The sequence below is a fragment of the Acipenser ruthenus genome, chromosome 2, assembly GCF_902713425.1.
Source record: "Acipenser ruthenus chromosome 2, fAciRut3.2 maternal haplotype, whole genome shotgun sequence".
NCBI lineage: Eukaryota > Metazoa > Chordata > Actinopteri > Acipenseriformes > Acipenseridae > Acipenser > Acipenser ruthenus.
The window spans coordinates 41,240,300-41,362,350 of NC_081190.1; the positions used below are offsets into that span (position 1 = coordinate 41,240,300).

Here is a 122,051-nt window from a genome sequence, read left to right on the forward strand (position 1 = left end):
GTGAGCCATCTGGGGCTTTCTAATAGGGTCATTGACACCCTGCAGTTATGCTGCAATTTATGCAGGACCTTTTTGATGAAGGGAAATCCCCCTCCATGTCAAAAATGACTTGGTCTCCCCAGGAACTCACTTCCTAGCGGGACAATTTTTAAAAGGGGCTCGGTGGCTTTGAGTCGACCTTTGCAACATAGAGGTGAGTTTCTCCCTCAATTTTTTCACTCTAGCTACTTGTTACTGGGGTTTCCTATGGTAAAGCACAGGGCAGCCTCTTGGTTTAGCGTACTTGAAAAGGGAATGTTAGGTTATTGTCATAACCCTGGTTCCCTGAAGTAGAAATGTAACCATTAACCTTCAATGTCGCTGCGTCCATGATTACAGCAGACTTGAAGGAAAAATGACGCTGAGATCTGTGAGCACAGTCTTTATGTGCCCTCAGGGGTGGGCCATGACTGCGTCACTGGCTCAGACAGCATCTTTGATATACAATATTCAGGTGTCAAGTCTTTAAGAGGTAAACACCCATACGGTAATGGTTGCATTTCTATTTCAGGGAACCAGGGTTATGATAATAACCTAATGTTGCAAGAAACACAGCTCAAGACAGCCTGTCAGCATACCACACATCCCATCCTCCACCTAGGGACCTCCGAGCTAGTCCACACAGTTCCTCTTTTGTATCCCTGGCCACGGACTCTATGCTTAAGGCATGCTTGGTATGGTCATGCAAGTTACTACCTCTAATGCCTCCACCTGTCGGGAGGCAAGATTTCACTCCTTTTACCATCCTTCTCTCTGTATGGGTATGGGTTTCGAACTATTAAATTAAAAACATATGATAATGTTATTTCTATACATATTATGACATTGGATGAGTTATGTTATAATTTCATACCTATTTTTAAAAATGGTATTGACAAGATCAGAATGCACTTATTAATCCGGATAGCATTAGTACATCATGTGATAAAGCAATTTCTGTCAATTTCCTACTACAAGATCATCTTTATAAAAACAATGACGTAGCCAACTGTGTATCACAGGTTTCTAGGGGGCACAGCGAGCATTCTAATAATACAGTCATTTTTTTAATTAAAAAATCAAAATAAAAGTTTTACACATCAGTGTCAATGTGGATCTTACCATTGGGTTCTTTCTTGCTCTTTTTTCTGTAACAATATTAACTCTCCACATGTTTGACTATTAATACATTAAAATCATAACAATTATGTTTCATTGCATTGATATGGAAAAACTCAGATCTCTGTCTAACTGGTGGGGCTATGGATAACAACTGAACTTGGTGTATTCAGCCTATTTGACAGCCTCATGTTGCAAATGCAAGCAAGCTGAATACAAAAAGCAGGTTTTGTGCGCTGAACGCACCCAGAATCATGTTATGAAGTAGAGAAACATTTACAGGACAACTTTCAAAGCTTTTTGCTCCAGTGCAAAATTTGCTCCACCTTTTCTAACTGCAAGTAAACTCCAGCTAATTTTCCAAAACTGTTAAAGTGGGGGGAAAAAATAAAAAAAAAACATTTTATTTCTCTTTTCCATACCTACGTTGTCTCTAGCTAGATTTGCAACTTTAAACTTTTACAATTACTTTCAGAAAAAAGCTTTGAAAATCACCTTTCACAATGTACAGGTTTATCAGCGGTTTAATTAAGAATCAGAGTCAGATTAATAGCAATCATTTACAACATAAAGGAGAGGGTAATAAAAAATAAAACCAAAAGGGGGGGGGGGGGGGGGCAAAAACTATTGCAGTTTAGGGCCTCCAATCAGCTAGCCACGCCACTGTACATATTCAATTGATCTTTAGAACCACAAGCTAGGGCTTTATTGATTGCACGGGGAGAGTTCGACATTTCAGTGGTTTTATCAGCAACAGTCTTGAGGTGTGTATATTTTGATATTATACTGTACAATATGTCATTTATATCTATAAAAAGTGCATTAAAATAACAGATGAACCTGTTTTGAGATTATTCAGAGTGTACCTTAAGTTAAAACTCACAAATACACCCAGGGATCAATTCTGATGGTCTAAATCTAAATACAAATACTATGGTGTACAGTACAAACTATGAGATACAGTTTCACATAGAGAGAATTAGAAACCAGGTTACACTGGTACTGTAAAATGTATTAAGTTGAATTATATGCAAGAAGAAAACAGTATACCATTGTGGTATATTCTATTTTATACAAAATTTATACAAAATTACAAAAGTACGTGGCACAGGCTGAAACATTTGTCATTTTGACTAAAAGTACAAAGTTCTACCTTATAATTTATGACTGGGAGTTATGGAAAAAAAGTTTTTATTTGATTTTATTTGAAAGGTATATTTGTGAAGAACATAAAATGCTCCTATGATTATAAACGTATTATATGTCAATGTTTCCATGATAGAGCAGGCTGTTGTATTTTTTTGAATTTATTTTATTTAAACGTGTATTACTGAATGACGTTTGGATTTTGTTTTATCTTGAATCTGGTTGTTACTTTAGTTGCAGGTCACCTAGGAAACACAGACCTCAGATGTAATAGTAAATACAGATGGCTGAAAAGACGGTCCTGGTTGAGTGGATCATTTAAATGCTTCCTTCCTTATGAAATGTTTTCCACACATCTTCTTAAAAAGAACAAAAAGTTCCCATGAATGATGTTGAACATAAGAAATTGTCTTTTCATCACTTTAGGACTGCAGTGGTAATTTATAGATAAGCTTCTAGCTAAAATTCATCATGAATGAGACAAACCTGATATACACCTGAATGTCATGCTATTTTGTTTACATTCTTTTAAACCAACCGGAGCAAAGCTGAACACCTGGAAAACATGTGCTGTGTTTCTTGGAATGTGCTTTCTAAAATCAGACAACTAGGCTATTGTTTGGAAAGGCTCATTTGATTTTTGAAACTATCATGTGAAAAACTGGTTATTTTCTGGTGCAGGTGATAAGTTTTTTAAGACATGAAAGTAAAAAGGCAACATATTGGGTTAAACATGTGTAGAAATAAGAGAATTGGGCCTGATTACCGAACTGTTTTTGTTGTCATTAGTATAATTTCTGTCTTAATATCAGTCCTTCTTCAACAAATGATCTAACCCAGGGGTGGGCAATTCCGGTCCTGGAGGGCCGGTGTCCCTCCTGGTTTTTGTTCCAACTTTGCGCTAAATTACTTAATTGGACCAATTATTACCAATTATTGGTCTAATTAAGTAATTTAGAGCACAGTTGGAACAAAAGCCAGGAGGGACACCGGCCCTCCACGACCAGAATTGCCCACCCCTGATCTAACCCATACAGGTAACTGTGTGCTTGAATTAGTGCTTTCTTAATAGCGCTTTGTGAATGTGATTGTGGCGTTCCCGTGTTAATTATATAATCTGTGGAAGATGTAAAACATGTGTTAGCAACTTCTCAGTGGCATGTTATTATAAAAAGGAGAGGTGAGCTTTTAAAAAAGAGGTATTAACCTCAGTCTTATACAGTGTAAGGGGTAATAGGAAGATGTCTGTCATTCTTTGGTTAGATAGAAGGCATCAGAGTAAGAATTAGTCAAGGGAAATCCTGTCTGCCCCACATCAGACCCTGAATACATTTTGGGCCCAATTTTCAAAAGGGGTTTAATTTTTGATGGAAATGGCAAAATCTGCATACATTTTTCCACCTGTTAATCTGATAAAAAATATCTGTCTATTTTCTAACGTGATCCTCCGTTTTATCCACTGGTGGATCACATTTCATGCATAATCTGCGGTTCTAAATGAATAAGTAATGAGCATTTAAGTGGTTTTATCTGCCAAAATAATACTTCCGGTTCAATTGTGTTAGCAAGTGCTATATAAACACAATCGAAAATTGTACCAAACCAGTGGAAAAATTAGTCAAAACGCAAATCTGAGCACGAGGGCAAATTGTTATTACCATTCAATCTTACCAATCGCTTGTTTAACTAGGACAACAACATCGAAATAAATTATCGGAGTTGTAGGTTTGAAAGGAGGTATAACTGCAGTCTAATAGGCTACGTCCTAAAATAAATAATTTTTTAATCATGTAACTCTTTTGTGTACATTTTTTATGTTATGATTCCAAGCTGAAATACAACCCCATCATTGACCGTTCATTGACATTTTTTGAAAGCCAAAATCTTATTTGTCTTGTGCAGACAATTTACCTTACCAAAGCTGACCTGAATAGAACAAATACCAAAACAAGATCTGACCACCCCTTCCTGTCAAAGTGAGACTAGTTTGAATCATTTTCCAGGGTAACCCCAATTGTGTCAAACCACACTTTGGAAATAAACATTTTAAAATAAATAAATAAATAAATAAATAAAGGCATTGCAAACATGCTTTTAAATAAAATCATTAAACCATCCAATTTATTTATTTATATATTTCAGAAGTAGTAAAGTGGGCTAAGTAATGTTTAACTGTTAAGTCAATATTGCAACAAGCATAATATCAAAACATTCCAAAATTATAAATATGCACTAAAAAAAGGAACAGTGCTAAAACAAAATGGTACAAAGCATTGTGTACACTGTATCATTGTTGAACATCAATCTCTACCCCTAAATAACATTTTAGTTCTGTAGTATATTTATAGACCTTATTTCCTCCATAATGGTTTGTTAAATTGACATATTTCTTGTTCAGGTCTGTGTGAATATGCTATCTGAAACAAAAACATGTTAGAAGTGTGAAAAAATGGCAAGTTATCAAAAGTGCCCAGCCATTTAAAGTGGAGATATCAAAAACAAGCCAAGTTTCAAGAAACCATTGGGGCAACATTGACCCCCAATGTGTTTTTGTTTCAGATATCACTTTTTTTTTTTCACTTAATGGATAATAACACACACACACATTACGGGAATAGCAAAATTGTTCCACCTATATTGAGAAAATGTATTGCCGTTTGGACAGGGTAAATGCAAATAGTAGCCAAGTCTGTTGAAAGGGTTAAGATGTGAATCTGTGTAGCGCAGCGGTTATGTAGTTGGAGTGAAAGTATGACTAGTTAGGGTTCAAATCCTGCCTCATCAATTAGTATCGAGAGGAAACTGTACTTCCTTGTGCCAATAGGGACCACAATGAGTGTTACACTGACAGGAAACCAAAGTTTTTCAGAGATCAAGATCAGAACCTCGGAACACACAAAATCAGCGGAACACACACACTCACTTGACAGCAAAGAACACAACAAATACCGATTATACTTGATTATACACAGCAAAGTCCCATCCCCTTTCCCAGTCCATCTATTTCACAGTACATTTTACACAGGTCCCTCCTATTACATTCACATTGAAAATATGTACCCACCCAATGTATAAGTGTAAATTTAGGTTATATACACAAAAAATAAAATGAATAAAAGGCAAACTGTGCTTGTATTACATAGCCTATTTAAAAAGAAAATCTGGAGACACCATACATACCATTAGCAGCTTTCCAAGGACTGAATGACACGTGTGTTCCCAATTTCGTTAATGCTTTCCATGGTCAAAGTTGATTGGATGTTTATTTCTATACCACATGATTACTCCATCGCTATAATTTATATGTTATATAAACTTTTACACATTTAAAAAACATTATATGGTGGGCACTACAGCTATGGCCAAAAGTTTTTCATCACACCCTATTGAATGAACACATTTTGCTTCATAAAGTCAAATTAAACCTGCTGAATAATGTTACGTTAACATATTGAATTAATATTGCTTTGTAGTTTTCCATATACTTAACGAAACTGTCAAAAATTGAAAAATATGACATTTTGAAATATAACATGAAATACTGTACTACTGTGGTTTTTGGGCAGACTTTTGCCATATCACTTTGTAGTTTCTTTGATTTTGTGATGTTAAATAAAAGATCAAAAGTTTTTTTATTTTTTTATTATTATTTTTATGTCTCAATCCTAACATTCTAGGTGATGCAAAACTTTAGGCCATAGCTGTACATTAGTCTATCGTGCACTGTCCAGGCAGGTTTGCAGTGCTTCCAAACACTTCCATTAAAACATATGCTGCTACAGGTGAAACGTGTTAATTTTTTTATTGATTGATTGATTGAAGAGATTATTAGTGACTATAAAATAATATTTGGAAATCAAGTAACCAAACATGACCAATCAAGGAGAAACATAATTTGGAAATCAATATTGCAGAAAATTAATGCTGTTGGTCAAACAAAAATAACAAAAAAAAGATACACTGACTTCAAACGAAAACTAAAGTAAAATTAGCATTGCCAAAAAAAAAAAAAAAAAACAGTTTGGGGGTGGACTGCCTCTGGATACTTACAGTACTTAAGTAGTATAAGACGGTTTATATTAGTGCCCTGTCCACTCTAGTCTTACCTTGTGAATTGGGTCCATACATGCTTTTATAGAAAAGGATGTCCAGCAAACTTATAGGGTTTATCTAAGTTAAAAAATCTACCTGCCATAGCAAAGTTAGTAGCGTGGCACTGCAAGGTGTTTTACATTGTTCTATACAGTAGAACTTGTCGTGTCTGATTTAATTGGTTCTAGTAGTCTATTGGATATGTAAAAATATCTTATCTCAGAAGGAGTTGTTTTATTACATTGTAGTAGCTTTATTAATGTCGGGGCATTAAATGAACATTGTCAAGTAAGCTATATCAGAGTGTCTAAAACACCAAAGTACAGTACTGCTCGTACAAAGAAAATCAGTGAAAATTATTGCAAAACAAAGCACTTGTAATACAGTATTTGGCAATTTTCAAAACAACATTCTAATAACAGTTCTTACTGTGCTTTCTCAGTCTATGCCAAAGTAATCCGACAGATATTTTTTCCCGTGCCTGTGTTAACCCCAGACAGAAACAATAAGAACAAAGCTCATACACAAACTGGCTTTAATGGAGGTTATCTTATCTTACAGGATAGGATATGACAGGTTCTACTTCAGATACTTGACCATTCCCCAATGATTAATCATTTGTTAAACAACTCTTGATGAAACATCAGAAGTTTGTGCAGTTTGAGTTATGAAAGCACCTGCCAACATTAGATCTGCTGTCTTGTTTTTCATCATGGCTAAAACTGACTGACAGGGAGATGTGGTTCCAGTACATCAGTGATGCCATTTCCATTACAAGTTATGTGAGGGACAGCCTCACACAAAAGTCAGTTCAAATTTTTATAATTGCTATATGCATTAAAAAGATTCACTAGACATTGTTTATTGTAAGACATAATACCTTTATTAAATGCACTGTATTACAAGACACTTCCATTTCAGTTTGAGAAGCTGGTCACATGATACACAAACAATACTTTACTGATACTCAGGCATTGGGTACAAATCAGCCAAGATGCAATGGATTGTTTAGAGCAATGAATGCCTGTAACACACTGCAAGATCTACTAAACTGTAGCACAGAGACATCACATACCTAAAGTACATCATCTGTAACCTTCTATGAATGGAAATATTAATGCCTTTTAGAGTTTTTTGTTGGTGGTTTAATTAAAAAAGAAGAAAATTAATTAAAGAACACATAATACAGATATATTCAAAGAAGAGATTGTTTGTTATGCCAAATCAGTTTTTCATTCAAAGAAAAAAAATCAAGATTAATAACAGGGCTGGGGAAAAGTCAATGCACTTACAGCTTGTAAAACTCCCTCTGATATGTAGACTATTGGTGTTGGATTTACAAAAGGCAGTAAAAACTGAGGAATTGCCTTACTTTCAAGACATAAAACAGACACTATAGAACAAAGATAAAGTGTTCATCTACATCAAGAAAAACAACATTGATCCTACTGTTCAAGATAATAATAATAACAATAAATAATAATAACAATAAATAATAATAATAATAATAGTAAAAAAAATTCTGCTATTTCAGCAAGTACAAAGTTTTGTACTTATCCATATTGCCAACTTCTCTATTAATACTCATTTTACTGCTTTAAGCAAGGATGTCAAGATTGCATTGTCTCAGATACAAATAGGCTAATCTCTGTCACTGCCACTAAGGCAGTGGAGCAGCTATCTCTTTACTGCACAGATAAGACATTCAATAGATAATTTCAGTTATAAAGTTCCTTTGTCACAGATATTACTTTGGCCTAACAGAAATGGTGACTAACTTGAGATGCCAAGAAATTACCTAATATACTGCTGCCATGCCATGAGAAATATTTCTATATTATAACCCATTTTGCATTGCTGTAGAGCTGTAAAATGTTTTTTAGAAAGAATATACTTTTAAGGCTTGAAGACCTGACCTTTAAACTTCCATGTCTGCCCTTGTCAACCAAAGAGTGAATACTGACAAAAATATAACATTGTTATATTGTCATAACATCATCTTTTCTGGGAAAGTAATCTTATAAAATAATAATAATAATAATAATAATAATAATAATAATAATAATAATAATAATAATAATAATAATAATAATAATCCTCAAAGCTGCAGAATGCTTTAAAAAATCCATGTAGCTGTCAATCAAATTGATGTTCCCACTTAGTAAACGTGTGTGTGTGTGTGTGTGTGTGTGTGTGTGCATTTCAGCAGGTTATCATCTTGTTTTCTCCATAAAACAGAATTTTGTTTTATTATTGGAAAAAAAAGTTAAAACAATAATTTTAAAAAATAGTATGTTTTCATAATTAAATGTTTACATTTGGAATACAAAATCTAATAAAAGATGAGAACTTATTGGCAACATTATACAAATACAACTGCAGATGTATTTACATCTTGGTCCAGCAGCATCTAAGCCGCCATCAGTCAGCAACACTGCTTGCCAAGGGACACTTATGCCTGGTTGACTTTTTCAATGCAGTTACAGCGCTCATATTCCTTTTCTAATGTATATTTCACAAAGATTTACCTACATTTTAAATTCCAGTTTAGCACAATATACTTTTGGCAAAAATAGGAATCATCTTTTTTTAACCAGGTGATTTAGCAATGCCCGCATGTGTTGATTTAAGATGGGCATATCAAAACAGCATGTTTTAAGTTTAAATAAATTCTGCATTTGTTAAAACTAAAGCATTCAATAAGCATTTCTAATTGGTATAATTAGAAAAAATACTGTACCTGTGTCACATTTCATTATAAGAAAATTCACAAATAATTCAGTTACGTACATTGTCAAAGTAAAATAAAGTCAGATTGTCTCATCAGCTTAATGGAAAGGTTCCTGCGGATGATACAGTCGCTTACAGAATTATAATTTAAATATCATCAACTTCTGAGGGACATCCATATTATAAACTGATATGATGCTTTAATGCAACCCACCATAAAACAAAGTCAAAATGCATTGTTACATTTAAGTTATTTCCCCTATTCTCAGTAACTACATTTTCAGAAATACTTCAGCTGAATACTCACATTCTAAAGAAATTCTGTATAATGTATGAATATGTGCTTTCATTCAGTAAAGGCAGCAGCTGTTATGGTCTTATTTTATGATATGACTTGATAGCTACTGCTTATTATCTTTGACCTTTGTGATTAATCAATAATTATGTGGTGGATAATAATCATAGGTCCCACGTTTGTTAGAATCAGTAAATTAACCATTTTAAGAGAAAAGTGCTTCAGTAAAAATAAATTATGTATCAAAATATAATTTGAAAAAACAAACAAACAAACAAAAAAAGCTTTAAAACAATACTAATAATAAATTACCATCTGCTCATTCAATAATAAAGAACAGAACTATATATATATATTATAAATGTAATATATTACAAATGCAATATATACTTGACCAGTTTGACTGCAAACACATTTATGGTGTTCTCTCTCAGAAGGAGTATGCTTTCTGACAGAAAATGACTATCCCAAATAGATCTTACTGTTTGAGCTGAAATTCCTAAGTGTCTGTACGCAAGAGATTTATGTGGTGATGAGCTAAACTTCAGCAACACAACCATGCATCTTGTGCAGCAGTGTATTCATGCACTGTCTGTCAGAAACAAATTACTGACAGAAGGATTCTGAAACCGATTTCTACATCCTCAGGGACTCAGCTCTGTCATCGCTTCCGACTGAATCTGGGATCTCCATTTTTCAGAATTTCTATCTTCCCAATCATATTTTAACAATGTAAAGCCATTTGTTCGCAAACTAATGACCGCCATTAGTTTTCTTAATTAAATATATGTTACACCTATATGGATAACTAGATTTGTTTCTGTCAGGAAATATGAGACTCAAGCAATAATTTGCACTAAAGGTATTTAACTATGAAGACCATGCAAAATTAAATTTTGCTCCACAAAATATGGGGCATTAACACAAAAAAAGACACATCACGACAAGCACATATTTAGATAATTTGTCAGGGCATTTACAAGTGCTGCATTATAGAAGTCCAGCGTCTGCAGTGGCTGACCCTGAAATGAATACTATGCATTAGTCCAAGCTGAAGTGTCTAATGATTGTCTGGAGATTGTGGTCACAATTGCAGTCAAATGGTGTTTCAGCTTCCAGTGAATCTAACTGTACATCAATTCAACTTTTCATATCTGTGTTAATTATTTTGGGTAAACAGTTTCCAAATGGTTTTGCCAAGAATTAAAACTTCTTTTTAAAAGAAAGGGATTATGTAATGAATTTCAAAGAAGAAAATGGCCAAACTAGTCGCTGTTGCAGATTTCTTGTATGTGTTACTCTTTCAGAGACTGCCAGTAGGACAATAGCCTGTCAGAACAATTCCATACAAAGAAGCTGAGAATAAGTTTTCCTTTCTTTTTCTGTCTCCAGGTGGAAAAAAAACTTCCTTTTAACTTTGTACAGTATACCACAAAAAGTTATGTCATGAATCAAAACCAAAAGCCAAGGTTAAGATGAATCCATGTAAGTGGGGAATATTTACAACACATTCTGATAGTCAGTTTTCCCTTTTTTCATCCCAGTCGAAGGCAAGAATGCGAGAAGGCAATTTTCATTACTGAGGACGATTGGGAGGGTCTTCAGAGAAAAGAAAAACAAGCACACAATCAGATATAAGGCTTTTTGTCTATGCAGAGTTATGATGGAGCAGAAGCATGGGTCGATAAGAGAAATAGAAAGATAACACTGGTCAATAATGCGTCTGCACATGGAGAATTTATGAAGGTTGCCCTTTGAAAAAGATTCTCCTCGTCTTCTTCACTAATGCCATCGGAGATAAGAGCAGAGTTTTAGCCACACTTTCTCACACACATACATCCACACATACTCCACATAGGTCAGGGAGGGGGCTGTCTTGAGAGTTTAGCCTAGTATGTCCAGGTATACAGGTGAAGCCTTAGCCAGATTCTGAAGGAGGCTGTGTATTTCCTTAATATTCAGCCGCATGTGGGGTTCACGCTGCCAGCAGCCCAACATTAGGTCATACACTTCTTTTGGGCTGTTCCGAGGACGCTGCAGGACACGACCCTGAGTGATGCATTCAATCACCTGTTGGGGGAAATAAGAAAGTGTTATTTTTAATGCCAAATGAAAAAAGAGAATAACCGATTCTTTATTTTGTATGACAAAGTTGGTTTTGTTTGATATGAAATATTTCACCAATGCCAAGATAACCAGTCTTAAATGTATGTTTATCCATTGCAAGTGGTAAACCCCTTACATACTATTTTTGTACAACACAGAATTGTTCACTTGCGTATTACTAATAAATTGACTATTCTAGGTTCACTTGATGTAAAAGGTTACATTTTCTACCTGGTCGTTTTAAATGTGTGAAGTGGAACTAAACAAAGTCCACTGAAACTGAAGTTGAAAAGCTATACTGCATCAAACCATGTGAGGGTAATTAAGAACCAGTTGCCAACTAACAAGCGCTGCAGAGAATTGAGGTCTCGTTAGTTTATCCAACTTATCCAAAAGTGCCTCAAGAGACATGCTTTTTAATATCGTTGAGAGCGGTGTGATATATACAAATATGTCTTTTTTTCCAGTCCCCAAGCAAACATTTTATTGACAATAGCAGTATTTTTATGAGAGTTTTTAAAGTAAAAATAGTTTGCTTTTGTATTCTGTTGCTACAAGAAACTGTACCAAAATACAGATTTCACACATGGCAGTATTTACTTGCGGAGTCCTGCAATTTGATTACATCTCTCACTATTTGCATGCGTTCATGTACAGTATGGACAAGTTCCATATGATATCATTTTCTGAAAAAAATCAGTATCTCCTCTGGACCAGATGAGAATTCCATTCAGTAATGGTTCAAACCCAATGCTGTAGCCTTGTCTTTATGGTATAGTAAACTGCACATTGATCTGGTACATTTCACTACTGATGGGTAGCATTTACTGATAGTTACAAAACACACAGCAGGTGATTAATTCGTTTTGCACCATTTTGTAGCATTGTGTTTTATCTGATAGGACGATCTGCAAACTGCAAATCAACAAACTACAAACAGATAATCATCATTTGGGCAATATATCACAACTGCAATAGAAATGTAGATTTGCCCCTAAATCAGTTAGACTACTTGTTTCTAATAGTTTTACATTAAAGTTCAAGAAAGCTATACTTGTCTACCACTAACCTCATTGTTTGAAAGCTGATACCATGGTTGCTTGCCATAGGTGAAGATTTCCCATAATACTACACCCAGGCTCCAGACGTCACTCTCTGTAGTGAACTTCCTGTACATGATGCTCTCTGGAGGCATCCAGCGAATCGGCAACATGGTGTGACCCCCAACCTTCAGAAAGGAAAAAGAAGACATTGTCAAATGAGGATGATTTACAATGGACTCAACAGATGGACACTTAAATGACAAGAACTACTGGGCGGGCCATGTGCCGTAGTATCAAAGTAGCATTGTTAGGGTGAACATTTTGGATTTTGAAATTGAAAGATTTCCAGAAATCTCCTTTGTGTTACAGGATGCTACATAATCCTAATAAAATACAATTGTTTGCTACAGAAGAAAAATCTCTGAATCTGGGACAATGAGCAGTTCCCATTAGTATTAAGATGTTTGTGGAGAAACTTACTGTGACTCAAAATACAGATTTTTTTGCCAAATGTAGGTTATTGCAACAGCTGTTCTAAATGTTGGCATGCCATTATTCTAAAATCTAACATCCCATGTAAACAGCATTTTAAATACGTTAGATGAAGAGAAACATCGCCTGAAAGCCGTCAAAAATCAGGAAAAATCTTGTTCTTTTTCTTCCTCTTGTTGATCTTCTACAGTACTTCTCCTTTTTGAAGAAGCAAAACATATAAGAAATTAGGGTTGATTTTCATGAAACAGCATAAATGTGGAGATTGATGTGAACTAGGGAATTAAATTTAAAAGCATTTTCATAATATTCCTACGCGAGTTTAAACTGATCAAGTTCAAATTATTTACTAAACATATTTTTGGAATGTTTCAGAATCACACTATTTTGATAAATTAGGATAATAATAGAAAATAAAAGACATAATGAAAAGGGGAGATAATAGGAAAACTGATTTTAAAAGATAATCCACAAACTATACCCTGAGAAGAGGAAAGGGGACTATTCTAGAAATCATGTCATCCTTTTACCTTGTGAATCCTACTGAACTATGAATATGGGAGGAAGCAGAATTGAAATCACAAGCTCAAAAATAATTTTAAAACAAATATACAAATACTGACCTTTTACTTACTGCATATTAATTAATGTCTGACTAAGTCCCTAAACAGCTGCCACTAACTGAAGACCTGTGGCTTAAAGCCATGAAACAAGTTAACCCCTTTTTACGCAATTAGCTTTAAATATTGATGTTTCCATTTCAGGCAACGGCTTTACTCAGTTTAAAAAATATAACAGTGAAGGGCAAGTGCCATTAGAAGATGATTAATTGTTATCAGCCTTTGGTCTCATAAAATATTAAGAAATAGAGCTCTTAGGCTTGTTATTGTAATATGTATGAATGTATGATAGCCAGATCTTTTGTTTATTAAACATACTGGCAGTAATAGCAGACATACTGGATCTCGTCGGGATGGCTCTTAGGGTGCATATAAATAAAATACTGTCTACCCACAAACCCACCCTCATTAAAACTGTGAACTATGTGGTGTGACCTCTTGATTGTGGTAGCCCACATAAGTACATTAGCCTTCCAAGTATAAACTGGGTTTTCAGTTATTGGGAAAGTAGCAGGGAAAATGTAGAAGACATATTTTAATGTCAGAATGTTATCCGCAGACTTGGGCTATGTTGTGACACACTGCATCCTAGTTAGAAAAAAGCAACCCTGTTCCATATTGCATTCTACTGCTCTCTTGTTTCTATAGAAACGCTGTTTCTGTGAGGGATTACAGAATCTACATTTAAATGGGCAATTTAAAAATGACAGTGCATTTAGGTGCCAAATGTCTAATGGATCTGCACACTACTACAATTGTAATCACAATATTTGATAAAAGGTTTGACTTACTTTTGGTTTGCCATTTTTATACCCAGGCCACAGAGAGGTAATACCGCTTTTATCTACCAGAGCACAACAGTACTGTACTTTTAATCCTTGGTTGTAAAGAAAGTTGGATCTGAAGAAAACCATAGTATTGCTATAGATTCTGGGCTGAACAAAATTAATTATTGTGGAACTTTTTAAATATTAACTGATTAACAGAATTCTGATTCGGATGCCTGAGATGACAGTGAAGAGGACAGTGAAGAGGGCAGTGAAAAGGACAGTGAAGAGGGCAGTGAAGAGAGCAGTGAAGAGGGCAGTGAAGAGGGCAGTGAAAAGGGCAGTGAAGAGAGCAGTGAAAAGGGCAGTGAAGAGGGCAGTGAAGAGAGCAGTGAAGAGAGCAGTGAAGAGGGCAGTGAAGAGGGCAGTGGAATCACAAGTCTATTCCAGAGACCCTAGCAGGATCAGAGGCAGTCATGCTTCATGTTAGACAAAGCATAGTTAGTGGAAATCATGTTACTTATATTATATAAACATAATAGTAGTCCTAGGATGTGCCACAATATGTTTAATAACTAAGAAAAAGCTAAGGTAAAAATGTATTTAACCACAAGTAAAATAATGCACTCGCCTAAAGTAAATGAGAAATGAACTGTACGTGTTCTGTATATATCATTCAGTGTTTTTGTATTCGATTTTAACATAATTAACTACTTTATTAAATAATTAAATAACAATGTTTTCATTTCTCCATTTTATTCTCAGTTTTGAAAAACAGCTTTCACAATGTGGACCACAATGTGTCACACGGGGGGGGGGGGGGGGGGGATCCCCTATAAAAAAAACATGACATGCTGGATGTTTTTTTTTCTCTATTAAATGTTGTTAAGAGATCTGCAGCCAATGCACTACATTTTCCCTAATGATGATTTATTTTAATTTAATCTCTACTCTATCTTGCACAATTCTGTCTGTGTTCATTTTGCATCGTCCATGTGCAAAAGGCATTTGCCATGCTCTGGTTGCTAGGAGATTAGGAGAATGTATATCAGAAGAGTTTCAGGCTATAGATGTTATCCCTGTTTGCTTTGGTAGACAAATCAACATTCGCATATGTGACAGGGAAGATACCTGCTGGCTACCTGCAGGGGGGGGGGGGGGGGGGGTCATAAGCCCTGTTTGACCTGCCCGTCAATCATGATGATGACACAAAGAGGTTTAGCGAGGGTGTGTTGCTGGACCTCTTTGATTGGTTGAGGGGCGAGTCTTGGGGGGACGGTCAATCCCATAAGAATGACGCTCTCCTATTGCTTTGGTTAGCCCTTGCAGGATACAAACCAGCAGAACCTCTGGCCAGAGAAAAAGAAAAGGCAGCAGAGACGGCTGAAGAAGACAACCGATCTATATTGGTGATTTACGTAGCCATACTGGGAAATTATTTGATTTAGCTCATGGGGATCTGGGCAACCCCATTACAGTAGTGAGGGAATAGGAGAATGTCATAGAATCTTGTGCCTCACAAACAAGTGAAGGCTGCGAGACCCTGCGTATAGCAGTACTTTTATTTGTAGTTTTATTAACAGTGTTTAAGTTCTCTTTTGTTTTCGTTTTTGACTGTTATTTTGCAGCACCAGTGTGTGTGCTAAGAACTGTGTACCTGAATACCATTGCGCCTGTGCTGCGTTTTCAAAGAAACCCTCGGACTTTGCCTCGGGGGAGGCCAAGGCTGCAGGAAGAACCCTGTCCCCTGCAGCCATGATGGCCTACCCCACTCTCAAAGCGACCATACTAAAATTGGGTGGGGGGCCACACTGGAAGGCAACCAGAAGAAATTCAGGGAGGAAGTCTTCGCCGACGATGAACATCCCTGGGTGATTGCTCATCGACTCCGGGACTACGTGGGGGGCTGGCTGACCCGGATGCCACTACCAAAGACAGAATGGTGGAGCGGTTCCTGGAATGCCTGGCTCCGGGACCTCGTCTCTGGGTTCAGTGGAAGGAACCTGAAACTGGACTGAGCGGTCCAGTTGGCGGAACCAGTGCCCACCAAGCCTCTTGGAAAACCTGATACTCCAGCATCACCCCTGTGAGTTGCCCAAGGGAGGGCAAAGGGACTGGGGGGAAGGGAAACCAGAAACGTGGCGGTGGGAGCTCCCGACCCGAGAACCGGGGCAGGGTGGGGCTACCCACTGGCTACTGTGGTGTTGGACCGGGGTGGTGGCCACCCTACCGTCAAACCCCATTGCTGGCTCGGGTGTTCAGACCTCCCCTGGACATGCCAGGAGGTGGGCCACATTGCTTGGGATTGCCCAGCCATAGAATGTGACCTTATCTGTCCAGTTAAGAATGTTCAATTACTTCAGTCACTCTAGCAGATGGGTTTTGTCCTTCCTGTGACAGCGGATGGTATACAAACCCAGGCTCTCTTGGATTCAGGGTGTGGTCATTCCCTAATACAATAAGGGTTAATCTCACCGGGGCATAAACAATTAACGGGATGGGTTAATATTAAATGTATTCATGGGGATATGCATACCTACCCAAAGGTTGGGCAGACGGTAACGCGGGTACAAATGTGGTCGTGCCCTTGCTTGACAGTGCGAGTCATTCTGGGGTGGGAATGCGAGCAGTTCAAAAATTGGTTAGCTGCTGAGACTGCCCTGCTCCTTCCATTGGCTAAGAAGGAGGAAATTAATTGGAGACATTTTCCTCTTTCGCGACCTGACTTGGTTTTGCCAAGGCCCGAAAACCAAACCGGAACACTGGGCCACTAAGAATGAGGTCTGGGAATGGAGAGAATCCGATCGGGTTCAGGTGGGGGCAGCTGATGAAGGTTCGGGGGGGGGGGGGGGGGGGGGGGAGGCAGAGGAGCCAGCACAGGGGCCTGGTACTTTTGCCTCCACTCGGGACCGACCTGACCCCGAGTTGGAAGCCATGGGAGCTGATTTGTTAGCTCGGTCCCGTGACTTCCGACTCGAGCAAAGACGTGACGACGCGCTGAGCCGGCTCTTTGACCAAGCATCTGTGGTCAGTGGCGTAGCCATGATTTTGTTTGAGTGGTGGATGGAGATTCTTTGCTGATGGATAATAACACTGGCATTGTGGTGCTAGATAGCCAGGATTTTGTTTCGTTGGGGGATCTGGGTGCTGGTGATGGATTGAGATTTATGCACTGATATTTTTATTGTCCCACTTGAATAATTAATGTCGGGGGGTCAAATCCCTAAAACCGCCCCCGTAGCTATACCACTTACTGTGGTTAATGATCGAGATCTACTGAATTGGGTTGATAAATTACCTCACACTGGGTAAGTTCATTATCAGTTGCTCATTCCTAAGCCCTGGAGCCATCCAGCGGGCCCCACTGATGACCTATGGGTCATTCTGGATTATGCTACGCATTATCCAGAAGCCATCCCACTCCACTCTGTGTCTGCTAAGAATGTCGCCAACAAGCTTGTGAAGGTTTTCTCCCGGATAGCTATTCCCTGGGAAATCCTGACCGACTAAGGTACCAACTTTATGTCACGGCTGGTCCGCGAAACATGTAAGCTTTTGGGGATTTCAATAAAACCCTAAAAAGCATTTGGCGCAGATTCATTGAAAGTGACATGTGCAACTGGGACCAGCTGATTCATCCCTTTCTCTTTGCTATTAGAGAAGTACCCCAGCAGCTTTTCCAGCTGCGTTCTCTCAAGTCCCAGGGTAGACTCAAGTAACCCACCATCACATTGACATTGAGCTGGGGGCGCGAGTTTGCCAGAGGCTGTGCTGTATACATGAACGTAAAAAACAGGTAGTGGAAGCAGAGATTAATAAAATGCTTAAGATGGGGGTAATAGAAGAGCCCTAGAGTGACTGGAATAGTCCATTTGTTTTAGTGGATAAGCCAGAAGGATCGAGTCAGTTTTGTATTGACTTTAGGAGAGTTCAGTGCTTATCCCATGCCCCGGGTAGATGAATTGCTGGAACATTTAGGCATGGCTCACTTCATGACAACACAGGATTTAACAAAGGGGTACTGGCAGATACACCTGACCCCAAAGTCACGGGAGAGGACAGCGTTTTCGACTTCATACCAGTTTATTACCATGCCCTTTGGGTTGCATGGAGCACCAGCCACTTTCCAGCCAATTATTATTATTATTATTATTATTAGCAGACACCCTTACCCAGGGTGACTTACAGTTGTATACAAAAAATACATACCAAGAATTACAGTACTATTAAGAGCAAGATACAAAATACAATGACTGCAGTCCTAATAAGAGCAAAAACAAACACAGTATAATTTGATATTGGGGCAGTTCAAGAGCAGATAATAGTGTTGATAGTTACATCAGGGTTAGATACGAGTGCAGGTGAAATCGGCAGTACTGCCATCCTTGTGAGAGGCTGGGCTCACTGCTAAACCAAAGAAGTGTGCAATTGGGAAGAGTGAGAGTGAGTATTTGTGGGATCAGACCACTGATTGCAAAGGTGAAAACCTTGGCTTAGTGTCCGACTCCTATGACTGGAACCCAGGTGTGCTCCTTCTTGGGACTGGTGGGGTACCATCGCAAGTTCATCATGAACGTTCCCACTCTAGCCGCTCCTTTGACGACCCTTACTTGGAAGGCTGTCCCAAATACGGTCTTGTGGACGGAGCCATGTCAGAGGGCCTTTCTCGTTGTGAAGAAGAGACTGTGTAGCAAGCCAGTGCTGTGCAGTCTGGATTTCAGTAGGAGGTTCACCCTGCAGATGGATGCATCAGAGACAGGTCTCAGGAGGAGCAAGCACCCGGTCCTGTTCATCAGCAGGAAGTGCCTTCCCCGTGAGAAAAATTATAGTACCATCGCAAAGGAGTACCTGGCGGTAGAATGGGCACCCCGGTACTACCTCTTGGGACGACACGTCCCCCTGGTTACAGATCACACCCCCTTAGCATGGCTCCACCGAATGAAAAATAACAATTCTTATGGGATCGACCGTCGCCCCAAGACCCGCCCCTCAATCAATCAAAGAGGTCCCCCGCAACACACCCTCGCTCAACCTCTTTGTGTCATCGCAAGATCACGCAGGATCACGCATGCGCCTGATAGCCAGCACAGATCTCCCCTGTCACACATAATTTAAGTAATAAAATGATGTTCTCTGATTACACCATGACGATTTTTCATTTTTTAAAACAAATTGTGGTCAGCATTTGCACTCACAATCTATATAATTAAGTCTGCATTTTAAACTCTGGTACTCATGTAGACCACTTATTTGAATCCCTGTTTCTAAGTAATTCAAAACATCACCCCAGAGCCATCTGAATGATAATTTCGACAGCCTTTGGATCATGTCTAAAGCAGTGCTTCTTGTGACAGCACTATGAAACAAAGATTTTGTCTCAGTTAAAAGAACTTGCATTCTGTCAGTGCCTGATTATCTGAAGCGTGTATTCCTCACCCCCTCCTCCACTATAAAAAGCTAGCTTAAGAAATACATCTTGGCTTGGTTTCAGTTTGACATTAATGTTTTTACTAAAAAAACACCTTTTTCTGCTTTCTATCAATAGGATTTCTATCAATAGTACTATATCTGTTACCTAGAATATACCATTAGGTATACCATATACCATGAGCTTTCTGTGGTCATTGCAATGGCTTTTTCACATTTTTTACATACATCTAAGAATACCATGTCACAGATGTGTAAAGTGGATTGGTTTACAGTGCATCTGTTATGTACCATTGCACACTCATTAATAATGATGTGTGTCTCTTTTATGACCTAAACCTATATACTGTGTAGTATTCCATAAGGCTGTTTTGAGATTTTTGTACACTGCATTACATATATCAGCAAAGAGAGATTATTGTTTTGAAAATAAACAAAATAATGAATTAATGAGTGAACAAATGCATTTGCCAGTTCACTATATATATATACAGAGAGAGAGAGAGCGAGAGAGAGAGAATTTAAATAATTGTATAAGGTACTGTATTTGTTCCCATGCGATCGTATTAATATTGTATAATGTTTTTTTTGTCTGCTTTTCCAACCAGACATTTGTCTTTTAGAAAATTTAAAGTAAAACATCTTAGTAAGACTAGTGGATCCACAATAGATTTCTGTGGGTTGTGGGAAGCTATGGCTCCTTATGTTGCTTTCCTTCCCACAATTGCAGAAGACCATAAAACACAAACTACCCTTGCAGAGCACACCGCTATGCAGCTATGGCACTGCATACTAATCAGAGGACTTTAATGACTTTTTTCTCTGAATTGTCTGATATATCCCTGCTCCTAGCAGACGAGGTTCGCTGCCATGGAAACGGGGCCTCCAAATGCAGAAAACTCCCATATCAACATTTACAGTGTATTCCACTGGTGAATTTCAGAGAGAAGGGAGGGTCGCAAGCTGGCAGACTGCTGCTTAGAGATAAAATATCCAGTAGCGCTGAAATAGAAGGAATTCGTCTTTAATTAAAATGAATAGTTAGAAATGACTGCCTTGTGTAAGTGTGTGATGAATGTAAGTGTATTGTGATTATCATTAGTATTTACCCAGTTTTGTTCCAAGAAAACCAAATCTAAAAAAATTCACCCATTTCTATTTTTTATTTCTAAAAACAACCGTGTCAACTGTGAGCTGAAGTAAACTTTTATAAATAACAACTAACATGGGAAATTGCACCTACAATTATATAGGGCTCAGTTAACCAGTAATGGATCAGGAGCTTTGAATGTAGTTCATTATTTCACTCAAATCAGCATTTTAGTTTGGATAATTGTATTTCAAATTCATTAGCAGCATTGAGCATTGAACCACAATAATGTTAATAATAATAATAATAATAATAATAATAATAATAATAATAATAATAATAATAATAATAATAATAATATAAGAAATAGTGTACACCCAACTGTACAAAATATATCTGTCACCAGAAACCCGAGATAGGATTACAGCCTTAAGGATTTTGCACACTGGGTCTGATCCGTCAAAAGCTGTGCGTCAATCCATTGCACACTAAAGGCGTTAATATCGTACTTGTAATGTATTCAAAATGGCTGAACCTGTAAATATGAGTAGCTCTGGCAGTGATGAAGAAGATATACTCATTTTATATATTACTCTCTGTATATGAAGCCAGAAATTCCATCACTCTTTTCTGACTGTTAAGCTCTGACCGCGCTTGGTTGCCCAAGAGCGGTCGGTTCTTTCTCTGATATGTGTCTCCAGGTTAGGCCATTGTTTTTTCCTCGACTACAATTTAAATAAAAAGTATATGCTTGTTATAACCCATACTGCACAAAATCCATGTGTTTATATATGCTATTACAGTATCCACCACTTACACCGTACAGGGTTATTTCGGCCAGCCGTTTATATCGGATAAATAGCATTTGCCATTCCCATTGATTTCAATAACAAAGGCATAATTTATACTGTGTTAAGCATGCCCACACGCCGTATATATTTCAGGCAAACTCAGCTGTTTGGATCTCGTTATGTACCATTCACATAGATTTAAATAAACTCACTGCTTATTACTGTAGTATTCGCTCTTACTAATCCACCAATCAGCTGTTTTCACCTCGTTACCTTGCCATTCACATAGATTTCAATACAAAAGGCAGCACTTTACTGTAGTAAAAGCTTGACAGATCTCTCAATCATCTGTTTGCACCTCGTTACTGTGTGATTACCCCTGTACTGTACCTTGGCTATTTAATCCCTGTACGCAGTGTCAGGTTTACAGTTTGAAAAAACAGCACTCACTGCAACAGCAAGCACGACTGGAAAGAGAAAAGCGATGCGCATCAGCACAAAAATCAGTGTAAATAAAATGTCTCTGTTAGATACTGTGCTCTTGCTAAAGCATGCTTGGAACTCTGTCAGTCAGCAAAACAATGCAACATTGCTTCAAAAAAGCTGGTGTTTCTGTAGTTGAGGAGGAGAGTACTGATGAAAATACAATTACAAATACATATTTTTCATGAGTGTAATGAGTGTCTTAATAAAGATTTAACCGCATACACGCTTGTTTATTTAGTTTACTGTACTGGTGATTGGGGGACATTTTGAATGTCAGGTTATTGTGCGGGAGTTTATACCGTCCATCGCTTACTGTGGTTAATCACGTTAACAGAAACGCGTCCGTTCTAAGTGGTGTATTCCCCCCCCCCCCCCCCCCCCCCCCCCACCCCACCCCAAGTCTTGGTAATCTTTGTTGGATTTATCATAAAGTAATTTTTGTTTGGCGAAACACACAATTAGTTTTTCCATTTTGTTCAGGAAACTGCAAGAAACCACATGTCTTCCCAAGTGATTATTATTGGTCAATGTCTTTTTTAACGTACGTCAAAAAGGATAAAATGGAACTTGTTTCGATTCCAAAATTGATGCATCACCATCATGCGTACAGTTACGGACTCAGTGTGCAAGGCGCAATAATGTACACGCTCGTTAAATTCACTGGCGCATCACAATTACGCATGTTAAAAACGCATGACTGAACGGATCCTGTGGGCAAAGCCCTTTTATACGTACAGTTTGGTGTACAGATTTTTTTTTTTTTTTTAAACTAGTTTAATCATCAACCTTATTTTCACGGGCAATCTTATTATACATAGGGAATTATCATTCACCATGTCAAATATTATTATTATTATTATTATTATTATTATTATTATTATTATTATTAATAATAATAATAATATTATTATTATTATTATTATTATTATTATTATTATTATTATTATTATTATTAATAATAATAATAATAATAATAATAATAATAATAATAATATTATTATTATTATTATTATTATTATTATTATTATTATTATTATTATTAATAATAATAATAATAATAATAATAATAATAATAATAATAATAATTTCATCATGTCTAGTTCTTAAAAATAAAATACATATATTTCCTTTCCAAATTTGATGAAAATGTAGCAATTACTCAGAAGTTACTTACGCTGTATTAGTGTGTGAAATATGAGTTTACGGTTGTCAGTTAAATCCGATAGAACATTAGTCAGTCCAGAATATATCTGCTACTGGAGTACCAGAAGACTGACAGTAGGTGTTGTGGGGAGCTCAATGAAAAAGATTCAGAAAACATCAGATAAGACCATTGCAAAAGAAACAACCCACAATGCAAAACAGCCCGCTGAGAGCCAGTGCTATTCTCTGTAGATATCTGTTTTTATCCATCTTTTTACTGTATGTCTTTTCATCTGTCTGCCTTTCTGTCTAGTGACACAGAGAGATAGCTACATTTGTATGTTTGTGTTTGTGTTGTGTGTCTATACTGTATAAATGTCATCCTTTATATAGTTTGCATTCTTTGCAAACCAAAAAGCAAAGATCTCTAATTCACTCTGAAAATACAACATTTATTAAGTAGCTTATTCTCTGGGGTTAACCAGAATTGCAATTGCATATTAATTACACAGACCATACTATGTAAACTTGCCAGTAGGGTGTTTGCCTAACACAACAGATCACACTAATGTGCACAAATTATTATGGTCATAGATCTATGCGACAGAAATACAATGATTCTTAGTTGTAAACCTCCCTCCTGACCTGTGAAGGCGCTAAGCAGCGAGAACAGAGTTCTTTGGACGGGCTGGTCTGACAGTTCTTTCCCAGGGTCGGGAAGTCGGCCAGTCTGGATAAAGGCGAGACTCTGTTGCAAGAACGCATTGACCTGGAAGGGAAAGGACATGGCAGCCGCAGATTGGAGAGGCGGTTGCACTCGTTTACCAAGGGGTCATGTGTGACGGCATAAAAGGGGGCGGAGAATCGCAATCCGTTCCTTCGCTTTGGTTTAAATGTGAGTAAGAATCGAGAAGGACAGTGAATATAATTACGGAAACCGAAATTGTGAGTGTTGTGTTTTATTTGTTTGAAATTGTCTTGTCTTGTGCACTGCTAGACGACTAAACATGTTTCCGGAGCTGTCGCCAAGGGCCAGCACTAAACCGGAACATCACTTCACCATTGTCACTAAAATAAACTTGTATCACCCACCACGAGCACTACTGCACACACCCAGGACTGGTGACCGTGTTAGTATATTGTGGGACGGATATTTGTGTTTATTATTTGGGACTGCATCCCTGTTGTTATATACTCCGTGCTCTACACATTGTTGTGTATTGCCGGGGATTATTATTTGGTCACCAGACCTGAATATAAATAAAAACTGTTTCCAAAACGGATTATAAATCTCAGTGTGTTTCATTACTGCACTGCATCACCCCTTCACCTGCATCCACTCAGCCACTTTGCCACAATCTATTAACGTTTTGTAATTAAAAGCTGCAATTGTGCGTATTCCATCCTCCTACTATTATAAAGGGTTATACACATTTTCAAATACATCTAACAAGTCTTTCACAAGCTTCTATAGCAATATACATCCATACAAGAAAGTATATTTTTAACAGCAGGTTTTTTTTGTGATCAACTTTTTTATTTTGTATTTAAAATAAAAGAAAGATTTTGGTATATGACCCTAATAGCAGAACAGATAATAAAGAACAGAAAGTAAAGACAATGTCTAGAACAGACATTATCCCAAATACAGTACATTCCACACTGACATATCCCATATTCTGAAACAAAATTTACAAGCTGCCTTTTATGAAGCTGGTAGTCCAAAAACAAACAATAACTGTATGTGTTGACAAGAAAGGAACCAAACTCCTTTCAGCACACACAAAGACTTCTCAACATTACAAAAAGAAAAAACAATTAAAAGTTCAACTACACAAGAATAAGCAGAGAAAATGGATTTAAAATCTTAGAAAGCACACCTTTATTGTGCTAATTTATTTAAATTTGTATTCATAAAAAGGGACTGAAAACAGTTTATGTAAAAAAAACAAAAAAAACATTTTCTCAGCTAGATAATTTGTTCTAAAATAAATGTATAAGTCAAAAAGGTATGTTGGCGTGGAACAAACTACAAAGCTGTGTTTTACCTTTCAGATATCAAAGTACTTTAAAAAGAAAATTGTAAGCCAGCATGTTTAAGATATATAGCATGTACAAGATTCATAATAGAATATAAAGAAAAACAACAGCTGATAGTGATGCAACACACCTTTAAACAATGTAACATCTGCTATGTAATCTGCATCAAATTAATGACTACAATTACTTTGAAACACCCACTATGATCAATTGACAAGTGGACATTAAACCTTCTGATGCAGAAGAAAATGTTGGTACAGAGATTTCTCTGATTCCCCTATTCAACTTCTATGAGAAAAAGATGCTGCTAATAATACTTTTGTATAAATAAACATCTTCCTAACTAAATATTATATCTTGATTAATTTTACTGAAAATTGAGCTATATATATTTAGTTGACCTGCCTTGTTGGTACGTGTATATTTTCTAAATGAATATACAAATCCCTGTCCCTTTATTCATAACTCCTGCTAGGACGACAAGCAATCCACAGTGACAGCACTCAAATCAATCTGTACTTATCCTGGGCTGATATGAACAACAGTGAGTACAATCTCTGTGACTGTGGCTGAGTGAGAGAAAGCAGGTGGAAGGTGGGCAGGTGCTGTTTCAGGTTTAGGTGAGGAGTGATTCAAAATATAAATGTATCATGAAAGAATATGCTTTTCATACAAAATGGACAATTGATTGCAGAGGGATAACAATTATCCACACACCCATGAGGGGTCAGATATTTTTCTAACCCATTTGAGGTACAGTGTCTGAAGCATATATAACATTGTTGGTTGGTTTCAAAGACTTTGACTAATCAAGGTATCTAATCAAGACATAAGACTCCAAGAATGAAGAAATGGTAACATTTCCATTATTTAATTTCCTAAACACTGAAACCAGTCCAAGGTTCAAAGTGAAATACAATACATTTGACTCCACTGTGCCAGAGCGAAGCTGCTTCTCCTTCAAAATGCAGCTTGGATAATTGAAGTTAATAATCTGCTGACTGGAACCTAACATCTCTTATTATGGTAATGTGATATTCTATAAATAACTTATCTGGTAACGGGATTCAGCAGCCATAATGATCATTTAACACAATCTGAAACCTCTTAGGTACATTAGAAGATTTACATACATATTCTGCATAGCTAAACCTCAGCATCCTTTTTTTCTCCCATTGCTGGCTGCTGAACTGAAGCTTCTTGGTAATATAACCCATTACCTTGTGCATTTTGCACATCTGTAATGGGATATTTCATGGTTTACCTCAGGGGTGAAATTCGCAACAAAAAAGTGCAGGTACTGATATGCACAGCTGGGTGTAAACATTTTAAAAATTGAGACAATCTGAGTGCCAATTAATAAATACTTTAAAAATGTATACATATTGGTACATAATACATTTATAAATACAAAATAAGCCTTAAAAAATAACTGATCATGTATAACCAATTCACCATAAACAAAGGAGCTGAAAATACTGAAAGCTTTGTACCCTCTGCTTGCATCACTCAGCCATGTACTGCAATATAAGACTTAAGTTAAACCTTAAATGACAAGCATTAAGAAATATTACATTATGCATTAACTGCTGTAGAGAGGGAGTTTTGTTTCAAGATATCCTAAACAAGGGATGTTATAAAAATGGTATAAAAAAAAAACAACTGTGCTAGAAACAATGATACAAAAAGGTCTAAGTCAAACAGTGCACAATAGGGGCTAAAATACCCCTCAAGTTTATTATGTAACAGGCACTATTACTACTAATAATGTACTTGGCCATTTTAATCTCCATAGTATTCTCTGAAATCATCCCCATACTTTCCAGACCCTGGGTACTCACCTACAACAGGACCTGGCCATGCTACAATAATAGCCTTGGATTAGAACATATATGCCTGTTTCTTTTATTTATTTTGTACGTATTACTTATCTTACAATTATATGTTCTGTGTGCTTTCCTCTTGTGTTTCTGTGTAGATTAATTACCATGATATTCGAGAAAAAGATTTTCAGACAGAAACAGTATAAGCAGAGTTTTTTATTTTTTTTATTTTATCCCTGGAATTGTGGTTTCTGCACAAGAGGCAAAGTGGCAAAAGACACATTTTCATAAAGTAATATCATTACTGTGGTTTACTTCTGCCTTTTATTTAGATGTGCACACAACTGAAAACAAATACTTAACTTAACTCTTCAAAATGTTTCAGAAAAGGGGGCAAGGTACAAAGAAAAAAAAACCTCTCCATTTGGGTTTTCGTTTATTACAGTCCTCATAACAGAAAATACTAGGATCACAACAAAACAAAACATTGATCACTATGCTTAACATGTACCTTGCAAGTTGGGCCCGTGTTTGAAAAGTGTGAAGCACACCTCCATCTGTATCCTGATTCTGACTCGCTTACCAAATCTGAAGCTGCACTTTGATCCTGTTTTTTATGTTATTGTTAATCCCTACTGTCCCACACATCACTTGCCATTTTACAAAATTTGTATGGAGCAGTATAACACAGATGATAACTTGTCAGGAAGATGACCCATCTAGTCCAGATTGATTTGACTTATTTTAACTAAATAGTTGAGTATGCTTACACCACATAAATTTGTACATGCACTGTACATAAAATAAATATGTTTTTCTTTTTCTTAACCTGGAAAAATACAAACGTTTGAAAGAAAGCACTGCTATTGATTGTATCTTTGCAGAATGTCAGCAGAGCTGTTTGGAACAAGAAACAACTAATTACCTGTCAGTCATTCGTTGATGGCCGGAGGTAGGCGGTAATGTTGTGAAAAGCCATTATCATTTTATTGTGTCTTTGGGCTGATACACTTGTGCTTGGAAAGATATTACGATTTCATTGCATTTTAGTATTCAACTGTCGAATAACAAAGCTTGTTTTTTTTTTGGTGGGTTATTTTGTTTGTTTTAAGGTTGGTGTCATCAGCACTGGAAATCTACCATCTGTACCACCCGCTAAAAATAAATTGCTGTTGTATCAAAGGATAAAGGGGCAAAAGAAACACAACCATGTATATATAGTTCATTTTTAAACAGTTGTTGGTCATCAATCAAACTTCATTATTTTAGACCAAATGTTCACAAACCTGTTTTGTCTGATCACCACACACACAAAGCCTGCTATTGGATGGGGATATAATATTCAGATTTATACATCACAGAATGTTTTTTTTTGCAAATAGACCATAGCACCTTATAGTCATGCTTCTATTTAAAAACTAGATCTCATTGTTAACAATTATGATTATACTGGATTCACTCTTGTCAAAGCTATCATTCTTGTCATAGACCCTCAACATTTCAATGGCATTAACCCTTCTTTTTGTTATGGCCAAATTTGACCAACATCAAATATATGGCCCAAATGACATTGATGAGAGTGAATCTAGTTCAAAAACATTTCTGATTGCCATATGTATAGAGGGTTTAGCATGAGACTATTTTATTTTTATTGTCTTCTGAGTACTGGGTGTTTATAAAAGCTTTGATTGACTCTTGTGATTGTCAAAGGTTTCTTTCCACAGGGCCTCACTAGAAATGCGTAAGATTCTATCACCCAAATATTAAAACAGAAACAAAATGGAAGATGTTATAAACATTCACCTCATAAGGAAAACTTAACCAGTCAAGGCTGAGGTGGGATGTTATAATATTATTTATTTCTTAGCAGACGCCCTTATCCAGGGCGACTTACAATTGTTACAAGATATCACATTATACAGATATCACATTATTTTTTATATACAATTACCCGTTTATACAGTTGGGTTTTCACTGGCGCAATCTAGATAAAGTACCTCCGGTCAAGAATCCAGAGCCCTAACCACTAGTCCACACTGCTGCCCTACAATGTAGTTTCAAATAATCTAAATGTATTTAAACTTTGGTTCAGCTTTACTGTTTAATTTATTCATCTCAAGGGTGCTTATTTAGAAGACTTCATCAAATAAGTTGCATATTGTCTCCCAACCCTGTACATTTGGCAATAACAGGTATTAAAAAGGATGTATAAATGAAAAAGGACGTGACACCTACACTTACCCGGTAGTAGTCAGTGCTGTACACATCCCTTGACATCCCAAAGTCCCCAATCTTCACCAGCAAGTTTTCACCGACAAGGCAGTTCCTGGTTGCGAGGTCACGGTGCACAAAGTGTTGAGATGCCAGGTACATCATGCCCGCTGCAATCTGCTGAGCGATGTGCAGCATCTGAGACGGGGTCAGCTCAGCAAGGCGATTATTCTGACCGTCTGCCATTAACACGGCATCGGGACCATGAGCCCTGTAGCACAAAAACAAGGAATTCTAAACAGCCTATAGTTTGATAGGTTTTTTTCTACATATGCTGTATATATAGCTTAACTAACCTTCAAGAATAAAATATGGGTATTTGATCATGTTTGAAGTGTATAGGTTCATGGATGGAACATGCATTCTTGATAATGTTAGAATATTAACTTACTACTTCTTTCAACAATACCAACTGCAAAAATAATTAAATAACAAAGCTAAGCTGATAACAAAGTGCATTTGCATACCTGAGGAACTTATTAAGATCTCCATGCATCATGTACTCAAAGACCATGATGAGAGGATCCCCCTCCACACAAACACCATAGAACTTCACAATGTGCTCATGCTGCAGGTTGGTCAGTAACTCAGCTTCCCGGTGAAAGTCCTTACGGGCATTTTCACTGGCCTCCTTCAGGGCCTAAGAAAAAACAAAACATTTGTATAATTAAGGTAAAGACATTGGGCTCTGTGAATCATTGATTTTTCTTTCGTATCTTGACTTTTCGAAGGTTTTGTGACTTCATAGACCTACCCGTGATGTACTAAAGTCTTTTTCACTCCCATAACTCAGTTTCATCCCTGCTGCGGTAGTTTAATCACTTTAGTTTCAAACTACTTTCGTATGCAAATGTACGAATCTCATTGTAATTTCACGGGGCGTCTTTAAGGGCTGAGATTAGTAGACAGGCATAACAGACATGACTCTCACTACTTGGAGAACCGTGAGGAGCTTCCTCGGCTGTTTGGGAGCAAGATACCCATGAGAGCAAAAGGTTCTGGTATGGTTGGAACTGAAGAACATATAACACATGGAGAGTCCCTTTTCTGCTCGGAGGACCACGTTCTAGTGTCCTGGGGAGACATGGCTACCCATAGGGACGGAAAGGTCGCAGACCTGGAATAAGAAAGATTTAGACAGGGCCGGCACCAGGTGGCGACCTCGTGGTTGAGGTCAAGCCGGCGTCCGGTGCCGGGTCACGTGCCCCGAAGGAACCTGTGAATAGGAGGCGGTTGAGAGGCCAGAGCTAAGACATATAGCTGGCTAGAGGAGAACGATTAGGATAGAGGGCCCACGTAGGGGCAAAAAGCGCATAAGCTGCGAAAGTAGAGTGTGTGGCCGGGGGTCCGCTCTGGCTCCTGAGAGAACCTCTGCCGCATATGGGCGGCACTGCCGAACCCGAGGCAGGGGGAGTGAGCTCACTGCCCCCCCAGAGGGAGCCCTGTGCATTGCTTGCGGTATAGAAGAAGAGGAAGAAGAAGAGGAGGAGGAGGAGGAGGAGGGAGGAGGAAAAAAACAAACGCAAGACATAGACTGGAATTAGAATTGTGCTTATATAGGTGAATATAGATTGACAGATAAGATAGCCAAAGAGAAGCTCCCGCTCTACCCACCCGGGACTGACGAATCAGCGGGCGCAGCTCTGGAGCCAGGCTTAAGATGGAGCTCGGGAGTGGAGGCAGAACCCCGCTGCCCGAGCTACGTGCGCCCGCTTTCATCTGGACTAACGGGAGGAAGTGATTGAGACAGGATTGAGGTAGGAAATAGAGATCGTAGTGAGAGAGGTGCCCTCTCCCACACCCCCCGGATTTTTGCCTTAAGGCTGATATATAGTTTCACGCTTACCCTTGATGTATTATAATTTTTTCCTGGTTTACGACTTCGATTTTACGCATGCCTCTCACTGGTGTATATTCCACTAGCTGTTCGTATGTGAAACTTCATGTTTAAACGTTTCCAGGATTTTAGTTACTTTAAAATAAAGCGCTTTAAATATAAAATAAACCACAAATTATATATGTTTAAGAATATTGCAGAAAACTTTTGTTTGAGTCTATGTATATTTTAGTTGTGTAAAGGAAAAAAAAGCACAGTACATGCAGTAGGCTACGCAAGTAAATACATTTCGTCGTATTTCAGTTGTCTATGTACTACATAATTAATTACTGAGAAGAAACGATTTCAGTTTGTGTTTAAAGAACTCTGCAATGATTTATTCCTGTGTTTCCCTTCCATTATTAATGTTAAGTTTAAAATAAAGCACCTTAAAATATAAAAGAAACCAAAACAAAATGTATTCATTGCCATTGTTATTTAATTAAAAACATAAATTAAAAAAATGGTTTGACAAAAAACAGAACAGCACAGTACTAGCAAGCGCAGTTTATACACTGGCTCTGGGTTTCTGATCGCATCAAATCAATTCCAGATTTTTAAAATCCTTTGATGGAAATGTCTGGTCTACTTTTAATGTTCTCAAGCAAATTGGCTTCATCACTGCCATTCTCATATCCACTTTGATATCTGACACATTATTTCCCTTGTCCAGCGCTTCTTTAACCTGTACATCAGTCTGCCAGAGGACAGGATCGCTACAAGTACCGTACTGCACCATCTGAATGGTGGAATATTATTGGAGATTGGATCAAAACCACCAATAAAGCAAAATATAAGGCTTTTCTTTGTCAGATGTGTTTTCTTTATATATAGATGATTATGTAGTTATATAGGCTAGAGCTGTGCATATGTACTGCGTGAAACAAATGCGAAAGAATATCTAGATGGATTTATCATATAAATCGTTGACCATTTGACTAAAACCATCTGCAGCGAATTCACGTCTTGACATTTAACTCGCAAGTATTTCTGGGGGAAATCAGTATTTCCTGCCCAACTCACGCTGGTAACTCAGAAAAGCAAGGAAACGTCACCTTTTTCACCAACTCGAGTTCTGGAAGAATTCAGACCAGTTTGAGCGCACTATTTATAATGTGATGCAAATTCTGTATAATAAGCAGTAATTTATGCTGTTCATAAACTTGCTGTGATATTACGGTAGTTGTTTAGTACATCGCACATAAAAATCATACGAAGGACAGAGGCTACGAATTTGCATTATTTACAAACACGTAATAATATTAGTACACAGAGCCCTGAGTCTGCGTTCCTTCCTTTAAAATGCATCTGAGTTTTTTGTTTGTTTGTTTGTTTGTTTGTTTTTTTTGACAGTGCAATCTGAAAATCCCAAGTGTATTGAGGTTTTGAGAATAAAATCCCTAAAATGATGCTCTGATAAAGCAGGACTATTACATGCAAGATAAAACTGCAGGACTTACTTTTACATACAGTATACGTGAGATACAATGTATGATAAATAAGGACTTTTCTCTTGAAGCGTTTGAACCTACATGACAGCGACATACTGAGGCACAAAGGCCACATGTAAACGACAGGTTAATGTTCCAGTCAACATCAACTAGATTTATATGAGGTAAGAGTAATTGCAGACTGTAACTTAACTGCCATGAGGGTAATTAAAAAAAATGTTTTACTTGCATAAGGGATGACAGATTTTGGCTTTAGTTACAGATTGTACTGCCATCTTTTCTCATGATTTATATACAAATAAGTAGTTGCTGAACTAGATATTATGAACATTCAAAAAAAGAAAAATCTGATCCTTAAGAAAAAATGAACATATTTTTTTTCTGTATTTTATGAAATATTATTCCTACTATGCTAGGAAATAGCATTATTCCCATTTAATGGCAACATCAAGCATTTTCTAAATATAACCATCTGAAAGAAACATTGGGTAGGATTTTCAAAAAACAGTGTTATTGTATCAAAATTGTGGTATAGTAATGAGAGTTTTAGTAGCAATTGATTTTCAAACGAAATGTGTTAATTAAATCAATCCATTAATGCTTTGAAATTGATTTGATGAGGTCGTTAATTAACGCATTTCTCGTTAAAAAGCTTAATTGTTGCAGGTCACATACATCACTTCCTGTCTCAATTAATCAAAATGCATGTTAATGAGATCAAGAAGAATGAATGGAAGCATAATTCGCTGTTATAGAAACTACAGCCTACAGTGAGTTGGCTCCTCCACCAGTGAGCAGATGTCAAATGGAAATAAAAAAAATATCTATTTTGTGTATAATTTGTAAACTTAATTTAAAATTGTGCATTTTGTCATGCAGAATGTATAATTATTTATAACACTTCATATATAAAATGCTGATTTACAATTATCTGGCGTGTGGGTAAAAATCGGACAGCACAGATTAAAATAAATAAATAAATCTCACTAGTCATTTACCCTCATTCGGGTGGATATTTTGCCACAGCTTATATACACAACTCTTAATGTGCATTTTGAAAGAGTTTGTTGTTGTTAGTTATTATACATGTATACCATGTATATAACACTTCATTATATATTTATTAAGCTTTTTAAATTATGAGAGAGCTCCCGGCCTAACCCAATACACAATTTTGTTTATAATGTGAGAAAGTGTAGTCCAGGGAAACACAGGACCAGAAGGACACGGGCTGAAAAGCCTTTATTTGATTATTATTTGTTAATTGTTAATTATCACCTGCACCTGGCTATTATTGTAAATTAGAGCCAGGTGCAGAGTATTAAAGGAGAGCAGCCAGTCTCTTCTGGGCTCTGCTGTGTAAAGAAGCCCGATTGATAGTATGCTCAATCGTATCAAAGGTACTATGTGAAACCTTTTTTTTTCGTGTCTTGAAAAACTGTGTGTTTTTTATTATTTGTCAGGTAAACAGCTTAGCCATCCTGCGAGTGAGTCAGGGAACCCGACAAATGTATAGTTAGTGCTCAAAGAGAGCAAGGTGTTGTTTTCGTTTTGTTTATTTTGTCAGCACTTTCATTCAAACTTGTGTGCTGGGTCATGTTTTAGAAAGGAAAAGAACAAGCAAGCCTCTGTGTTACAATAAACAAACTCAACATGATTAGAAGTAGCCACCGAACATTTACAGTATTATAAGAATATTTTATATGCATACAAACGTGTGAAGGTGGAAGTGTACATTGTACATAAAGTGTAGGAGTCTGACAACATTACAAATACATTTAGGCAAAATCCATGTCAATCAGTGTGTTTACACGAGCATAAGAATTCCAATATTTTTCGGGAAAACTAATTCCAATATCAAAAGTCATGTAAACAGTTTTCAGAAAATGTATCTTTACACAACAAATGTTCTGTAAAGTTACAAATGTTTAAAACAACAAGTGAATACATCTCATTCATAATCACAAGTATAGAAAAGGCTAAATATTTTCATATATTACAAATATTTAATTATCTAGGTAGTCTGTAAGAAATTAACTCTGGTCCTGTACACTCTCTGTATCGTTGGCGTCACAGCCGCGGTCTGTTACATTTCTGTTTCAAGGTGAGTTATATACTCTTTCATTAATTAAAACCCTTCTTTTCCAAGTACAAATTAACTCTTATATTAGCATTATTTCGTAAATCAACATAATCTCGGAAATCACATTAGGACAATTATTTAATAATGAAATAGGCATAACGACCGCTTGAAAATGCCCCAAATCAATGCTATATACCAATTTCTTGATTAACACTGGAGTTATCATTTACAACCTTTTGAAAATCCTGTCCAAAAATCAAAAACTGTCAGCGATTTTCTCAGAAACTGAATAAATTGAAAGGGATCAAATGATCAAGCAAACCCATGTGTACATGTAGCACTTTACATGTTTCTTTCTATTTTAATTTAGAATCACAGTCAGTATCCAAACAACTTCAAGTCAAATATGAAATCCAATTATATGACATGGCTAAAAAAATGTTTGTAATTCTTTATAACCTGCCTCATCACCAGAAATTGAAAGTATGCACCGAAAGGAAGGAAAGAAAAGTAAGGAAATACAGTTTTGGTGTTTAGCTTGGGGGTAGGGGTATTAAATCACAAGCCAGATGCAATGTTCTCCCTTGAGCCCTATAGTTGCAGCCATACGAATTCAATCCAATGACCTCTGGTGTCACAACCCTAAACCCAACCACAAGGTCCCATAGTCCTTGGCAAGACTGTCCCATGAGAGGCAGAAATGTACGCTCGAAATCTATTGCAGCAAAAAAAATGCTCCCAATCTTAAATGAGTGATAACCAAGGCTTTCAAATCTATTTCCTTACTTCTTCTTAGCGTAAGCAACTTCATCACTGGCCTCCCTTTCACTGTGATGAAAAAAAACCCTGGTAGTCAATCAATGCCTGTGCTGAAATATCTGCGTATCCCACAATAAAGTAACTACCAAAACAACAACAAAAAAAACAATTGAAGAGGGTACCAGGGATAAGGGGATTTTAGACTAACTTTTCAAAGTGATTTACTTCAAGTCATCATTTGCACGTATTTTTCAGTGAGGAAAAATACACTCAGTAAAGTTCCTAATCCAGATATAAACAAGTCTTTTAATTTAGGAACTTGAACAATATCTTTTTTTTTCCTTTTAGATAAAAATTACGCTAATGATGATTTTGAGTAAATAGCTTTGAGAATCTAGCCCAATGTTTTTTTGTTTTTTTTGTGTGTTTTAGTAGTACAAACAAAAAAAAACAAAATAAAATCATTTTGGGGGTTAACTCGTTGGTAAGTACAGGTAACCAATTATTTCAAGTCACTATAAAGGTCTTACTGTCAATAAATAAACAGCATCCAGTTATACACATTGCAGCCACAATCCCACTTAGCACTGAAGTACAATAGACCTTTGCTGACAGTCTATCAGCTGCTGGTTTTGAGGGACACGGACAGCGGTTTATGCTCTGTGATGCTCCTACTTGTGTTTTTAAATGTAACAGAGCTGAAATTGGGCACAAACCAGCAGCCATGCACACCACAAACGAGCAAAAAGGCCAGGCTTGTCTGCTGGTGATAGAAATTTTATCAAATCCCACAGACAGGAACAGACTTCAGATTCCAGCAATTGCCAACACACTAGACTTATCATCGTGAATGTAAAATCTCTAGAGGTATTGAATTCATCAGTTAGAAAAAGTTTGAAACATTAAGAATTTGCAGATGTTTTAATTTCCCCCCTTTCAAATGTTTTACTTCTAATGAAACTGACTGCGCAATAGGATTTCTTTGTCCAGCAGTGGTTTTGAGGCATCTCAAGGCAATACTGGTGACCAGTAAAGAATGCAGTTGGTCCGCTTTACTCACAGTAATGTACTAATCCAATGTGAGTAGATCCAATGCAAGGATATCATGCAGAATAACTTGTATAACATAGGAATAAATTACCAAAGGGAAAGAGAAATTAACAGCAAAGTCATATGATATGCTTAACCCATACTTATTAATATAAATCCAGGGAAATTCGGCATTCTCAATGTTCTTTGTAAATGGAATAATGATTTCCACATACTTACTAGTGATACAGGAGTAATGATCTCTCTGAGTTAAATACAAGTGAAGATCTTGTTATGGTTTTTAATGACTACTGCCAGCCATAAATTAGATTTTTATCCAGGCCTAAATTCACTCTCTTATATAATTTTCAAACTATAAATTTGATTAGATGTTGTATTTTAACTTAAGATTGTATTCTGTTTTGTAAATAGTAAATGTGATTTGCTTTTAATAGTTTCAAACATAATAACTCATTAACAGCATAAAAAAAGTTTGAAAATCCCCCCTAGATATCTACTGACTTGGCTGTGCATTGAAGTTTGTATACCTACTGTATACTGTACTTTAATTAAAAATACAGCAAATAATGATAATTGTAAGTCATGTGGGAGAGACTCAACAGACTCTAGGCACTTGTAGCCATGTGTAGATGATAAGAAAGCAACAACACAACCAATTCAATTTGATAAACTTTCTCACATAAAATGAGTGATCAATTATCATTTACCCTGGTAGTGGTAAAGTGCATGTAAGCAATACTGTCACCCTGTACAGATCCTGACCTGCATTACAGCACTGATGGATCAATGAAATGCCCCAGGAATAGAGGGAAGGAGTTACCAATCTGCTTGGCATGTATTTTTAATGTGATCATATTTCTAGATGGTCAAGGAATATTGCGCCCCTTTAAGCTTTTGTCCTATCTGTAAGAAAGCGGTCTATACTTACAATAGTCCACAGTGAGATCAGATAGCATGACATTCCATTAGCCTTCAACCCACCATGTGTAATATATAGAGTGCCTTGCAAAAGTATTCAAACCCCTAACCAAGTCTCTCATATTACTGAATTACAAATGGTACATTGAAATTTTGTTCTGTTTGATATTTTATTTTAAAACACTGAAACTCAAAATAAATTATTGTAAGGTGACATTGGTTTTCTGTTGGGAAATATTTTTAAGAAAAATAAAAAACTGAAATATCTTGCTTGCATAAGTATTCAACCCCCACACATTAATATTTGGAAGAGCCACCTTTCACTGCAATAACAGCTTTAAGTCTTTTGGGGTAAGTATGTACCAGCTTTGCACACAGTGTCGGAGTGATTTTGGCCCATTCTTCTTGGCAGATTTGCTCCAGGTTGTTCAGGTTGATTGGACGATGCTTGTGGACCGCAATTTTCAAATAGTGCCACAGATTCTCAATGGGATTGAGATCAGGACTTTGACTGGGCCACTGTAGGACATTCACCTTTTTGTTCTTGAGCCACTCCAATGTTGCTTTGGCCTTGTGCTTGGGATCATTGTCCTGCTGAAAGGTGAATTTCCTCCCAAGCTTCAGTTTTTTAGCGGACTGAAGCAGGTTCTCTTGCAGTATTTCCCTGTATTTTGCTCCATCCATTCTTCCTTCATTTTTAACAAGATGCCCAGTCCCTGCTGATGAGAAGCATCCCCACAGCATGATGCTGCCACCACCATACTTCACTGTAGGGATGGTGTGTCTTGAGGCATGGGCAGTGTTAGGTTTGCGCCACACATAGCGCTTTGAGTTTTGGCCAAAAAGCTCTATCTTGGTCTCATCTGCCCACAAAACCTTTTCCCACATCACAGCTGGGTCACTCTCATGCTTTCTGGCAAACTCCAGACATGCTTTCAGATGGTACTTTTTGAGTAACGGCTTCTTTCTTGCCACCCTCCCATACAGGCCAGTGTTATGCAGAGCTCTTGATACGGTTGACTGGTGCACCATTACTCCACTCCCAGCCACTGAACTCTGTAGCTCCTTCAAAGTGATTGTTGGCCTCTCTGTGGCTTCTGTCACAAGTCTCCTTCTTGTTTGAGAGCTGAGTTTTGAGGGACTGCCTTTTCTTGGCAGTGCCTGGGTGGTGTGATGCAGCTTCCACTTCCTGATTATTGATCCAACTGTGCTCACTGGGATATCCAAACACTTGGATATTATTTTGTACCCTTTCCCTAATCTATGCATTTGTATTACTTTATCTCTAACTTCTGTAGAATGCTCTTTGGTCTTCATTTTCCTTCAGATTCACAGCCTGACCAATGATCCTTCAACAGTGAGGTTTTTATCCAGAAAATGTGACAGCAACTTTAATGGTTCACTGGTGGAGGCCAATGGTAAGGTAATTGTGACCTCGTTAGGGCAATTTCTTTCATCGGAGTAAACTGGGAGCTTCCACAGCACAGGGGTTGAATACTTATGCAAGCAAGATATTTCAGTTTTTTATTTTTCTTAAAAATATTTCCCAACAGAAAACCAATATCACCTTACAATAATTGATTTTGAGATTCAGTGTTTTAAAATAAAATATCAAACAGAACGAAATTTCAATGTACCATTTGTAATTCAGTAATATGAGAGAATTGGTCAGGGGTCTGAATACTTTTGCAAGGCACTGTATATATATATATACCAAGCTTAAATATGATTTATCAAAAAGAACCCCAGCTACAGCACTGAATTAATAATGGGAATTCTAGAGCTGAATACCTTGACAGCCACCAGGATTTTGTCTTGATCAGGACAGAGGTTGTAGCACTCTGCCAGGAACACCTTCCCAAAGGCCCCTTCTCCCAGCTCCCTCTTCAGGACGATGTTGTGACGCTTGATGTGTTGGACAACTGTGGACAAGGCAGAAACATGTAGATGAACTACTACTGTTGGACATGAGACAAAAACACTCACAAACAATGAAAACAGCCATTCTCCAGTTAAATTTTCAATGCAGAAGGCGACTACTTAAGGCACATTAACATTTGACAGTAAGTAGGAAAGGATTACACATATCTATAATAGATGCTGGGCATTTCTTATTACACATCTAAACAATCGCTAGATGTAAACTCTCCAATTCAACACATTGCCTGCTATCACTGTCTGCAAAACATATGATACATGACCACATGTACCAACAGCGGTCCACTGTCAGGGTCAATAAACATGTCCATCTTCAGAAAAGCTATCCCTCCCAAATGCCCTTGTACTAAGCAAGTACATATGCATAAAGATTTTTAGGTTACCAACTTACACTTACATATTTCTGTCCCTTTATTGGCCAAAGCACGACATTTGAAGAAAGAAAAAAAAACAGTTTAATGAATATCTAACTGATATTTACATGGTTGATTGGCTAAAAAAATAGTGATCACTGATATGACCAGACTGAATCACTGCCAAATAAATAAATATATATATATACTGTATATATATATACAGAGCTCTGTTAATGCCCTCCGTTACAGGTATTATTGGTTAATTATGTCTGATGTCTGTACTGTTCTATACTGTCAATACCTCTACAAATTCATCCAGAAAGGTAACAATCCTGTTCATTTCAAGTAGCTTTAGTTATTTTTTTTCTTTTTGCCTGTATCAAGTAAATAATACAATACAGAGAGGATGTTTAATGTTTGCATTGGGAACATGTGTTGGTATCTCTGTGAAGATGCAGGTTGTTCCATAAGACCCTGGCTTCTGGAAATATCAAAGTATTCTTATTTGACAGATTCAACGGATAAATCTGTGTATTTGAATGCTGCTCATTCTTACATCTGCTGCATTACAGGTTGTTTTTATTATTTAACTTTTTAGGGTCCTCTTTAAAAATGTGAGCCCTTAGGCACTGATCGTGTCTATCTGTTTGTCTATGTGTTCGTTTGTCTGTCTGGTGAACACAATATCTGCCTTAAGTTACTTTTATCATTTGAATCTATATATCATTTTTTTTTTTCCAGAAACATATGGATTCAAGCGCTGGCAGGTTAATTAGTCAACATATAGCTCTCACACTCCTGAATATTTTTTATTTGAAAATCTGAAAAGGGCGTAAATATCTTTCACATTGTGTTGTTAATTATAATGTTCAGTGTCAAGCAGCTGTCAAAAATGGTGCCTCAGCAAATGATTCAATTTATAGTTCTGTTACAATAGAAGCTGTAAACCATTTAATATTTGTTTTTATAACACATCAATTTTACACTGTCTAAAAGGAGCATGCCAAGCAAGTGCTAAATTGAAAGTTTTTTTTTTTTTTTTTACTATGATTTTATAATTGAAATCTTTCTCAAAGTCTTCAAAATCACGTAAAAATTAACCAGTATTGCAGATTTAGCACTATGGGGTGCTCATAACACTGCCACAGTCTTGTGGGTGTAAGGATAGTGTAGTTAATGTACCTGTACTTTGTATGGTATCCCAGTTAATAATTACTTGTTACTGGTTTGGGGTTTTATTCCCAGTACCCAAACCTGTTTACACACAGTACACCTAATTTAGAAAACTGTTTTAAAAGAATTGGTCAGTACAGTTTGCTTGATTTATCTCTTGCAATGCAAGTCAGCTGTCTAAATAGAGTAAGACCATTTCAATTCACCTGTGTGGGATACCCCAGTATGATTTAAAAGTTGAATTACAGGTCTCTGTTTAATAACCAGACTACAAAGAGACAACTGAGATACTACAGATGCCCAGTATATAGCCGAAAGCTAACTGTTAGGTAAATTAATGGAATGTGTGTCTTTAAAGAGATCGTCTCTTTAAGACTTTTCTGTTGCTATGGAAACTAACTAGCACATACATGGATTTCTGTTTTGTGCTCACAGCTGATAGAATACACAATGTGAGTTTTTGAAAGCAAGGCCAAATTTTGTAGAAAAAGACGTTTCACTTCAATAAGATTCAGAGAGAGAAAGAAAAATAGGCTAATCACATACCCCAGACAATAAGGATTACCAGCGCAATCTTTGGAAACGCGTTCATGCATCATTTAAACCTTGCTGGAAATTCCAAACACTTGGAGATGTTGAGAAGCAGTTACCCTGACCCATGTGATACAGTACATGCCTAATTGAAAGGGTTTCCTCTCATAAACCACACCACATGGACGATTGCTAAAAGGCATTTTTGCAACCTGGAGACAATTTTGGGGGGTAAATGATTAATCAGGGTTAGGCCTTCATTATGTGCCTCACTGTTTAAAGTGTGGGTGCTTGTTTGTTTTTTTTTTTTCTCTGATTTGACAGCTGGGCTGACTATTTCATTCAGAGGTGAAGCGGTCTGACCTAGGGTCACACAGCAAGTGGCTGAGTTGGGATTTGAATACAGCCTCTCTGGACAACCAGGTCACACAAGGTAGCTGCTTGTTAGCCCATTAGTTTGTCACACAATCTCATTCACAGTTACATTCACCTGTCAAGAATAAAGCTGTTACCAGTGCTTACCTCATTCCTTATTTTTTATAGTAGTAGTAAAAAGACTATGACTATTTATCCTATTATAGTGTTAGTAAACACGTATTTATTGGGTAGGAATAGTTATTAATATTGTGATGTTGTCTGTTTCCTAAGTTTACCGTATATTTCATTTATAATAAATGTATCTTTTTTTAGACAATTTAAACAAACAAAAAAAAAACCATTATGACATTGCTTGTATGTCCATGGAATTATGCTTCTTAAAAGCAGAACTACTTTACAGTTTTTGTACAATCGATCTACAAAATGTACCCCTTTAAACTTGTATAGGTCTGTCTACACTGATAAATTAATGTAAAATATTTTAATTGTAGAAAGCAAATTAGCCACCACTCCCTCCAACCACAGCTGAGATATACTGTACCAGCATTTGTAACCAGAGTAAAGGCAACTATAATATGAACATATCCTTGAAGAAGAGCCATTTTCTCAAACATTTCTCATCGATTTTTATCCCCTCCCCAAAGACCAGTGCAATTTTATAATTATGACATTAATTGAGTGCCACTGGGCTTAGGCCTTCCATTTTTATTATTTACAGGGGCAATAAACACCATTTTAAAGGCACTAAAGCCACACCAACAAGCAGCTGAGATGGGTGCTACATTACTCACTAGATGTGACCTGCAATTCCCTTAATTACGGTCAGGAATCTGGCTCAGCATTAAATGTAGCAGAGGTTCTTCAAAGCCACCCTGACACTTTAAATTAATTATATGTCAAAGTTAAATGTATTACATAAGTAGAGTAACAGACAGCAGCTTTTCCCTATTAGCCATAAAGTATTCTGTGATTAGAAATACCTATAACCATTTCTCAAGATAAAGCACCCACTTTGAAAATGAGGTAACATATAATCCTTTGACATTTTCATTGGTGCTTTAGCTGTCAGGTCACGTTTAGCCCAACCAGGATGCAAAATTAAAACAATGCACAGCTTTGTACCCACCCTTTGGTATCAGGGGCTAATCTAAAATAAACAGACACACATGGTGTAAGACATATGAGTAATACCACAGGAAGGTAAAAAAAGCTGTTATTTCCTTTTTTTTCTAACAGCTCTCCCAAGATTGCCGATACTAACTAATTTTAAAAGGTGCACACTTGATCATCATTATTTATATCCAGTATGATTTATAAAAGGAATACTCTACTTAGGTCTGAAGTATCTGTTTATTTTCTATGGACTAAGTGAGTTTGGACTACTTAAAAATATAGCCTTCTTCCCTAATGGAAATAATTGATTTTGTTTTAAAATATTAGTGTCGCTAGGGCTTTTAACAGTGCCATCACACTGCTACTGAAGACTTAATTTACGTACTGTATTTGTCTTCTCATCATCGATATCTGCAAATACTGTAAAAAAAGAAACACTATCCCTTCTAATTTGTTGCACGGGATGAAAATGTCTAGCTCACCCGAGGATGGTTTAAATATTTCAAAATGGTAGACCTTTTGGAATAAAGGAACATCACATCTGCCTCTTAATAAGGACAGTCTCAGCACCCTCAGCAAAAATACATCCCTGTCTCTATAGTACAGTTCTCACCTGTTATAACGCGCCCCGTCATAGGGCGGAATCAGTTATAACACGGTAGAATCATGGCTCCCATTTGCTCCATAATACCATTACAATAGCCCTGTTATACACAAATAGCACGGTCTTGTAACTATGGCTCCCCACTATAGCGTTATAAAGGGTGAGCACCGTATTGAGGTGACAAATTAAATCCCTGTGCAATCCAACTACATCCAAAACAAGAAAATATTTTGAAATAAAATATTTTGAATAACATGTATAAACTGAGTAATATGCATCTAAACAACTAAACATTTTATTTAGATCCCTGAAAGCCACAAGCCACTTTTCACAACTAGATCTGCATGAACCGAATATTGGGATTGAGGTCTCACAGTAAGCAGGTGCTGACACCAAGGTGAAGGTCAATGGTGTTGATTGTGCTAATTTACATTTCCAAGTCAGAGAAACAATTGCTTGAATTTGTGTTGATTGCCACTCACCACAGAGGCTGAGAAAATCAGTGTATCTATCCAAGGAGGATGAATAGTGTGAAATTTAGTTTTTGCTTTTTATTTTAATTTTATAGCTCACAAAGTATAGCTCACAAAACATTTATGAGTGGAAACAGATGTGCCTAACCAGTGTTGAAAGTCACTTTAGAAATGTAGAATATATGACTGAAAGCATTTGTAGGATTGATCCGCTTAGGACCAGAGTTCTGATTCCTGGTGGTTATTTTTTTACTAACTTCGATTCCAGGAACATCCAGGAGACTGTAGATGGATTTGTTGGTCAATGGAGCCATATATTCGAGGGTGGAGAAGTCTCTAAGATAATTCTGTTTTCCATTAGTGTTGCTGAATAGCAGCACAAAACTCTCACACAGCTCATATAGGTCTAGCGGATCACATGACATATCATGTGCCACATCCTATCGCAACCGAAGACACCTTCTCTGTTCTTTCAGATAATGGGACCTTTTTACAAATGTTGATGTAAAGAATGGTGTTGTCCATTTTTATGAATAAAATTGAATTTGGTATTCATGTTGTTAAAGAAGCTAACAACAATCTTGAATATAGTACAGCTAAAATTGCATATTCTTTTGAATCAATATATCACTTTTTGTTTCAATCACTGCAAAATACTTCCAAAGACTAATAGCAAATTTAAAATGCCCACGGAGACAGACTCCTTGTAAAATGTGTCATAATTTAATATCTTGACAACCTTTTCAGGAAGGAAGCAAAACGTTGTTTCTGAACCTGTTTATGAAACTCAATTACCAAAAAAGAAATAAAATTAAGAGTCAGCACTTCAGGAGACATGAGCTTTCCTACAGACAGCAGTAAGTACATCTGGCATTTAGTGATTCATTTTAATGCATTTCAGTTGTCTTCCTGAAATGTAAAGAAAATTAACATACTACTATTATAAAACAGCAGGATTAAAACTGCACATTTAGGTCATGTAATCCTGAGTGCTGCTACGTACACATTTTTAGGATTCAGCTCCCAAACTAACTGACTACTCACAGTCATTCAGGTGGTAACAAGGTTTCTTAATTCAAAAGGGTTTTAGGAATACCATACAAATGAGTGGTTCATGCAATCTGGTGGATTCACTGGTGCTGTAAAATGCTCTAAAAAATCTAGCTGTGGTTTATCTCAATTGAATATACGTTGATCAAATAAACCTCTAAGTTACATAATCATGTAAAAGGTAAGCGCCAACTTTAGTTTCTGCCAGAGGGTGCTTTGAAATGTGCCGGTGGAGGTGCCTTGATTAAATAACTATGAATTACTACAACAATTAATTTCACACGCAGTCTTCACTAATGTCCCTATTTAAAGACAGTACTTATTTACACCTATATCTCTGGTAAAGTCTCAGTGAACATTTAGGACAGCAACATGATTCAGCCTCGTCTGTCCCACTGATGACCAAAGATAGTTCTTAAGTCTTCTGAGGCTGGAGAATGCGCGTTCTGCAATGCAGGATAAAAACGGGAGCAGTCGGAAGGATTCTTACAAATTTCCATTACTCAGGTAGCATATTCCGCAAGTATTCATTCCCTTTAGTTTTTGAAATGCGATGACATCATGAACACTGGATATTGGTACATTTTTCCAAAAACACGTCTTGAAGAAGTTTTAATCTCTGCACATCAAATCTATTTGCATAAAGCTCCATTACTTGCTTGACTTTAACATTTTACTTTTAAACAGCTACACTAGTTCTGATTGTGACGCATCTACGTTACAGTTTGGTGAGACTGTACCGATATGAACTATGCAGGACCTTTACATTTCAACCATTTTGTAAAGTTTGAATTCAAGCAACGTTTTTAACATGACAGATCATTAGTCATCTTTATCACATGAAACAAAAACTGTTGTGAGGTGGGTTCTTATTTTTCCCCATGGGTGCTTGAGACGCGGAGCACCCACAGTCAGTGCCTATGCAATCAGTGCCTATGCAATTTGAACAGAGTAATTTAAACAACACAGATCACTTACAGTAGAGGATGTAAATTCCTCAGCCAAATACAATTTTCCTATTACTCATATTCAGCAATTTCCATGAATACATTTGTTTAATCTATTCTCTCAGAGTACTGTATTGACCCCGGCAATCTTGTTTTTTTAACCTTGTCTGCAAACTAGAAGTTCTGTGATTTATCTACAGTATCAGGAATGAAGACAGAACGACCCTGTGATGGGGTGCTAGCTCGCCCCTATAAATCTGTGTTTGTTATTGTTGTTATTTTTACTGTTTTCATTATGTTTTTGTGATTCTTGTTTTGGTTTGGATCAGCAGGGAGGGGGTTAAGTTCCTCCCTGTGTAAATACATGTGAGAATGTGGCTGGAGCCTTAAGTGCTTCATTGTTAATTATTAGTTAATTGGGCTCCAGCCACAGAGTATAAAGGGCAGGTGAAACCCTTTGTGTGGAGGTGTTTTTTTCTGTTTGGGAGTGCTGGGTTTTGGGGAGTTTTGTGTTTGGAAGGAGAAGCCTTGGAACCTGACCATTTATTTTGTAAGTTGTCACATGTATTATTTGTATTTGAACCTTTTTGTTGGCCCTTGTGCCTATTTATTTGATTATTTTTTGTTTAATAAAGATCATTATTTTGCCCTTTTCACTGTCTCTGAGCCTCAAACCTCTGTCATCCTGCCACAGACCCCTACATCAAATTAATGGAAGATCTGTTGTAGATGGTTAGAGCACTGAGAAGACAATTTTATATTAATTATGACGGGGCTTGCAATCTCTGCCTACAATTCATTTTTGTATGTTAGGATTTTACCCATGCTTTTGCCATGTTTAGCATGTTGCATAGCTATCAAACATTAATACCTTACTAGCATGGAGGATGCAAAACATATACCTTTTTTTATGACGTATGCTGGGTGATTAGGGTTTGAACATGTGTGTGGAAGGTGGCTTTTAGCACCTTTGAAGAACTACCCCTGGTCACTAGAGCCAAAACAAGAATCAAACAAGAGTACTGCATTTTATGATGATTTGTTGATAACAGTATAAAATCCAGGTTATGCCCAGGGCAAAATGCTAACCTTTAAACGTATATACAGTCCCAGCAAGATAAATAGGTAAATTAATTTCATGCATTGGTAGGAAAAGGGAAGGAATTTGTTAAACAAATGTTTACTCACAAGTGTCAGACTTGAGCATGTTGTTAGTGCTCCTGAAATACTGGGGGTTTTCAATGACTGGAATCTTCGTCATTCCAATGATGACAGCATCAGAACCCATTTCCGATGAAGAGGGGGTGTTACTGCCATTGGACACATGATGCAGAGGGCTGGCTGAGTCATCATCATTGCTGATCACTGAAGAGGTTCCTGAAATAATTATAAAACAAATAATTATCTATTAGATAAGGCTTTAATTGCAGTATTTTGCCATAACCACACATTTGAAATCAATAGTACATGTTTTGTCCCTTTACCATTATGAAGACAAACTAACAGTGCACTGTACCAAAACACCTTGTACAGTAATGTGTATAGATATTTTAAATACATTTCCTGTTATATACCACATTCCTCTTGCTGAGAACTACAGTACTTTGTCAGATTGAGATTTGAAGCTAAGCTAACAATTGTAAGTCGCCCTGGATAAGGGTGTCTGCTAAGAAATAAATAAATGAGGTCCATAGCCCATGCCCAGAAAAAACACAAACACATTTTATGACTAAGATGAGTTATAAATAGGGCTTCTGTTTTTTTGTTTTTATTAATTTCATTTTTCGGTGCTTATTTTTAGCTATTGTCGAGTTATATGTAAATGTTGGGGTGGGTTTCAAGTATTCAGAACGAATCAATGTCAGGAAGGAGGGACATTGCCCAACTGCACTGGGAAAAGGGGTCGTCAACATGAATTGAATAACCACTTTTAGTGTTTTTTCGATTTTTTTTGGATATACCCCATTATAGATTTTTTTGTACGGGGGGGGCGGTATCGTTTTTTATTGATTAAAAATGAAAATCTGAAGCACTAATTATAAATTAGTGCTGTTACTAAAACCTTCCACATTGCTTTGACAACCCAAGCCTGGTCATACAACAGAATGTGCTCACTGGCAGTGATGGCATACCAAAATATACTGTATATATTGAGCAAATAAAGGTGATTTGATATTCCTACTGTAAACTGTGTACAGCGTTTTGTACTGATCTCGGCTCTTTTGTACAGCGGTATTGGCGCTATGCTTCAGTGCGAGAGATCCCGGGTTCGCGCCCGCCCTCCGTCTGTGTGTGGATTGCCTCGCCCTGTGTGATGCACCTGCCTGTGTTAACTGAGATCGCCACAGTATCATTAAGTTTCAGAATTTTATCACTGGAGAGATATAGAGGAGGCATGGCATAGTGTGGCTTGTGTGGTGACGTCAGACCAGGAACTGAATGACACAGACTTGTGCAGTGAATGCTTCATTTCTATTTCTCCTCTCTCTCTCCCGATCTCCACTGCAAACACACCAACCCTGTGTGCTTGAAGCACTCACTCTTTTATGCAGTTGTGCCGAGACTCGATTGCTAATCAATCATTCACTTGAATATCGGCACAGTCTGCACATGAACTAATTGTGCACTCCCTGTGCCCCCATACAAATACCCACTTTAATCTGCACGTGAAGTGATTGTGCAATCCCTGTGTCTAAATACAAATATGCATTTTAAATCACCTGTTACATAACCAACACTCTGTGCACCACTACATACACACCACATAAAACAGAAAACAGAAAACACAAAAATATGCACAGGGGTGGGGCACCCCACCACACCCCTGTTCAACACCCTCTGCTGCAACTGCATTACATTACTGCTGTCTATGCTCTTTGTCATTTATAAGACTTCGAGCTGTGTCTGCTGAATTAGATGTCATTTTGTGGCTAATGTGATAGTGTTTCAGCTCCACAGAGTGTACTTGTGCCAGGAATTATACTGCAGGGCTGGCTACACTCAATCAAATAAAGTCAGCACCATTAACAGAAAGAACTAAATCAAGATTAGCATTATGTTATTTTATACCTGGCTTGAGAGATAGGCATGAAAGTTAAATATCATTACTGTAAAGAATCAGTTGTAATGATTAAAATGGTAAAAACAGTTGAGATAAGTGACTGGATTCAGAACAAGAGCAAATAATTAAGTTCTCAAGAGGATATAGGAAATGCATTCAACATGGAGATACCTGCTTTACTTTCTGGCACTGTTGGGTTTAATGAAATACAATTACACATCAGATACCATTATCCAAGCTGGCCTATTTCAACCCCAGCATGAACTATAATAAAACAAGGTTCATTGATCCTTAAATCACCCAAGTCATTCATCACGCCAGTCTAAGCATTATCTTTATATGTAGGTTGGTTAAAGTGGTAAACTGGGGGGGGGGGGGGGGGTTGCAAATTAGACAATATTAAGTGTACAGTTTATAGAGATACAAAAAAATAAACAAGCTACATTCTGTGATAAACATTTATATTACAAGTCCTTATAAAAGTCAACGTGTGTTTATGTAGTTTAGCAGGGCTGCATTCTTTTAATAAAAGTCATAGGGATGTTTCTGGTCTATATTAAAGGATCCAATATTCTCAGGTTTGCCCAGCAGCGGTGGCCCAGGTTTGCAAAAGTTGTCTAAACCTTTCTGCAGTTTGTTTATTGTAGTTTGTAGTTGTTTCCTAAGAAAGGTCTGATCTAGTAACTGCTCATGTTCATTTCAGCAATAGGAAGTCATACAGAAATAGTTCAGTCATAGGTAAACAAGATAGATATATAATGTCTATCAATGTGGGGTTTAATTGGGTTAGTTGGGTCCAGTGATTCATTTTGTTTTCATTTAAATGTGTATTAGTTTTTCCCCTATAACATAGTGTTTTTGTTGAATTCAAGAACTCACAAAATATCCTGTGTTCACATTAATTTTAAAAACTTGTTTTTCCAGTAATAGTAGTTTGTTGTGTGATGTTGCACAAATTACTCTTACATATAACCTGTTATCCGTGATAACTGTTTTTTGTTTTTTATTATTTCAACACACTAATGATACAAGGCATAATTAACATGTTTATTAACTGGCATGCTTTTTAAGATGTTTGTAACAGGGCGAGCAGCCCTGTATATTGTTTGTTTATTTATTTTTAGATCGGGGTCTCCCCCTCCGCCCCTGTGCAGATTGTTTTGTATTGTTTATTTATTTTTAGTGTATTTGATTTATGACGGCGTAGCGCCGTGTTTTGTTTATTTTTGGAACGTGTAATAATTAAAACTCGTGCAGAAGGTGGCCATCTCCCGAATTAATTAGGTGATTTAATTTGTTGCTAATCGGGAGATGGTCACCTGTTATAAAAAGCCTGCAGCTCTTTCGATCGGGGTGGGTGTCAGAAGGAGAGTGTGCGAGAGGAGTGACGGAGAAACGAGAGAAAGTAAACATAGGAACAGTGAAGGCAATCTGCCCAGCCTGACCTGGGTTGCAGTTATTATTTTGTGTTCGTGATTTGTTTTTGTTTACCCTTTTATTTTTGCTCTGTGAGCGAGTGTTTATTTTTGTTTAAATATTTATTTTTGGTTGCTTTAAATAAAACGGCGCCCGCGCCACTGCACAATACCTTTTTGTTGTTGTGGTCCCTTCTTCTGCCGTGACGTCAGACCCTCAGCCATTCCTGCCACACGTGGTGTCCTGCGTGGGATTGCAGCGCCTCCAGGACGCAGGCAGAAGAGGGTACTGCAGGTTTTTTCGTTTTTTTTCGTTTTTGTGTGTGGAGAAAAGGAGAGTGAAGAGGAGGATGGGAGGAAGGAAGATGGGAGGAAGAAGGAGGATGAGGGGACAGCAGCCGCTGCAGCAGCAACAGCCGCAGCAAGTCTGCCTTACCTGCCTGTTGGGGGAGGAGTGGTGTTTTAACTGTGGGGAGCCATGGCACATTTCCCCTGGCACCTTCCCCATATGGCAGGAGGAGGGGACACAGACAGAGGTGAGGAGGAGGAGGAGGAGGCAGAGAGGAAAAGTGGAACGAGGGGAAGAGGAGTGGTGCACCAACTGCATGAGATACGGGCATGAGGAGCACCACTGCCTGGAGGTCTTCAAAGACACGGACCTGGAGTGGGAGGAACCTGAACATCCTGCGCCTAAAAGGGAGGAGCCCGAACGTCCTGCGCCTAAAAGGGAGGAGCCCGAACGTCCTGCGCCTAAAAGGGAGGAGCCCGAACGTCCTGCGCCTAAAAGGGAGGAGTCGGTGCGTCCACGGCCCAAGAGGGGGGAGTCGGTGCGTCCACGGCCCGAGAGGGGGGAGTCGGTGCGTCCACGGCCCGAGAGGGGGGAGTCGGTGCGTCCACGGCCCAAGAAGGGGAAGGCCGAAGGTCCACAGCCCAGGTACCTGCCAGCAGAGGGGGAATACCTGCTGGTGCCGCCTCCATCTCCATGGGAGGACTGTGAGTCGCTCCCACCTCCGCCAGCAGAGGGAGCATTCCTGCTGGTTCCACCTCCACCGTCCTGGGAGGACGACATGTCACTCCCACCACCACCAGCAGAGGGAGAATACCTGCTGGTGGCACCTCCACCGCCATGGGAGGACGACGTGTCTCTCCCACCACCACCAGCAGAGGGAGAATACCTCCTGGTGCCACCTCCGTCTTCGTGGGAGGACTGTGTGTCGCTCCCACCTCCGCCAGCAGAGGGAGCATACCTGCTGGTTCCACCGCTGTGGGAGAACGACGTGTCGCTCCCACCACCACCGCCAGCAGAGGGAACATGCCTGCTGGTTTCCCTGTTGCAGCCTGAAGGGGAGGAAGCCCTGCCGCCTTCGCAGCCTGAAGGGGAGGAAGCCCTGCCGCCTTGGCAGCCTGAAGGGGAGGAAGCCCTGCCGCCTTGGCAGCCTGAAGGGGAGGAAGCCCTGCCGCCTTGGCAGCCTGAAGGGGAGGAAGCCCTGCCGCCTTGGCCGCCTGAAGGGGAGGAAGCCCTGCCGCCTTGGCCGCCTGAAGGGGAGGAAGCCCTGCCGCCTTGGCCGCCTGAAGGGGAGGAAGCCCTGCCGCCTTGGCCGCCTGAAGGGGAGGAAGCCCTGCCGCCTTGGCCGCCTGAAGGGGAGGAAGCCCGGCCGCCTTTGCAGCCTGAAGGGGAGGAAGCCCGGCCGCCTTTGCAGCCTGAAGGGGAGGAAGCCCTGCCGCCTTGGCCGCCTGAAGGGGAGGAAGCCCTGCCGCCTTGGCCGCCTGAAGGGGAGGAAGCCCTGCCGCCTTGGTCGCCTGAAGGGGAGGAACCCCTGCTGCCAGAAGAGGAGGGGCCCCTGCCGCCTTTACCGTCAGGAGGAGCAGGAGCTACCTCTACCTCCACCACCACCATTGGGAGAAGTGGAGCTCCTGCTGCCGCCTTCATGGCCAGGGGCTCCCCTCCCGCCGTCGGCATCGCCTTGGGTCGCCTGTGTCTCCCTTGCGTCTCCTAGGGTTGCTGCCGGTCCTGCGTCGCCTCCCGAGGGTCCGCTGCCGTCGCCTCCCGAGGGTCCGCTGCCGTCGCCTGGGGTCGCCAGAGATCCGGCTTCGCCTGGGATCACTACGCTATGGTCGGAGCCCCACGGAGGGGAGCTGCCGGCCATCAAGAAAGGGGGAGAGGTCAGGAGACCAGCTCCCCCAGCCGCACTTTCGCGGCCGGAGATAATGTGGTCGGAGCCCCACGGAGGGGAACTGCCGGCCATGAAGAAGGGGGGGGAGGTCAGGAGACCAGCTCCCCCAGCCGCACTTTCGCGGCAGGAGTTTGTGTGGCCAGAGCCCCCCGGAGGGGAACTGCTGGCCATGAAGAGGAGGGGGAAGGTCAGGAGACCAGCTCCCCCAGCCGCAATTTCGCGGCAGGACAGAGTGTGGAGGGAGCCCCGGAAGAGGGAGCTGTCGGCCACGAAGAATTGGGGGGTGCTGGAGATTCCACCATGGCCACCCCCCAGAAGTAACTTGCTTCCCCCTCTCCCAGGACATTGAGACTGAGGGGGGAGGTGGCCGTTGGGGCCATGTGTGCTTCGCACAAGGGGGGGGATATGTAACAGGGCGAGCAGCCCTGTATATTGTTTGTTTATTTATTTTTAGATCGGGGTCTCCCCCTCCGCCCCTGTGCAGATTGTTTTGTATTGTTTATTTATTTTTAGTGTATTTGATTTATGACGGCGTAGCGCCGTGTTTTGTTTATTTTTGGAACGTGTAATAATTAAAACTCGTGCAGAAGGTGGCCATCTCCCGAATTAATTAGGTGATTTAATTTGTTGCTAATCGGGAGATGGTCACCTGTTATAAAAAGCCTGCAGCTCTTTCGATCGGGGTGGGTGTCAGAAGGAGAGTGTGCGAGAGGAGTGACGGAGAAACGAGAGAGAAAGTAAACATAGGAACAGTGAAGGCAATCTGCCCAGCCTGACCTGGGTTGCAGTTATTATTTTGTGTTCGTGATTTGTTTTTGTTTACCCTTTTATTTTTGCTCTGTGAGCGAGTGTTTATTTTTGTTTAAATATTTATTTTTGGTTGCTTTAAATAAAACGGCGCCCGCGCCACTGCACAATACCTTTTTGTTTTTGTTGTCCCTGCTTCTGCCGTGACGTCACCACTCGTCCATTCCTGCCACAATGTTGTTAACAGAATACTTGTTTTAAATGTATTTAAATAATATATTCCTCCGTGGCATTCCTTAAAATGTATTAGATGTCCAATTAATAAAAAGATATAAAAGACACACACACACTTGAAAATACTTTCAGAAATGCTGAATGGCTTATCAAATGCAATGTGAAAATTGCTGCTTAATGACAAGATACTGTACCTTCTCTTTCATGAATAATGTAGGAATGCATGACTCCAAAGTTAATTTCTTAAAGAGTATCTAAAGTACTATGTCATTCTGATTAAGTGGGGCCATCTAATTGTTTATCAAAGTCAGAATGAAAGGAGGTGACTGTTCGCCATCAAATACTATTGATTTTCCTCCACAAAACTGATTGTATTGGAAGGAGATGAAGGTTTACAAACAGCACTGTAACGTTTCAAGCTTCTGAATCAAGGATGTGTTTCTTTGAAACAAGAGGTTTCAAAAAAGGCTATCCATCTTTTATATGGTCAATAATGCATTGCTTACTGCTACTTTTTGTGAAGACAAGCTTTAAGAATGTATAACGAGTTGATAATATCCGAGACGCAGTCGTCTCCAAGTACGCTTCATGCATTCTCTAGTTCTAACTATTATGGGTTTTGTTCTTTTGTTGTCTGAGGTTATGGAGTTTAATAAAGTAATTTAAGTACTGATTCAGCTCTGTTTAACTTCAACATTTCAGTCATTCAGCTCTGTGACAGACTGCTGTTGCTACACTGTCAATTTAAGTTGTTTTATCACAGGACAACAGGGTTTGGAATCCTCAATAAAAGTGAATGGCAGAGAGATTCCTCTGTGTATATAATTAAGTGCTAAGTAGTTGACCCTGCAGGTCAGTAACTGCCAGTAAACAGCCGATACAGGGGTCATTACCACTATTATAAAACCTATTCTTTCAAAACAAAGGTGCTTGGTTTTCCATTTTTCAAGATACTGGATCAGCTCTTTCTTGCCCATGCTAGCATATCTAGCTGTACTGCAGATATGCTATAAATGTTGTAAAAGCAGCGCACATTCCCATCTACGTCAGGACTTTACACAGAGAAGAAAGCACATTATTGATGTGTTTAACAAATTTTGTAAAAAAAATAATAATAATGTTGTTGAAGGTCTCTTAACTAGCACTATTGGTAGACTGGTAGTGTACAGGTGATGATGCTTTTTGTTTACAGTAGCAGTCTTTAACAGTGAGTTACAGACCAGCAATCCTGCATGCTGATTGGCCGAGCCAGTATTCCATGTTCCAGGTACTAATTCAAAGCTAATTTAAGTGACTGTGAGAACATTGTGAAAGCCTAAGCCAACAAGCATAGGACTGCAATCCAGAGCTTCTCATAGTCCTTGAAACAAACACCTCTGAAAGTGCTTGCCTTGTCATTTTAACATATGTAAGCTTGAATCATTAAGTCATTAAATACCTTTTAGTGTCTTGTCAATAATTAGTAACACGGAGAGAACACATGCAAACAATGAAATTATTATGTTCCAGGTCTAACTTATATGATGCTCTGCAGCCAATGTGAAATTGTTTATTGAGCAAACACTAATTCTAACCAAACTGTCACACAGTAAAATAAAACATTTTATATTGTGTACACAAGTCATTTATAAAGAAGAAAGGATACAGGGGATCACGTGATATCACCGGCGTGAGTGTGTTTCTGATTTGCCTTTTAAGAGGGTACCATGTGATTTAAAATACGTAGGTATTATACTGAAAAATGATATAGCAGATATCCCCTTTTAACATATATTTAAGAATATTTTAAACTATCTTGGCAGGTGGAACAACTCCCCCTTTCTTTGTGGGCCAGAGTTGATACTGTAGAACTGAATGTCTCCTCAGGCTGACGTGTTTGCCTTTGGCAATCCCCTTGCACTTCCAGGAAGACTGGTTTTAGAAAAAGGAGCTGGACCAACTTCAAGGGCAAATAACGGAACAAGATACAGCAGATAGAATGGGGGGGGGGGGGGGGGGGGGGGGGGGGGGGGGAACCCTCATATCTAAATAATCCAATGACGAGATTCTCCTGTACTATAGCCAAATCATTTCACAAGTTGACAGGGTTTGATGGGAGATTATCACCAGCTGCTCCAATTTGGGGAAACTAGTGTGACTATGTATAGATCTGCATGGATGGACAAGGGGATAACAAAACTTAAACACTGATTCAGTAATGATATACTTAAAACACGGTTTATCCAGAAAATATGTATTTATTTACTTCAAAGTCATAAATAATATAGGACCCTAGGTAAAACTGCTACCTGTGGATTGTATCGTTACAAAATGAATATTGGTAACAAACTGGGAAAAAAAATGAATCTGTAAATATGGATGACGGAAATGGCAGCTTTAAATATCCTTGATGTATGCGTAACAGAAAACAGGACATGGAGAGACATTCAGCGATACATAGCTCATATAACCTGCTTCCCAAGAATAAACTGGGAACCTTCATTAACAAAAATTGACAGCCAAAAACTCAGGAAACTATTTTTTTTTGTATGTTTTACTGATGGACTTTGTGTTACACACATGTTTTTCGCATGTAATTGTTTTGATTGTGGTTTTTTGTTTTGTGTTTTTTATTTTTAATTGTTTGCTTTATTTTTATCCTGTATAAAACTAAACAACAATAAAAATATAAATCCAAAAAAGAGCCTTGATTTTGTTTTTTAAAGAGTAACAAACTACTTTTGAGCACTAAAAAGAGCACTCCAAGTAGCAAGTTACAGAAAACAGAATGACCAATTTCACAGGATTTCAAACTATGTAAGTAATTATTTCTAAGCTTTACGGGTACAGTGGAACTTCATGCATATGACAGCATGACTTCAACCAAGTTTTAGACTAAGAGTCACATTATACTTCATCTTTAACTTTAAACTGCTGAATCAAAATATAAGGTAACATTAGGGTTGCCAACCTTACATTTTTGTAAAACCCCTCCTCCCCGGACAGTGTACAATTTCTCTTAAAACAGGATGTCCCATCCAAAACCGGACAGTTGGCATCACTACTGCAACGCAGGCACCACCTCCTTCTCTGGATGGCTCCTAGCAACATCTATCTTTACAGCGATTTGCTGAAAATAATTGAATGGCAGAATATATTAAATTATGTACCTATCAAAAGCTGAAATTGTGCTGCACATCGTGGTGACATCAATGTGTCCATCTCTTTTGTTGTTTTAGCAACAGCAATTGATAATTAAAGGCATAGCAGTCTGTCACAAATTTGCACCAATGGCACAGAGCTGGTGGTCAATACGTGTCAGCTTTTCAGTGTACTACAAAACCGGACAGCAAGTTTAAAACCCGGACTGTCCGGTCTAAAACCAGTCAGTTGGCAACCCTAGGTAACATATATAAGGTTTCACTGTTTATAGCACTAACCAAAATGTTTGTCTCCTTGAATTATTTACACAGTAGTATAAAATACCACATTTATTCTTCGTGGTATTTTTACTGATGTATTACGCATATCCACAAGGGAAACAGTGTTGCATGGGGACAGGTTAATGGTTACAATCTGGTGTATCAGCTGAATTTAGAGAGAAGACATGTACTTTTTTTGCCAATTGCAAGGCATAGTCAAAGTTGCCTGGGATTCACATTAACTTTCAAAGGCCTGAACCTGTCAGACTTGAATATATTTTCAATATACCATTATTATATTTGGTGTACATGTGTCATTAATTTAAATATATGGCTTTACAACACATATGGTTAGCCTATAGTATAGCTTATAATTTTAAAAACATGTTGAACTTGTCATTTTGCTGGATCATTAGTGTGGAGAAACTGTTTTACAGCCCTATAAGATCAAAACAAAGAATACATTTTCAAATCAGATACCATGTCTTATGTGTAAAGTGGGTATATCTTAAATATTCTGCTGATGTGATAATGTATACAAAATACGCTTTTAGTTAATAAATGTTTTGCTTCTAAATAAAGACATAACATACTGAAAATACTGAGTTTTCCATGTCTTCTCTGCTGAATGATAAAAATATAATCACAAGCTTGTTACTCTTGTAAGTATCTTATTTGGTCTGGTAAGTACTAACAGTATGACATGTGCCCTGTCAGTTGTTTCTGCTCCTAGAAAAAAAATACTTTTGAACTCTTACACACAGTTACAATCACATCCATATATCTGGGATTCCCCTGTGAATTCTAGTCTAACATGCACCTCACAGAAAGCCAGAAGCACAGTGAACAATGTCACCTAGCTTTGCACTTGGTGAATAATGGCTGTACTGTAGCAGTGAGGAGGTCTTAACATGCAATGTCTACATTCCAGCCACATTGCTTTCATTCGACCATACAATAATTATGTGCTTCCCATTATTGCTAGCAATGTCATTAAATGCATTTCCAATTACTTAGACTTAGAAAAATCCTAGAAGAGCTGCATAAATTCTAGCTGTTTGATAGACACATTTATACCAGCAGCAGTCTAGGTGTCATGACTTACATGGCTTGATGATGAATTTATTGGCCATCATTACGGGCAGTCAAATGAAACACAGTTTTGAGAGAAAGCAAAACACCGTGGTGGCTATATTCATCAATCCAGGTGCATGAGTCTAGAACAAAACATCAGAATGCAGAACAGAACACATTCTGTACAGGGGTTGAAAAAAAAATGTGGAACACTTCCCATAACATGTTAACGGGGTGTGAGACCGCCATGGGCAGACAATATGGCACTTATTCAGTGTCTGCAAGGTGCTTACATTGTTTAAGCAATGATAACTTCCTAATTCCTTCAGAAAAGTAGAAATCTGCGGTAAAGTCTGTTCTCACTTAGTACGTAGAGCACTGTTGTATACAGCACACGTCAACCAAAAGCGTACTAAAAGTTACGGGGCTTTTAAATTCCTATTGGTTTTAAAAGCTATACATTTAACATAAACAAAGAATAACTACATTACTACCTTTCAATAAGCTTACTTTGTGAGACAACCATTTTGTGTATCAGTGATTATTATAATGAAATGCTGGACACAGGTAAAACACTGGAGACATTTAACTATAGCCTTACAGTTATTATATGAAGAGGAACATTTTAAATTTGCTGTGTTTGTATGAAGACAGTGATGTAAAGAAATAACAGCACACAAGGCAAAAAAGTGGCTAAAAATGGTACAAATACAATTCACATTTTTCAGCATTCTTTTATCAGACTGTTTACTAGCTTTAAGAAGTAATACTTGCAAATGAAAGAAAGCCTGTTTAAATGTACATTTGATGGTTCAGTCTTCTAGTGTGAGACCCCTGTAGAGCGATCTTCATTTATTTATTTATTTATTTATTTGGTTTTTCTCCTTGACATAATCAGAGGGGAAGCAACTATATGTCTCCTAGATAGGGCTGGCTGCCAACACTAATCTCTATCAGGAGAAGACCTTGGAGGTGAAGGACTCTAGTATCTGTTGTAATTTGTCGTTCTCATCCAGAGGAAAACCTATCACCACATTATCAGGAAGTGAACATTAGTCAAGGTTCTATTTCGCGTGACTGAGATCTGGAAACGTCTGTCATCACCAAGAGGTATAAGATCCTGGCCCAAGATAAGGCTTTTGTGTCCCAATTCAAAGCTTGTATCGCTATTCTTAATGGAATCAAACACTAATAATTATTCAAAACCAGAAATAAACAACAAGGGCCAGGTCTTGAAAAAAAGGACACAAAAAACTCAGAATTTAGCACTTTGCTATAGGCATTAAAATGCTCAAGCAAGCACTGCTTTATCTTTGACAGACCTAAAGTATCTTGTTAAGCATACTATAATTAATTGTAATTGCCTTGGTTTCTGCAGCTGCACTGATAGTTCTCATCACATCAGTGTCAGCGCCCGGGGGAAAGAGAAGTGGCAAACAAATGTGTTATTCCAGACACCAGCTAGTTAATAGAGCAAATGAATAACCCCATAGTGACAGGAAACAAACAGATAAAGAGGAGCCACAGCTGATGGGTTTATCTGTCATGCACCTGACTTGTCAGAGGCACTGGAGGCACTGGAGTCCCTGAATACTTCCGAAATGTGCACCACTAATAGTTGTCTAAAACTACTCCACTTAAAAAAAAAATTAAATATAATATATTTTTTGTATCATACCAATGGAATTAAAATGTGAGTGTTTGTCCAAAGTGAGAAAGACACCAGAAAATGTTTTTATTATTATACTACACTACTGGTACACTACCTAAGCACTAACATGTAAATATTCACTTTATTATTATACTTATTGTCAATACTATTTGTAAAAAAACAAATTCTAAACAGCAATGTAAAAATATGCATCAAAGGGACAGACATCCTAGGATTCTTTAATACAACCACTCACTTTAATACAGGAATTCGATTTTTTTTTTTTCCTTCCGGTTCGGCTCCAGTTCCGAATGGCTGATTTTGTTCCATTCCGGTTCGAACTAAATGAAATACCGGTTAATACCGGTTCAAATTTTTTTTTTCTAGCCAAGTAGGCTATTGTATTGATGTTCATAGGTCTTCATTTTTTTTCCCCGATTTAAACAAAAAAAGCATTAAATACAGTAAACTCCAGATAACAGCACTCAAATGGAAAACAGTGTGACAAGTTATCAGTCTGTATCAATAAATGCACTTAATTCCTGTCTATAGAAACAACAATGCTTATTATGTTGCTGCCTTAAAAGAAAATGACAGCAGTTCGCTTGTTTGTTTGTTTTTTCTTTTCTCCATTGCAACTTTATTTTGCCTCAGTTTGGGTTTACAAATTATTATTATTATTATTATTATTATTTATTTATTTATTTATTTATTTATTTATTTATTTATTTTAAACAATTCAAAACGGCGACATTTCCCAAGAATCTCGGTGGGTTAGTGTGTCCTTACATTAAACATAATAACTTAAGAACATAAGAACATAAGAAAGTTTACAAACGAGAGGAGGCCATTCAGCCCATCTTGCTCGTTTGGTTGTTAGTAGCTTATTGATCCCAGAATCTCATCAAGCAGCTTCTTGAAGGATCCCAGGGTGTCAGCTTCAACAACATTACTGGGGAGTTGGTTCCAGACCCTCACAATTCTCTGTGTAAAAAAGTGCCTCCTATTTAATTTTAATGCAATGTTTGTCTGAAATATATCGTGATTATGGCTCCATCAAATATGGCTTGCTTTTTGTCTCCGTTCTGTTCCACCTTTCAGCTTTGTGGTGTTTTAACGTAATAAAATAAATATATCACGTAATTTCGTGATAGGGTATTATCACGTGGAGGCTTTTTACAACCATGTTGTTTGAGTAGATGAGCTGTAAGTAGGATACAGTAACTCTAACAAGAACATGTACTGCCCTTACTCATGAGTAAATCCTTCACCAGCTTTGGAAAAACGTAACTTTGCGATCACATTTGTCCGTGCACTATGTTTATGCTAGTCTATAAACTTGTTAAATTAAATAAATGTTGTTTGTTTTAAAACATATTTTTGGTTGTACCATTAATTTACTAAGCGCATAAAAACAAGAAACAAGTATCATATGACACACTTGCAGAAATTGAATTTTAAGCCGGTGTCACTACATGGAAATGAAAGACCATTCTGAATTAAACTATATGTGTGTCATTCTGAATATAGAGAAAGCTTCCTTGCGACGCAGTGTTGCAGTACCATGTGTTAAGAATTATCACGTGATTAGAAATTATCACGTAATTATTATCACGTAATTATTATGTATGGCATTGCTGCCATACATTATATATATATATATATATATATATATATATATATATATATATATATATATATATATATATATATATATACAGCTACCAATTTTAATTTCCAACGACATACATTCAAGTTTAAATAGAAGAATAAATATTCTTACTTTATCATTGATGTTTGTTGTGGTAGTTCCTGTATCCAACCAAAAAGCAACCAATCATAAAATATATTATTTTTCTCTTTGGTGACGATGTAAAACTAGATATACTAGCCTATCGCGAGCTGTGACCGTTATCCCTGGATTCAGACTTGATCAGTTGAAAACGGATACGATTTGATGTGAAATAGGATCTCCTAACTGAAGTTAAGATAGGATAGAGCACTTAGGAAATTATAGCTACCTGTGATTTCGGAAGTGCTTCTGTAATGTCCTATCCTAGCAATGAAAGGTAAGAAAGCAAGTTAGGAAATTATTCTGTAATAGGCTATGCCCTCAGGAATATCACTAACAAACCTCCGATTATTAAAGCGTTTCAATTACCACACATACTTTTGCAGCTTGTTTTCTGTCTACATAACTTAATAATAAGTTCATAACTGTACCTGTTTATTTTTGAGCAAATACAAGACTGATCACAAACCGACCGCAAGGTAGGAGAAGCCTGAACTGAATGTATGATTCGCTGGCTGCTCCGAAAAAGCAAGCTGGCTGTGATGAAATGCTTTGTCGTTGACCATTGAGATGTAAGACCACGGGAAGAGCACTTTTTTCATATTATTGTATGTTTGAAAACAATGGAATGAGGCGGAGAGAACAGGCTGAAAGGGAACGAAAAAAAACGTTATTAAACGACAACAAAATCTTCAATATCGTTTTAATTCCAGAACGTAATAAAATTAATTTTGTTTCGTTTTTTTGTTTCTGTTCCATGAAAAATGTCGAAATGTAAGAATGGGTTGCATCGAAGGGATTAATTACATTTGCAATCATTTAGTTGTAGCTACACTGAAAAGGTACAGTAAACGTGCATACTTGATTAAAACAGCTACCTGTTTTTCTCTGCTATTTTCTAAGCTTCAAAAGAATAAATTACACATGCCATTTATTTTTATTCGTAATATATCATCAGTTATTGAGGGTTTGGGGTTGTTTTTTTGGCGGTCAGTCTGTGCTTTTAAATATAAGAATAACAGATTTTAAATTGAAACATTAAAAATCAGTTTACCTAACATACATACATAAATCAAATGCCTGAACATGGTCACCAATCTTAACCACTGCCCCAGTCCTCTTGTTTCTAATTGATTGCATGCCCAATCCCTGAGAGACAAAAGATGTGACACATAACAAATTATAATGAGAGCTAGGAAAACATTCATTAGGGAGCTGAATGTCTGGGACTCAAAATTGCAAACATTAAGGTTGTAAACTGATGACTGAAAGCTATAAAAAAAAGAGCACATAAGATATATGACATGAAAAAAAAAAACAGAAAAAATAATTCTTTTTCATACTAAGACAGAAATTGTGAAACCCTTATCTTCTACAGTGTTTCCCAAGGCAGGGAATAGGAATTTCCCATGGACTAATGCCAATACTGGACCAAAGTCCTTGTAGAGATGATTGTTAATAATTCTCTACAACACATTTTTCTATTGGGCAAAATTGCATATTAATTACAAATGACAACAAGCCATCTTTAGTAGTAATCGATTAATTCTAGCAGAAGATATATTTCATAATCTATGGTAACAGCAGTTAGAAGGTTGTTACCAGGCACAGAGCTTGTTTGTTTAGATGCTGTCTGTCAAAACAAAAGATTTGAATACAGAATGTATATTGCATATAGATTACTCCCAAGAAGCCAGTTCAACATATCACACATCGTTAAGGATTGAACTAGTGGAAGATCAGATAGTCAGGAACTGGAATCATTTTAAATTTGATTTCTTTAACTGGTAGTAGACAGTTCTATACAACCATTTTTCTATATGAAGACTGTATGTACAGTGATAGCACTTAGAAATAGCAGATTCGTGGTTTGGGTGCGTGGTTCTAAAAGGCAAAATTAACAGTAAACCCAGCTACTTATCCAGTTGCCATAGTAATCTAGTGCATTTGGTTTCAGAAAGGTAACAAGCAAATTACAGAACACTCATTTTAATCAAAACTACACATATACTAAAACAGAAATGACACAACACATTGATAATATGTAGGTATTTTATTTTATTAGCTTATTAAAAAAAAGGTTTACAATCCTTGCAATTAAACTATATGTGTGTATAAAAATTATAAAACTATACATTATCATTAAATATTATACCTCAGTACAAAAAGATACAAAATGTTATGTTTTCACCCATTATGAGTAACATATTATTAAAAAGTCACAGTTTTTTTTTTAAAAAAACACTCCTAACATGAAATACTGTACTACTATTATGATTTCCGGTAGACTTGTGTAATATCATTTTGTAGTTTCTTTGATTACATGATGTTAAATAAAAGATATAAATTATGTTCTAGATGATGCAAAACATTTGGCCATAACTGTACATGGTATATGTTATACCTCAATAGTTATGGGATAATATAGATGGATACTCTGCATGTTGAAATGTTAATATGATTTGTACATGATGGATCAGACTTATTACGTGTTACCAATTATTCATTTGTCCTCTTATATTTAGGCATACAATATTCAAGATGGTTTGTTTTCCTAACTATATACACCACTGACTTTATGGAATGCCAACAGTCTGGGTTACAACAAATATATATATTAATAATTTTAAAAGTAAAAATGTATATTTAAGGGCTTCTTCACATGAAAAGTGTCTCGTATCTGGGTTTTGGGTAGAAGTCTATATGAATTATTATGGCATGTCATAGAAGTAAAAGTATTCAAGCCATTCCACAGGAATTAAAGGGTTCTTTATATTACGTACAGTTTTTAAAACATTTAATTTCTTACCTGTTTAATATACTATTAAGCATGTTGTACATTATTAATTAGTAACCATGATTATTAGTAACCACGATAATGATACAAACAGAAACAACAATATCAACAGACATAATAGGAGATTAAACAGGTTATATATATATATATATATATATATATATATATATATATATATATATATATATATATATGTATATATATATATATATATAAGGAATGTATACATGATATCCCTTTAAAATGCAATAGTGATGCCAACTTAACCCACCTGTGGTATTTGCTTCCCATTGTGTCTTAGTATTGATCACACCATCCTGCCATTAATACTTCTGATATTACAGCTTACTGCCCTAATTTACTTCTAAATCACCTACAGACCTGTCTATGCATCCATTTAAACTCTGTGGTATACCAAACACACTGCAAGCCTTGGATTACTTGTTACAAGATGAATGGCCTTTTATAGTGAAAGGATGTGTGATGAAATTAGTTGTGGTACACATCTATATCAATTCTCTGTGAATTAAAAACTTTAACATTACCTCCTTAGTAAGTGTCAAGAAGCAGTGGTCTCTGTGAGAAACCAGTAGTGATATTATCACTATATATTTTTAAAAAAACAACCTTACACATTCAGGATCATATGTAGCGTAGCTTGGTAGATATATCTTAATGCCTTGTATTGTTTTACAAAAAAATATATATTATACAATGTTAAAAAATACATTCAACACAAACATATGATCTGTATTTAAGATATCTTTTCCTCTCCCTAGTGGGCTGCTTTACAGTTCCAACCACTCAGTGATATAGGCCCTCTCATTGCTTATTTCATCAAACCATCCACTGGAGTGTTATGAAATAAAACAAAACCTAAAAGAAACACAGACAAAAATAAATAAATAAATGATTTACATTTAAAAATAAGATGTCAAAATAAAAAAAAGTGGCAAAAGAAACATATCACAAATGAAATGGTGTTTACAATGTCAAAACATAACTGAAAATAACAAAACCAGTGTTTATCTTTCATTTTGTCTCATTAGAGCATTAAGACTATTTTAAACTAAATTAAACTAAACCAAACTAAGAGCTATGATATATAAAAGCTTGGTGTGAGATCTGCAATGTCTTTACTGTGTTCCACCAGGATGAACCACATATTCATTGTGTTACAGCTGGGAGAGTACCAATTTTCTTGTTCAACATAAATATAAACCAGTGCAGCCACATACAGTACAGAGGGTCTTCATAGTCCCATAATAAGCTCATAGTAAGTAAAAATACCAAATAAAGCAGTAATAATTCATGTTCCGTCAGTCTTTTATCAAGCTGCATTTGGAAGCTATAGCCAAGCCACCCTGAAGTCTGATCTTATGAGATCTCCAAAGCTAAGCCAGGCGGAGCATGGTCGGTACTTGGATGGAGGACACTGTGCTGTAGGAAGTGCCACCCTTTAACCATGGTCCTATTTACTTGTGGTCTACAAAATGCATCACTTTTATTATCAAAAAACAAGTCCCCTCTTCCCCAAATCACCACCTTAAATGAGTCTGTTTTGAGTTAGCAGCTCAATGAATGGGAAAGGTGAAAAGAATGTTCTCGTCTAGATTGCTTGGTTTGATCCAGCTTCAATAATTTCAAGGTTGTATGTAGAATTATTTTGTTTCCTACTGGGGTAGTTGTACTGCCCTTATAAAAAGTTTACCATAGTAACAACATAGCAAAGTATAATAAAGCATAATGAAAGCACGGTAAAGCATAGATAAGCATTGTAAGCCCGGAGAGGTATGGTAAAGCATATTAAAGAAACATGCCGAACCAGGGTAAACTATGGCTAATGCATAGTATAACCATTGGAAAAGCATGGTAAAGCTGCCACAATACTGTGATAAACTTTTATAAGGGTAGCAACAAAAGTAGCGTTCAATGGCACAGGTCGCTAAGTGTACAGATAATTTGAGTACCAGAGCAATCAATATACACAGTAGCAACTTCATTGAACCATATACAGGGTATGTAGTCAAACATTTTGGTTGCAGTTATAAACTGGAGTTTTTCATTGTCTACATCTGGCAATAATGAGTGTTTAACTGTGGTCATACGTGATACAGCTACAGTAGTAAGGAAATGGACGTAGAAATGGACATTAGGGGTATAATGATATACTATAGTCACAATGCAATACATATCACTATGTCCAGATCACTCTATACAAAACATAATGCATGTGATGGTTCTGATGGACTACTTACTGTAATAAACTTGAAATGATAGACTGTTTTGTCAAAAGTCATATATTCATACCAACTATAAATTACTATTATTAAAATCACATTTGGTAGACTACAAGTAGATAAGTAATGCTTTTTGTTATGTATCAAAGGAAATAATCAAAGGAAGTATCACTTTAACAATTCAAAATTGCTCTGGCTTGGTTCTCCTCCTACCTCTCCAACTGCACTTACCAGGTAACCTGGTGTGAAGCAACCTCCACACCTCGCCCTCTCTCAACAGGAGTCCCCCAAGGGTCAGTCTTGGGTCCTCTCCTGTTCTCTCTCTACACCCGCTCCCTGGGCCTCCTCACCGCATCCTATGGTTTCTGATGATGCTCAGATTTTCCTCTCCTTCCCCACCTCTGACTCCACCATCCCCTCACGTATCTCTACCTGTCTGTCTGCTATCTCCTCCTGGATGCACTTGCATCACCTCAAACTCAACATCTCTAAATCTGACCTCCTTTTCTTTCCTTCCTCCTCCTCCTCCTCCTCTGATCTCTATCTCTGTTCCTCTGGAATCTACCACACTCTCTCCCTCCTCCTCAGCTAAGAACCTCGGAGTCACCCTGGACCCCTGTCTCTCTTATTCCCAGCACATCTCCACTCTGGCACACACTTGCCGATTCTTCCTGAGCAACACATGAAGAATCCGACCCTTCCTCACCAACTATGCCACCCAGCTCCTGGTCCAGACCCTGGTACTCTCCCGCCTAGACTACTGCAACTCCCTCCTGGCTGGCTTCTCTGCATCCGCCACCCGTCCGCTCCAGCTCATCCAGAACTCCACTGCTCGCCTGGTGTTCTCTCTGCCTCGCTTCTCCCACGCAACTCCACTGCTCCGCTCACTCCACTGGCTCCCGATCACCGCTCGCATCCAGTCCAAGACTCTTGTATTAGCCTACAGAAGCCTTGACCAGACTGCACCCAGCTACCTCCAGACCCTCATTTCTCCCTACACCCCCACTCGACCTCTCCGCTCCTTCTGCACTAGAAGACTGGCTCTACCTCCTTTACGCTCCCCTGCCTCCAGAGCCCGCTCCTTCTCCACCCTCGCCCTGCAGTGGTGGAATGACCTTCCTACAGATATCAGGACTGCCCAGTCCCTGACCACCTTCCGGCGCCTCCTCAAGACTCACCTCTTCAGACAGCACCTGTAGAACTCCTCTTGTTTTCCCTCTGGACACATCACTCTTCCTTAAATGCGCTTACTTGCTCTTATCTGCCCCCTATTTGACTGCATTAAATCCTGTACTTGAGTACTGTAATCTATCAAGTGTTACTTAATCTGTAGTATTTTGTACTTAATTATATCCTGATATAACTATCACTGACACTGTTATCTGCTCCGTTTTTAATCGTATTTTGTCATACTTGTACTTGCCAGAACCCAAGTCACTGTATTTATCTTGCTCTTAATTGTATTATTACTTGTACTGTGATTCTTGAAATGTATTTTTGTTTACGACTGTAAGTCGCCCTGGATAAGGGCGTCTGCTAAGAAATAAATAAATAAATAATAATAATAATAATAATAATAATAATAATAAAATGAGTTGCTTCACCCCTTGATAGATTATGTATGTAAATGACAACTCCCAGGGAGCAGGTCAAGTGTTATTAGACATGCCTTCTTATGTGGTGTGTACTGTATATACAATGTCATGGCCAACACCACTCATGGCCAACTAAACTTAACCAGTTTCTTATTATACAACCCAATGAAACCATTCTTTAGTCTTCATGAAGGAGACTGGACCTGGGATATCAGGAATCCTATATCTCTACCACAGTTCTCTTGAGTTAATAACATTAGACCCAAAAGTATATAAATAATTAATATCATACAATATTCCCAAACTGACACCGGAGGCTGTGTTTCTTGAATAGCAACTGTTTATCATATAACAAAACTGAACAATTTTTGTTTTTTTCACCTTCATCTGAGAAATCTTTAGTAGACTAAATATAAAATCTGACATTCGAGTAGATGCGGTACCCATTGTAGGGGTTTGATCAGTTGAAATATGGCAGGAAATACAGTCCTATTCGATTATTTCAAAGATTGTAAATTAAATGTAGATGAATTCAACCAGTAATCACATTTTAGAGAACAGTTGCCATATGCCAAGTTCAGTTGTGTAATTTTGACCGTCAGTCTATTAATCAACCTTTAGATTTTCAAATACTTATCATTACAGAAAACAATGTTTCCTTCCTAACCTTTTTGTATTCCATACCTTTTACTATCTATATTAGTAGTCCAAAATACATCCTTCTTAAATGAATAATAATAATGAGGCTTTGAGTGACGAGCCAACAAAAACACAAAACACACAAGTAATTAAAGTCAAAAGGCAGGACAGTATTTTCATAAGTTCTGAATTGTCAGTCTGTTTTTCTTCCTACATGGTTCAGATGTATTTTTTTAAAGTTAAAAACATGATAGAAATCTGCATAGGCAGCCAAAAAGAATAATAAATGGCAACACAAACTATTTTATATGCTACCATATCGAGCAATCTTCTCTACAACCATTTTGTAACATCCAGGTTATGCTTCATATTTCTATGCATCCTCTCAATGAAGCTGGAAACCATAGTGTGGCATGGCAGGAGCCGTGCACATGAAGAGGGTTTTTTTTTGTGTAAATGTATATTGTAAATACTGTGAATTATTGTAATTGTTGTAATTAATTAATTAAGTACCTGACGCTCCTGAGAGAGCCTGCCTGCTGTGTGTGATTGCCAGGTGTGGAATCTAATCAGCAGGTAGGTGTGTTCAAGCGGGGTGTCAGGTATAAAAAGGTCATGTTTATTTACCTCAGGGCTGCTGCAAAGTCAAAGGGCTGAACGTTGTCTACGTTACCCAGACAAAGAGAGTGAAACATCTTACTGAAAGCCTCCGATCGCCGTGAGGGTAAACCGGCTTGGAGCCAAAAGAAGAAACCGAAACCGCCGATGGCTGGGCGAGAAGCCGGAGTCGGGGTTTGTTTATTGAACAGAGAAGATTAGTTCAGGGCTTTTAGATCTCAACAAACTATGTGAATGCGACGTGAATAAGCGGGATCTCCATGTCTTAGGAGCAGCACATGCCGTTTTCACAGCACCTTTTATTTCAGTGTTTTATTTTTGTTTACGTACCTCCCCTGTATGTCCTCAGTGTGCTACCATTGCTGGTAGTATCACTTGATCTGTAGCCTGTGTCTATGTAAATAAAACTTGTTCGCCTGTGGGCAGTATCATCTACAACCTCCGTCTCGATCTCCTGCCTGTCACTCAACAGCAAATGCATGCACCCACACGGCAGGTACCTGTCACCCATAGTAACAGCATGGAAATTCACTTTTCTCCACCACTTATAAAAGAAAAGACTGAAGTTGCAGCAAGCTTTTATGAATCGTTTTATTGTTTTCATACACATACATGACTCATCCTAACAAAAAAGTGATGTTTTTGTGTGTGATTGATTCTTTTGACGGAAATATCTGGTAATATGTTAAGGTCCAAACACAACAGCATGACTTATGTAAAACAAACATGCAAAGCCGAGGTCTTGTCTGGTTTGTGCATTTCAAAGACCTTGTGAATCTTGCTGATGGAAGCAGGTTTCCAACCTAGTGAAAAACCAGTGATCAGGTATACTTTTTTACTGCTCCATCAATGACAGGTCCCTTTTATGAACATAATTGGAAAAAGGAAGCTACTGTATGTACCTCATAGAGATCTATTATTCCTGTGTTTTCCGCAAGAATGTTCAATAGCCATTTCCTCCAAGTAGGTCTGCTGTGCTTGTTGCTTTTCATATTGATTAGCATTGCACAAGAACAAACTGAAGTACACACCTTGCTTCAAATATCTGGTGTTTTCCTACAGAAGTCATCCACATCGCACAAACTCTGCGAGGTATTCTGAAAAAGGAGCTGTGTGCTTTTCATGGGTTATCTGACCTGACCCTCTTCAAAATAACTGACTTGGCAGCAATTAATTAAATATGGTAAACATCTCTTGTCAGTTTTTGTCATAAAGTTGACAGAACAAAGTGTGTTCCTTTCAACTTCTACGTTAAAGTACAATTCATTAAAGGACTAAAATTTGACATGATCAGTTTTAATCTCAATATAATCCTGTATCCAATTAGCAGTCATTTTGACAAAATCTAGCTAAAAACACTGATCAACAGGTAAAATATTGGGATAGCAAAGTTGATTTTCCAGGAATATTCAGTTAATCCCTATGAAAGTTTAGTAAGCGTAATAACGTATAGTGAAAGCATGTCGAAGCACAGGTAAACACTGTAAAGCCCAGATAGGTATGGTAAGGCCTATTAAAAATCTTTGAAAACCATGGTAAACTAAGTAAATTAATCGTATAACCATGGGAAAAGAATAGGAAACCTGTAAACTTACTGCACACAACTTTTATAAGGGTTGTTCCAAGTAAAAATGTGGGCAGGCACCCATGAACAAAAAGCTTTTTGTTATCTGCAGCTATGGCCAAAAGTGTTGCATCACCTAGAATTTTAGGATTGAGACAATATTTAAAAAAAATAAATATATGAACATAATTTAGATATTTTATTTAACATCATGTATCTACAGTATGAGTACCACACATAAGTTAAAGTCAGCCTGGTATAGCAGACTGTAATACATGAGTTGCATGGCTATGGAAAGAAATTACTATATCTTACTGCAGGAAAGCAAACATTTGTGAAAAAAATTCCAAAATCATTAGCTCCTTACAAAAAATACCTTTAAGAACCATTTATGCTTGGTACCTTTTATTAACCAGTTTATGTCACTAGAAATTGGTTCTATTTTCAGGTCCAGTTATCACTTACAGTATAATTTACCACAGTTTACCAATTACCAAGACATTTACTAATTATCAATAATATACTTTTAACACTGGCAATAAAATAAAATAATAATGTGCAGAAATGTTTGAAGTTAATAAAGTAGTAAAGCATTTTAACATTGACTTTTAAAACACTTCTACTCTTTACTGTTAAGTAAGCCTAATTTGATGTTTCCAGGAAACAAAAAAAATAAATAAAATGTAGCCATCTCTTGTGCATTCTGACGATGTTAGCACCAGCACTACCGTGCAGGAATACTATGACTAAGACTCAATCAGACATTTCAGTAATGTGAAATGTAATGTGGCTTCCGGTAAGTCCTTGAGAAGTCAATCTAGTAATGAGGAAGATGCTGTCAGTTAATTACATTGTGAGATCTGTGTAGAACAAAATGTGCTTACAACATAACTACAGTTAAAATTTGCTGAGCTGGGATCAATGTGCAGTATGCCAAACTTAGTCTAGCAAAAGCTTGTAAATGCCATCATGCACAATGAACTGTCACTAAGCTTTAAACCAGCAGGTAATTTATATAAACCAGGGTTCATGAGGTCAGTTTTATGACATTTTAAAGGAGGCTGCACTACCCAGCACGTCAGTAACATTCACCCTTGCTATTTCTTTAAATTCAGTAACATGATGAAGTTGATTACCATGACCTATATCTACAGTATATACATGTAAAAATGTAATTTTGACATACATACGGACAGAAAGGCAACTACATGTACTCCCAGATTCTAATACTCAATAGTGTGTGTTAAAGTGTATCCAGACCAAGTCTCACCATGACTGAATAAGCGTTTCTCTAACTGTTTGTATACACCTCAGATTAATACAGCCACCTGTATTAATCACCTCTAATATACACCTCTAATATATCCCTCAGTGGAGGATTAGACACATTTAAAAATAGTAATAACATTATTGCTTGTAATAAAAAATAATTATTACTTGCCCACTTACCACGTTTTAGTTGCTACGCTTAATATTTTATTACATAATGGTCAGTGTTTTGTTGTGCAAAGATCAATGTTAAATTTGGAATAATTAAAGCATTACTGGAGCATCAAAGGCAATTGTATGTATTGCTTTTTAATAAGCATATTCCATCAATGAATATATGAATAATTTTCCTTTAAGGTCTCACCAAACCGACACATTTCAATTGAAAGCCGGTTAAACTTTTAAATCACACAATTAGGTCGTGCTGTGTGTATAATCTCCAAAGTGCTTTCAATTAAGAACAAATTGTCGCCTTTTAATCTATAGAGAGGTGAGTTTCATGTGACCGATGCAGATCCACATTATAAACACAGAAGCATAACAACAGTGTGTAACGTCTTCATATACGGTTTAAAAAAACAAAATGTAACTTTTAAACCTTCAATAGATCGAAGAATTGTAACAAGAGGGATTTTTTTAAACCCTTTTTTTTAATATTTTAAAAAACATTTCTGAAGTTTCCTTAGCATCTGAAGATATATCAACTTGATAAAATATGTCTCCTCAACGAGTGAGAAAATGCCAGTTTTGTTCGACATCAAACAATATCTTTTAGATTTTAAATCACAGCAGCGCCAATAAAACCGGCCACTAGAGATTATTTTTTGCAATCACATACTAGATAAGAAAATATATTCCTAATAAACTGCAGTGATTGTGCTGCCCTAGAAGCAACGTAATCCAAAACATTACCCATGAGTACCAAAGTGCTCTAGAAGATACTGCGGGACATGGGGATGGTAGAGTCATTTGTGACCTTGAGAGTGATTTATTGATTAGCCAGCACTCCTTGGAACGGAGAGAAAACTGAAACCGGTCCTCCTGAATCATTAATGAATTGGTATGCTTCTACTTCACTCCAGTGTGCTTCCAGTACCCTTTCTAAGGACTTACTCCCACACACCTTGCCTGACAGACAAAACACAGGCTGCATTCAGAAGCGTGGAAATGTAATGTGCTAATGCACTAAAGAGAGTCAGTCCCCTTCCTCTGACCAATTGTTGTGCGTTCAAAACACAACAACTAAACGCCTCAGTAAGGTCAAGTTTCAACAACTATATTGTAAGTTTCAGTTCGAGTTGCTTAGTTATTGCATGCAGCTGGTATCTGCTATCATATTTTAAATTAAATTACACACATCCTACAGTAACAATGAGTGAAAAAGGCTTTCTGTATCTTCATGCGTTGCATCATGATTTTAGCTTGGTTGAATGGCTTGAAAGTGTGATAAATGTCTATCACTGATGGGTAAATGTATAATTTCTCAACATTAGAAGAACATATTTAGACAAACATGCATGAATCTTACTATATATATATAAATACCTCCAATGTTTGGATTCAAACACAGGCTCCCTTGAGAAAGATATGTACAACATATCGAAACGTTGGGCAGCTGGCTCTTTGAGCTAATATATATATATATATATATATATAACTAATACAGCTCTTAAGACTTACTGTACAATATGTATGTTAATATTAACTGACAAAGTTTTAAAACATGATATTTTTTTATTGGTGTGTACTGGGAGCCACTTAAAAAATAAACTGTTTTTCTTTGTAGTAGCATAAAGCTATTCTATTCTAAAATATATATACTTTACTATAAGAAGGACAGACTTGTTTTTTGCACTAAATGTCCTTTCTATTTATACTATTTAATAATGTATACTGTCTCCCAGTGAACACATTTAGAGGGAGTTAATCCACTGGTTCAAGGTGAAAGTTTCTTAGCACGGGTGAAATCTAATCCAGATTGCTTTTACACAGCCACAACAAAAGGAGTGCTTTGCTCTAATAAGATTGTGGGCTTCTGCTGATACAACTGATAAGTGGCCTGTTTAGACATGCATTTAAAAATAGAACCTAACGCCCCATTAAAATCTCATTTTTCTGTTCCATATTTAGCATAGTCAATCTATAAATCTAACACCAGCAAAAATAAATCAATAGTAAACACAGAGAAATCAGCGGGAAATTAAATTATATTAATCACAAATTATCATTTGGCCTGATAAAAATGTCAAGGGCTTGCTTTTTAAATAATACACACTTTATTTAATCTTGTACTGGTTGTTCTAGGTGGCTACCTTAACGAATATATTAAACAAATGAAACCTGCTATTTTGTCTACAGTATAGAATTGAGCTAGTTCTTAAATCTTAATACAACAAAGGGACACAGCAGACCATGTAAAACAATAATGACTGAAAATGAAGACCTTCCATTCTATTTCATAGGCTTGGATGATTCAACATGTATTAGTTTTACAAAGCAAAAGGTCCAAATTATCCACACTGTCCTGATGGGTTGGGCTCCAAGGGTAAATTAGTATATTACCCATTCACCCATATAAATGGGTGGACTTCCTTGTTTCATCGAACATGCACTAAAACATGTACTTGTTGCTTAGAAAGAGTATCAAATTAACACTTCAGGATGCTGTATATAAAAAGTAGGTGAAACTCAGAAATACAGGGCAAGTATTTAAATAGAGCAGTAATAAAAACACATGTTTACAACAGAATTAACAAATCAACTTGGTGCCTATTTTTCCAGGCTCCCCTTTTCTTATAGGTATTTTGAAGTGCTGTAACTACAGCATTGCAGCTGCTGCTGACCTGCATGCTTTTTTATTAAGAAAAGCAAATCTTTGTGAATAGGCGCAGAACATAAGATGTATTACTTTAAATATACAGTACATCTCTATGCAAGCAATTACCCAGCAGCTCTGTATGCAAAGAGTTGCTCAGTCATAGCTGTGAAAGCTTGTACTGATACTGTACATACCAATGGCCTACGGAACAGCCCGAGGGCACACATATGAAATGCTTTGGTCCACACCAGTCAAGAATCATGACAAATCAGTGGAGGTGACACGCAATTACCGTATAACTAATTACCGAGATCTGCCCCCCATCCAGATGTTATTAAGATCTACCAAACATACCTTTATAACTCATAGAGAAAGTCCAGTGTTAAAGATAAATAATGTGATCTACAGTACAAAAACATACGGATCACAATGTTACTGTGTGCATCAGTTAACCCCCTACCAATATTAGATATTCTCTTCGAATGCAGATAATGAAATCCAACTATACCAAAATAGCCATCCAAGGTAAGGCATTTTGCCATCAGATGCACTTTTTAAGATAAAAAAACACACCTCATTATAACCACATATATCACATTATTTTACAATTATCTAGGGTTATAGAGTTCCTCAATAGCTTCCAATTTGTCCTGATCAGCTTAAATGAAGTGGTGCTCAGTTTTGTGTATTCAGATTGCCCAATGGTGAACATATTATGATAGCCAGTCCAGCGTGTACTTCCTTGCTACAGTGAGTATTCACAAAAATCATTCTACATTGCTAATTTAGAATTAGCATTACATAAATAAACCTGACTGTTAAAGGAAGCACATTATCTGAAGCTATATATTCACACATTCATTTTTATTGAAGAGTTTTTAAACAAGTCATCTTAATGTGCTGTAATTGTTAGAACTGGTGGGTAACGGTACTTGTGGACTTTATTTTAGTTGACTTTAGTAGGTGAATTTGAAGCATGCGAATGGGTCACAATTATGTAACACAAACCTGCTGTTTTTTTACACTTTGTTCCTGTCTGTAAAACCTGTATTAAGCACCACCTCTACAGAAGGATTGCCTGTGTATAATGAGCACACTTATATATATATATATATATATATATATATATATATATATATATATATATATATATATATACACAATACAGTATATTCATTTGTGAAATCACAATGTTATATAAAAGCATGCTTGTGTACAGACTTTTGTGTACCTCTTTCTAGTAAGTCTTATCTACAGTTTCAGCCTCCTTAAAGAGCTATTTGACACATGTTTACTTTGTGCTTTCACTCATTGCAATTTTACTATTAATACTTCAATTAAGACTTCTGCAAAGGAATAAACCAAAACAGTTTCTGTAAACATTTCTGTTAACTTTTCACAGCTGTTCCATATTCAATTACTCACAGTTAAATAATAATCAGTATAAAAATGACATATCCTACCTTTAATTCCAAATTTGGAGTTCCTTCCGAATTTCAGTATGATCAACATCAACACAAATCCTGTGAACGCCACAGCAGCAATGCCCACCACTACATACACCTGAAAACAGCATGAGTGAGTTCATGAGTGAATACACTTTATTGTAACATTATCCTCCTGACTGAACACAAATCATTTTCTTATGTTTTAATAAAATGTTGGTTTTATGTGCAAATACAATTTACACTATTGTTGCAAGAGCTTGTATTAGGATTCATCAAGATAGTGCCAACATATACTATATGGAGTTTGCCATATTGAGTCAGTTGGTTAAGTCTGATACTTATTTCAGAACTTTGACTTTTCACTTGCTGTTGAATCTGTTGAGGGAAGCTAAAATAGTTACCTGACCCTCGTTCCATCTTTAACTAAAAAGAGAATCAGTTACTTTATCAGGGTATGTTATAAAGACTACATTTTGTTATAGTAAATTATGGTAAAGAAAATATGTACAGAATTATGTAGTGTTCCAATTGATAAGAATAAATAGTGTGTGTATTAACATAGTTCATTATTATCTGTTATTTTTTATTGTGTGAGCAATTGAAGAAAGGTGTGTGTTAATATAAACAGCCAACTAGGCAGGTCCTTTCAGGTATAGTCTCTTTGTATAACTTGTTGTTCTTCCATCTAGGAACGCTGCTAAATAATAGAGGTTTTCTGCGCAGTGATCCACACCAAATACCTTAGCTTACAAATACTTACAGCAATGCTGTCTGGTTCCACGTCTGGAACATTGGTGGGTGCAGGATCCGAGGTATAGTCTGTATAAAGAGAAAGAAATCTGGGTTCAGACTTTCTGCATTTATAAATATATATAAAAGAAAACTATCACTATCAGTGTTCCTGAAATGAAAACATATTTATGTATATAAAATAACGGTCCACAATATGGACATTGAGGGGCAAACACATTGTTTTCAATATTGATGTTGCCAGGTAACAAACCATGATGATTTATTTTGACAACCTCTGAGACCTTTTTTTATTTACTTGTTTCTGCTCTACAAAACTACCTGCGCTAAGAGACTTCCTAGAGCTCTTTGCAGCTATGCAACTGAATACAGCCGCTATTTCTGAGGGGTGCACTCCAAGCTAAATTAGATGGATCTTGACTGTAGAAGGCACTTAGGAGTATCACATTTCTGCTATGCTCCTTTTTTTGTGCACCATATTGACAGCTTATGAATATATATTTTTTGTCTTGAAGTGCCAGATTCCTGAGCATTCCAGTACATCTTATTTTGCCCTAAATGTTGCATCAACAGTGCTAGGCTTGCTATACTTGAAGCAAATCTATTTATTTCTGTATTCTTTCTTTGATATATATATATATATATATATATATATATATATATATATATATATATATATATATATATATATATATATATATATACTATTTCTTTCTATATTCTGTATTTCAGGTAGTTCTGTAAGTAATATTAATTTGTATGCATACACTTGCCAAGGATTATGATCCAAACCATTTTTGGGGAACATTTGGGGGACATTTTACATTTTTTTTAAAAAATGTTTTTATGCCCAACCAAACTTACCATAATAAGGAGGTTCTGTGGAATCTACAAAACACAAATAAAAAACAAAAATGTTAGACTGAACCTAGCTCTAACTGTGATAAACACATATTTATATATATATATATATATATATATATATATATATATATATATATATATATATATATATATATAGAACACATATTTTGAAGACATCAACAAAAAAGTCTGCATGCAAAAATGTTTTTGTAACATATGATATATCATACAATAATCATTGTGTGCTCAAAAACAATAAATGGTTTTGGTTAAATATTTTTAGAATATGAAAATCAAATACATTAAAAATATATACATTTTGCTTTAAATCTATACCTGTAATAACCTATACTCTTTCATACAAGTGGTATTTGTGTTTTTTAATAACCTATACTCTTTCATACAAGTGGTATTTGTGTTTTTTCTGTAAACCAGAAATGGTGATCATTATGTTGTGTGATACTCGACAAAATAAGACCAACTTGGCACTTCAGGCAGATATATACTTTGTCACAGTTGGCACTTAGATGATGGGTCATAGTGCCAACTAGCTAGGCCAGTGCTGCAAGTATGGACTTGTTGCAGCACCTGACTTCCTATTCTGGGACAAAAAACTCTGGCATTTGGAATCTGAGGAGCAGCCAAAAGTGACAGAACAGGGTTCCTGGTAAATTCTAGCAGGTGTATGGTTTTAACCTCCCAACACAGCAGCCAGGCTATTTATTATTATTATTATTTATTTCTTAGCAGACGCCCTTATCCAGAGCGACTTACAATTGTTACAAGTTATCATTATTTTTTACATACAATTACATTATTTTTTATACATTTTTTTACATGCAATTACCCATTTATACAGTTGGGTTTTTACTGGAGCAATCTAGGTAAAGTACCTTGCTCAAGGGTACAGCAGCAGTGCCCCCACCTGGTATTGACCCACGACCTTCCGGTCAAGAGTCCAGAGCCCTAACCACTACTCCACACTGCTGCCTATTTACAACACCATTCAGGCAGAGGACAATTGGCGAAATACAATTTGCTAGAAAAAGGTTTTAGTTGACTTTAGTATGTGAACTTAGAAGCATGCTTTCTTCAGATGATCATCTTGCATGGTTTCAGTGATGCTGATGTTCGGAGATTGAAAGTGTCAACAATCCACTGGCTATTTGGTGGTACAAAGCCAACAACAATTTGCTGAGTGATTGAAGTTCCAAGAGTGAGACCTTCCGGTTGCTGGTTTCTGCCTTCATACAACTTGGATTTCATGCAATAACCTCCTTAATTACAGAGGCACCAGAACTAGAGGCTAAACCGTATTGACTTTTTGCTTCAGGAGTGGTAAACATGAGATCACATTGGATGACTCCATCCTCAAAAGTGTCATAAAACTATTTTACAGATAATAATAATATTGAATGGTAGCAAGTAGATGTGAAGAAGCTAGCTACATATGTTGAAGCCACTGGCACCCCTGCTAAATACTATTATATTATATACCATAAGCTTTAAACTCTTGTACCTCAAAAATGAACCAGGACAAATCATCTGTTTACTGTAGTACCCTTTAGGGCTATCCTTTTTACCTGCAAAGTATCATATTCACAACTCATATAACTGTACAGTTATGAAATACATTCTGTCTTTTTGTCTAAAATGTGGTTACTTCCTGAAGCCATCTTTGTCAAAGTTGCTGTAAACTCATAAATGATATTACACCTGTAATGCAGTATACCAATGTCAGGCACACTGCTTTAAGGCAATAATTCATATCTATAACTGTATTCAGGCTGTTACAGTATTTACTGTTTTTGAGACTTTTTCTATTCAAAATAAATAACTAATAATAGTAAAAATAACTGAAATGGTTAATATAAAGTTGATACTAATATGTATTTAAGTAAAATTTAGGTGATTTAGGTGTCACTGGCTTGGTTTACATTAAGCTTAAAAAATGTACAATCCTTTATCCATTGTCATGAGAATATGATGTAGCACAGACATTCCTCACACTATAGGAAATGTGCGGCAAAAATATAGTGCAGCTAAAAAGGGTGGATAAATCACCTTCTCACACTAAAAGGAGTGAGTAAATCATAAGAACATAAGAACATAAGAAAGTTTACAAATGAGAGAAGGCCACTCGGCCCATCTTGCTCGTTTGGTTGTTAGTAGCTTATTGATCGCAGAATCTCATCAGCAGCTTCTTGAAGGATCCCAGGGTGTCAGCTTCAATAATATTACAGGTGAGTTGGTTCCAGACCCTCACAATTCTCTGTGTAAAAAAGTGCCTTCTATTTTCTGTTCTGAATGCCCCTTTATCTAATCTCCATTTGTGACCCCTGGTCCTTGTTACTTTTTTCAGGTCGAAAAAGTCCCCTGGGTCGACATTGTCAATACCTTTTAGAATTTGCAATGCTTGAATCAGATTGCCGCATAGTCTTCTTTGTTCAAGACTGAAAAGATTCAATTATTTTAGCCTGTCTGCATACGACATGCCTTTTAAACCCGGGATAATTCTGGTCACTTTTCTTTGCAATCTTTCTAGAGCAGCAATATCCTTTTTGTAACGAGGTGACCAGAACTGAACACAATATACTAGATGAGGTCTTACTAATGCATTGTAAAGTTTTAACATTACTTCCCTTGATTTAAATTCAACACTTTTCACAATATATCCAAGCATCTCGTTGGCCTTTTTTTTATAGCTTCAGCGTATTGTCTAGATGAAGACATTTCTGAGTCAACATAAACTTCTAGGTCTTTTTCATAGATTCCTTCTTCAATTTCACTATCTCCCATATGATATTTATAATACACATTTTTATTGTCTGCGTGCAGTACCTTACACTTTTCTCTATTAAATGTCATTTGCCATGTGTCTGCCCAGTTCGGAATGCTGTCTAGATCATTTTGAATGACCTTTGCTGCTGCAACAGTGTTTGCCACTCCTCCTATTTTTGTGTTGTCTGCAAATTTAACAAATTTGCTTACTATACCAGAATCTAAATTATTAATGTAGATTAGGAATAGCAGAGGACCTAATACTGATCCCTGTGGTACACCACTGGTTACGTCGCTCCATTTTGAGGTTTCTCCCCTAATCAGTACTTTCTGTTATCTACATGTTAACCACTCCCTAATCCATGTGCATGCATTTCCTTGAATCTCTACTGCGTTCAGTTTGAGGATTAATCTTTTATGTGGGACTTTGTCAAAAGCTTTCTGGAAATCTAAATAAACCATGTTGTATGCTTTGCAATTATCCATTGTCAATGTTGCATCCTCAAAAAAATCAAGCAGGTTAGTTAGACACGATCTCCCTTTCCTAAAACCATGCTGACTGTCTCCCAGGATATTGTTACCATCTAGGTAATTTTCCATTTTGGATCTTATTATAGTTTCCATAAGTTTACATATAATAGAAGTCAGACTTATTGGTCTGTAGTTACCTGGTTGGGTTTTGTCTCCCTTTCTGTGGATCGGTATTACGTTTGCAATTCTCCAGTCTGTTGGTACAACCCGTGTCAAGAGACTGCTGCATGATCTTGGTTAGCAGTTTGTAAATAACTTATTTCATTTCTTTGAGTACTATTGGGAGGATCTGATCCGGCCCAGGGGATTTGTTTATTTTAAGAGTTCCTAGTCCCTTTAACACTTATGCCTCTGTTATGCTAAAGTTATTTAAAACTGGATAGGAACAGGTCGACATGTGGGGCATGTTGTCCGTATCCTCCTTTGTATATATATATACTATAATACAGTGTGTATAAACCTTATGCATAATTCTGCATTTTGAATTCTGCGTGCTGAATTCCGCACATTGTGACAACTTGCAAATTAATCATTTATCTTGCTTTATTTGTGCATATAATTAGCTTAGTGAATAGAGCTACAGCTGTTTCATTTTTGCACACGGTGTGGCTTCCCCCTGCCACGCGGTAATTCTGGTCATTTACTGCAGTTTAGTGAATAAGGCCCAAAGAGAGGAGGAGGAGACGTCCCCAAATATTTAGAAGTCATCTGTCTTTTCAGTCTGACACACAATGCAAGCAGCAATTTCACCTCAACAGACACACAATCACTGACATCTGCCCACTGCTTCAGGCTGACCTGGAAGGAGACATGTGGAGAGCACACTGTTTGTGTAAGTACACGCACCAACACAGAATAGGCACCTCTACGTAAATCGTAAGGGGACCTATTCTGTCAAAGTGCAAGTAGTGTGTGATCTGTGATGCCAACAACTACATCAGAAATGTGTATGCAAACTATTGTTGCTACACTCATGACTTGTTTATCCTCGCTAATTCGAAGGTGGCAGCTATGTTTCAGCGGGATGACAGTCGGAGAGGCTGGTTGATAGGGGACAACGGGTATCCACTGAAGTGCTGGCTACTGACACCACTGCTCAATCCCACGACCCCTGCCAGACAGAGGTATAACCGTACCTTTAAATGTGCTCGTACTGTAATTGAGTGAACATTTGGAATCCTCAAAAATGTGATTGCGATGTTTGGATGTCTCTGGGGGAACACTACAGTACACTTCTCAGAATATCATCTTGGCTGTTGGTGTTTTACACAACATAGCTCTCCGTAATGGATGTTGAACTTACAGAGGAAAGATTACAGGGTTTGAGGGAAGCAGATGCTGAACTTGAAGCCCTTGGAGGTTGCAGATGCTGCAAGTGCCAGGCAGGTCAGACAAAGCCTTATAGACAGGGGTTCACATAACTGGTATGCAGGTACGCATGCGGACCAATACAAATAAATGCGTACCATGAGTATGTTTTTTAACAGGAAAGCATTTATAATAAAGGCAGCGACGGTGCTTACGGTTTGAAGTTGAGCTATACATGCCTAACTTAAGGAAAACTCGCTCACTCAGCAAGTGAAACGGAAAAAAATGTATGTAACTTCATTTTGCTTATAGATCTGATTTGTATTCACTCTCCCTCTACAGGCTGCTAAAATAAATGTGTAGCCTTGCTTGAGAGGCTTTGTCATCCTATTCACTTGGGTTGCTGGACATTAAAAAAAAATTGTGCTTTTATCTTCCTTCTTTTTTTTGGTTTCAAAATACCCTCTGTTCGCTATCGCAGACGCATAGGTGCTCTTAAAGGGAATGTTGAATCCTTATTGGTTGTAACCTTACTCCCTTGTGCTTTGATTGGCTGGGCGCATGATTCGCTATTTGATACGCGGTAGCCGATGCATGAGACCTGACTTCTAAATCACGTTTTCATGCACTATCGCAGCGGTTCGCTAACGCTGTCATTTTTGCCCTAGCGATAGCGGCTGAGCACATATGTGCTAAATAGGGCCCAATATATCGTCCCATATTTTAATATTAATTTGGTCATTTGAACTTGGATGTAGACTCCCTAAAAGAAAAACAAATGTACTGCCAAAATAGAAGGAAAACAACATAATACTTTTTGTTTTGTTCTTGCATGTAAACCAAGCCATTGACACATGCAGTACAGATTTGAAAGTGAAAAATTATTCAAGAAGGGAAGCAAATTCATAGAATTCACATTGACATTAGGAGCCAGTGCACCATGTCATATTGAGCTCTGTCAGGGTTATATAGTGTTGCCACAGAGCATTGCCTTTGCACACTGTACTGTTTACCGATAATAATGTGAGTATGAGACATTTTAAAACCTGCAAGGACTGCAGCAACCAAATGCATAAAGTTTAATTTGTTTTATTTAAAAATATATAGTAAATGTAAAGTAAATCTAAAAATGTGTCTCAGAATTTTAAACTTTAACTCTGGGGTTTACCAATCCAAAAATTCTGTGGATTTACTGATTATTACAGTGCTGTGTGAGAAATGTAAGTCCTCTTGTGAATGAAATGCAATGCTCTGACTGACTCAGATGATGGATGATGATTACACCCAGAAAAAAATGAAATGGTCTTAATATATAAATCCATTCATAAATCTCAAAATCCTGAACTGGTACAATTAAAATAAATGTAGTTTAGTTTTACTTACCAAGCAATGGATCTGGCATAAAATGAGCAGAAACAGTGCGTTCATCTGTCCCATATTCGTTCTTTGCCAACAGAGTGTATTGGCCATTGTTGAGATGAGTGGGGCTATCTAGTTGCAGGCAGCCATGGTGTTCGCTATCAAAGGCGAGGTGAATACTAGTCCAGATGAAGTCGGTCTCATTTAAAACAGCCCCTTCATAGAACCAAATTAGCTTTGGCTTTGGGTTCCCTCTTGCACTGAATGGAATGCACCAGTGGTGGTCCAGGACTGCCTGGCCTAAAAATGTTATTTTTGGTGGAACTAAACAGGAGGAGAAAACAGAAACCTTAAAAAATACAAAGATATATGTGTTTGAACTAAACCCATTCAGGTTGTGCTTTTCACAGAAATCTTATGTATGCTTTAGTTTGAAAGCTACTACTTTGTTTCATTATGTAAAATAAGACATTTTTAACAATTAAACAGTTTTCTGTATTCTAATCATGTAGAAAACATTGTAATGGTTGGCTATACCCCTGAGCAAGCTGTAGAATGCATATTAATAACATGTATGTCAGTAACATACATCTCCCACCATGCTGAAAATTCAAAATCAGAGCTATCAGTAGAATACAAAAGTTGATGACGATGACATATATCAACAGTATTACAGAATAGTATAGAATAAGAATTAATAATTAAATCACAATTCTCCAGATTAATCCAAAAATGTGCCATATAGACAGATGGATGAACGGATATACAGACACATCGCTATATCCTCAGAATCTGATATTCTCAATAACTTATGTTACTAGCAAGTTTCATGTGACATAAGTACATATGGTCGCTGACAAAAGTATTGGCACCCGTAATTCAAGAAAACATGTTAAATACAAGCATTTAATGAACATTAGCCACTATTAATATGACAAAGACCAAAATACACTTATGCAATTTCAAATATTTGTTCATGACAAAAGTATTGGTACCTTTACATTAAAAGTCTGTAAAAATGTAATATAACTAATAAAAAATATTTTCATTGATTGAAAGCTTTTATGCAGTCATTAAACTGCATTATAAAGTCAATAGCCAGAAAAATAGGTAATTATTTCCAACATCTGTTGAAGAATGTTTTGGCAACACAGCAGATGATGGTCAAGACAAAGGAATTGGATTCACCTTTGAGAAAAGCACTTGTAGCAAACTACAAAAAAAAGAAAATGGCTACAGAACAGTATGGAATACCAAAATCCACCACCAGAGCAATAAGAAAGAAGTACTACAGAACAAATTCAACTGAAATGCTTGAATGAAGTGGACATCCAAAGAAAATTAAGGGAATCGTCTGAGAAGCTAAAAAAAAAAAAAAAAGATTAACAGCCAAGGACTTCAAGAAAGATTTAGAAGCATTAGGCATAATAGTGCATGATCTGTACAAAGGTACATGAACACAGAAGAATTGTGTGCACAAACCATCTATGAACAGGAATCTGAAGCATTCTTCAACAAAATTCTCAGGTCCAATGAGACTAAAATATAACTTTTCACCAAAAATCAATCACAGTATGTTTGGAGAAAAGCCTTCAATGAAGAAAACCTTGTACCAACAGTTAAACATGGAGGTGGTTCGGTCATGACATGGGGGTGTTTTAGCAGTTCAAGGACTGGAGACATTCATGTGATTGAAGATTGAATGAATGCAGCCGTGTATCAAAACATTCTACAAAATACAATGATACCATCTGCTCGTAGGCAGATTGGCAGACAGTTCATCTTCCAACTCGACAACGACACAAAACATACGGTAAAGTCAACTGAAATTCTTGAAGAAAACGAAGATAAGATTTCTGGAATGGCCTTCACAATCACCAGATCTCAATCCAATAGAAATGCTTTGGACTGATCTGAAAAAAACTGTAGCGAAGCATTGTGTATCCAATGTGTCTGAGCTGAAGGAAATATGCAAGACAGAATGGACCCAAATTTCATCAACAAGATGTAAAATACTGGCTAGAATTATGAGAAATGTCTGAAAGCCATAGTAAAAGCCAAAGGAGGACTGTCACAAAGACGGCTGCAGTGGGTGACGTCAGACCAGAAACAGGAAGTAATACACAGAGACTTGGGGTTTTGGTGAAACTGAGCGCGTGATCGCGCTCAGCATTTAATAATTAACAGACAGAAAATAAAAAGGTTGTAAACATACAAAAACACAGGGCACGGCACTGGTAGCCAAAATAAAGAGACAAACAAAACGGACAGACACTAACAAACAGGGACGAACAAACACGGTGAGAAACACTTATTATTATTCTTGTTGTTATTATTATTATTATTATTATTATTATTATTATTATTATTATTATTATTATTATTTTTACCTCCTCTCTCTCCCGTTTTTTCGCCCTAAACACCCAACCCCGAGTGAATGAAACGTGCATCTATTTATACCATTGTGCTGGGATTCAATTACTAATTAATTATTCACTTGAATCCCAGTGAATTAATTATGTGCAACCTCGTGCGCGCATATTACTTTAAATGCACGTGCAGTGATGTGCAATCCCATGCCTAAATACAATTATACAATTTAAATACCACGTGAAACACAGACCCGTTTATATCCCGTGTACCAATGACTATACACCAACATTAACACACGCACCATACAACACATAACACACAAATGCACACAGGGGCGGGGCGCATTGCCACAAGGACACATGAACTACAAAAGCAGGTTGCCAATATGTTTGTCATGCACATATACTTTAAATGAAATAAGTGTGCTTGTTTTTTGATAAAAAAAATATTTGTTAAATTACTATAAATTGTATATTTTGCTTTTTGATTTATGAAAATGTGGTTAGCCTTAATCTGTTAACTTAAATTAAGGTATAACAACTATAGGGTGCTGTAACAGAGTGAAGTTGGAGGGTGGAAAAACTGGCCTCCCGACAGACGGAGGCACTAGTTTGACTGACAGACCTCAACAAGATGGCGCATACAGTAGGTATAGAGTCCGGTTGCAACGGCCATCTTGGGAAGGTCGGCTATACAGGTGTACTAAGTTTCCTGCTAGTTAAGACCGAGGTTTCAGCAGCAGTTATATCGAGTAGTGATTGGCTCTAGCAGATTAATGGCGTGGGGCTTGGTACATATAAAGGCACTGTTTAGCTGATTTTGATGGTTCAGTTGGGGGAGTTTGGTGTCGGAGTGAGTTGGAGAGGACCAAATATAAATAAACCACAGATTTTTTAGTTTGATTGCATTCTCAGGAGGACTAACACTGCCAAGTACCAGAGAACCAAGGTGGTTCGGAGCATGGCCGAAGAAAGAAACCTGAACCTGGACAGGCAAGAGAAGATGAAAAGAGACAATGTGGCATTTTTGCAAATACTTGTGTGGACTGTTTGGTTGTAAATACGTATGTTGTCATGAGTAAAGATTTTGTGTTGCACAGAAACCCAGGACTCGGTCTAAGATCATTATACACATCAAACCCCATCACAGGTGCCAATACTTTTGTCTGCAATGGTAGGTACATACGACCACCTCCACTATATTATCTTTGTAGAGGATTGCATAATAGTCAACAGAACCTTGCAGTACAACACATTTCATATAAGTTTTTTTTACTTACAATGCACAACCAGAATAACTGAAGATTCATTTTCCCCCACAATATTTTCTGCTATGCACAATATTGTTTTTCCAGTATCATTGGAAGAAACGTTTATCATCTTGAGCGTTGTATAGTGTTGATTTAGGTTGTACTGCTGTTAGGGGAAAAAAAAAATGTATTGTAGTTTAAATGTGACCTACTGTGTTTGAGAGAATCTGAGAAGTCATATATTTAGCATATGATGAGACACTCTTAACTTAAGCCAAGGGGACACTAGTCTACACGTTGCTGGAATCTGTTGCTTCACATTTCAGGGGACTCTATTCTACAGTAAGCTACAGTATGCAGACACTGTAGATAGAATATTGATGGACAACACGGAGAAGACAATACATAGATGATATTTCCTATCAGAGTTTATTAGTGTTTTTAGTGTCCACATAATTTTCACCAGAATTTTCAATATAATAAAGTACTTGATTCTTAAATATGTATATATAGGATTGTATTAGTAATATTGACCATTACCCTCATCATTTTTGTTCTGAATTTGTTATTTTTAGCTTGAATGTTTTTGTTTTATTTTGTGTATATAAACATGTAAATAAAACTAATTGTAAATAGAGATGTTGAAATGTGATTATTGTTAGTTTTTTTTTAATTATACTTTTAACAGAATTCCTAATTATGCCAGGTGAGGATTTCTTTTTTTTTGTCTTCACAAATCAACTGTGTAACAATATTTGCAAGTTGCGTCTGCTGAACTGCAATGTTCAAATGGCTTTAAACAAAAAGTAGGACTCGTTTTATCCATCTCTAAGTGCAAATGAAAGCCTTTGAGCTACAATGACCACTGAAAACACCTTAGGAACAGAAACGTAACACACCATTAACACACCGTTGCAGTTTAACATGAACGTTCTAATGCTTCAGCATCGGTACCAAACCAGCTTTTTTCTGTAATTTCTAATAAAGACTATAATGTCAACACAACATTGTTTAAAATGGTTCATAATAATAAATTATTTTTTCAAGGAATAAAATATATATAATTGTGTCGACTTTAATCCCGCTCCACTACATCTTGTGGCAAATTGGTTATTAACTACCAGGAATGGACCGATTAACACTTATTTACTTGCCTATACCACATATAAAAGAAAAAAAAATCTGTCACCCTGAAAAAAATTGATAAGGAGAGCCTCCCTCACAATATCCCACACCAGCTTCGCAATCAGCGATGAAGCTAGTCACATGACTTTTTACATCTCTTACATTGGCTAATGTATTCTATGATGTAATGTTGCTTAAACAAAATCAACAGTCCTTTGATACAGTTGCTTGAAACTTGTAGCCTTCATGGCATTTTCTACAAAAAAGTATCCCTTTCTACATTTTTCTAGCAACATGTAGGCTAGTGTCCCCTCATCTTTATTTTGCAGTTCAAAGTCTACCCCCATTCAGAAATATAATTGCAGGTGCACTATATCAGTAAGGACATTCTATTAATAAATTAACACTATTCTAAAATGTTGCAATGTATCAAATAATTAATGCAATTGAATGTCCTGTTCCTGCACCATGAGTGCTTACAATACTACATAACAATGTTGTATATCTTTTAATTAGCTGTTAACTGGCTTACCTGATAACTTGTGACCAAGTTGCCTAGATCCCAGTTTACATCTGGAGAAGGAGTTCCAGAGGTTCTGCACTCAAGTGTGATGTCACTTCCTTCCATTAAGGTAACACTGGAAGGGCTTATACTAGATGTAGGCATCACTGTTCATTGAGAAACAAAAGAAACAAAAAAATATGATATCAATAAAGACTCCATAGTTATCTCATTTGGGTTTGCACTATTAAAGAAGTCATGTACCCCCAGGATTGTTTTTGTTATATAAAAACCATCACTCTCATAAACCTGCTCTAATGTAAACCTCTTCCCACTGTATTTTATTGTATTTTGTAAAGTTAATAACAAAGTGAATTGAAGCAACCCACTATGAAGGAAATTCATCTTGTTCCCCCACCCCTCATTAGCACCAAACCACTAGACAGCCGGATTGTAATTCTGAAATCATGTGTTTCATTTTTAATAACACATGTTGAGTAACTGAGAATGCTGCAATTTCTTAGATTAAATCATTGTATAGTTTAAAAGAACATTACTGCATAGATCTTGATGACTGTAATTATGATGTTGGTTCATAGAAACATCTGTGTTGGGTAGGGCTTTAAAGACGTTTTTTTTAGGAAACAAAATCCATATTTCATGCGGTCGACTGATGAAAAAGCCCTACTGCTGTTGTTTTATTTTTTTGACAAATTCTATTGGTTTGTAAACTTATTAGCCATTTGCTAATGCTGGGTGAATAAACTGTAAATATCCCAAACTGTATAGCTATGTCACCATCTACTTGAAATGCAGCCACTGGCTAACCTTAGGTTAAAGCTTCAATGACATCTGTAACGTCCTGCTCACTCTCAACACACTTACAAAGACATCTATGCATTCCTGTATGCCCATTCTTGTGCCAGCATAGTACTTATTTGATGTAAGAATATGCTTTAAAACATTATTTTATGATAACAATCTTTTTTTTTTTCTGGGGGGGGGGGGGGGGGGTGACTTTGTCCTTAATGTAAAATGCATTTGTTATCCACTGATTTCCTGGACAACCAGAAAGTGCTCTAGTCCTGGCTGCTCACAAAGTACAGAAAGGGATTTTAGTGTGATTATTATGTTTTTAAACATGTCAAAATTAGAAATCTCATATAGATGGGTTCAGCCAGTCGGATTCCAAGCAGAGCTGTCATTATCCTACACTAGCTGCCCTTTAAAGCTAACAGGACTTTAAAATGACATTTCAAACAGCCTACCTAGTACAAAATATACCCCCAAAACACATTTTAGAAATAGTTATTATACACTAATATATTTGTGTGGTTTATAATAGCATTCTCTTTGCCTTTCAACTATTTCTGAGGTCAATCTAGCAGCTAATGATTATTGCATTGTTGTGTTGGGCATGCTTAAAAAAACAGCTTAAATAATAAGGTATGTTATCTGATATATAATGATGCTTTTAAAAGAAAAAATATTTAAATGGCATCCAGCGCAAAAAGATATGACTTATTCCCTATAATACCTTCTTGAGAAGCAAACCTCATAGGTTTGGTGTTAAGGTTGTACAGGAGTCAAAGTTCAGGTACATTTAAACCTGTTGAAATACAAATAAAAAAAAAAACCTACAACATTCTATCATTCTTAATCACCACCCCCTTTCTCTCGATTCCAACTTCACATAACAGATTTAAACTCATGTTTCTATCCATCAACACCTCATTAAATGTTTGAGCTGCTGCCAATAGCATCTGTCGACAGTAGGGTGTCTAACAAAAATACCAAACTCCAAAACCAACGCTATAAAAATAGATTGAAATTGAATCGGAAATACACCTTTCCATTCCGAAGATCAAAGTCTCAGTAAGTTGTGTAAAGACAAATCACAGTTTTTAAATCTATTCAATCCAATACGTAACCTTACAATTCAAATATCTTTTTTATATATATATCTTACTGCATATGTCATATCATACAACATGCACCACCAGGCTCAAGCTTAAATATGAAAAACATATTTCTGAGTAAAATGTAAAACATTGTCAGCTTTACAATTTTACATAGCAATATTAAGCCATTTTGGAATATACCTATCAAGCGGTACTTTTTCCACTTTAAAAGTGTATATTAACAACTTTTGACTACTTGTTGTACCCAATGTTAACCTAGTACTCATGACTTGAGTTTTGGGTCACCCATATTAACACATAGAATTGCACATATTATTTAACACATTTATTACATGCCTTCCCTTCACTTTTTGGTCACACTGTAACTAACAACCTCCCAGGTTTGTACTATACATCCCCTTTAAATTTTGAATGCAAAAAAAACCAAATGTAGATAATTAGGTATATTGGGGTGTGAACTACCAGTTCATTGTTCATTTATGACTCTGTCTACATCTAGGCCAGAAGAGGTTACTCAACTGTGGTGGGTTGATGATGCTGAAGCTGTTATCAGGATACTAAAAACATCATAGAATAAAAATATAAACCTCTTTGGCCCAAGAGCCTTACATTCTAAGTACAGGCCTGTCACAGCTGACCTTGATTAAGCAAGCATAATTTATAGTCTTTTATGTTGGGCAAGGTTTTCAGACACAATCTACTGAGTGTTATGCAGGGAGCAATTTCCACCTTCTGCATTTTAATTAGGTCCTTATTATTTTCAGTCTAAAGGACATTTGAGGCACACTGAATGAAACAATCACTAAGGAACCCCAATGTGAAGAACTTTTCTGAGCTAAATCCACTATGTGCCACCTTGAATGTTAATGTAATAACCTTTTGGTACACATGTTAATACAATACAGGCATCCTTTTTGCATGCAGGTTCCTCCAGAATGCTGTGTAGTAGACAAGCCTGTTCAACAACTATACTAAAGCTGCAGTCTCTCACAATCATGCTTTACATCAAAAAATATATTATTTCCATTGGTTAGCCATCTGTGCACTTAAAGTAAGAAATAATTATAATCCTACTAGATGTTACATTCCTCTTTGTGTATTCCATAAATTTAGGATAAAGTAATTTAGAATAATGCATCAGTATATCGTTGATGTTTATCATTGTATAATCAATTATCATTTTTCAATAACATGTTTTACAACATTAAAGACTTCATATCTTTTGCACATCTTTTTCACCAACACAACCACTGCAAACGCCTGATATAATTACTGTGCCCTGTTACTTATTACTGTTTATTCATTAGGGGGGGGTGACATATTACATAAAAGGGTCATCCCAGGAACTGGAATCAAGCCAATATGATACTAATGTAAAGATGTTTAACACATGACCACAAAACTCATAGTCAGCATTTCTACTGTCTATCACTGGAAGCAATTGCTAAAAGATACTGTTCATATTCATAAAAGAAAATTTAAATTAAGATACAACATTGATACAGCATTAATGATCCATGTTTAAGAAACAATAGGCCAAATTGTTAACACACTAAATTGTTCTTGTTTGTTATGAGACAAAATGCTTCTTTATGTCTGTCTGATGGTACTACTGTATGTTTCCAAAATTAAGGAAACATGTTTTTCCCATATTGTGGCCAATCAGGAGAGGTTCTTTGAGCATTAGACTCGTTGATCATGTGACTATGCACAATGACACATTTTAGACAGGTCAAAAATTGATAACCATATTAACATGTATGCATGCATAATATTATAACAGCGGCATCACGCAATGCAATAAGAACACTTTCCTTAAATATCTGTATAGCTGGAATGATCACCTGTTTATTGAAAATATTGCCATTAATACATTTCTTGTATGCTGGGTTTACAGTTTGGAGCATGTGTTATAAAAATGGTAATGTCTGATTGGTGATCGCATGTATAATAGGCAGAGTTTCCCTTTAAAGACAACAGGATTTGTTTAACCCCAGTGTACAGGAAGTTGTTTTCTTTTTCCGAAGGTCATTGTAAATATCTGTGGCTGCAGTTAAAGGATTGAAACAAAAAGCATGTCACACTAAAAACACATATTGTTGAACCATAGCAATGCCTTTGCTTAAAAGATAAGAATAATTACCACAATCCGGAATGTGCATTTCGGTTAGTAAGAACTTCCTATTGCTGTGATCCTTGCACATCAAATTCTGAGTCTGCAGACTGGCTGTGTCATTCTCCTGCCACAGTTTGATCCACTGAATGTCACAAGAGCACTGGAATAGATTTCCTGTAAGTACCCTGAAATATAGATTTGGTGTGTGTATTTGTACCGAGAATTGGTATTGGTACATGTATGCAGCCATGCACATCAGGTACAATTTTCATATGAGGGTTACTTTCCATATTAAACGCAAGATGAACATCATGTCATGATGGTACAATGTATTTTTGTCAATTTGTTACTGGGTTCTTTTTTGTTAAATATTACAATTTTCTGACAACATGAAACCCATTAACTGTTGTTGTTAAAGCTCATTAGAGAGCAACCAAATTATGAGTCTGCCAACTTTGAAACCCAAAATATATCCACTTTGCTTTCATAAAATTAGTATTCATGTTTACAGTTGTGTAAAAAGACTGCCAGGGGTTAACTGAAACTCAAGCAATACGTACATTTAAAACACAGGTGCATTAGCTACAAGTAGGTGCACAGTACTTACTTCATAAACCATTCTTTTTGAGGGTTAATGAAATGAATGTAATTAAGAATGCTATTCTTGTGTTCATAGAACAGATGCGTGTAATAATCATAATAAAATATAACAAGGCAACAAAAATAGTAAATTAATTTGTGTATGGAGAATTAAAAAATGTGCAGAAGCCTACTCCTTTGATCCATTTGAACCCTAATATAGATCCAACGCATTATGCAAAACATGTAAAAACATTGCACATTTGTTAAAACAGTTTAAAAATGTTAAAATGTTTTTACTGAGTGCTACTTACAGATATGCCAAGTTTACATGTCTGAAGGTCTTCCAAGATAAAGTAGATAATTTATTGTTTTTTAGGTTGCTGCAATAAAAAATAAAATACATTAAACTGTTGTGTAATATTCCAGGTGATGCAAAGTACTAGCACTATCTACTACTGCACCTACTGTCTCAACACCTACATGCTGTATAGTGAAAAACTAAGGTGACGTGTATATGATGATTTTGTCAAACCATACAAAAGCAGCCATCATTTACAAGATGCTCTTTACTTCATACATGTAAATGGATGCATGTATTATTCATTTATTTAGTAGAGGCTAAATATGAAAAAACAGAGATTCATTTCTTATCAGCTAATCTGCCTAGTAGCAGCCAATATGTAAAATAAGTATATGTGAAACTGTATATATTTACACACATCCTTAATATCTTGAGACAATAGTTTATGTTTCAAACTTTTTTTTTTTTGTAATAGTAAAGTGGCCAAAATCTTTTTTTTTTTTTTTTTTTTATGGGAAAACATCACAGAATATATGACATTTTTACCATTAAAAATAATCCAGTTAGGAAACCAACTTCTCCACCTTTAATAATGTATTTCTCAGAGGAAATACTGGAATAGACATTGTACCCTATACTTAAGCAAATTCGAAGTTAAAGGTAACGGTGTGACAAACATCCCGTATATTTGTACACATGCTGCATCCCCAAGCAGTATAAAAGCTAGCTGTCACAGAACACCACAAAAATATTTTCACTTACACATATTGGAGATTGGGAGTCTTCTGAAATGACCGACGGGACACGTAAGACAGTCCAGAATTTGTCACCGTTCTTTGTAAGAAAACAAAATTATTATTATTATTATTATTATTATTATTATTATTATTATTATTATTATTATTATTATTAATAATAAATTGTCTACTTACAAATTTCTCAGGCTCAAGTACGCCTCCACGTCAATGTCATTGATGGCGCGTAACTGGCTTTGGTTTGCAATGTATCTGTTTATCAATGATAAATGAACAAAAATATATATATATATATATTTAAGAAAACGCACCTACAAACTTTAATTAGAAATTAGTAGAGATATTTGGTCACAAATTTTCCTTTGTTGTTTTTAATGAAATTGTAAAAATGCTTTGGTTTAGTCATAAGCACTTTATTGCATTTTTTCTCCAGTAAATCGTGGTTGATCCTTAGGTAGTCATACATACTTTAAACTGTTGTGTATGCGTTCTTCATGATAACTCTGTTACAGCGTTACAGTTAAATCACGATATGACCAATGGTGACCCATAGACATTCTAATCTAGGGCCGTGGATGGTTTATTTATTTATTTATTTATTTATTTTTAATGGTTAAATACCCTTAAAGAACCAATACAAATAAGTAACACGTTTCACGTTTGTGCAATTGGTCAGTGTTGCATATTATCGTCAAACCTTGTGGTGTGTTGGGTTAAAAAATAAATAAAATAACAATAATCAATGTTATGGTACTTTGTGCCATTGTAAAGCGTGCAGGAGTAGCTGTTCAACTGTCTAACCAAGGTTCTGTTTGTTTGTTTGTTTGTTTGTTTTATCTAAAGAATTTGAAAGAACAGGTTGTTTTAATAAACAAAGCAGATGTAGCGCAATATTAACAGTATTTGGATTAATTAACGCATCACACAGGATGTGTTAAACCGACGTTCGGAACTGTTCCACAGCAACACCATTTATTGCATATATTTTAATATCATATTTTTCACATTTGGTAACACACGATGTAGCCTACAATTTTAAAAAGTTCGCAAAAATCCCTAGACATCGATTGACCACGGGAAAGTAACGTCTGCTGAATTTTTTCTTTAGTATGTTCCCTTCAGGGTGCCCAGATCATCCATGGATAGTACAAATAAAGCAAATAATACCTAGAATAGTGTCCTATTGCAAATATGTTAGCAAGGTATGCTACACCAAAAACGGAAAAAACCCTCTTCTGCATAATATACGTACGTATATTTTACATAATTATATAGTAGTAAACACAACGTCACCATTAACTGATACAATAATATGACTTAATTTACCATTACTTTTTCCATGTGTTGGATTTACATTCGTGTAGTGATCCAGGCAATACATCCACATAGTAAATTGGTATTGTCTTGGATCACATCAGGAACTACGCACTGCGTTAGGCATAATGCACATTAAATAACTTTTTAAACATACAGTACCTCCAAGTGATGTTTAACTTGCAAACCCTTGACCTTGAATATACTGTAGCGAGGAACTAACTGAATCAAAGATAGGCGTGAAATTGTAAAACGATAATAGAGGCTTATTTAATAACATGCACTGTGCTCGTTTCTGAGTATTCTTTAATAAATCTCGGTGATTGGATCTCCAAAATTATTATTATTATTATTATTATTATTATTATTATTATTATTATATTTATTTATTGATTTATTTATTTATGTATTTATGTATTTATTTATTTATTTATTTCTTGGGGAATTTAGAGCTGATATGCAATTCAGTATTTCAACACTTACTCGACAACACCATCAGTATAGGTCTGCTGAAATGGTGCAATATACAGCAATAAGCAGATGTTACAAATGCTAATTATAAATTTCATTTGTCAATTACGCGGTTAAAGAAGGCAGCCTGTTATACTGATCTTACTTTTATTATTGCAATTATGGCCCGTAACCTTAAAAGCTGTTTTAACTTAAATAATCAACATGCAATTACAATACAGTTACATTTGTAATGGCTAAGACTCTATAAGGCATGTTTAAATTAAGTCATATACAGCTTTCAGACACGAATCCATCAAACTAAACTCCACTTTGAGCCAGTGCATTTCAACGCGCAGAAGTTCTCATATATCATCTTATTTTAAAGCATTTTGCCAAGCATCTGCCAAGATAATCCACCACTTCTCGTTATAATCAATTACTGTTATCTTCACCTCGACTCTATACATTTTCCATGGTTTATATAGTCATCTTTTCCTATTTTCGAATGTATTAGAAGGCACATTATCCAGATACCTTTTAAAGCATGCTTATGTTCTTTTATTAAACTTAATCATGACACTTGTCATGTATAACCTACATTTGTGATCACTCCGTATTTCTTATGTTATATTGCACAGTATCTATTTTTGTTTGCTGCTTTTAATTACCTATACAGCACATCTTTGCGTGTGATTTACTAAATCTGATGATACTCACATTTCAGTAATATTTTCCATTTCTATAGCAGAACTTAATACTGGGAAAGCCACGATCCCTTGATCCTGCTCGATACATGAGATCCTGCTGCTGCTGCATGTACATGAAGAAGGACAAGCGGCAGTGAGCCTCCAAAGCCCCAGCAAAAGCCAACAAAATACCCAAAGAGACATCACAGCGGCTCCATGACACCTCCAAAAGGCGATCATATTGGATCCCTCGGTGCCAAATCCAGATTCTCCAAAAAAAAAGGTCCTGCTTCCTTATACCCTCCCGGCGGTATGGTCAGAAATACAGACAAACAACCATGAGATAATCCTTTTGGACAGAGGTGAGGCTATGAGAGAATGGTCTTGTGTGGGTGGGTGTGTGTGTGCGTGTGCGTGTGCGTGTGTGTGTGTGTGTGTGTCTTCGCAACAAGTCACATACGGATATTTTTAAAGGTTCGTATGTGTGGGCTCTATCTATTTATCTATCTATCTCTCTATCTATCTCTCTCTATTTCTCTCTCTCTTTCAGTCCCAAAGCTGGTTTTGTTGATTTCAGTGGTGCATACGCTACAGAAAAAATGCTGCTGCTGCTGATCCTGCTGCTGCTGCTCCTGCTTCTTGGCTGGTGCAGGGCTGGAGGGGGAAAAAACATTAAGAGATGATAGATGCACGCTCGTGTGAGTCTGTGATGCTGCCTGTAGTGAAAGAGTGAGCGAGTGAGTGCGGGTGCGATCAGGAGGTACGGCTAAGTACCAACAGTAGCCGATAGACAATTATCACACATCAAAAAGCTTTAATAAATATGAATTATAATAGCACAATGACACTGACGTGGTCAATAATGATCGATTATGGGGATTATACAAACTAAAGACTATTTTCTATAGGCTTTGCTTTGGGGAAACCTTGATAGAAATCTAGATTTAATATCTGGCAAATATTGAAATGTTTTCTAAAAAGAAAAAAGATTAAACGATTACATTACGTGGAATATATAACATTTGACTGCACAAGAAATAATTATTACAATTAAAGAATCTGTAAATCACCGAATAAACAGTTAACAAATTACACACAGTGTATATATATATATATATATATATATATATATATATATATATATATATATATATATATATATATAAATTAACACACACCTTAACTACTAATGCTCTGGAGATTACGTCCCATTGAATAATGGAAAGCGGGTACATTTCACGCCCATTAATGATTGAAAATGATTTACTTAAAATAATAAAATGTTTACAGGCTCTATTTAAATAAAATAAAATAAAAAGATGCATCTAAATGTTTTACAATACCTAGTGGTGCTGCAGTCAGGTAAGTCCTGCCTTACCAAACACGAGCTCCTGTTTTGAGTGTGTAATGTATTTAACACACTCACTGTGTGTGTGTGTGTGTGTGTGTGTGTGTGTGTGTGTGTGTACTGCAATATTGGGATTTAAAGAGCTGTCCTGACACCTATCGGCAATATATATATATATATATATATATATATATATATATATATATATATATATATATATATATATATATTATTATTATTATTATTATAATATATATATATATATTATTATATATTATTATTATTATTATTATTATTTATTTCTTAGCAGACGCCCTTATCCAGGGCGACTTACAATTGTTACAAGATATCACATTATACATTATTTCACATTATACAGAAATCACATTATTTATACATACAATTACCCATTTATACAGTTGGGTTTTTACTGGAGCAATCTAGGTAAAGTACCTTGCTCAAGGGTACAGCAGCAGTGTCCCCCACTGGGGATTGAACCCACAACCCTCTGGTCAAGAGTCCAGAGCCCTAACCACTACTCCACACTGCTGCCCTATATATATACTGTATAGTAAGGAAAGTTTGTGTTTCGAACCCTGCATTCTCAGATAAACGTGCTATGCATGCAATTGGGACCATCATCTGTACAATAACAATTAACAGCAGGATCAAACACAGACAACTGTCCTGTTGTGATTCAGTCTAAATAAAGGAATAGCATGACACTAGCAAGACATTTCAGTACTGTTGATATAAATGTATTTTAAAACGAGAATTCATTATGAAAGCAAATACGTATCAACGGTGAAAAACATATGTATGTGTCTGTGGCATTTTACGTGTACAGTATAGTTATGCATTAAAATAATACAGTAGCTAAATAAGCAAACAATGTTGTTCGTTTTCAAAAACAGAAGAACTATTTAAATTTAATTGAGTAGTTTGCGTTTTCTTGGTGTCTATCCCCGTTTATAATACCCTCAATGTAAGATAATGCAAGTAGTCCACCGTCGGGAAATGGACAACTTGTAAACCAAGCACTGTAACGACTACGAAATAAACCGTACTTCTTGTTAACAGCTATAGGGGTTGCCAAATGCCAATGAAAATGTGTTTTCTGGGAATCCATCGTTTCATTTGCGGCTCCAGCGCCCAGAGTTTGTACCGCAGTAATTTAGTTGAGGGAGATAGCACTGCAGTATTGGGATTTAAAGAGCTGTCCTGACACCTATCGGCAATTCAAGTATTTGCAAGTTAATGCTTTCTTTATATTATTTTAATTGAATGTTTTAACAACTTTTGGTGTATGTATCTGATGGTGCCCCACGTGACAACCCCCTATCATACTAGCTATGCTATTGGAGTGTTTCATTGTCTTATATTCTAGGGTGCTTTGGCTACTGGCTGAGGGGGTCACCACTTCAGGGTCTGTATCCTATCTAAGATAATGTGCTGACATAAAGCATTGTATCTGACATTTTAATGGACTGTGCTAAATAGTTACTAACTCATTCATGAAGACACGGCAGGACTTTCACTTACTGTGTTTTTACTCTGCAGAATAACCTTTAGAATAAAGGGGACTGCTGTATGTATGATATAGCAAATTCTGTTTAAGTAGGACATTAAATAGTTTTGTTAAAAGAAACTGGTCAACAAGATACCCCTGCTTGTCAAATACACAAATAAACAAACAATCAGCAGGATATTACAGGAAATGGGGTGGTTTGGAATGTCACTACATTCTATCATTTATGGTTTTTCAAAGGGCTAAGCATCCCCTGCCTAATGTTCAAACCAGCTTTTAAAACTGTCTGTCAAAGAACGTAAACTATAGCATTGAATATTCAAATCTCATTGCAAACTTATGATGATCTACAATTTTCATGAACAAGACATCTCACAAGCAGAATGGTACCCCAAATGTTCTCCCTTTTCTAGGAAAGCAGTACAACTGGGGATGTTTCCCATCAATGTGGTCATTCAGAAACCATAATACAATGTTTCCTCTCTAGACCTGCTCAGACTTGTCCTATAACTTGACAGTGTTTATAGGAAGGCTGTTGGCAAAGCCACAGTATGATCCAATGCGCTGACTTTTATTTTCTGGGAAGGGGGTATTGACAACACTGAAGTGTGCAATATATTTTCTGCAATTATTAAATGCAATTTTATGTGGAATTTATCCCCATATGATCCAGTGACTTTTAACTCATGCTTTTAGATCAAATCCAATAAACAGCAGATGTGTTATTGTGGAAATAAGAGCCATCATCAGGTTAATCTATTCATTGTAGTAATAAAAACATCTTTCCGTTTTCCACTGGAGTTTCAAAGGTTTTTTTAACATGACAGCTACTGTGTAATACCTTTTATGTAGCATGTGGCATAACATGTTGAATTAGATACACTGAAGCAAATCTGCTTTAGATGTAAGGGTTAACAGGAAAAATAGGCTTGCAGGATTAATCTAGAAGTGTTTCCTGAAAAAACCCTCTGAGATTTTCCAGGGTTGGTGTCATGCATTATGCAAATAGGAGAAATAGGAGGCTGTGTGGACCAGTGGTTAAAGAAAAGGGCTTGTAACCAGGAGGTCCCCGGTTCAAATCCCACCTCAGCCACTGACTCATTGTGTGACCCTGAACAAGTCACTTAACCTCCTTGTGCTCCGTCTATCAGGTGAGACGTAGTTGTAAGTGACTCTGCAGCTGATGCATAGTTCACACACCCTAGTCTCTGTAAGTCGCCTTGGATAAAGGCGTCTGCTAAATAAACAAATAACAATGCAAAAGCTTACATGTGGAACCCATGGTGAGAATGCTGAATGTTGAACCAGTGATGGCAAATATGAAATACTACTTGTTTACAGAAAACGAATAACATGCAGGGTGCCTCTGCACTAATGGCATTCCTTGCTTATTTAAATGTTTTGAAGCGTGGTTAGATATTTGTGAAGCGAGATATTTAATAAAGCAGGGTCTGAGTGTAATATGTAATAAACTCCCCACTTCTCGTGGTTCTGTATTGCAAGAACATGTATAACATTTTGGGGAATGACTGCACTGAAGAGAGATGTTTTCTCATTAAAATATTTTGCGATTATCTGTTTAGTGATACCAAGAGCTTTAGTAAGTAAGTATGAGGTAAAGGGCAAAAGCCCTGCTTCAAGGTTTCTGTCGAATATAAACAAGACATTTTCAGATCAATAAAAAATACAATCTGAACAGGGTCTTGTCCCAACGGGTTCAGATTCGTGAGAGTCTACTATATTCAGAAGTAGGTGTATATGTACTTTTGAATTTGAGCTTTTAAACTGTATACTAACATTGTAATTTATCCCACACTTACACCACCATGTGTGGGATAAATATAGTTTATCACTATTAAACTGAGTCAGAAATGTACAATGTATAATATGTTATTAGACTACATATCTATAAATCTGGGATTGTCTCCAGTTTAATGAGTGCTTAAACTCATTTTAAGTGCACTATATTATAGCATTATGATCCATGAACTATTATATCATACTCCAATAAACCATTTAAATCACTTCATATGACATCAGATTCCAAGCAGGTCTTTAAAAGCACATTAAAAAAAAAAAAACATTTGTAATGCATGGGGGCTTTTATTTTAAATAAGTTTAATGCTGCACCGGACACAGACCACTTAAACTTTTATTGAATGATTTTAATTCCCATTGAATTTATTTTAAAAGACCAAACTGGAGAAGCCTTAGGACTAAACCTATACCAGGGGACTGTTCAGATCCTGCAACATACTACATGTGACCTGTAGTCAAATTCCAGCAGCCATTGAGTGAAATCACAAAAAACGCACTCTTTAAAACCAATCATTTCTAGTTCTTTTTTAAAAAATGAGCATTTTTCATAGGATAAAACATAGTCTGTTTGTAAAATGCTTTCATACTTATTAAAATGTTTAAATTAATCTGGATTTCATCTTCAACAGTCCTATATACAGAGTATTTAATTATTATTATTATTTTTTAATATGTTGTTTTGTATTTTTCTTGTAACAGATCAGAGCATTATTCTTCTTTTTCAATGCAGTCAATTGTAGAATGACATATAACAAAATACTGAACTTGAGTTTGAGCTATCTAGCATTGTTTACCACCGATCCTTTAATGTACAAGACTGATGCAAATATTAGACTTTTTTTATTTATTTATTTATTTTAAATTTAGTCGTTGCCAATTAGTTTTTATTATTTTCTCCCCAATTTGAAATGCCCACTTATTTTTAGGCTCAGCTCACCGCTACCACCCCTGCGCTGACTCGGGAGGGGCGAAGATGAACACACGCTGTCCTCCGAAGCGTGTGCCGTCAGCCGCCCGCTTCTTTACACTCTGCAGACTCACCGTGCAGCCGCCTCAGAGCTACAGCGTCGGAGGACAACGCAGCTCTAGGCAGCTTACAGGCAAGCCCGCAAGCGCCCGGCCAGACTTCAGGGGTCGCTGGTGCGCGGTGAGCCGAGGACACCCTAGCCGACCTAACCTACCGTCCCTCCCCCAGTACGACGCTCAGCCAATTGAGCGCCGCCCCCTGGGAGCTCCCGTCCACGGTCGGCTGTGGAATAGCCTGGACTCGAACCGGCGACGTCCAGGCTATAGAGCGCATCCTGCTCTCTAGCGAGTGCTTTTGCTGGATGCGCCACTCGGGAGCCCGCGCAAATATTAGACTTTTAAGTTGTAAATAGCATAGTGTCGCCAATCTATTTATAATCGAAGCCTAACAGCAACTGCACCCGTGTCTTTCTTTACTCGCTACATAACTGGTCCACTGTAGAGAACCACACAACCAATTGTAATTGGTTTTATTTTTCTTATGGACTTTTTAGATGCTTTAAACGTTAAAGAACATATATTAGATATTAAATATCTTAGCTGAGGCAGTGATACATTTTTAAAAGTAATTTTAGAGTAATGGATGTTATAGCATAGGTTTCTGGATCAATTGATAACTATTCCATCAGTCTGTTGCAAGGGAGAATTTGCACTTGATGTATATTTTTATAAATTATTAAATGTTTATATAAAGAAAAAAAACTGTACAAATACTGTCAGTTAACTAATTAATAACTGTATTCGTAAAAAAATTAATGTATTCAAATATATGTAAAAGAATTGAAACCTTGACAGTATTTAAAACTTCCAGCAGATGTCAGTCATATCATTGTTACAAAAAATAGCAAAGTAAAATGCACAGAAACTTGATAATAGCATGGTAAATGCACCATACAAATAAGCATTTGTAGCATTTAAGCTGTGTTTAAAACTTGAGCTCTAGAACGTATCAAATAAATATAAACCAGAAAAGGGGTTTCAATTAGCTGTACTAAAGATATACTATATAACTATACTATATATATATATATATATATATATATATATATATATATATATATATATACAACACTCGGATGAATTCAGAAATGTTTAATTTCTGCAATTTTATATGCTTACAACAAATGTTATCTTCTAATTAAAATGTAAGTATGCAGTAACAATGGCTATTGATCTTAATATTGTTATGTGTTCCAGTTTAGATTTAATGCAACCAACTGACTGTATTGCTGGCACCCTGCCATTCTACAATAGTTTTTTCATTATTCTTTATTACAGATAGTTACAGAATTCATTCAAAGTCATTTAATTTGTCAATATAATATTTCCCTTTGTTTCAAATGTTCCCCAGAGACTCAAAATATCCTTTCGAACTTTGACATTCATTTGATGTCGATCAAGTCAGGGCATTGGATCATACTGTGGCTTTGCCAACAGCCTTCCTATAAACACTGTCAAGTTATAGGACAAGTCTGAGCAGGTCTAGAGAGGAAACATTGTATGATGGTTTCTGAATGACCTGCTGCAGTATTAGGTGTTATGTAGGTGCCAGAAAAAAAGCACCTGGAACGCACCTGGTTACCTGTGTTTATCAACACCTGTGTAAAGCAGGTGTAAGGGGGTACCGGTAGTTCAGTTTACCATTTGTAATACAATCATTGGCACCTATGACAGAATGTCAACAAAGGTGCAAATCAATATTGTTACGATGGTTTCGTACACCCATTTAACATTCTTTTCCTTGAGCTTGTTTTTTGTTACAACAATTATCCTCAAATGGAAGCCAATGACAACTCACCTTGTATTAAAAATATTTACACTCGCCTTCAAAACAGTACATTTCCTCTTGAATAATTGAATATAAATAATAAACACCCTCTCATGAAAGGTACTAGTATTCACATGAATCTGCACAGCAGAAGGGTAAATGCATCAATGGGGTGCAGAATGTTTCACAGTCTGTAGTGTACAGGAGTAGGTTCATTAAAGAACATATAGCTGCAAATGTATAATTTGTATTCTTTACACCTCCTCCCCTCTTTTATGGTGTACGAGGTCGCTCTATTACTGACATCATCCCATGAAGCAGATGGAGTGAAAGGTCATATGCCTCTCACACAGGGCCGGATTAACACAGGGCCTCAGATTTTGAGGGCCCCCCCCAAATATATATATATATATATATATATATATATATATACACTGTATATATATATAATACAATAGCTAAAAAAAACGAGTAAGTAGCGTGTAACTGTATGGATCAGAACAACACGTCTGTTTTACCAAGCCGTATTGCTTTGGAGGAGCAGGGACTGCCTGATCATATGACTTGACCTGCGATCAAGTCACGTGCTACTTTTATCAGGTGTGCTGCGACGCGAACGTGACGCAGTTCAGAGTCTGTAAATGTCTGGCAAAGTAGCACCGAGGAAGTATGAGAGCGATGCTGAAAAGCAGTAACACACCAAGTTGAGTGTCATCGCGGAGAAGATGGGTTAAACAAAACACCAAAGCTGACACGCTATTTGATTTCCATTACACGAGAGTAGATGTTAAAACTTCATGCTGATTTGAGCTCTCGCCAAGATAAGCACCAACTAAGACGTAGCTTTACAGTAAACTAATGTGCCCCATCTGTGTCTCCATCCATTTGTGCTTCCTTCCATATGATGATGGTAGCTATCCTTTTGCCTGGTGTTGATGGCTGAACTGTAATGCTGGCTCCAGGGATCAGCTTATTGCCTCCCTAACGCATCAGCACACACAACGGCTGCGATGCTGGCTCCGGGGATCAACCACAGTGCGGACTCCCCAGCGCATCAGCATGACAACCGTCTGGATTGAGCTAAGTAGGATACATCTCTGGGGTCTTCAAGTGGGCACCTTCCATCCTCTGTGTTTCGTCGACTAGCCCACGACACCTCAAGAGGACCCGACGGTGATTCTGGCGTCCCAGCATCACCCCCCTCCGTCCCCCACTCAACTCAGTCCAGCTTACTTACCCATACATCAGCGTTCCTTTCTTTCTATTGTGCTTGAGATCCCCAGCCAGAATCTTTCTGTCTCAACCACAGCCAGTTGCTGCTCCTCTCTGCTGCTTCAGATAAGTTCTTCACTGTGCGACGCAACTCTTGGCCACTGAATCCGATGTCTCTGAGAAACCGGGTTGTAGAATGTGCCACAAATCCTTGACAACCCACCTCCACTGGGTAAACCCAGATTCTCCATCCTTGCTGTTCCGCTTCAGTGTCTAGTTGAGCATACCGCAGTTTCTTCCTCTCATACGCCTCATCTACAGCATCCTCCCATGGCACTGTTAACTCTACCAGGTGAACAAGGCATGCTGATCCAGACCACAAGACAATATCTGGTCGAAGGTTAGTGGTGGCAATCTCAGGTGGAAAAATAAGCCGTTGACCAACATCTGCCAGCATTTTCCAGTCTCTAGCAGCTTCCAGTTGTCCTGGGCGAGGATTGGTTTTAACACCTTTTCTTGGTGGTGTTGTCTTTTGTGTGTAATGTTTTGATGGAACAGGTGGCAACTTATTGGTCATGTTACGCTTGTCTTCCAATGCTAAGGCCAAACATCGCAGCACCTGGTCATGGTGCCAAGTAAACCGTCCTTGGCTAAGAGCCACCTTACATCCTGTCAAAATGTGCCTTAATGTTGCAGGTGATGAACACAAAGGACATGAAGGATCCTCTCCTATCCAGAGGTTTAGATTCTGTGGTGATGGGAGAACATCATATGTTGACCTGATGAGGAAACTGATCCTGCTTGGTTCCATTGACCATAGGTCTTGCCAGCCAATCTTGCGTTGTTCCACACTCTCCCATCTCATCCATTCTCCCTGCTTGGCCTGGGAAATGGCCTTTATACACCTCATCCTCTCCTCCTGCTTTTGCACCTCGTTGACTACCATCTTCCTCTGTTGAGCTGGGGCTGCCTTATGCCATGTAGGAGGAGCTGAACTGAAACCAAGACCCCCTCTTCCATGCTGAACTTGCCCCATGGTATCACCAATTTGAAGAACAGCCTTTGCATCCTCCACAGCTTTCTTTGCCACCCACTTTCTTCCAGTTTTCAACACAGGTGCTGCCTCCCTTACGCATTTGTCGCGTGACTCTACTAATGTCATTTCCAGTCTGACCTTGGCGCACTTAAACTCCTCAGTTAGAGCAGAGACTGGTAGCTGCAGTATTCCTTTACCATAAAGTCCCACTCTGCTGAGGAGTAATACAATACTAACAAATGTATGTGAAGGTACCAGTATTTAGTGAAATACATTGGAGAGAAATCAACAGGAAGAAACGACATGGGTTTATATGGATTACATACAGTGGGGCAATCTCCATGGAAAAATGAAAATAAGTTTCACCTCTATTGCAGTTTCGGGTTGTGTGTGTTTCCATGTAGTTTTCATTTAGACTGAGCAATTCTCATTCCAAATGCAAATAAACAAATTCATGTTAAAGTACCGGAGGCTATGTGTGTGCCAATTTGGTCTTGCACAACTTATTGATGGTGATACAGCTTTCTTAAACCAGGTTTCCATGTTGTTTTTAGGTTGTCTTAAAACACAGCCTGCGTCATATGGTCCCCAGAAAAACAAATAAATAATAATAATTTAAAAAATATGTCGTTCCTGTGTGTGCAGCTCTACTGATTCTGCTGACACAAATAATAATAATAATAATAAAAACACAACATTACATAAGAACGCGCTGTGTACTATCCTTGTATTATTTGCTAAACATTTTTTGACTGCATATATATTTACTACAAACCTATTATGCACGTACATATTCGTAAGAGATAAGCACAACACATTTCCAGATAACCTGCTATTACGACAAAAGAGTCTGCAGTTTGCATTTCCCATTTTGTATTTGAAAACGACAGTAACTAATGCTGTGGCCAGTGCTTATTTTCAAAACTGGAGCCAATTCAAACATCGAATCAGGTAAGATATGGATCAGCTAAGACTGAATAATTTGACATTAATGTTAATCAAGTGTGGTGATAGTAAAACAGTAAAGGGAAGCAAATGAATATGCAAAGAGGGTCCCCCAAAATTATAACAGCCCCGGACCCCCATTAAACTTAATCTGACCCTGCTCTCACATGATTACTCAATACCAAGAAGCAAAAAACACTACCTGGGTTTGCTTGACATATAATAGAGAAGGAGAATAAGGGAGCAGAGAAGAGATAAGACGAAGAAAGAACAGCTACCCAGATTTTTTGTATCAAATTACAATAAGGTATGTGTTCCATGAGGTATTTGCCATTACCACACAATACAATACCCTCTCTTATAAAGGGAACCATCTATTGTGTTAACTCATGTTTCTCATCAATGCCTTTCCTCCCTATATAGTAAAAGCATAGCAAAGTATACCAATGTAAAATCATAGTGAATGCAAGGTAGAGCACATGTAAGCATGGTCAGTGATAATTATGATAAAGTTGCACAAAAACATAGTTAACTATAGAAAAGCAGAGTAAATGTAAATATAAAAAAGTGAAAAATGATGTGGAAATCTATAGTGTAACCATTTATAATGTTGTGATGCTGGCCACAAGTGGGCTTACTGGCGGCTCTGACTTTGAATGGGTTAAGAATGAGCTTATAAACTGCACTCTAAACTATAGTTGATATCTCCTATGTTATTATGGTAATACTGTGTAATGATCTATTGAAAAAAATAAATCGTTGTATTCTTCATGTCCATACGTAGATATGTGCAAAAATTTTATTCCTGTAAAATATGTCTTTCTGTGTCACAACCCTTTCCTGAAAGTCTTAGAAACATGATAGGCTCTCAGTGCAAGCGCAATATGCTGTTAATGGACATCAAAATTCAGGTAATGAATGACAGCAACTCACGAAACAACAAGGTTCATAGAATTGGTTTTAAAAATAGGAAAGCAGGTCACTAAGGTCACTAGAGTTTGAGGGTTTAGATTTCTTAATTTGGTTTACAGTGTAACTCCATAAACATTTTTCAAATATAAAATAAAATACATAATTCATGAAAGTTACCATACATTTTAGCAACTTGGTCTTTTAGCAATTTAGGGTCGCTAGTCAAAGTGATTTGTTATATAATTGGTCAATTTGCTTAGCAAGCTTTTTCAAATAATAGAAAGTTGTGAAAACAGTTTTGTTATTCAGCTGCAATTTCTAAAACATAAATAACAAGAAATACAATGAAAATATGTTCTGTAAATAAGGGGTATTTTCATCATTTAATGGATAGACTGCTATCTCAACTACTCACGTGTAAAGTAGGTTATTTTAAATATATATATTGAGATTTCTGGGGTTATTTTGTTGGCTGCAGTTACTTTGATAACATGCACATGGTTGACTATCTCCTTAAACCTCCTTAAAAGGCCATTTGTACTGAGCATTATTGATAACCTCCAATACAGCTTTTAGGACGTGTAACTACTAAAGTTGTCATGCCTTGTAACATGGCTCTGCAGTATGGCATACTAGTTCAATAGCTTCATAAACTTTAGTGCTGCTTTAAAAAGTATAGGTTTCAGTCAGGAAAATCATGCACTAAATTGTAATACAAAATATTACAGATTTCCAAAAACACTGAACCCAAACAATGGGTGAAGAAAATCGAAAAATGAGAATAAAAGTAGCTGGAGCACAGCCTCATCCTTCGGAGTATTATGGTGCCGCCTGCTAATAAACAAGCAATAAAATAATAAATCATGCAACCTGTTCATCCCGGTGAACAAAAAATATTAGGCAGAGGAGCATCGTATACTCCCCCCTCCGGACAAGGCTGGGAGTGAGGTGGTGGGTGGTGAGGAGGTGGTAATTCGAACACACGGCAGGACTGTTTGCGAATTAGGTTTATATATCTTATAGGTTGATGGGAACTTGCCAGTAATTGGTTTTTAGAATGACCAATGAATGTACTAGGCACTTGAATTAATGATACTATAGATTTCCTGCCTGAAAACCTCACGCTTTATATTTTAACAAACCATATAAAACTACGGAAGCGTCCTAGTGCCAATGAAAAAAAAAATTGAACAAAAAAATCTCCTAGCTAGGAGAAAAAAAGTTCTACGTAGGACTTTTTTTCTCCTAGCTAGGAGATTTTTTTTTTCATTTTTTTTTTTCATTGGCACTAGGACGCTTCCGTATAAAACCCATACTTTATATCTGTGTGAAGTAATTAATTGCATAATGTGTATTAAATGTATTGCACACTTTATAATGAATAACTTTCAATAATTATGGCAAGAAAACAAAACTTTTTCTTTATCAAGATCACATCAAGGGCAATTGCTAGTGCTGCAGTTGTGTTTTAAAGCTGTGTCAGTTGCTCCTTATTTGCTGGGGGTTGATTGCCTCCCACTTTTTCTTGATTGGCCATCACTAACAGATTCCCATTATGTAATTTCATTATATAAAACCGTAGTTTCTGCTTGATTTTCACTGCTTAATTCTAAAATTGTATTTTTCTCTGTTTTAGCCATATTGAAGAAAAGTAACTTTACCAGTCATTCACTGCAGTTAACTTTGAAACAAAAAAGTGTTGATGAATGAATGGGCGTGGCAAATAATTGTATCATATTGAAAACGTGCACCAGTGGATCATACCTATTCAATCCACATTTAATTGTGCCCAGTAGATGACATGATTATTATGAAGTGAAATGTTGTTTTTACTGTAATAACTACAAAAATGTTCTGTAGCGTTCTGCACAGGCAGGCAGGGAAGAAGGGAGACAACACGCTGAAATCAGTTCCAAATCTTTTATTTCGGGACGTTAATTTCTAGCACCCACTCAGAGACCACTGCTCTGACTGTGTCACTGCTTTCTGGAACACAACCAAATCAGGACAGCAACAACATCCCATAATTGGCAGCGCAGCGCCCTTTTCTAACATAGCTCCGTCCCTTTACATTAATCGGCTGCCAGAGCTTTAACCACATCCCATTGGTCCTCAGCCGCACACCAGGACCAATGGGCACAGACAAACAACAGCCAATTACAGGTGAGACACAGACAGCACCACACGCGCAGGTTACTTAAGAAGCCTTGTATGCCAAAGAGTGATTGCTGAGGTTTTCTACAGATTCTGATTATTTGTTAATGTTCACGTTCTTCTCCAAACAACCTATTGACAGTATTTATCTTGTTTATTCAGGTTCAGTCGGAGATCATTGCAACCTATGCCCTCTGTGGGTTTGCAAACTTTGGATCTCTAGTTATGATTGGATGGCTTTGTAAGTATTAAAAAAAACAATACTTTACAGAGAGAATCTAACAATTTTGATCACACATTTTTTGTTTTCAGGTGTTCCCGGTTTAAATGTTATCAGTTCTGTGAGCTGAACACTACCTTTAATTCCTTATTTCCAGTGCTATACACATTTAGATAACTCCAAAGTTATGATCAGTTCTTGTTTTACCTCTTTGCACTGATATGATTGACTTGGAATTTAAGTGTGTGTGGGTGGGGGGGGAATTAGTCTAATTATGCATTATTGTAAATATTACACATTAAACTAATTGCAAACCATTTAGCAGTTTTATTTTGTACATAGTTTATTTTAAAGAGAGGCATTTAAATAATTTCTTTTCTAATATTTGAATAGACATTTAACACTCTTGTACAGAAAAATAAAAATACTAAGAATAACACTGTTTATTTAAAACAGAGACCAATGTTCTTCCGTAGCTAACTTCCTAATTGATATTGCAATATAACTATAATGCTTTATTTCTGTTCCTCAGCCTCCATGGCTCCGGAAAGTAAAGGTGATATAGCCAGCTGTTCAATTAGAGCTCTTATCACTGGAACTGTAGCCTGCTTCATGACAGCCTGTATTGCAGGTAAGGCAGCATTTAGTAAGACATTGAAAAAATCTTCTTGTTAAAGCCTTTGTTTAAATGTGTTATTGATGTATTTAGGACCAGTGAATTTACTGTACTCACATCTGTAATTTACAACTGTTTTTTAAAAGAAAATAATTTATTCCTTTTATTCAACCAAACTAGAACCAAATAACTAACAAGTCCAATAGTTAAATATCTATTTTGCCTCTAATATCTTATGAGTGAGTGTTTTTTTTTTTTAAGAAAATGTAATTGTGGGCTAAGTATAAATGTATATTAGTCAATCGTTTTTTTTTGGGTTTTTTTTTAATATCTGTTAATTAATCCAGTGATAAAATGGATTTTAAAATGGTTTCCTCGTTACAGTACATTGGTGGACAGAAACCCCTAAGACAATTCCATGAGGTTTATTTAGTAACACACAAAAAGTATGTTACCATTTCATAAATCTATGCCAATAAATTTATGCCAATAAATTTACATTTTTATTTCTGCAGGAATACTGTACATACCTAAAGCAGATGTGCCTTGTTACACTTTTCTTGTAAATTCACTGAATTTGAATTCAAGTTTGCACAAAAACAGCACATAGTTTCTTAATTGTTGCACTGATCTTTTTAATAGGTTTGTGAAATAACATATACAGTATGTCCAAAATATATATACGGTTACAGCACCTGAAAATAAAAAAATGATTAATTTAATACATTCAAACTACAATAAATAATTTTGTATCTTTATGTTATCAGTAGATACCGTAGAAAAAACCAAAAAAAATGGTAAAAAGAAACTGACCATTTGTTTTAAAACAAAATCTTTTTAAACACAAAATTGGGTAATGGAGATATTTCTAGTGCTGTACAGTGAAACCTCTATTATCCAAAAATTATTGGTTTGTTCAAATAATCAAATAATGAGAACCCCCTTTACAATTAAATATGTAACATACAGTACTATAAACACAAGAGAAAGAGAATGGCTCGTGCATTTTTCATGATCATGTGTCAGAAGTGCATTGCCCCAAACATGACAGATTGTTACCAGGGCTGTTTGGATAACAGCTGTTCATAAAAGTTTGGATAATCAATTTTTTTTATTATTGTGTACCTATTATTGTGTGTCATAAAGAGGTATACATACAGAACATACATTTTTTTAATCATGGCTCGTTACATGTATTGATTAAACTTATCAATCATTTTCATTCTAGCACAGTAGTAAACAGCCCAACAGATGTCATTCTTGGTGTATACTTTGAGCTCACTAACTGACTTCTGCCAAATGATGAGCTCCCATCTCTTGAACTGCATTTGCGTTTTCTACTTATAGTTATATTCTCATACAAAACTGGTGAGTATAAGCGATTTATCTTTTATAAAATGTTGCTAATTTGCAAAAAAATTAAGTAGAATAAAAAAAGTTCAGTGAAATGATGGTACAGTATTAAAGAGTATTAATGGTGCAGTCTCCTTGCTTTTATTTATTTATTTTCATTGCAAAACTGTATGTTAGAGAAATATAATTGTGTTGAATAACAAATGTCTTTTTTTCTTTTTTTTGTTTTGTGTTTTTTTAACTGTCATTCATCAAACTGATTTCTGGAAGCAAGGTGATAGAACAATCGACAATGCCAGGGACATTTCTGAACTTCTGAATAATGGGGGCTCTATTTACAGTTGCCTGGGGTCCTCGGTTTACAGAACTTATTTTCTTGTTCTTTTATATCTTTTAAGTTTTCTTTGTCACACATTATGTGATGTACTTTATCATATGGGTAGAAAGTTGGATGCTCTTATAACCAGTTTTGGCAATAGCCAAATTCATTTTGAAGGGTCAGGGTGGATTTCCAACAAAATATTAAAGTGAACCAGTGAGGAAGGCAAACGGACAGTACTGACTCAGGGCTGTGAAATGGCTTAAAAGCAGAAAACACTGCTTTTAAGCCTTGGCTAATGGGTGTTATTGAAGGACTCTAATAACATGCCTCAGACACTGCACTTAGCATGTGACCTGTACTCAGGGTAATGATTCTCCCGGTTAAAGAACTCCCTCTCTTACTGTGCTTTTTTTTTTTTTTTTAATTTAGTCGTTGCCAATTATTTTTTTATTATTTTCTCCCCAATTTGAAATGCCCAATTATTTTTTAGGCTCAACTCACTGCTACCACCCCTGCGCTGACTTGGGAGGGGCTAAGATGAACACACGCTGTCCTCCGAAGCGTGTGCCGTCAGCCGCCCGCTTCTTTACACACTGCGAACTCACCGTGCAGCCGCCTCAGAGCTACAGCGTCGGAGGACAACGCAGCTCTGGGCAGCTTACAGGCAAGCCCGCAGGCGCCCGGCCAGACTACAGGGGTCACTGCTGCGCAGTGAGCCGAGGACACCCTGGGAGCTCCTGTCCACGGTCGGCTGTGGAATCTCTTACTGTGCTTTAATGGGTTAATGTGTATTATTATTATTATATTATTATTATTATTTATTTCTTAGCAGACGCCCTTATCCAGGGCGACTTACAATTGTTACACAATATCACATTATTTTTACATACAATTACCCATTTATACAGTTAGGTTTTTACTGGAGCAATCTAGGTAAAGTACCTTGCTCAAGGGTACAGCAGCAGTGTCCCCCACCTGGGACTGAACCCACAACCCTCCGGTCAAGAGTCCAGAGCCCTAACCACTACTCCACACTGCTGCCCATACAGTGTATGGCTCCTGGGATGGTAAGCTTATCTGCCCTATCATAAAACCTTTTCCTTTATTGTCTGATGCTGCAGTAGTTGGTATGATGGCCATATCATTTAAGCTAGGGCTTCTCAAACTCGGTCCTGGGGACCCCCTGAGGCTTCTGGTTTTCATTCCAACTGAGCTCTCAATTACTTATCAAAACCCTTGATTTAACTGATAATTTGTTTAATTAGACCTTTTTACTTGTTTTCAGCTATTGAACAGTTGCATATTTCAAGTTAGCTATAACATTTTATAAGTAACTTGAACTGCAACTGTTTAAGAGCTGAAAACATTTAAAAAGGTATAATTAAGCAAATTATCAGTTCAATTAAGGGTCAAGTTAAGTCATTGAGAGCTAGGTTGGAATGAAAACCAGCAGCCACAGGGGGTCCCCAGGACCGAGTTTGAGAAGCCCTGATTTAAGCAATAGTGTAAGTGGCACCTAATAAGGGAAAAATCACCACACATGACATTGTGTATGTATAATATATACATGTATATACTGTATGTCAGTCAAAGAAAAATTTTTTCTAACAAGAGCTGCAATCTCTAAATAGAGTGCTTCTGAAATAATAAAAAAAATATGTAGATCAATGTGTTAGAGAGCAGTTATCCTAACTATAAGCAAAGCAATTAGTTCTGGTTTGCACTTTAAACTGTGAAATAACATTATTTAGGAACCGTGGAAGCATTCACATGCCCGATCTACTGTCTTCTGTACATCTCTCCAGTTATAATAAGCCATCACAAACACTCTTTCCACACCATAATAATAATAATAATAATAATAATAATAAGTTTCAGAACAGTCATTTGGCAAATCTATCGCTGCCACTCTGATAACACACAACATGTGAGAGATCATTTAAGATACAGACTTCATAATTGCAGGGTTATTGTTTACACTGTGGACTAAATGTGCTTGTTATTTTTACATTGACTCCAATTTCAATATTGCCATATTGCAGCGATGTGACTTTCATTTCTGGTTGATAAAGACCCAAAGCTTTGACACATATAATTGCATTCCATTTCAGGATAAAAATATATTTCATGATTCTCTCCTTCAAGATTATTTATTATCTAACTGTTTCACTGACGTATTTATTTTAAACTAAAATCCCACACAACTGACTCCTCTCACTTCCGATATTTGAAACACTGTGAATTTATTTCCGTGCTTGTGTCTGTGTATGTATAGTGGGACTGGTGAATATGCAAAACAATTAGGTTTTACAGTCAAACACCTTCTAAAATTATATATATATATATATATATATATATACACACACAGTATATATATATATATATATATATATATATATATATATATATATATATATATATATATATATATATATATATATATATAATTATTTTTTTCTTAGCAGACGCCCTTATCTAGGGCGATTTACAATTGTTACAAGAGATCACATTATTTTTACATACAATTACATTATTTTTTACACACAATTACCCATTTATACAGTTGGGTTTTTACTGGAGAAATCGAGGTAAAATACCTTGCTCAAGGGTACAGCAGAAGTGTCCCCCAGCTGGGATTGAACCCACGACCCTCCGGTCAAGAGTCCAGAGCCCTAACTACTGCTCTACACAACTATATATATATAGTTTTTTGTTTTTTTAAAATGAATGAGCAAACTGTTTCATAAGGACTGATATTTAAAGTATTAATTTACAAAAATATCATTTTACCCCAAAAAGGCACCAGTCATGGCAATATTGCAGAAATCTATATTTTGACCTTTGCAACTTAGGCAAAATAAACAATAAATGCAAATGCTATTTATTTGTCTGACCTAATACATGCACATTATAATGTGCCACAATAGTCCCAAGTGCTACAACACAGCCATTTCCTAGCAACTGCAGAACACTTCAGATGGCAGTGTACGGAACAATACATTGCTCTACATTTTCTTTGTGCATTAACAGCAATACTGCAAAATTGAACTGGGCTTTGTTGGGACTGAATTATGTTAATGCAATTTACAACATTAATGAAGCTTCTACATTTATTCTGCCCCTAAGGAAAGGGATGTTTGCTGTAGTGGTGATTTGGAAAGTGGATTAATGTATTATATCTAAATATACATCTGGCTAACAAAGCTTGATGAGGTTTTCATGTACTATCATAATTAAGTAATGTACTCTCTATTAAAATTGCTGAATTAAGTTAAGATTTTGCTCTAGTAACATACAATAATTATAAATGTTTTTATTTTAAACCTGGTGTAGAAATGCTGGTATTACCATTGTTATTTGTGAATTTCTAGACTTAGGATTGGAGGATCAGCCTCTAGAACAGGGGGGAGAGAGAAGGATGGGCCCAGACTCCAAACGGGAGAGCCTTCCTATGGAGTCAAGGCTAGCCCTATCTGTCTCCAGGCCACTAAAAACACAGAGTCCTCTGACTTCTCTGAGTCGTTATAGGCATTGCCTCGCGACTGGGTCCCAGTTAGTGACCGGGTTCGACCCTGAGAGGACGGAACGGCTCATACGAAAACTTGACGTAAGGAAGAAAAGAGAATCTGGAAGAACACAAATAATTGTTAGTTATGGGACTTTAGCACTAAGAGTATGAGGGCCATGTCCTGGGAAAAACACTTCATTCACGTTTCCCGTCCTTGTTTCCTCCCATTAACCACAACAAAGGAACCGACTACGGCGTCACGTCCCCCTAAAGTACCCTAAGCCCCGCCCCCTCCGATAGCTAGTTCAATCACGTCTCCTCCAATTCATGACTGAAACTTTGCTGACCGTACTGGGGCGATGACTCCAGGTACTGTGACGCCGCCCTCTTCCTGAATGGCCGGCTTCCGACTGCCCCTGGAATGAACTGCCCAACCATTCAGTACGATGCCCGCAGTTCCTGTTGTAAAGTGCCCTCACTGGTCGAGAAGGAGATTGTTGATTCGGATTAATTCGCTGTTCGTCACAATTGTTAACCATATTTAAAATGGAAGGCTTTGGACCACCCTGCTACAATTTTGAAATTAAACATTAATTTGATATATTACCTATGAAAGCTACACCCCAGACCCCCCATTGAGCTTGAAACAGTTTATTATATACATTAATTCTGCTGGGAAAATGGAACAGCAGGTGATAAATAGTTTTTGAATAGATGTAGTTACATTAAAATAAATATTTATTTATATATTTTATTTCAGTGCATGATTGCATTTCCTTGGTGATTGTTTTTTTTCCGTTTATTAAAATAGCATAGGCTGATGGCAAGATAGATATGTAATTAATAGCAGATTTGATATTCCCCAAAGCATAAACAGTATGACTGCATATATGTTTCAATTCCTGGAATGACCACTAATGTGTGGGTGTTCAATTGAAGAACCACTATTCAGATGTTTGCTTCTCAGAATCATTAATTCTGGAACATAAATAGAACATAAACAGATTGCATTTTCCAAAAGATAATACTACAAATGGATGTAGCGTAGTACCACAAAGTGGGCATATTCATTCAACCACTCAAGGATTTAAACTGCTTCGCACAACTTACATCCTGCTTGAATTGTATGAAAATAATGGGAATACTGTGGCTGGTGGTCCCTTCTGACTATACGAAGAACCTGTGGAGATACTGGAACTCGAGGTCAGGGAAGTTAGACTCACTATCCCCCCAAAAGGTGGACCACCGGCTCCCCGCTGAACCCGCACCTGTGAAGACAAACAAAGACCGTGTGCCAATGTATAACCTAAAAGCAAGAAGAGACAAACAATGACAAACAAAAAGAATTAATTAATTAATTAATTAATTAAATAAATAAATGGTTAGGGGAATAAGCTATGTGTTGGCCATCTGCTCGGTAGAGAGGAAAAAAACTTTTTATTAGGTCCTGGTGGAGAGGGCACCCCCACTCCGGGCATGCTAGCTATAGACTGGTGTGCTGCAGTGTATCGGATGGCAGCAATCAGATGTAGGCTTTAACTGCTGAAGAGGACTAGTGCCCCTGGTCTTGATCAGGTAATGGCTGACGCAGGATCTGGCTGCTGAAGAGGCTGCGCCGATCCTCAAGGAGTGTGTGGTGTAGAATTAGGGAGAAAGACCTGCTCTGGTGACAAGAGCGGAGAGGTGGGAAGAGAACCAGTTTCTAGTAATGATGTTTTTGGAGCAATCAATGAAGAGGGGGTCTAGGGAACTAAAAGGTTTTTTAGTAGATAGGAACTTAATCAGAGTAGAAAAGGATCAGAGAGGAGAGTCTACCTTTGATATTTGAATGAAATTACCTTGGCGGAGCTGGTCTGTCTTGGATGCTCTCAGGAACAGGATGTAATGTTGATCTGGAACTGAAGAGAGGTCACAGGAGCGGATGCCTATGGCTGGGAAACTGGATGATGAGGGGACTGTGAATTCTGAAATTCTCAAAAATCCAAAGAAGGCGGTTAGGCACATTGCTTCCATGACAATGTCGTCGAATGGATTGAAACATATTGACCTGAGAATTGAGGATAGGGTGTTGAGGATATATCGATGGTTATGGGAAGTCTGGAAGGAGATGCAGGGGAGGCTCGTGGTGATTCCCCGGAGTGTCAGACGTACTGCTGGGATGGAGAGAAGGGTCGGCGAGGGGATGGACATGCTGCGAAAGTGGAATTCCTGAAATGTAGGTTTTTTTTGAGGCTGGCAATAAATGCAGTGTGTACCAAGTGTGAACAATGAAAGCTATGATCCAGTTTTCATTAAAGAGGGTGGGGACTGTCCTGTTCTGAGTGCAGAAGGTGGTCTGTTGCGTAAGAGGAGCGGGTGGATGGGGAAGAGGGCTGCTAACATATAGGTTCTTGCTGATAGGAGGAGGTTGCAGAGGGTTGGGTTTAGTTGAAGATGAGCTGCTGAAACGACAGAACTTGGAGGGGCATGGAACTGCTTCTGGAACCAGGCTGCAGAAATTGGCTACCTGTATGCGAGATAAAACATCAGCTGCATTATTGTGGATGCCTGGAAGATGGCGAGCTTGAAATTATGGGAAACTGTTATCCAAACTAAACGGCAAAGTAGTTGCATGATAAGAGAGGAGGGTGATCTGCCTTTATTGATGATGTGCACAGTTGACTGGTTGTCACTGAAAAATAATATAGATTTTCTGGAACAAGAGCACCCCCCCAGAGATGTGCTGCCGCGATGATAGGGTAAATTTCAAACAGAGCTGAGGACTTGAGATGGGGAGATAAGTTTTGAACTTCACTCATTGATTAGAAAACCCCTAAATCCTATGGATGAAGCATCGGTAAATAGGGATAGATCATGAGGGGCTGAGATGTAATCATTGTAGAATAATGAGAGGCCGTTCCAGTGCTGCAGCAAGGTGGACCACATTCTGATACCTTTCCTTGCTTCTGAGGAGATTTTGACATGAGAGTCCAGGTTTTTTGCAGTTGAGGCAAGAGTGAGGAGACGAGATATTAATGTTCTGTCTTAGGGAATACTGCAGATTGCGACATTGAAGTGGCGGAGGAGAGATAACAGGTTGTGTTTAGAGAGTGATTTTGATACTTGGAAATTGTTAATGAGCTGACGAATGTTCTCCAGTTCGTCGAGTGGGAGGCTGGCTTCGAATTTGACGGTATTCAGGGTGATTCCGATGAATTCTAGTCGGGTTACTGGGCTGATGGTTTTATCTTCAGAGTGGGAAGCCTGCATATTGGCGATTGCTTTGGGGGGGGGGGTGGCTGGGGAGAAAGTCATCTAGGAGATGGAGAAGGAAAGGACTCGGTATGTATTGAGAAGGATCCAGACTGTTGAACATTGTGGTGCTGTTGCGGCAGCCGAAGGTAAGTTTGGTGGCGAAATAGTATTTACCTTCCCAGCAGATTCCGAACAGGTGGCGGAGGGAGGGGTGAATGGGCATGGCTTTAAAAGCGTCTGTAATATACACTTTTGCAGGCCAGGCACCGTGGCCTGCTGCTTTAATGGATTTAATAGCATCGGAAACTGTAATGTAATGAAGGGAGAATTGATCATGGGGAATAGGGTGTTGAGACTGGTAGTGGAACTGCCTCTCTGGGCGGAAAGATCGGTGATTAGCCGTTTTTTCCCCCATATTTTGACGGGGCAAATCCTGAAGACAGGGAACGGTGGAGCTAGGAAGGGGCTGGTCATAAATCCTTTGTCCACCTCGGCTTGAATTAGAGACTCTGTGATTCTGGGCTTGGAGGAAGCAGAAAAAAGATTTTTGCATATGAATGGGATAGAGGGGATATTAGAAGGGAGTCGTGCTGCAAGGTCAAAGCCAAATCGGGAAGTCGTACAAAAGAAAGTTCAAAGCCGGATCGGGGAAGTCAAAAGTTCAGGAGTAAAAATTGAAATCAGGGAAGTCAGACAGGCATGGTTCATTCCCAATATCAATTTAATTATTTCTCTCTCTATCTATATCTATATCTATATCTATATATCTATATATATATATATATATATATATATATATATAAATATATATATGGGCAAAAAGCTAACGCAAGAGAAAGAGCAGAGCTGTGACTGGGTTAAATAGGAAGTCTAGGATGATAGACAGGTGAAAATAGGAAGAGACGCAACCCTGGCTTCCACCCCCGAACCTCACTAAAGTTAACATTACAAATTATGAATGTATATAAAACTAATTTGACTTAAAATACCAAAATGTAATCTCTCTTGCTCTGTGAGATCATGGAAAAAATTGAGGGAATTGTTGAGAATATTGGTGTGGCAATGTGATTTGTAGTGCTCAGGTGTACAGGTGATGCAGGTGCTCGAGACAAGGACAAACACAAAGTTCACGGTTCAAGTTTTTAATTTCCTTGACCAAAGGTTTTAAATAATAAAGCTGGCTCTACCCAGCAATGGGTATTGCCAGCGCCAAAACAAGGGGTTGCAGTCCTGAAATAATAAGACAAACACAAAACACGTAACAGACACATAAACACGTCTCCAGACTGTGTTTGCTCTTGGTGCAGGTGCGGTGCTCTGAGTAGTGGTGGTTTGTGCGTTCAG

General features: G+C 37.2%; 1 protein-coding gene and 1 long non-coding RNA gene across 4 annotated transcripts; one reads left to right on the forward strand and one right to left on the reverse strand.

Annotated features, from left to right (window-relative positions):
• Positions 1–7,540: 7,540 nt before the first annotated feature.
• On the reverse strand, positions 7,541–99,097 carry LOC117408862 (BDNF/NT-3 growth factors receptor-like). 3 transcript variants are annotated; one of them, XM_034014234.3, is made up of 18 exons: positions 99,051–99,097; positions 97,739–98,361; positions 95,432–95,506; positions 95,262–95,333; positions 94,510–94,578; positions 93,644–93,801; positions 89,609–89,745; positions 87,982–88,117; positions 84,354–84,653; positions 78,351–78,374; positions 77,497–77,555; positions 76,752–76,851; positions 47,388–47,576; positions 39,428–39,558; positions 29,967–30,139; positions 29,464–29,710; positions 12,576–12,734; positions 7,541–11,470 (listed from the first exon to the last, which is right to left on the reverse strand). In XM_034014234.3, exons 2-18 carry the CDS (start codon positions 97,945–97,947, stop codon positions 11,285–11,287), a joined length of 2,424 nt encoding a protein of 807 aa, XP_033870125.2. In that variant the 5' UTR covers positions 97,948–98,361; positions 99,051–99,097; the 3' UTR covers positions 7,541–11,284. The 3 variants fall into 3 exon arrangements, with proteins under 3 accessions (XP_033870125.2, XP_033870126.2, XP_033870124.2); XM_034014235.3 differs by lacking the exon at positions 99,051–99,097 and having other exon boundaries at positions 29,470–29,710; positions 97,739–98,427; XM_034014233.3 differs by lacking the exon at positions 99,051–99,097 and having other exon boundaries at positions 97,739–98,427.
• Positions 99,098–111,614: 12,517 nt separating this feature from the next.
• LOC131699407 (uncharacterized) lies at positions 111,615–114,680 on the forward strand. Its single transcript, XR_009308114.1, has 4 exons — positions 111,615–111,695; positions 112,207–112,305; positions 113,519–113,658; positions 114,456–114,680. It is a non-coding gene; the product is annotated as an uncharacterized LOC131699407 (long non-coding RNA).
• The last annotated feature ends 7,371 nt before the right edge of the window (positions 114,681–122,051 follow it).

What these genes read in the sequence shown, in the direction of transcription:
- LOC117408862 (XM_034014234.3), bottom strand. Translation starts at nt 97,947, where the DNA reads ATGATCGCCTTTTGGAGGTGTCATGGAGCCGCTGTGATGTCTCTTTGG. An exon ending in AATGCACATTCCGGATTGTG is followed by an intron (nt 89,746 to 93,643) that starts GTAATTATTCTT and finishes CTCAATGAACAG; the next exon opens with TGATGCCTACATCTAGTATA. An exon ending in AGTTATTCTGGTTGTGCATT is followed by an intron (nt 84,654 to 87,981) that starts GTAAGTAAAAAA and finishes CCTCCTGTTTAG; the next exon opens with TTCCACCAAAAATAACATTT.